The following is a 144,179-nucleotide window of genomic DNA, read 5'->3' on the forward strand; positions in this document are numbered from 1 at the left end:
ATTTCCACGTTGCGTGCTGCAGTGGCCTTGTACCGAGGGTGTTAAGTGACTTTTTGAGCCACCCTGTACTGAGCATATCTTTGTGTTAAAACCAGACTATTAGTCCAATTTATCTAATTTACAGGAGACAGGAACAGTAAATTGGAGATACATGACTACAGCCATAGGCGTGTGCAAGGGGGGGCAATTGCCCCTCCTAATCATGGACATCCATAATTTTTTTGCACGGAGGGACAAACCAGTTATATTTTTCCATGAGGCATATTACACTGATAGTGTTGCCCCCTCAAAAAACACCCACTTAAATTTGAAGTTATCCCATTAATGTAAATTACTATGACTGAAATAAAATTTTACATGTGAAATATATACTTTTAGGTTGATAATAGATTTCTAAGGGGGAGGTGTGGCCATCCTTGCCCCCCTTCCATATGTCCATGTCCCCTCATAGAAATTCAGTGTAGGGGAATCTTATCGCTGGTATTAAACGATATTATACTCTTAAAGAAAATAAGTATTTTAAAACCGATGAAAGTTCAAAGCAGCTACGGGGAAGGAGGTGCAGTGGTGCAACTACAGGGAGTACTGGACATTGCCCCTCCCCAGCTTTGGAGGGAAATCAATTCAAGGGGGGGGGGCAAACATTGAGGTAAAAGAAAGCAAGACTAGTAGAATCTAAGAGTAGCAGGACAAAAGGATACTCAAGATTGAATTAGTTTTCATGTCTTTCTTGCATTATTTCTTCCAGATGGCCAAGATCACCTGCAATTGCCCCCCCCCCCCCTCGATATCAATTTTTATACAAATAAAAATACATTTGGTAAAATTTTCTTAGTCTTGTCAATTGATTGATTTGGTGTTTTAAGTCCACTTTATGCACTGTAAGGCTAATCGGAACTGGACCTGCAGTTTAAAATGGAATCCAAACCACAGTGTGCCTCCACTAGGTATCAAACCCGGGAACCTTTGATTATAAGGCATCGACGCTACCACTACGCCATCGGGGAGGCCCTTGCAGTCTTGTCAAGTCCAGAGTCTTACGGGACGGTGGGAGTTGGCCCTGGGTGCCAAACGAAAGAAATTGTCAAAGAGAATGCCATGGCACCCTATGAAATTTATTCTGCCATATTAAATCAATATTGTCTTCAGTTTGCAAAAAATTGTATCTAAAAAAATTTTCTTCTTTTCTGTAATGCATTTTAAATTACCAGTGAGATAAGTTATAACAGACTTGCTGCAATTGTTTGGAGGAAAAGGAGTGCGACAAATTTCAGAGAAAATTTATTCATTCGTTATGGTGCTTCTACGTTGCTGCAAAATATATATATACATATATACACACACACACACAGGGGCGCCGACTTGTCAAAATTATTGGGGGGGGGGGCTCTGATCACTGAAATAAATTAATGAATGACTCCCTCCCTCCCTTTTTTAAGTTTTGTCCTCAGTATTCGGAATCTCATAAAAGCTTAAGGTGTGCGGGATACCGAAAAGTCGGGACCAGGATCGGGAAAAAAAAATTCCCGTCCCGATCCCGACTTCGGGAAATGATTTCCCGACTTTTCGGGATCCCGAGCAGTGTGGAAATACCGAATGCTCATTTTAAAATGTCGTTATTTCTCGACGTTTTATGCATTGTCAGTTTCTGGAACTTATCGTAAATTGTTAGTTTTTAATCCAGAAATCACTTAGAATTTAAAATGACGTGTAGAATTCGAGATTTTCAGAGCTTCGGGAAATTTCGAACATTTACGGTTCGAAAATTTCCCAACTTAGTCGGGAAATTGAAAATTTTTCCAGTCCCGATCCCGTCCCGCACACCCCTAATAAAAGCCCATGAATTCCTCAAAAATATCAATTTTTTATTCACAGTTCTAATGCAGAATATTAATATTGTCCACGAATGGATATTTCACAAGTTTCGTCAACCATAATAGCAAAATATTCCCAACTTTTAATATCTGCTACCACGGAGCGCAAAACAGATCTCCCTAATATATCAATGATTTCGTTCTGAATGGCATGTGAGAGCCACTTGTAGCCCGAACGTCCAATCCACTCCTCTAGTTCATGAACATCGTCTTTTGAAAAACTTTTTAGTAAAAAATTTAACAATACTCATAATTACATACTTAGTATATAGTAATAAATCATGTGTTTTGCTGTCTCTGGTCATAGCCCCTACAAAGTTGATGGTCTAGAACATTTCAAATGTGTATTTAAAGTTAAGTTCATGTGGCACAATTCAGAGTAAACTTTACAAGAGAAGCAAAATAATACATTAGATCCTCTTAAGCAAAATTATTTGGGGGGCTCGAGCCCCCCCAAGCCCCATGGAGTCGGCGCCTATGCACACACACACACGTATATGTATGATATATACATATGCCCATCAATGCAATAAAACTAAACCTTAAAATGAGGTTTATCTTTCCCGAGTGGACTTTCATCAAAGCTTTTGCCCCGGCTATCAGAGGGTCTGCGCATGCCTATGACTACCGCTAATCAGAAGAGGTGGAGGAGAAATATTACCTGATTCGAAATAGAACTGTAAAAAGGAGAAAAGCCGAAAATGACATTTCTAAAGTTGCGTTCCTCTGCTTCTCGTATTTGTATCAATTTATCAGGCATATATATATTATTATGTCATGTTCTGTCTCTAAATTAGTGGAGTAAGTTAACCTCCATTGCAGAGGGGAGTTAATGGCAGGGGTGAAAAATGAAATATTTGACATGTTAAAAATATATCATCATCTGACATGGCCTATAGAAAGACTTTGCTGTGGCATGGTAGTAACTTGAAATCGGTGACATGCCACCTTGTCTCATCGCCAGTTCATGCACTTTATTGGACCCAATAAGAGCTTGAAGGATTAAAAGATAAACAAGTTGTTGACAATTTCTGCATCAACATACATAAAAATCCTGAGCTTAAAAACACAGGATGTAAGAAAAATTAATGAAAATAGTCATGGACAATTTACATGGTAATACTCGTGAATCTCACTCTGTCATTTTTTCTATCTCTTTGTAACCAAAATAATGAATGATCTATGGAAAGTACATAAAGGCATCAGATTTGACAGCCAATTGAGAATAGGTTCTGATGATCAGGATTTTCATGAAAACATTGCAACATACCATATACCTTTTTTCTTATCTTTTTTTAATAATTAAGAAATGAAATGTTTGTGTTTGGGAAATAAAATGAAAAGGGTGTGTATATAGAACAGCAGTTACACAAAGTTTAATAAAGCAAGCAAAATTTGCAGACTCGGGAAGAGATGGCTCGACCAGTCGGAAGAAGACCTTACACAAATGGGCATAAGAGGATGGAGAACTAAAGCGGAGAACCGAGACGAGTGGGCAGCTATCACCAAGGAGGCCTAGGCCCTGCATGGGCTGTAGAACCGTGGAGTAAGTAGTAATGCAAGCAAAATACAGGGTGTTTCACAATTCCTTTCGGAAGTCGGTTGCTCAGAGATCAAACTGAGGACTAAAAGTAGTTAAGTTGTAAGTGCCAAAAGTGAAAGTGTTGGGAAATTGCATCGTTCCGCACATCAGCCTGTAAGAACGTGCACACTAGTGACCTCTTTACATGGCCTTTGAACTACTTAGAGGGCTACCAGCCACATTTCACGTTTACCACATTATAAAGCATGACACATTTCACAGTTTAACGTGGAAAACTGTTTGAATTATTGTGGCACTTACAGCGTTTACCAATTTTAGTCTTCAACTCGCCCACGGTACTGAGAACATGTCAGTGAAGAAACTAAATATAAAAGTATCACTTTGTGGTTTTTTGTTGGAACTTGCACGATGTTGATTTGGCAACACTGTGAGGAATCATTCGGCTGGTATGTACAGTGGGATCCATGAGTATTACCGTGCAAATTGTCCATCACCATGTTCGTGCACTTTATTTGACCCAATAGGAGCTTCAAGAATTTAGAGAAAACTCTAAACAAGCTGTTGACAACTTCTGCAGCAGCATACATAAAAATCCATCGCTTAAAAACACACAGAATGTAAGAGAAAAATTAAGGAAAATAGTCATGGACAATTTGCACGATAATACTCATGGATCCCACTGTACAACCTACTGCATTTGTATAGAATTACTATGGCAATAACAAAGTTTGTGATTGCCCACCTTACTAATTTTCAATATGTCCTCCCTTGGTGACTCACAGGTGTAAAACGAACAGGTAGGCAGGGGCCATTCCTTGATACTGTGGACTGTATAGGAGCAAGATTACAGAATTAATGTCTGTCTAAGTTACCAAGGGGGACATATCAAACATTTGTCCGATATTTACTCTCTTCACTGTCATGCTCTCGTCCCTGTGGGTGAGTTGTCCTCCTCCGAGCAAGACTTATGAAATCCTGAAGGGAATTATGGAACACCCTGAAAGTGTAGAGCAAGACCTACTCATTATGTGTTACCTGACACTACAGCATATTAAAGAGTGTAGTCTCATTCATGCATATATGGAGTTGTTTCTCCATCACCATCCATGGCCTGGAAAAGTTGAGGAAATACAAAATGAATTTTCCTCCCAACTGGTTTCATAAAGTAATAATAATAATAAAAAATGCAATTGAAAAACACAGTGAACAAGAAAGTGAATGTTTATTGCACACAATTTAAGTCCATGCCAGTGCAGAAACTGGCACTAAATGGCAAGAGTTTAAAGTTTCTTGTTTCCAAGATAGTTCAGCCTTCATTTGGTACAGCATATTTTTCTGTTTTCAAGATTGAAACAGTTTTGCACTTCTTCGGGTAGAGCGGTGTTTCTGAACAATACAACAGAAGATGAAAATGCAATTTGTGATGCACAAGACTGCAGCCAATGCACTTGGTAGATAATAATTAAAAGTACAGTTATTTTGATGCTCCGCCCCTTGACTTATTTCTTGTTTTCCTGGAAAGAAAGGAAGAAAAAAATCTGAAACAGTCCATGTCTTGGTCATTTGTTTTTTATATAGCAACTAGATATACATTGCATTCCTGCACATTTTTGTGAGCTTGCAACTGGTTTTATAAAATTAGGCGGTCAAGCCTGCAACATCATTTTTTTTTCACAGCAGCATTTATTTGTGCTTGTGTTGTGGAACCAATTGTCATTGTCAAATATTAGGTTTACCAGATGATCACGTACACTATATTTGTGCTATTTCTAAAGAAATTTTTGGTATAAGAGATCAGATGAAAATTTGTATGTAAATAATATTGCTTTGTACACACAGGGCTGCTTAAAATATTTAAAATCACTATAATTTTTTTGGCCCTACGCCAGTACAACGTTTAAAATTATTAAGATATAGTTGCTACAATAAGTTTTACAGTACTCTTGGTTGTTGGTTCTATGTCCATTGTGTGATTTTTTTTCTCTTGTTTATTGCGTGGATTGGGATTACAGTCAGTAAGTAACTATTTATGTTCTTTGACCAGCACTACTGAACTGGCAACAGTGTCAATTTTTAATCGAGATGGAGGCGGTAACTTTACGAGGCTATCAGCAACCAGAAACCCAGCGATGTAGTAAAATATTAATTACCGCATAACTGGTGAGGAGTTCTTAAATATTATATATTAGAATACTTGTATTGTGTGCTTTTCTTTTGTAAGATCAAATATAGCAGTCATCTTTTAATAACTGTGCGATACGTGCGGAAAAAAAACAAAACAAAACTCAATCTCAGTTCATAATAATTCATATACCAGCTCGATCATACCTAGGTACACACAATTACAGTTATCAAATGCTGCGACTTACATGATTTATAATTATTATAGTTCTTTTGCATTCTTTGGGGAAGTTACTTTTAGAAAGTGACTGAGTTACACTTACTAAGTTACTTTGCTTAAAAAGTAACTCTAGCTACTCAAGGGGCGTCTTTTTGTGGGCCTAGTATTCAATAATGTCAAGAGATGCCCATGGACGTCCGCAGGATTTTTTCCAGTGAGGGACAAGGAAGGTATTTTTCCAGGGGAGCAAACAGGCACATTTTCCCAAATAATAGTGTTGTTTCTTAAATTTGATTTATCATGTTCATGCAATAATTAATACATATTATTGTGACTGAAATGAAATTATTTGTCAAAAATATATAATTTTTTGGTTGACTTTTATTTTCCAGGGGAGGCCACGCCCCCCCCCTTCCGAACGCCCATGGAGATGCCGCTACAAGACATGTAAGCATTGCACTTGTTGCTCCGATCAGATACGATAGCAGACATTACTTTGTTAGCCACTGTACGCCACAGTATGCGAATGTAAGCAACTGAAAGAATGATTACACTAAGCTTTTGGTTCTACGTTCCATATTTCGGCAGTCTTTGTCCACTGGAATGTCATTATCAACTGAAAATGACTGCACTTTGCGTGATTGAAGACTTGATGGGAAAATCGTCTAGTGAAAGATAAATACGAGTGGTTTAACTACATTTACTGTTTTAAGTTCGTGATAAGAGTGTAATGCTATTTACGAAAGTGAATTACCAAACTGAGAAATTGTGCATATAATGTAACACTTGAAGTTAGCTAATTGTGACAGCAGTCACTTGCGTGCGCAGAAGGGGGAGCTGATGGGTCTGTAGCCCCTTCCAAATTTTGAGAAAAATCAATTTTTTTCTAATTAAAGAAGTAAAAAGCTCTTGAAAAACCAAAGTTGTGAATGCAAACTCCCCTTAAAAGACCTCCAATTACTATTTTTGTCTTTTTGAACAATTTTTAAAACTAAAACGAAGGTTTAATATGGTAATCACGAAATATTTTATACTATATCCCCTCCTCCAGAAGGCAGCTCGTACATAATACCCACCTTTACAATTCCACTCAAAGGTAGTGTTCGTCATTGACTTGAAGGTTGACATTTTATTTATATTTTTTAAACTGTTAATCGAGTTACTCGCTATACCTAGTTGAAAAAGTAACTAATTACATTTAATGTAACTCGAAAATTTAACTGTTACCTCCAACTACGTTACTCGCAACTTGTTACTTTCGGCTGTTCTTTTCTTACCTGCTTCGTCGAGTAATATTTTCAGTGAGAGTTCCGACTCCCATCCAACAGTCCGATTGTCGGCGAATGTGTAGTTGCTTTGACCCAAATCTCTCTTCCTTCGTTTTCTGTAGCTTCCGTCGTCTTGGCAAAATGTCTGGACGAAATAGGAGTAGAAGCAAATTGTAAGTGTAACACCAAATGTTCTAAGATTATGTTCATATCTATGAAATGAAGTACAATATTCGTGTAAATAAACACATACGCTGTTGCATATCTTTGCGACAATACCAAAACCACTAAATAATGTACTAAATATTACTTTGAGATAAAAGTATTTTAATATTCGAAGTCCTGGGGGGAAAAAAACAACAGGTTTTACATTGCCATTAATGTTGCCATTTGAAAATGTGTACCGATGTGTATGTTTATTAGTTCATATAAATTTGCGTAGAAATCTATCAAGAAAAAGTAGTCAGAAAGCGCACTATGTTAAAAAGTCAAAATCTGTACATTCATGGCATTGGTGTGACCATGGGCGTCGCCAGAAATTTTTGCAGGGGGGGGGGATGGTCGGGCAAATGATAAAAGTTGAATATTTGAAAAATATTAAGTATTATTACCACGGTTATAAATGTTATTATACAATAATAAATTTATAAACTAACAAAAATAAATTTTTAGGGGAGATTCGATCCACCAAACGAGTTAAAACCAGCACAACTATTATTGTATTTTTTTGTATTTTATGCAGTTAGTATCTGAAATGCAATTTGATATTAACTTTTGCACGACTCGTTCAAGATAGGGCTTTAAATTTTACGGGATTTTTTTTCATAAAGTTTGTTGTGTGATCTCTCACCTATAACTGTAATTATTAGAATTTTGAAAACTGTGGAACAATTTGTTCCTCGGATTAAATGGTAAATATAACCTTGTTCCTGTATTTTTCACTCGATGTTTCCGATCCAATGCAACTTTACTTTGATTTTTATGTTCGAATACTAATTAAATGAACTTTATTTCTGTTCTTAACAATAACAGTAACAAACTTTCAGCTTTCTTGTATCTTTAAATGAACGATGTCAATTTCCAGGGGGGTCGAACCCCTCCTCCCGATGCCCATGGGTGTGACGATATAATATTAACATTACGTGGTTCAGAAATTTGCAAGAATGTTTTCTAGGGATGAGCCGAAACCGATACAATACTAGAAAATTATAATAATTAAAATTTGTTCAAAATAATGATCAACATTGGTGTTCTTCTCCAATTATATGCATGAATTTACCAAAACTTTACTTTAGAATATTCAAGAATTATATCAGAATATTAAAATAGATGTTATGTAATAAAAAAATACAATTTTCTGTGCGAAATTTGTGCAAAATAAAAATGTTGAATTTGCATAATTTTCAGGATAATTATACTCTGTGCAAGTGTCGCGCAGTATTTTTACGGACATCATGATTGAAAGACTAATATGCCGAAGAAATATCGGCTGGTATCGGTAGATGAATTCTAACCAATACTTTCCGATACCGGTACATCGGCCCTAATGTTTTCATATTAGCAAGCAACATGCTCGATGATTCTTAAGAAGGATATATAGAAATGCATGTAAACCAAAGCTCGTAAAAGAAGTACCACATACTAAACAGCGCCATAGGAAATCCTATTATTTTTATAATATTCTATATTGACGTTACGAACCCAATAGGCAGGCGAGTTGCCCACACAAACAATATTTGTTCGTTAATTATACGACCAACAGGAAACAGCTGAAATATTGCAACTTAAAAAGTACCCACACCTGCCTAACACCCCTACATTTTAAATAAGGTCCAATTTATGATCACTTTGGCTCTAAATATGCCCCTCCTGGATAAGACTGCCTTTTCATGTTGGGTTCAATTGTGATTAACTTAAGTCGTAAATCTGAGTTCACGTCAAGTCTATTTCTATGCTTGCTTTTCACTTGAATCAGTGAGGTGGCATGAGCAACTTGAATGCCTCATCCGAAAGATCAGGATACTCACCAGTAGTTGTATTGACTGTATTATAAACTCGATAAAGTATGACCCCCCTCAAGCAGATTTGGCTATACTTAAAACAAGCTCAACATGCCCATATGAGCTTTTTGCTCAAGTGTGGAACCCTGTCTAATCCAAGATTTTTGTAAAAATGCCCTCAAAAATTTCCTGAGAAAGTATGACCCCCCTCAGATTGATTTGGCTACACTTACAAAAGGCACTTCTGTGAGATTGTTGTCCATAAATTTGTTAAAAATATGCTCTTCTTGATATTTTTTTTGGCCACACTTAAAACTAAGCCACCCACACCCATATACACACCTACACCCACCCACACACACACATATTTACTTCCGGTTTAAGTTCAATTGGATACCAGGTTCAAATTGTATATTAAAACAATGCAATATGCAGAGACCCTCTAGAATTGCTCCGTGACTCTCTCATTTCTTACATCATAAACATATGATTTTTCACCTATGAGAATAACACTACATATGGTGTCATCAGGTAATGCCTCATGGAATTCACAGATAATTTTAATATTTGTCCTGTCATTAACCACAACTTGTTTTCTTTTTGAAGTGTTGATTACAAACATGGGTCTCTGTGCTTTGAATTCATCTGGTGTGTAATACATGTCAGTATTGCCAGTAGTGACCCTCTTGAATGCTGAAAATGCCTCATATAATTTGAGGAAATCATCCTTGGACATGTCTAAATTATAATTTTCTCTAGGAAATACCTCATTTCTGCCATTTTTAAGATATATGTTCTTGATGTTGCAGTTATCAAATTTACTTGAATTTTTTTCCTGATTATTGTGTCTTCCAGTCTGAAACAGTACCACTACAAAATCCGGCATGTCATATTGTATGCTGGAGAATGAATTTGTAGCATCAAACTCATAATATGTACCAGTTGCGGGCTTCTGTACACATTGATATGTATAAAATTGTAAAGGAACCTGTGGATTTTTTATTATATCAGCTTTGTGTTTAAGAGCATAGCTGGCTTCATACTCAACAACCGGGATTCTTAACTCCATAGTCTGAATAATACACTTGCCCTCATCAGGTAGGGTATTGGGCAGAGCTTCCCCTGTAGAGTTTATTGCACTGTACCTCATCAAAGCATTATTATCATTGGCAGCTCTTCTAAATGTGATTCTTAAACCACTCTTCCACATAATATCTTTGTAATCTGAGAAGAATCCTGGCAATAGGCGCATAGGGAACAGCACAGTGTGGCTCTTAGATAATATTTTATCACCAGCCTCAAATCCACCTATTTTGTAGTAAGAAGCCTCGGTTTTGGATAATTTTAATGTGGCCAAAGCTGTGGAGGTAATACCCGGATAATCCACTCTGTTTATAACAACGCCATGCTTTCTGATCTCAATTTCAGAGAATAGATGTGGCACAAAATTGTCTACAAGTCTTATATTTGAATTTGCCGGATAATCTGTTCCATCGAGCTTTACAACATCAAATTTGATGTATAAATCTGCTCTGTGGGGGTGTATAAATCCATCCCCTACATCAAGATCAACCTCAATCTCTGTGTTGGGTTGATTTAAATTTGCAAATGTCCTCCTGTTTGGAGGGAATGATTGTAGCTCATAACTCTCAATATTTTCCATTTTCTTCTTGTATGTATTTTTATTTAAATATTAATCTCTATGATAGCAGTTGTTGTGGCTCCAGCAAAATCAACTAATTCTTCTTTTTCATTAGTGACCATCAATTCAATATAATCTATTCTATTATGGCACACAGGAAAATATAATGTTGGGGATGGATTGTAGATGATTGGCTCCATGAATTCAGAATTAGGTTTGAATGTTGCAATGATGCCAGTTTGTTTGTGAGTGCCTATGCCATTTGATTTGGTGATCATACCCTCAGCCACATTACAGTGAATATTCAGAGTCTCTATGGCTAAGAATTTAGGTATATTCATAGCAGTGTGTTTGATGCCTGGTTCAAGTTTTGTGTTGTTCTCAAAGCCTAACAGCTCTCCTATAGTACCCAGATCCACTGTTTCTGTAGCAGATACAATCTCTACTCTGTGAGTGACAGAATTTTGAGATAATACTATACCTCTGGGTAATTGAGCATTTAAAGTGGACAGATTATATTGCCCTGGAGTGATGAAAATTTTTTGATCCCCTACTGCAATTGTGTTGTTGTGGTGTGTAATATTAGGGATTAAGTACATGCCATAAAATGCTCTGAGAGCTATTGTTTTGGGATACACTATGTCATCATGTAATTTGAGTTTCAATATTGAATTTTGGCTGGTGAGATGGAATACCCCCATGATGTTTTAAATACCACAAGGCCTTTTGAAAATTTTCAAATGATGGTTTATTTATTTGAGACATATATCTAAGAACAGATAAACACAAATGTCCACAATTAACATCTTTGAAGTTTTGAACACGGGCATTATTGTAATAAAGATTAGCTGATTTTAGATATTTTATTAAATTTTCAGGTGGAACACCTCCAAATGAATCAAACACAAATGCCTCATCTTTTAAATATTTAAGATAACAGATCCAGTGAGTGCCCTGATTTTTGTACTTATCCAAATTAACAATGCCACACTCTTTGTTGAGTGGTTGTTCTGGCAAAGAATCAGACATGTACACACCTCTAAAATTTTTGATGCCCAGTGGCTTGATTAAAGCTTCAATATCTTGGTTTGTAAGCGGCTCTTGTTTTTTTTAAACTTATTCATGGCTCTCTTAACACCTTTGCCTTGTTTCTCCATGGCCAGGTTATGGCGCCTCTGCTCATCTAATTCTGCCCTATTTTTCTTGGCATCTATTACTGTTTTTGCTATGGCAGCTGATCCCCCAGCCAAGCTCCCAACAGCCCCGAGAGCAGCTAAGATGGCAGGGATGGTAAATATAAATCCCCCCATATGTGATTTTTTCCTAGATTGTTGTAATTTTTTTAATTGAGGGGTACTAAGTAACAATTTCATACCATGACCCTTGGCAATACAAGAATTTATTTTCTTGCGCTGCTTTTTGGTTAAAAGACTGTCAATAGGCCCAAGAGATTTGAGACCTGCATAAGGTATTTGATACATAACACCCTTGGCCTTCATTGTAGGTTTATTATATACATATTCACAACCCCCACCCCAGTTTTTGTTTGGTGCTCATAGCTATGGTGGTTCCTAATGCTGCTATTTTTTCACTCAAAGAAGCATCTTTGCTTACAAATCTACCAAATGCAGCCTCTTCTAATTTCTTGTCTGCAACATGTCTCTTGTCAAGATCAGAATGTGTGTTGTATGCTATGTCATGGTCTCTACAAGCAGCATCTAGGGGATTAACACCAGGATCACCTCTGTTTAATCTATGGTCCAATTTTGTGCCTGGACCACAATACTGATAGCCTGGAATGTGTAGTTCAAATGGCAGCTTGTTTATAATGTCATTAACCAAGCCCCGACCCTCAGAAATATTCCAAAATTTAGGTGGTAGAGTATTAATAATTTTTATGAGATATCCAATCCCCTTAGTGTCATTCACTATAAATTTAGACAATTTGGTGCTGATCATGTCCATAATTCCAACCTTTTCATTGTAAAAATTGTGGTTCCCAGCATTTTCCTCCCCAGCTATCACCAATAACCTATCTACAAGTTTCCTGACATCATCAACCCACACAAATTCTTTGGGCAGGGTGTTGTATTGTTTGATTCCACTGCCAGTCTTGATCTGTGACCATATGGGCTTGATTAAATTATTGTATTTTGCCCCACTGCTTGACTTGACTCTTTTTTGTGTGGGATCATTGTTCTGGTATAGAGCATCTGATTTTATTAATATTTCTTTGTAATATTCATAATCTTGATCTGTATAGCTGCCAGGTCTCTTCCTAGTCATCAGTTCCCACAATCCAGGTGTTCCGGGGTACTTAACAAAAGCACCTTTTTCTCCAAGACGAGATTCTGAATATACAATCAGATCATCTCCCATAAATGTTACTCTGAAATTGCCAATTCTATGTATGATGCTACCATCAAGCTCTGTGTCAGCATATAAGCCAAACACCTCATCTTTATTGTCTTTAGGTGTGGTTAAATATTTTTGAGCAAGAAGACCCAATTCAATAGGATCCTGAGTAGCTTCAATTCTTCTAGGAGCAATAGGACTAGGTGTATGAATACTGGAAAGTGGGGTGAATGGATAATCTAATATGTTTCTTGCAGCTACAGGTACAAGCTCTGTGATCAAATTTTGATTTTGCTCTGTAACAGTTTTGATATTCTTACCTAATTCACCAATAGCATCAATTATAGGCTGTTCTGTTTGTTTGTGTTTTTCATAGATTCCCCGGTTCTCTGATTTCCATCCCTTAAATCTTTTTACAAGATAATCTCTTAATTTAAGATCATCAATAATTGGCCTTTTCATGTTTATTTATATACGTCTCTACGTCTAGAAAATTGTTGATTTTATTTCTGTATTTACCAGTGTTAGGTGTTCTTGTCATATCAATTGTGACAAACCCATAACTGTCCTAGTTCCAGCACCAACTGCAAAACTTGGAAAAATCATTGTAGCTCAAGTCCCCACCTACGTATTCATCATGTATGTGTTTGAGGTTGGTATGATCCTGATGAAACACACATATAAAATTGCTGTTGTCTCGGATCAGTTGCTTCGGTATTTTTGAAAAAGTCTGTGCCAGGTAGAAGCAATCAATGTTTTTGTGCCGGCCCTGTGTAAAGAAATTTCTAACCTTGTTTTGATTATCCAGTATAATGTCATCAAACACAACAACAGAATTATCGAGACATTCATGAAGTGGCTTAACATCTGGTTCAAAAGTGGCTATATCCAATCCATCATATAGCTTCATCAGCTGCTGATATTTTAATTGTTCCAAGCTCTTAGAAAAAATATACAAGTGCCTGTTTTTCCAGTCTAACCAGTTGGGTGCCAATAAAAAATTATCAACCATTAGTGTAGTTTTACCACAAGCAGATGGCCCAACAATAAGACACCTAATATTATCAGGCAGCAAGTTGCCATTTCTCTTATTCTGTTGTTCAGGTTCTGGCAGCCTTTTTATAACATCCCAGGTGCTCATATTATTATTTTGTTTGCATCGATCCAGCTGTGTTCTGGGAGTCCTAGCCATTTGACAAATAACTTGTTGCCTTTTCTGCGGATGATTTTTTCTATGAGATATGTGTCAGGCTGTTTAGTTTTGCTGAGCTCTTCTTCATAGAACCTGCCTTTGAGAATTTCTCCTCGGTGGTCTTTTATTATATATGTGTTAAGAGTCCCGGGTTTAACTTGAACCACTGTAAATAATTCAGTGCTCCAGTTTCTTGTAAAGCCTCTTTTGAATAAGTGCTTATATTTGCTGATTCTTACTTGATCACCAATCTTGTATTTGGCCTTTCTTGTTGTTGGCTGATATTTAGGATAATAAACAGTGCTGATCAATTTTTGCTCATCAGATGAAGTTACTTCAGAGGGTTTCATGTTGATTGTGGAATGGACCGAGTTGTTATATTTATGTAGAAGTTCTGGAAGAATATTAATCCATTTATAATTACCTTGAAGTGTAAATTGTTTATACATAAGATTTTTTAAGGTTCTGTTGAATCTCTCTACAATTGAGGCCTTGAGATCACTGTAACTCGAATAATGTTTTATTGCCTGGCTTTTAATAAATTGTTGAAACACTGAAATATAAAATTCTTTGCCATTATCTGTTTGCAAATAGCGCGGTGATCTTCCACTCTGATTGATGATTAAGAGCAGATCAATCGGAACAGCAGAATCATCATCAAATGTACTGATTCTGAGAGGTGCTATCAAGCAATTGGCACGGCCAGTAGAACAAATAAATACATTAATAGATAATTGTTTACCATTGATATTCCTGGCCTTTTTTTCAAATTTATCAATATTCTGAACAGTCATTGGATATTCTAAACCCTCCATTGCTTCATCAAAATCGTGCTCATGTTGTTTATAATAACTTATTCTCTGAGGATTCCTTGAAACTGGATACAAAGCAGCTAAAATACACCACAAAAAGCATTTCTCATCATTATTTTTTATATTAACCACGGCTTGTTTGTTTTTAATATTGACAGGTAATGGCAAATATGTAGATCCTTGTAATGGGCTGAATTCAGAAATATTAACATAGAGCTTGTGTGGAGATCCGCATAGGCTCCATCCAGACTCTTTTGCTGTAAATTCAGAGTGTTTAATATTCAATTGATCTATCAAACTGCTTATTATTTTGTCTGAATTTGCATTTGAATATACAGGTACAGTTTCTGTTATGTGGGGCTGTGTAAATTTTGTGCCGTTTGGTTTCTTATATTGTGTAAACAATTTGAGGGACAGCTTATAAGAGCCATTTTGTGCATTTAGAATTGCCTGTACATCAGAATTTACACTGTTCAAAAAATTCTTAATACCACATCTTGGCTCTGATTCAAACCGGTAATCCCTAAGTTGGCCATTAAAACTGCTATGAATGGGTTCATAGCGTGGCTGCTTTGCTGCTCTGGCATTAAGAGGTGCTTCATGCTTTCTTTTGAGACCAGATGTAGATGGTTGTGGGGACAATGTTGATGACTGTGCAGAACAAGTATTTTTATGTTTATATGTGAAATATTCCATGCTATATTTTCTATGGCATTTGGGGCAAATTTTTGTGGGAGTTCTGTATTTGTCTGGATTACAATTCCTTTGATGCTTAGCCCAATTGGGGCTGGATATATTTTTTTTGCATTGATTACAATATTTTTGATTCGGCATTTTTGTTGTTGTTTATTATATACAATTTCTTGGGGGTCAAATCAAAATTCTATGCTTAATAAAAAATATCAGTTGCGTTCAGCACTGTGCTGTGTGTGTGTGTGTGTGTGTGTATGTGTGTATGTGTGTTAATATTTTTGGCTTTGGTATTTATATAAAATTTCTTGGGGTTCAAATCAAAATTCTATGCTTAATAAAAAATATCAGTTGGGTTCAGCACTGTGCTGTGTGTGTATATATGTGTGTGTGTGTGTGTGTGTGTGTGTGTGTATGTGTGTGTGTGTTAATATTTTTGGCTTTGGTATTTATATATGTGTATATGTGTGTGTGTGTGTGTGTATGTGTGTTAATATTTTTGGCTTTGGTATTTATATAAAATTTCTTGGGGGTCAAATCAAAATTCTATGCTTAATAAAAAATATCAGTTGGGTTCAGCACTGTGCTGTGTGTGTATATGTGTGTGTGTGTGTGTGTGTGTGTGTGTGTGTGTTAATATTTTTGGCTTTGGTATTTATATAAAATTTCTTGGGGTTCAAATCAAAACTCCATACTGGATAATAATTTGTTGCACAGCATGATGCAATATAAATAAACCAGAAATAGGCCACAACTTGGCCACAAGTGGGCCGGAAGTGGACCGGAAGTAAATATGTGTGGGTGGTTGTGGGTGTGTGTGTGGGTGGGTGTGGGTGTGTGTGTATGTATGTGTGTGTGTGGGTGGGTGTAGGTGTGTATATGGGTGTGGGTGGCTTAGTTTTAAGTGTGGCCAAAAAAAATATCAAGAAGAGCATATTTTTAACAAATTTATGGACAACAATCTCACAGAAGTGCCTTTTGTAAGTGTAGCCAAATCAATCTGAGGGGGGTCATACTTTCTCAGGAAATTTTTGAGGGCATTTTTACAAAAATCTTGAGTAGATAGAAAACGGGCATTTAAAAACAAACCGGTTATAACCGGTTATACAAGTGTCATGTGCCATCGGGCACTTAACAAGTGCAATCAGGTGACCCTGTGTCGGGATGTGTCATGTGCCCATCTTGCATCTTGGAACATGCATGTTAGAACATGTTATTTCCCCAGTAGGGAACAGTGCATCTTGGGCTAAACTGGTTATAACTGGTTATACAAGTGTAACTTGTCATCGGGCACTTAAGAAGTGCAACTTAAGGCTATGCCTACCCCTCTGCAAGAGGCCACTTACACTCACTTCCGGTCCACTTCCGGTCCACTTCCGGTCCACTTCCGGTCTCTACTTCCGGTTATACAGTGTAACTTGCCCCTATCCGGCACTTAACATCAAGTGCAATCACGCGACTCTGTGTCAAGGGTGTGTCGCATGATTTTTCTTGCATCTTGGTCCAAGTTCACCCACACCCATTTTTGCATCTTGGGCATAAAGTTCTGATACTTATTTCATGATAATAAATAACCCAATGAAAAATAATGCCAATGAACCTGTTTGGATTTAAGAAACATATTCAACCTGTAGAGAAAACAGCTGTAAACATGGATGTAATTAAAGAAATTCATCGCCAATTAAAAGGAATAATTATCATCCATCTGAATAGTATCTGGTATCAGGTTGATGAGGATACAGGGAAACAATTGCTTGTGTTCAATAATAATCTTGCATCTTACAGAATTCCTGTCACAGGTAAAATTCAAATATCTGTTTCTTCTAGCACGGGGGAAGGGGGGCCCCCTACGGGGGTAAATATACATATAGGTAGAAATCTGTATAGAATTAAACACAATAATATGAACCCCGACAGCACATACGATGTAGAGAAAGATGATTATCTCTATGCAGAAATTATTGGCGAGTATGATAAGCTAATCCCCTTCTTCATGGAAATTAAATTAATTTATTCTCTCATGAATATATAAAAATACCGTGAACAAAAAATAAAATTAAATAACACATATTCGAAAATTAATATACATAATGGATATATTTGGAAACAGAAGAAGACAAGAAATACCAGATAATTCAAGTGACATTGCCAGACTAGATGAAAGATTAAAAAAGCTTAAAGCTGACTTGTTAATCTTACAGAATTCACTAAGTTTAAATATACAAACAGAGATTACTAATCTCCAAACTCAATTGATTAACCCCATAGTGAAAATTGATAGTGAACTCAAATCCCTACTTGAAAAATATACAAATTTAGCATCCATAGACAACCTTCAAAGCTTGGGGGAGAGTGTAGGCAAATTGAAAATTGAACTTGAGAAATTTAGACAAATACAAACAACTGCTACAGAGCAATTAAAACAAGAATTAAACAATCAAGCGAATACTCTTCGCACAGAACTGCTTTCTATTATTCAAAATATCAAAACTCAGGGGGAATATGAACAGCTCAATGCCAGTATTGCAGAATTACAAGAGCAGTTTCAATCTTTTGAGACCCCTTCACTGGAAAATATTAAAACTGAACTCCAAACAGATCAGTTGCATACAGCTATAGCAGAAGTTCAAGCTAAACTACAAACATTAGAAAATTTTATCGATAATCTTCCTTCATCTTCAGAATTAAATGCTATCGCACGCAGCGTTGCCAATATCAAGCTACAGTTAGAAACTTATGAAGATTTTGGTAAGATACAGGGTACCATAGCTCACATTGAGGATACTTTGACTACTATGAGAAATGAATTAACAAATGTACAAGAAACTCTAGAATTCAAGTTGCCAAGTATAACCGAAACTTTAAACATTATTCAAGAACAAATCACGAAATTGGAAAATCTGAATACCGAAACTGAATTATCGCATTTTCACCATCTCATAGATAACATTCAGAACAAATTGCAAATATTACAGCAATCTACACCAACCCAAGATGACTTAAAGCACCTTCAGGATGCCTTGAGCAGTGTTGCAGATGCCAGCGAGTTAAATATTGTGAAAGAAGCCTTGACCACACTTCAAAACACTGTAGCTAATTTGCCCACTTCCCAAGAGTTAAGATCTGTAAAAAGAGCAGTGAATAGAATTCTCAAGTCAGAGGACATCAAAAACATACAGGAAGAGATTGGTGTAATTCAAAATACTATTAATACTTTACCTACCAACCAGATAATCAATGAACTTCATGCATTATTTGCGGAAATCAAAAATCAAGTGCACGATCTTGCAAGCCAGAGTACCAAATTGAAACTTGTAGAGAGTTTACAAGAGATTATATCAAACATCAAGCTACAGCTTGCTACTCTGGAATCTACTCAAGAATCAGCATTATCTAATTTCACCACACAACTCCACAACCTCAAGGAAGAGTTCAAACGATTGTATGTTGATGTGAGAATCAAACCTAGCTACAGTGAAGTAGTACAAACCATAGAGGAACACCTGGAACAAATATTAAGCAGGTTGGAGGAACAAGAATTAAAAAAATTTTTTACTGTTGATATTGTTAGACTACAGAGTATTCCAAATACTAGAGGTCGCTGGACATATGTCAATGCAGGCAATGTTTACAAATTGTACCCATACAATCAGTCTCATGAATTTTTCCTCGATGGTAATATTAAATTTCTCAAATTTGGTTACTTGAAGAGTGGTAAGCATTTTGAAGTACCACAGTTCACCATACAAAGAAAAGATGGTGTTCATAGAGCACTTCAGATACCTGTTGCATACTGGGATGAATCTGCAAAAAGATATAAAGTACATGAGGATGAACAATTATCTGTTTTTAATGTAGAAGCAGGTGATCAATTATTATTTGAAGTGAAACAATTATACCCAGAGGATAATCCATTTTATGTCATATTCTCTTATACCATTAGATGTCAAGACAAGATATAGTTTATGAATTACATAAGCCAGCTCGTCGCAACTACAAGCGATTGAGTGTGGTGACAAAGGGTATAGATGATCTGTTTCAAGCAGATCTGATAGAAATGTCAACTGGAACTTTGAAAAATTTACATAAGATAAATCATAATTACAAGTACATGCTTACAGTTATTGATACATTTAGTAAGTATGCATGGGCAATTCCCCTAAAATCCAAAACAGGTGCTTGTGTTGTTGAAGCTTTTAAATTGATACTTAGCAAAGGCAGGACACCAAAATATCTACAGACAGATAGAGGAAAAGAATTTTATAATTCTACATTTAGCAAGTTAATGGAACAGTATAATATTAAACATTATTCTACATATAGTGATCTCAAAGCAAGTATAGTGGAAAGGTTCAATAGAACATTAAAACATCTAATGTGGAGGCAATTTACTCTACAGGGTAATTACAAGTGGATAGATATTTTACCTAGCTTAGTTCATAATTATAATAACTCAGTACACAGTACTATTCACATGAAACCAGCTGAGGTAACTAAAGCTGATGAGGCAAGATTGATTTCTACTGTTTACTGTAATAAATATAAACATACAATTAAGAAACCAAAATTCAGAATAGGAGAACAAGTAAGAATTAGTAAATTTAAACATTTATTCGAGAAGAAATTTACTAAGAATTGGTCTACAGAGTTATTCACTATAGTTCAAGTTTTGCCAGGGAATAGAAATACCTATATGATAAAAGATAGTAACAATAAAATACTAAAAGGGAGATTTTATGAAGAGGAGCTCAGTAAAACAAAATATCCAGACACATATCTAATTGAAAAAGTATTACTTAAAAAGAATAATAAACTTTATGTTAAATGGCTTGGATTAGCAGAGAAAAGTTGGATAGATGCAGACAAAGTTATTCTTTGACACCAACATGGAATGTTGTACAGCGATTGCCAGATATAGCAAAAACTACTAAGAGAAATGGTGAGTTGCTGCCTGATCACATAAGATGCCTCATAGTAGGGCCTTCAGGTTGTGGGAAGACTACCTTGCTTGTAGATAATTTTTTGCTGGCCCCTAACTGGTTACACTGGAAAAATAGACACTTGTATGTATTTTCAAGAAGTTTAGAACAACCAAAATACCAGCAACTCATGAAGGTGTATGAGGGACTTAACATATCTACATTTGATTCAAAAGTAAAACCTCTCGATCACTGTTTGAAGAATTCTGTTGTTGTTTTTGATGATGTGATTCTAGAAAATCAGAATGAGATAAGAAATTTCTTTACACAGGGTAGACATAGGGAAATAGATTGCTTTTACTTAGCTCAAACTTACTCCAAGATTCCCAAGCAGTTATTAAGAGATAATACAAATTTAATTTGTTTATTTCGCCAAGATCATACTAATCTGAAACATGTTTACGATGACTATGTTGGGGGAGATTTAAATTATAATCAATTTTCAAAATTCTGCTCTTCATGCTGGAACACCGATGATTTTGGATTTGCTACGATCGACATGACAAGAAAACCTAGCAATGGGAAATTTAGAAATAAAATCAACGACTTTTTGAACGTCGAAACATTATAAATAACCATCAATCAAAAATATAAATATGTCAAAACATAAAATTGAAGATAATTTAAAATTACATGAGTATCTTGCTAAACGCTTCAAGGGGTGGAAGGATGAGAACAGAGGCTTTTATGAGCAGCGCAAGCATCAAGATCAGCCTATTATAGATGCTATCAGTGGTCTTGGTAAGGAAATTAAAAGCATCACAGAGCAAAATAAAGATCTCATCAATGATTTGGTGCCTCTCACTGCTAAAAACTATGCAGACTTCCCTCCTACCCCCTTATCTAGCATTCACACACCTTTAGCACTTAAAGAACCTCCTAGACCAGCTATACAACAAGAATCAGAGAAGAAAATTGAGTTGGGACCCTTGGCAAGGGATTATTTGAGTACAGGCAAGTTTGAGAAAGATGAGGTCTTTGGACTGTACCCTACTATGAAACCTAATGAAGGAGCAGTTTGGAAAATAGGGAAGTCTAGAGTGACATTCGAGGGGGACAACATAAAAGTCAATTTGGGTGATGAAAACAGTTGGTCAAGGTACCCTGGTACCCCTGGTCTATGGGAGCTCTTAACCAAGAAGCAACCAAAACATTTTACTGAAGAAGACTATCAAAGTTATTCAGATATTCTTATACTATCTGATGCCTTGTATCAAAACAACGATGCTAGTCAGAACAGAGTTAAATCAAGTAGTGGAGACAAGTACAAGAACCTTATCAAGCCCATCTGGAACCAACTCAAGACTGGAAGTGGTATCAAGCAATATAACACTTTAGCTAAAGAGTTTGTGTGGATTAATGATGTAAGAAAACTTATAGACAGGCTGTTGGTGATAGCAGGGGAAGAGAATGCTGGAAACAACAATTTTTACAATGAGAAGATGGGTATTGTAGATATGATTAGTAACAAGCTAGCTACTTTTATTGCAAATGATCCTAAAGGCATAGGATACTTGATTAAAATTATCAATACTCTACCACCTAAATTCTGGAACATGGCAGAGGGTAAAGGCTTAGTTAATGATATTATTAATAAACTGCCATTTGAGGTACATGTTCCTGGCTATCAGTACTGTGGTCCAGGTACCAAACTTGACAAGCGATTGAAGAGGGGAGACAAGGGAGTTAATCCTCTCGATGCAGCCTGCAAGGAACATGACATTGCTTACAATAGACATGCAGATCTTGATACTCGACATGTGGCTGATCAAAAATTAGAAGAAGCAGCATTTGGAAGATTAACCAGCAGAGATGCTTCGTTGGGTGAAAAAATAACTGCATTGGGTACAACAATTGCTATGAATACAAAACAAAAGTTAGGGTGGGGTTTGTAATATAAATATATATAAATACCCTTAAATAATAATAATAATAAACAACATGAAACCTAAAGGTATTGTCTACCAGATTCCATATCATAATCTTAAAAATTTAAAAATTAATCCAATTTTAACTAAAAAACAACAAGAGAAGAAGAGACAATGTATAGCTAAAGGGAATGGAATGAAATTATTACTTAGCACATCACAATTAAAAAGGTTGCAAAATAAAAGAAAAAAATCACATAGTGGTGGGTTCATATTTAGCATCCCTGCCATCTTAGCTGCTCTAGGGGCTATCGGGAGCTTGGCTGGCGGGAGCGCTGCTATTGCCAAAACTGTAATAGATTCAAAAAAGAATAAAGCAGAACTAGAAGAACAGAAAAGACATAATCTAGCTATGGAGAGCCCCATACGAGGGGGTAGTGGTGTAAAGTCTAGGGTACTCAGTGGTATGAAATACCAAGCTCTCAGAAAATTAAAAAAAAAGAAGAAGCACTCACCAACCAAGATATTGAATCTTTAGTTAAAATATTTAAAATTAAGTATTTCAGAGGTGTTTTCATGAGTGACGCTCTCCCTAAAAACAGTTCTCCCCCCTCTTGGGGGGCTCGAGAATGTGGTGTTGTTAACTTGGATATGTCCAAAAATATTGGTACACACTGGATATGCTATTATAAACAGAATAACAATGCTTACATATTTGACTCCTTTGGTGGGGTGCCCCCTACAGAATTAATTAATTATTTAAAACATGTAAACATTTATTACAATGATGAGCGTATACAAAATTTCAATCAAATTATATGTGGTCATGTTTGTGTTACCATGCTCAGAATTTTGAATAAAATACATAACATCAAATTAGAAGATTTTCAAAAAGCTGTGTGGTACATTAAGCATGGGAATTTTTCATCTTTCTAGTGAGACATCGATCTTGAAACTACATCTCCATGATGATATCATATATCCAAAATCCATAGCTCTCAGAGCTTTCTACAGCATGTATCTTATTCCAAATGTAACAAATTATAATAATTCTATAGTTGTGGGCAATGAGAAAATTGTTATTCCCCCTGGACAGTATAATTTATCTACTTTACAATCAGAACTTGGCAACAGTGTACTCCTATCTCAGAATTCTGTAACACACAGAGTGGAGATTGTGTCTGCTCAAGAAACGGTAGACCTGTCTAGCATGGGTGAGATTTTAGGATTTCCCAACAACACCAATCTAGAACCAGGTATTAGACACATAGGTAAATTCATACCAAAATTCTTGGCTATAGAGACATTGAACATTCACTGCAACATTGCTAAAGGGATGATTATCAAAGCTGAAGAAAATTCAGTTGGTAGACACAAGGAAACAGGTATCATAGCTACATTCAAACCAAATTCTGAATTCATGGAGCCAATTTTCTATTCCCCCATCCCACCAATCTATTTTCCAGTTTCACATGACAAAGTTAATTACATAGAGATAACAATCACAAATGAGAAGAATGAGATAGTTGATTTTGCTGGTGCCAATACCACTGCAGTAATTGAAATAAATATTTAATAAATAAATATATAAATAAATACCCAAAATGGAAAATATTGAAAGTTATGAATTACAGTCCTTCCCTCCAAACAGGAGGACCTTTGCAAACCTCAATGAACCCAACAAAGAGATCGAGTTTGAAATCACAGCAGGGGATGGGTTTATTCATCCACACAGATCAGATTTGTATATAAAATTTGATATTGTTAAGAAGAGCACTGGTGAAGAATTTCCTCCTACTGCTAATGTGAAACTTATAAATAACTTTGTACCCTTCTTGTTCTCACAAGTTGAAGTCAAAAAGCATGGCACAGTCATAGACAGAATTGATTACCCTGGTATTACATCCACTACAATAGGAACTTTGAAACTATCTAAAGCAGAAAGTGCTTACTACAAAGCTGCTGGATTCGAAGCAGGTACAAAAATTCTAACAAAATCTCACACAGTGTTGTTCCCTATGAGATTGCTATTTGGATTCTTTAGTGATTACAAAGAGATCATGTGGAAAGGAGGTCTTAGCATCATATTTCGTAGAGCACCCAATGATAACAATGCCATCATGAGGTACAAAACTTTAAATGCAGATGGTACAGCAAATGATGCTAGCTTGCCAGAGGCTGTAAAATGTGTTATACAGTCCATGGAACTAAGAATGCCAATTGTTGAATATGAAGCAAATTATTCTCTCAAGTATAAATCCAACATCTTGAAGAATCCAAAAATTCCTTTAGTTTTTTATACTTACCAGTGCATATCTAAAGCTGTAGAAGGCAAGTTTTTTGAATATGATATTACAACACAGTTTCAATCTTTAAGATATGACATGCCAGAGTTCGTAGCTGTACTGTTCCAAACAGCAAGAGATGACAATCAAGAAAAAGACAGCAGCCAGTTTGATGACTGTAAAATTAAAAACATATATTTAAAGAATGGTAGAAATGAAGTGTTCCCCCGTGAAAATTACAATTTGAACATAGCAAATCGAGATTATTTAAAATTGTATGAAGGATACTCTGCTTTTAAGAGAGTTACTGAAGGAAATATGAATATGTATTATGATCCAGATGAATTCATAGCTCATAGGCCAATGTTTCTAATAAATGCTTCAAAAAGAAAATTAGTAGTTATAAATGATAGAACTAATATTAAAATAGTATGTGAATTTCATGATGCACTACCAGAGAACACTACATGCAGTGCAATTTTAATTGTAGAGAAGTCATACATATATGATGTGAAGAATGAAAGAATAATAGAACAATTTTAATTTCTATATGTTTAACAAGTTATCAACCATCCTCCTAGCTCAATTAGGGATGGAGATATAACAATTTTTAAGTTACATCTATCTATGATGAACATTTGTTGCAAGATTTGCTTGTATTATAGTGTCCATACTCTCTTGTATGAACATTGCAATCTAATATTTGCAATTTATTATCATTGCCATTGAGTGCTATTTTGTTTTTTATAGTGGTATGGACACCATCCAATCTACTAGTAAGATGATGAGCTGACATTAATAAGGTTTCATTTTTCAATAGGCACTGTTTGAAATCTTCTATTGTGAGTTTAGCAGTACAGCTTAGACTCACACCCTTGGCCTTTTTTATTTCATTTTTGCCATCTATCTTTAGGCAGTACATTTTTGGCCTGAGGCCAGCAAATTCTGATATTATGGACCCTTCCACCTCATCTTTCATTTTTCCTGGGATCATCTGATTTTCAACACTGTACAGTGGATGATCTTTTGGATAGTTACTAAAATCAAAATGTTCTCTCATAGAAAACAGATCACTGTATAAATCATCTATTTTTATTACATATACAAAAGCATCAGTATCCATGTAGGCTATCTGAATATTATTTTTGGGCCTCATAACATCATAATGGAACTTATACATCTCCAATTTAGCTAATTCTAGAACTGCAACACCCACAGCTATTGGTGCATCACATATTACACTGACAGGGTTCCTCTCAATAAGAGTTAGATCATCAGTGATGCTGTTAAAGCTCTTGTATGTGGGGTCATTAATAAGCTTCTGGATTTTTTTAGGATCAGACACCAAAGAGCATCTCCCCCTATTTCTTTTATCCTCTAGACATTTCCCATAAATAGAGTTGTTTATTAATTTATACAAATTTTTCTCAACCTTGGAATTTGTCTGTATGCGACGATTTGTATTTTCTTGAATATAAGGGGCTAACCATTTTTGTTGCTCAAATTTCAATCCCTTGTGGATTTTGGTGAGTTTCAAACCATGCTTGACATAATATTGTAACAGTCGATAATGAAGCACATAATTATATTTGTTTTCAAAAGATAACACCAATTTTGTTTCCCCTGTACCCGGAATCTTCTGAGAAACTGGAGCCATAGCAAATCCATGGTGTTCATCATGAAGATCAGATGGATATTCTAAATCAACTTCTAATAGACAACCCACTGGATGATCTTCACCCCAATTTAGAAAATCCTGGTTTTCAAGTTCTGCATTGGTCATCCATTGATAGTTCCCAATTGGGAGTGATTGGGTCATGACATAACCATATAAATTGTTCATGTCAATGTATAGTATGTATGTAGAAGATTTGCCAGGATTGTAATCAGCTAGATATTTATTGTTGGCTTTTGCATACCTCAAAGGACACTGTACTATACCACCACGTTTACCAGACTCAATAAACATGAACTGCTCAATATTGTCAACAAGACCAATTTCAACTCCTGTATACTTAAACATAGCCTGCCAGGATAGACCAGGTGTTGTGTAATAATATACAGGATCTAGTTGATATATGTGGAAACACCTACTTCTAAAAGCCTCGAACACATCAGATAATAGGAGGGTATCCAGAATCAAATATTTGTCATGATAATCTCCCATTGTTCTACAATCTAGTGTATTCCAAATTTTCTGGGCATATTGATAATCTTCCTCACTACACTCCTCATCTTCAAGATGATTATAAAATTGTTCTCGTGGTGGTAACTGTGTCTCATTAAATTTATCAAAATTATCCATGTATTGATAAGGGTAGACACCCTTTCTTCTCAGCAATTTCATGTTATCATCACCAAAATATTTCTTCGTGTGAACAAATTCACTATCGGTTAATTGTTTCACCAGAGTTGCCAAGCTACTAGATAGAAATTGGTATGAATCAAGAAACCTGAGAGAAACAATTTTTCCATTTTTTAATCTAATAGTTTTCTCTATGGTGATATATTTGTCTTTACTGCGTGGTATAATATTAATATCCTCTGCATCATATCCCAATTCTGAGATAAACAAGTGTGCATCAAAATTTTGCAAATTGTGAATAAATACTGGAATAAATTTGTATCTCTGTATTTTCAAGTTACATGGACTGCAAATACTGGCAATGAAATCCCCACTATAGTGATTGTGATGTTGAATTTTTGGGCAATGTGAATCAAACTTATTGTTACAGTATGCACACTGTGTTGCATTATTATGTTGGTCTTGTTGCTCTGGTGTAAGATCATTCATCTGTTCTGTGTTATGTAAAATCGGAGCAAGTGTTTCCACCCACTCTCGAAGAGTTTGGATAAATTTTTGGGCTGCATTTTCACCTCGATAAATATAAGGGGGTGGACTGTTTGTGTGATATGTGTTTACCAATTTCAGAGCAAAACCACAAGCGACATGTTTAGCAATATGTGTTGTGTATGATGAATTTGAATCTGGGAGGCATACTGCCATTGGTTTCTGTATTGTCTCAAAATCAGCATAGATCACAAATGGATGCTGCACTAGTGATTTAAAATTTTTGAATTTTATAGTTTTGAGTGGAAACTTATAAGTCACACAGGGGTAGAGGTAACATTTTTCAATATGTTCTTTTAATTGTTCTTCTCTTGTTTTCATACTTGTGCCATGAAATATTGATAGGCAACAATCACATATGGTAATTCTATTATGATGTAATGTTATTTGGTTTCTCACTAATTTTGGGAGATCCTGTATCAAACAATAATGCTTTTGATTTCCCTCAGAAACATACAGCAATCTAATAATATGTGCATCATTAGCTGGTGGATGGTGTCTAAGTACATTAATGTGGAATTTTTCATCATAGCCATAAACAAACACAGCTAATGGTTGATTGTGGTGCTGTTCATATTGTTTTTCAAATTGCTGGATAGCTGAAATACCTACTGGATATTGGATACCAAACATTATTTGTTCAAACTCATCAAAATATTTCATATAGTGAGAGACACGATGTTTATTATTTGGTGCTGGATAAAAATGTGCTATAATACACCAAAGAAAACACATATCATCTTCATTTTGAATATTTAACACAGCATGTTTGTTTCTAATCTTTTTGGGCAGCTCAATATAACTAGACCCACCACCAAGGGGAGTATATCGAGCTAATTTAATTTCAAGTTTATGATCAGTATTACACAATCGCCATCCTGAACCTCTGCCTTCAAATTCTTGTTGTTTTAGTTTAAGTGTTTCACACATTTTATCATAAATATCATTCAAACAAGTGATATCATCACGGTGTAAAATTGACACACGGGTACAATGAGAATATTGTTCTTGTTCACCACGAGGATTTATATACAGTGAGGATAGAGTGAAGTATATTTTGAGGGAACATTTCAAAAGCATGCTTTGAATTGCATCTATAATTTTTTGCTTCAGTTTAGCCAGAAAATTTGGAATATCTGAGAGATCATCATCTATGTCTGTTGTAGTATATTCATTTCTATACAAGATTTCTTGTTTTTGGTTTGATCTAATTATTTTGTTACTCATTTTTTTTTACCTATTGTTTATTTATATACAATTAGAAAAATTTGTTGGAATAACTCACACTTAACTAAAATTGTTATAATTTTATGTTAATAAAAATTATAGAAAAAACAACAAATATCATGAAATAGAGTTTATACTGGGGTATATGTTTATTTTTATAGGTTTCTTTTTCAAATTGTATAATTTCAGGTAATAAATTATTAATATACAATATTTAAGAACAGAGCTTTATATTCACACACCTTTAGCACTTAAAAAACCTCCTAGACCAGCTATAGAACAACAAGAATCAGAGAAGAAAATTGAGTTGGGGCTCTCGACTATAATCTACAATGATAGAGCACTTGAGTACCAGGCAGACAAAAAAAACTCCATAGCTCTATGTCAATTAGTTCTTGAGATTTTGTATTTAGGAACCACTTTGGCGGGAATAGAACTGCTCGGGCGGGGACCTAGCACAAATACCTGCACAGACATGCATGTCCCAGAAGGCACTGACCTAATGCCATGTATAACAACTTGGACAGATATAGGCCTGACTCTAAATATGAATAGATTACAACAAACAAGCTGGATGTAACAAATATCAGATTTTGTATAAAAAAATGCAAAATATCCCAGTTTCAATTCAATCCATTTATCTGAATCGAAGAAACCAACAATTCACATATCCCCATATCCCCATATGCTTGCCCTATTAGGATCCTCTTTTGCTGTTGTGCTCAATTAATTTTCACTAATTGGCAATTTTCTTGAAGAGGCCTAATAGAACAAGATACGGCGGTATGAGAAATATGTGAATTAGAGATATTTTAGCAATATACGACGTCTTAAGAAAGGCTTATTCGGCTCCAAAGTACTTTGTCTAACACCTACTACCATTCCCTATTACTGACAGAAAGAGTTGAAAATGATGTAGTATTGAAAAAAGTTGGCTTGTTCCCAAGTGTTCACCGAGTTCCGACATTTGCTCATAGATGGCCCTACCATTCCCTATTACTAACAGAAAGAGTTAAAAATATTAACTTATTGACTTGTTCCCAAGTGTTCACCGAGTTCAGACATTTGCCCATAGATGGCCCTACCATTCCCTATTACTGGCAAAGAGAGTTAAAAATATTGACATATTAACTTGTTCCCAAGTGTTCACCGAGTTCAGACATTTGCTCATAGATGGCCCTCGGATTGAAGTGCCTATACCTATGGCTCTTGGATCAATACTCAACTCCACGTGGCTGGAGAAAAGGGAAGTTCTGCTCGCAACTCTAATTAGTTCCTGCGAGCCCCGGGGCATGGCGCTGCGATATTGATTGCATGTACGCTCAGCAGAGAAATAGGATGTACACACAGAAGAAAGTACTTCTCAATAAAAATACCTACAAATCTTATTTTCTCTACAAGATACTCGTAAACAATGCAGATATTTGGAGGCATTACCTGATGACACAATATGTAGTGTTATTCTCATAGGAGAAAAATCATATGTTTATGATGTAAGAAATGAGAGAGTCACAGAGCAATTCTAGAATATCTCTGCACAATGCATTGTCTTAGTACTAGATATGCAAGTTGGGCCTGGTGTCCAATTGAACTTAAACCGGAAGTAAATATGTGTGGGTGTGTGTGTGTGCGTGTGTGTGGGTGAGTGTGGGTGTGTGTGTGGGTGTGAGTGTGTGTGGGTGTGGGTGTGGGTGGGTGTGGGTGTGGGTGTGGGTGGGTGTGGATGTGTGTGTGTGTAGGTGTGGGTGTGGGGTAGGTGTAGATAGGCATAGCCTTAAGTTGCACTTCTTAAGTGCCCGATGACAAGTTACACTTGTATAACCAGTTATAACCAGTTTAGCCCAAGATGCACTGTTCCCTACTGGGGAAATAACATGTTCTAACATGCATGTTCCAAGATGCAAGATGGGCACATGACACATCCCGACACAGGGTCACCTGATTGCACTTGTTAAGTGCCCGATGGCACATGACACTTGTATAACCGGTTATAACCGGTTTGTTTTTAAATGCCCGTTTTCTATCTACTATCTTGGATTAGACAGGGTTCCACACTTGAGCAAAAAGCTCATATGGGCATGTTGAGCTTGTTTTAAGTATAGCCAAATCTGCTTGAGGGGGGTCATACTTTATCGAGTTTATAATACAGTCAATACAACTACTCTCACCTCTTAAAGATATCCAAAACTTTGTTAAGTCTGATTCTAAAAATTTAGTTTTAATGCCAGAATCACAGTTGATCACACACATTGCATATATCTTAATAATTTAGATGTAATAGGTTTTTAAGACACAGTACTAAATAAATTTTCGAGTGGGTCGCGCTCCATAGGTTGAGAAACGATGTTTTGGGCCCAGGAAATAGCACCCTTGAAACAGTGGCGTGCTGAAGGGGAACGGTTGGTGGGGGTCATACTCCCCTCTTTGGCCCAGTATTAATAAAAGAAGAACGTCAAAGTCAAGAAAATATGGCAAAATGAAGACTGGCTACTATGTATAAGTAAACCCCCTTTCAAAAATCGTGGGCACGCCACTGCCTTGAAATACGGCCATGTTACTCACCAGGGGGCAGTCTGCCGCTTCAACGCAGGCCACCAATCGAACGGACACCAGCACCTCGTCGCCGCTGCTCATCCCGTCGAAGGTGAAGGCTTGGAAGTTGAGGGCGTTCGACAGGGCATTCCCGGGTTCCTGCCGGGGGTGGTCAGGGCACACAATCTTCGGAAAAGAAAATGAAAACAAGTAAATACGTGTCGCTTACGCCTTTGGAAACAGGCCAATCTGTAGCCAGAATTTTGTGCAGGCGGGCACAATGTCGTCAGGGGGTATTTGGAGGGATCCAGGGGGTCCGGACCGCACCCGAAAGACTTACAAGTTCAACATTAAACATTGTTTACTTTTGTACAATATGAAGTTGATTTATTTCCGCAGAACTTACAGAAAAGTAATGATTATATTATGAGTATACAGTTTGGCGTAGACAGTGCCTGCGAAATTTTATACTAATAATATTGATCGGAAAATTTACTTTTCATCACCTGGACCTATCAACCCTTTTGCAATTCAATAAATAATCCATTTTAATATTATTTTGACATTAATTTATTTGATATGACAGCATTTTTATACGTATCTTTGTGATTTTAACTAGAACTGATCTTATATTTTTACCTGTTCACATAATAATAATTAATTGTCCAATTTTAATAATATTGTTAGAGACATATCAATTTTGTTAACATATCAATAAAAGGTAAAGTGTTCCCCTGTGCATAGCACCACGCCATGAAGGCGCATAGGCGGTGTGGGGGTAACGCCCCACACTTTCTTGATCTGGTCGTGAGTGGGGGTGATGTGATCAGCATCACGCCCCTGACCGCCTTTACCCCCCAGGTACCCATTTTATTCGACGCTGGGTGGGCGCCGGGGCCGCTTCCACCGTTAGAAAAGTTACCGGATTTGAACCGGCCGGGGATCGAACCCGGGACCTTGAGCATGGTAGTCAGACGCGTTACCGACTGAACCACCGCGGCCACATGTTAATAAACTTACTATTGTTACATTTGAGACATATGGTTTGACCCCTCCAGAAATATGATTCTAGATACGTTCCTGAATGTCGACAAAATTGCTACGGGTATAGGGTTCTGCATCGGTGGTACTTATGCAATTTTCGGATTTTAAAAAACATCGTCCGGACTTGTTGCATCTTTCTTGATATTGTCTTGCGAACAGAAGTTTTATAACTTTTAATCAAATACGTGCATTCACACGTACATTTTTTTTATTATTGGTTGCAGTTCTTATTTAGCAAGTTACAATATATATTGTACGTTACTCTCCAAACCCAATCAACAACTATGCTATTTCATATTTCATAACATATTTAGATTATTTTAGACTTGGGGAGATATTTTGTGAGAATTTTGATGACTGACAATGAAGGGAAAGTCAGTAGACGAAGTAGTGTCAGTGCTGATTGATGTCCACTCTTACATAATCCTGCAGTGGCGAATCCAGAAGTCACAGTTGGGAGGCGCGAATTTCAGTGGGGCATCTCACCTCACCGACAATAAATTCTAACTTACAATTGCAGTTTTATGTAAACAATATATAGTACTGTAATCAGGAAACAAGTCGATTTCCATGTTCTTCATATTAAGGTATTGTTTTGCAAAAAATAGGATCCAGGACTGGAATAAGCTGGTTATTATTGTGTGCGGTTATCATAATTCCTCTGTCACACTAAACTGAAAGATCAGATATAAGTAAAGTGGATATGTAAAGAAGACAAAAACGTATTTCCTAAATAGATCTCGGATTCGATCCGCTTTTGAGGCATATGGTTCGGACTCATATTTAAACTGTTCATGAGCATAAAATGGACTTAAACAAAAATTTAAAAATATTATCGAGTCTTTTAAACTTTCAAGAATAGTAGGCATGATGATATATTCAAAAGCATGGATCCGCATAATCCTGAGAAAATTGTCCTTTGTAGTTTTTGCATGAAGTTTGAACTTAAATATTTGATTCGTAAAGGTGAGCTGGAGTGATTGTATGATTTAACCTGAAGCGCGAGGTAGTCATTAGGGAACACCGGGAGAGTGGATATACTTCTTCAACCAGTATTCTTTTGGAATTCTTTCTTGTATGAAATAGTATGATTTACCGCATTGAGGACCAATATTCGTCCACAGATTTTGCTAGGCGCTAAGTAATATATATATTATGTATATGATTCCAAAACTACTAACGGAAACTTTATTGTAAGAGGTCGTTCTATGGTTTGATTGGCTGCGTATGTTGCCAAAATGTGCTGGTTCATTAAAATTTACAAGTTTACGTTACTTGTGTTAATGTCCTCGGAACTGAAAAGCAAAGTAATGAGTATTTTTTATTATTTCGAGAAGTTAACACTTATTTACCAAATTGCCCTGGGATAGAAAACTTTAATCCCCAAACCAGATTCTGTTCCTACAAAGTTAGGTCCCTTGGATAACGTTGAGATGGACCTAAAGGAAATCGGTAAGGATGGAAAAGATTGGATTGTCCAGGAGAGGGACAGATGGAAGGCTTATGTTGCTGCAAGAGAGTTAGTTCGGTAGTTGCTTGCGTGTTTCGGACAACACAGAATCAGTAGCCGTAATCTTCGTCCTGCGACCATAACGAAATCGGCGTTAGCATGCGTCTTGCAGTATGATATAATATTATCCTTCAAGAGTGTTGACTCGTCATGCACATTTGCTCGCTTTGTAATTATATTTGTTTATGCCGTGTGCAAGGCAACCGTTAGCATAACAGGACATAACTATGCAGGAAGCGCGTTCCGCGTCATTTGTCAAATACGGTTTCCCGACTTTTTGAACCCTTAATGGCTTTGTGTATATTTTACGCGGACACAACCGTCAACAACATATGCACAACGTTATTGTTTGTTACTTTATAGTTGTTGCGTGGTCAAGGGTTTGTGTATACAATACAGTGGCGCCGCCGTGGTGGGATCTGGTTTGATAGTCAGGGCTAAGACTCTTTTCACTTTCCTTATCTCTTTGCACTTTTTGCATGGGCGTCGGCAGAAACTTTATAGAAGTTGTCAGAGCGTTGGTAAAACTAGAATAATTATTGTTGTGCCAATGATGATTATTATACAATAATAATGACTAGGGCTAGGATTTTCATGGCTTAGCATATTTTTTGGGCAGGGGTGATGTGTTCCCTAAACATGTAGAAATTTATATTACGAAGAAACGAATTAAATTAAGGTGCTTTTTAAGGGCATATTTTGGCATATGTGGCCATTTCTACGTGATAGAGCATATTTTGATGGATTTTCGGTCATATTCAGCGTATTTTTGCATTTTCAAGAAATATACGTACAGTCATTTTCGAAGTAGATTCGATCTTACTTCCATATTTACTTGAGAGGTTTTTTTCCTTTGGACTGTAGCAAAATATTTTCCATTTTTATTTGAACATTTAGAGAAAGTATTCATTGTGTATTGCAACTCAGGGCCCGTAAAGTGAACTAAAAATAGTACGTATGTGAAAATATGTCTGCATTTATATATTGATGTTTGAAACAGTCCAGTTATAAGGACATATTTTTAAAACTATGGTGCATATTTTGTAAAATTTTAGGTCATAAGAGCATATTTTATTTTGCATATTCTGGTGATTTTTAGGTCATAAAAATCCTGACCCTAATAATGACTATTATAAATTAACAAAATATTCCAAATTTGTTATTATTTCTATGTTTTATAATAATTATTATTGCCCAGTACAAGAGTTTTTCTGTATTTTTTACATTTCATACATTTAATGAATTGAAATGCATACACACACTGGCATGCGCAGGGGAGAGCTGATGGGGCTCCAACCTCTCCCGAATTTTCGAGAAAATAAAAATTATCAAATTTGGACAGTAAAGAAGGGGGGGTCAAAGTGGTAGATGCAGATCCCGTTTAAAATGAGCCTCGGTTACCATATTGGTATTCGCACAACTTTTAAAAAGAATATTAAAAATGCTAATTACGAGCCTAAACTGCTTGGCACAACAGATCTAAAAGGGTCAAGGCCTCTCCACCAGCTTTTCGTTGGGCAGGCTCATCGAGTCCCATCGGCGCAATTTTCTGGACTTCGAGACCGGAACCCACTTCATCATCTTTTCAAGTAGCTCCCCAATTGTCCTCACAATGCTGGGTAAACACCAATATTTTGGGGCTCGAACCCAGGACCGATCGCATCAAAGGCAACAGCTCTAGCGATTTTGTTATGCGGGAGCCCTCTGCTGGAATAGTAAGTAACTGAAATTATTTACTTTGCATTTTTTATGTATTAAATGAAGAATGCCAGTTTCCAGGGTATGTTACTGTCCGATTTGACCCCCCCCACCCACCTATGCAATGCCCATAGTGGTGCTTCGAGCAAGGGAATAAAGAACAAAACTCTCTTCTCACCTTCATCTCTGGATTTCTGCAGCCCTCCGAGTCGACGAGGATCACTGAATCCTGAGGTCGGTTGCCATGGTAACCTGTTCTTCTTCTGTGCACTCCAACGTCCGTGAGTCTGGAGTAGCGCCATCCTCCATGCAAAAGAAAATGGCCGCGTTTAGCACTTGCAGATAATGTACAATTGTTTCAAACCGCAATCACAGCAGGTCAGTTTCTTTAAAACACCTTGTCCTTTTAGAGCGGAGACGGCTCCTCTTCATGTAACGCAGTAAGTTTGGAGCACCTATCAAGGATCGAACCCAAACTCCTCGCGCCAGAAGCGAGACGACTAACTATGCAAAAGATGCTGCCTTGCTTTACATGAATATAAACAGTCGGGGGACGTGCGTCTGGTGACAAAATTTCGACCTGCTAGTGTTGCCAGCTATGGAGATATGCCGAAAATGGCACTTTTTCACTCAATCCATAAAATCGCCAGTCATAAATCCACCAAATGCTGTACATGATCATTTTTGGTTGCAAATGACAGATTGGCATGGCATCACTCATTACACGTCTAATTTTGACTCTCTGGTAATTTCTTACATAGTTTTCTCACTCAAAAGTGCATTTCTGAAGAAAAAAATAATTAACGCTGTCTTCCGCCCGTTATTAATTTATTTAATTTTCTGTATGGAATAAATTGATAATGTTAAGCATTGAAAAATATCTCAATGGTTGAGGCTTTATAATGCAAAAAATTCTGTGTAAATATCTCTTACGGTTTTCATGATATAAATTTTCAAAGTTTGGGTTGCGCGACTTTTGAAACACTCTGTATAAGGTCCCACAACTTCAATACAGCAACTACGTTGAGTGTCATGGCTTTATGACGTGCACTATATTGCTGCACAGTTGTCACTCGAACAATAAATAGGACAGAGAATGGTAGGAGTGTTTGGCTGATAGGTGGCTCCACCTCTCTGTCACTAAATACTCAAAAAGTTGCCACGATCTATGATCTCGCCTTAAAATGCGGGAAAATGGATGAAGAAACAACGTTAGTGTACCAACAGCGTATAAAGACTTACCGTACCCATTGCGGACTGTGCTCCTGAGCTCCAACTGCTCCCCAATGTGCACGGCATCACCGGAGAATATCCTATTGGTGTAGTCGCTGGTTCCGGGCTGCTTCCAGTACAACCCAATGTCGCTTTCGAACCCTTGGCTTCCCCCGACGGCCACCCTAGGACGTTGGCGCTCTCTGTTGTAACTGAAACAACACGCTCTCGTGAGTAAATTAGTGCACTTAAAGTTTAACATAGATTTAATTGATATTTATCTTCGCCTGATTTGATTTAGAGTGTGTGTTTTTGTTTTAAGCCCACTTTATGCACAGACAGGCTTGACCTACAGTTCAAACTGGGACACGAACAGTGGCGTATGCTCAGTCTAAGACCTGGGCCAGCTCACTATGACACCTGGTCCTAGGCTATGGAGGAAGGAAGAAGAATGGGCTCATTCTTGACGTCTTCAAGGAAGCCACATTGCCATCCCAACGGTAGTCAAGTTGCAAACTTATAAAAATTCAGGTTGCCAACTTTTAAGAGTTCAGGTTGCCAACTCCTACGAATTCAGATTGCCAACTTCAGAATCGCCATTATCTTATTTTTGAAATCAGGTTAATTCACTGTTTCTAATGGATTTTACTTCAGCATTTTACTTCCTAGGCTCTAGGCTTCGCAGATAGCCTGGCTTGCCTGGAATATACGCTCCTGGATACAAACCACTATGTGCCTCCACCGGGTATCGAACCTTGATTAGAAGGCCACGACGTCATCATTACGCCACCAGAGAGGCCCCAAATATTGTCTTTGAAATCATCATACGTGTATAATATGATAATGAACTCGCAAGATAATGTAAACCTAAGTCGCTTGAAACGGCTATTATTATTATTTTGTTTGTACGAACTGCAAGTTCAAAGTGAAAGATAGTTACACATAACAAGAATTCAAAAAAACTGAATTTTGGGCCTCTTATATGGCGTAGCGGTAACGTCGTTGCCTTGTAATCAAGATTCGATACCTCGAGGCACATAGTGGTTCGGATCCCATTTTAAACTGTATGTCCAGCCCCATCAGGGTGCGAAATTCTGGGGCGAACAGGGGTTTTTTACCCCCACCAACAATCTTGGCCTCAAATACCCCCACCAAAAAAAATCCGGGGGGGGGAATTTTTTTGTTTAAACAACACAAGATAAGCAATTAATTTCGACTTCAAATAATCCATTACCACAGACAACTGCAAGAGGTTTGCTGCCTGAGATCAGTGTCTGCCGAATACACTTATCTGTGCTATTACTTGCACTTTACTAAGGATAATATCGAAAACACAAAGTGATGTGTTTGTGAGTGTTGTATGCTATATATATATCTCAAGTCTCAAGATACCATTGACAGATCTACACCAATAACATTTATACGCACATTAAAATCAAGACAAGAATGCAAGACAAATATATTTAGGAAATTAAATTATTTATATTAATAGAAAGCAAAACCTAAACAAAAACTTTAGATAATAAAACTATTTGAACTATTTTGTAATTTATTGACATCTTGAACCAGTTAGTAAGGGAATTACTTTGTTACTTTATAAATATCTGATATACGCACATAAAAGTAACAAATTAATTTCTTTATATTTAATAATAATGCATTTTCAAATATTAAATTTACTTTTATATTTAATAACATTATAAATATGTACATGTATCATAATAACCTTATGTGTGTGTAGATATTACGATCTTCCTTCCTACCCATGCTTAAAGTGGATTTAAAACAAACAAAACAACTGGATTTTATAAGACAATACAGCTTAACCAAGATAAAAATCTGCCCGGCAAACTCGCGAACTAAAGTGCACAGTCATTTGTTTTATCCTCTCACTTCTTCCGCCTTTGAGCCCTGTGACTACACCGCCGCAGGGACACTCTTATCTTGTTAAAGCATTCGTGAATCAAAATTCGAAGGCATATGCATTAATACTGTGCAACATGCTCCTTAATTATCCTTATCAATACGAAGTACATAGTTATTTTTGTAATAAATCTAGTGAGCGATTAGTTCGAAGAAACCTTGATTTTTTATAAAATAGTTGTTAAAGTTATCACTAGGAGAAAGAAGAAACAGAGTCCTTGCATTCAATTTGTTGGTCTACTTTCTGGGGGGAAGGGAAATCCCTTGGTTTCGGCGCTCGTGCAACCTATATTTCAGTGAAAGGTCAATCAATCTACGCGTACTTACACAACAGGTGAAAAACTTAATGTTTTGACGTGCTCTGCCTTCCTTTCTTGTGGCTTGCACTTAATCGTTACAAGGTCGTCTTCTAACAGCTTCAGATGCGGCAGCAAAGGAACTCTCATGGTCAAACACAGCCATTTCTGAAATGAACAAGAAGGGAAGTATAAGCAAGCAGATTTACCTTATTTCAGTAGGTACCTTCTCCGTTGAGTCTACTGCCGGGCGCACCTCTATTCATCCTAACCATGTTGATTTTGAACCTCTAGAGTTAAACAAACACATACAGTACTAACCTCTTCTTGGTTGTTGCATTCCGTTACTCCACACTGAGCCATGTTGAAGAGCTCTAGTTGATATGCGGGCAACCCATTCCTGTTCACACGTGAGATTTTGCAAGATCCTGACAGCCAGGCATCGTGTGTAGTTACTCCCTCGAATGTAGGTTCGCTTGCAGATGACTTTGGTAGCTGAATATCCGCTCGAAACAGCTCAAACGAACCAGTTCTGATGCAGTATATTCCTAAAAACCGAGACAGGAAAGGTAATTTAATTGTTCATCATATACTAGAATAGAGTTAACACTGCAGGATGTCGGAAAAGTGACAGAACCAAAAGAATTTACATAAATATGCGTTAGTGTTTATTCTATTCCAACTCTCGTTTATAATATGTGTTGAACATGTTCACTTTGGGAGTTCATGCACTTCCTGAGTCACTGAACCACTGGGATCAGCGGCACGAGAGTTCGTAATTTGCTTTTGAAGATGACAAAAACTTTCACATTAAAGGTCCGTTCAAGAGTTTCTGAAGTAGATATTTCAGTGACTTAAAATCATCTTTCCAATTCTACTCTTCCCCTTCATTCTTTCTCATGATAATATGCTCATCACTCTTCCAACACTCTGTAGTTTGATCTTTATAATGATATAGATTATGAGACTCAAATTATGACTTTGTGTTAGCTGCCTATCGCAGTGCTGCTATAATGACATATCTACAGTTAGTGACCACCATAATTGATGTAACGCAACCCCTGAGTGAGTGTATATTTGACGATAGCCAGTGGTGTAATAAGATACCAGGGATGATGCAGAATAACGCAAATACCGCATTATAATAAATGAGCGTTTTGTTTTACCAAGTCTTGGAATTAGTAAAACCAAACTTTGTGTAAATTTATTTTTACAGCTTCCTTTGTCTCAGTATATCTAAGTGGAAATACACAATTCAAAGAATCTTTCTTCATACTACGATTTTATCTCATCAGTACATTGATTAGTATTATTAAGAGAAGAGTGCTCAGTCCTTTCTTACATTAAATACTATTACCTGACACCTGGACAGATGATCCAGTTATTGGTGGAGGAGCTGGTGGAAGAGGTCTACTTCCGTAGATAGAATTCGGCGTTTCAGTCCCTGCTACGGGAGGCGCTGGTGGCAACGGCTCCCGTATCCACTGATTGGATGATCCTGTTGGTGGACGAAGATCAGGAGGTGCTGGAGGTTGCGGTCTCGCGCCGGTAGGTGGTGCTGGCGGTCTGGGCGATGGATGATAGTGCTTTCCCTTTCTCGACGAACCTTGGAACGTTGCTTCCTCAAGGGATTGAAATTCGTAACCTGGACCGGGCGGAATGTAAGTTTTCGGAGGAGGGATTGGCAACTGTGGAGGAATTTCAGCTTGTAAGGAGTTTGTCTGGGTGTTCTGTGGTGGACGGTTCTTACCGGATGTTGTCTGGTGGTTGGATAAGAATTGCTTGGGCCCTTCAACAGATACGTTTGCTGGTTGTTGATAAGACCAAGAAGATTGGCCTGATGGCGAATTTCCTTCGGTAGCTGGAAATGATGTCTGTACGGGTGAAAACGGATCTGATAGATACACCGGAACGGATGAAAGAATTACGGGGAAAACTCCACTGCGAGCCGTTCTTTCCTGTAAAATGAAAAATAATAGTAAAGTCACGAGCAAATGTGTATAGGACACAAGAAATTAATTTTGCCTGATGTCGTATTGTGAACTTAAAAACTCTTAAGTAAACAAAATTGACCACAAGAGCACATACTTTGCCACCTCGGTGACCGAAAATTTCACTCCACCTTTGCCCGCCATATTGGTGGCAGATAAAACAATCATTTTTTAAAAACAAAATGGAAAAAGATATGAAACTTGGTAGAAATGTCCAGAAATGCGGGAGGAACAGGCCTGTACACAAGGGGCAAGGAGCCATTCCCCCTCGAACTATAAAATATTTTAATGCGAACCTATAAAAATCTACAAAAAAGACTTTGACGATTTTTTAAGAGTTTGCAAGAGTTTCCCTTTTGTCCTTGCGTAAATTAATATGTTGTTTGTGAAGATAGGCAATCTCCAGAAGTGTGCAAGCTGCAATATTTATGTTGCAACTCTACAATTATACGTCTAGACTACCATGGTGTTGGTGGTCATCTCTAATACTCCAACAGCATTTCGGATCTTCTATTTTCTTCACATTTGCGGATCCGCCCCCCCCCCCTCCCACGACAAAATATTCTGGGTACGGACCTGGTGAGGAATAACACAATTGATTGGTTCATTTTACTTCGCTTTTCTGCACTTTCGGCTAATCGTGTAGATGAGATTGAGTGATGATTTGACGAAACTGATAGGGATACTCACAAAGACCACACATGCCGAGGCCGAGATTCGAATCGGGAACCCCTGACGTCGTCGCAGGCTGTGATAACCACTCTGCCACGGAGGTCGGCTAATAATAACACATTAAAAGTGATCGTGAAAATCCCATATCGAAAATCGACGAGAGAACTCTATGCACACTCACCTTTTCCCCGATTCTCCCTTGTTCCAGCACCGAGCCTGGCTGTTCCACATTTTGAAATACGAAGCTGTTGTTCTGCAGCATTTGATTCAACGTTCTGTTCCTTCCAAATGTGCGATCAGTAGTTTTCTGGAAAGGTCTTGGATGTCTGTCCACGCTCAAAGCAGACACGATCCAGGAAAATAGCAAAGTCCCATACGTCAGGTATCCAATTTCATTAATCCTCATTGCAGTGTGGAGGTCCTGAAAAATATGATTTTGAACCAATATTCAAAATGAAAATTATTAAGTGGGAGGATGTTTGGTTGAATCTTGGGACAGAAATTCATACAGTCGAGCCAACGTTTGAAAAATATTGGGTGAACTCGAAGATTTGTTTCATAATTTTATGAAATAATATATGTGTATGTGATAAGTAGGCTGAGGATTTGCCTAAAATGCCTTTTACATTGAAAAACACTTTCAGGCCATTCTGACAAGGATTACTTATTACAGGATGGGACACTGAGCATATTCTCTATTGACTTGTGCGAACACATTTCTAAGGCCTTATAAACTATAGACTATGCATGCCCAGTAGAACCATCTGGCGGGAGAAGACAACGTACTCGAACAGTGTAAATAATAATAGGACAATGAAAAGTATCATATTGAAGATGTAACAAACTATTATAAAATATTTTGATAACATGTTACGTGTATAATAATTGTTTGTTTATTAAGCGCGGGAACTATATTTCTAAAATAAAATATAATTACAAGCAAATTATTGGTGGGCTCGAGCTTCACAAGGCCTTATAAGTTGGAGCCACTGAATTCATATGTAAGTTTGGTCCACTTGGAACGGAACACTGATTTTAGTGCTCAACTCTAGAATGGTTATCAACTCAATCACGTGGACTACACATTGACAGCGAGATAAATGGTACGATTTCATACATCGACGTATAATAAAATCAAAACAACATACGCTAATAAATAGATATTCATCTCATTTTAACATCAAATTTTACATCCAGCTTACATATATCTATTTGAGTTTTGAAAATCTGCCGGGAGAAACTCTCCCAGACCTCCAGTTCGCCCGCGACGTCATCTAAATGGCTTCTATGAAACACTACCTTGATTTCTAGATCGTTGAGTGACTCCGGAACTATTGGTTGAATTTAAATTTTCCAAGTGCCATTTGAAAACTAATAAATCCTGTTTCAGTAAGGCTATGTTCATTTTTATTTTATCCTTGACCGTTTTCATTCTATGTGCACGGAAACCCAAAGCAGGAAGAGTTTTAAAAATCCGTTTTATGCCACAGTTCAGTTAAATTTAGATTTTTAGATTAGAAAGCGGTACCGATTGGGATTTGTTTAGATAGGTTTCATGTTCATCGCCTGAAAATTCCCAAAAAGTACAGTTGCTGCTTTGCCGACATTTTGTAATAATAATAATAATAATAATAATAATAATAATAATAATAATAATAATAATAATAAAGAATTTAAAAAAACGCCATATTAAATTTCTGCACTTGTTCATAGTGTGAACTACTTGCCCCAGGAGGATGTAGTTTCTTCTAAGTTATCCGAATTGAAACTAGCTTTCATTATAATATAATAATCTTTATATTGTATTTATTTATTATGGTCCAGCGTCATTTCGAAAAACAAGCTTGTCGATTTTTTGGGGATAGTCGTTAATTGCCCCGTCTGGTTTGCTGCACTTTGTGACACTCGTTACAGTGCAGAATGGGCGTCCGGAAGGGCTGGGGGGGGGGGGGGCAAGGAGAAAAATGGAAAATGAAAGTCAACCAAAAATTATATATTTTTCACATATAATTTCATTACAGCCACAATAATATGTGTTAATTATTGCATGAATATGATAAATTCAAATTTAAGCAATGTTTTTTGAGGGAACAACACTATTATTGAGGAAAATGTGCCTTGTTTGCCCCCCTGGAAAAAAACACCTTCCTTGCTTCTCCCTGGAAAAAATCCTGCGGACGTCCATGAGTTCAGGTGTATCCAGTGTCAGAGTGGTGCAAGGAAATCACATTCAACCAACTAGACGGGAAGCGGTGTTCAAGTTCAGAAGATTCAACATTCAACAAATGCCTGTCTGCTGCTTTAAACGGTCATTTGATTAGTTAGCACGCACCACATGACCATACACCAAACATACACCGGTCCGAAAGGTAGCGCAGACACCAAATACACTACTTGACTCGAAATCAACGAACTAGACGTTTCGGTGCAAAGCGAGTCAAATCGAGTCGAAAAGTGCAGCCAACTAGATGGGGCTAATATTTCGGCTTTAATTTATTCAATTTATTGTGCTCTTGTAGCAAGAAAGGTTAAAATAATAGTTGTAGAGCGTAAAACGATAGCGGCCGACTCACTCATTGTTATGCTCCTATTTATAACAGCATCTTCATGAAATTCGAACTTCCACGTGACGTCATTTCTCGTCAGCCTCCACTGACTCGGTACCTCACAGTGACCCACCTGTATGCATCCGCCTTGGATCCCATTCAACATCTGCTTTTAAGCGTTCTTTCCGGAATGTTTGATTTACTTCTTGGGTGGTAGGTAATTCAATTATGCAGGTTTATTCTTGCGGTTACCAATTTTGCAATCGGCAGATCTAGTTTATATTTCTTTTATGCAAATGAGCATCCAGTACAAGAAAACAAAAGAAGAAGAACTGGATTTTATCAGCGAGAAAGAGTTTTCCTCGCTTGCAAAATGCGGTGTAACGTGCGTACAGCATATTCAGGACTTCTACCGCTGCGCCATCTGATAGAATCTTGCCGTAACTTACGGGTCAGCGGCCATCTTGCTTCCGGACATTTGAGTTCACATTTTATGCCTGTTATATCGGAAGTGCACGGCAGAAATCAAGAGCACACAAGTTAATGTGTAACGGAGAAATGTCCCAGATAACAAGTTCGAATATAATACCGCGTATATTTCTTGAAGAATACAAAAAATGCAATTATAGAATACCGAAACGTTTCGACGCTGGATAAAAGTTTATCAAGATCGATGGAAGAAGGAACCAGTTATATGCTCACACGCCGAAACCAACCTGTAAATCTTGAAAATGTGATAACTTGCCATAAAACGTAAGGAACGTAGATGTGGTAGATACGGGGCGGCAAGGGGTTTGTCCCTTTTTTCTCTCCAGTCATGTTATCTATTACGAGGGCGTAGCCACAGGAGGGTTGTGAGTCCAGCCTTTGATAAAACTTTTATACAAGTATTTTTATTTATGTTCGAAAACTGTCATGGAACAATTGATTCAAAATAAATGCTTGTGGCTGATCCATGAATGACACTTGGGAGCTATTCTAACCACTGGCGTATGCAGGGGGCAGCTGATGAGGCTGCAGCCCCTCCCGAAATTTCGAGAAAAATCAAAATTTTCAAATGAAAACATTAAAGGACTGCAATTTCGCCTTAAAATAACCCCTGACTACCATTTTTGTCTTTGATCAACTTTTAAAACAAGGTTCAAAATTAAAATTAAGAAATATTTTATAGTGTATTCCGCCCCTACCTATGTGATATCTACTTTTACAATTCCAAAGTCCCCGAAAAAAATCCTGCGGACAGTAGTAATTCTATCCAACATTTGTATATTTTTCTTTATATACGTAAAACATATTTTCTTCCATCAATATGTTATCTTTCCATTGTGGCTGTAAATTTAACGATTTAAACTTACGCTGGAAAGTGGGAAAACAAAGAAACCAGAAACCTGGCTATCGTGATGATGTTCTTTCTTTTTGATTATATTTGTGAACCTTTAAAGAATTGTATTCGTGGGTCACGAGAACCTTCCATGACTGTTGTCCAGAGCTACATTGTTCTGATAGAACAATAATGGAAGATATTAATAGCCCCGTCTAGTTGACTGCACTTTGTGACACTCGGTGCAGTGCATGTGTATCCAGTGTCAGAGTGATGCAAGCAAATGACGTTCAACCAAGTAGACTGAAAGAGGTGTTCAAGTTCAGAAGATTCAACAAATGCCTGTCTGCTGCTTTAAACGGTCATTTGATTAGTTGGCACGCACCACGTGACCATACACCAAACATACACCGGTTCGAAAGGTAGTGCAGACACCAAATACACTACTTGACTTCAAATCAACGAACTAGACGCTTCGGTGCAAAGAAAGTCAAATCGAGTCAAAAAGTGCAGCCAACTAGATAGGGCTAATGATTTAAGTTTCGGGGCCACATTCTGATGATGTCACTGTTCAGTGCCTCAGTGGAATTTCTTGTTTCTGTGTTTATACATCAACAAACAAGGTGTTTCCCATGCTTATTCAATATTTTGATTGTAAAGCAAGGGGTATAGAGAACAAAGTTATTGAACTAGAAACTACGCTAGATGAACCTTCTGAAACCTATTTAAAATTACCGTAATTGCTGAATATTTCTTTACCATTCCAGGTCCTAATGATAAACTAGGCTACTTTCATTACCATCAGCACAACGGAGTCATCAGATTTTTTTTTCAAATAGTCTAAACAGTTTGTTATTGGGGTTCAGTATAATTTAAAAGAGTTTGATTGTTCAGTCTCTCACAAATTTATTTTGACTAAACCTGTAATTCCTCTGAGAATTATCAGTTATAACAAGTAGTAAAGTGTATCGTGTAGTATTGATTACCAGTTTGGAAATTTTGCATTTAAGAATTCATTAAGAAATATAATTTTCTTTTAGAAGCTGAAAAGTGTCAATTTTATATTACTTTCTAACATGTTCTGGAAATGTTTAATATTTATTGTGAATGTCTTGTATCCTACAGTTTGACTAAAAGTCCTATATTTTGGGACATAATGTCCTACTTTTCCCGTGTAGCGATCTGGTAACTCTACTTGGTGATGATAATTACTACATGAACTAATGCCGATCCTTCTAAACATCAGAAAATTATATATTGCTCGTAAGAAGATTATTGCCTTAATAAGGTCTATCACGTGAGCATGAACATCTGCTGAAATTTTTCAAGGGCAGGTCAAGCATGGTATTTTTTTCCGAAGGGGTCAAACGAGGAAGTTTTTCCTCCCACAATAGTGTTGCTCCCTCTTTCAGTGTTCAATAGCCATCATTTCCTGCACTTGAGTTATTATTGCTATTATTTTAGAAGTTCTCGTTCAAGAGGTGTGTAAGGGATGACGCTCTATAGACATCCAATGTGAATGTCAACTTTTCTTCCACGTAGTTCATCCTGGATTACATTTTGCAGACTAATGATTGAATTGATTGATTGAATTGTTGTTTTTAAGTCCACTTCAGCCGGCCCCCGTGGCGGTCTGGTTAGCACATCAGGCTACGACGCCAGGGGTCTCGGGTTCGAATCCTGGCCTGGGCATGGATGTTTGTTAGTGTCCATTCATCAATTTCATCATATTATCACGCCTCCCCATCTTCGCAAATTAGCCAAAAGTGGCACAAAAAGCGAAGTAAAATAAAGCAAATTTAAAATATCAATTTAAGTCCACTTTATGCGCATATAGGTTAATTGAGGCTAGATCTACAGTTAAAACTGGGATCCGACCCTCTATGTGTCTCCACGAGCAGGCACGTATCTAGAAATATGTTTCGGGGGGGAGGGGGGTTCCGAACCAAGTGTCTAAAGAATAATAATAATAATGTTTAAATTTTAAAAAATCAAATCAAATTCATACTAATTACAATACATAAGTTAATATTATATTATTATTACACGAATAGATGAAAAGCCGGCATTAAAATAGTTATAACAGCGCATATTCATTGCGTAGCTTACCTGTAGTTAAGATCGGAATAATTTACATAAAAACAAGTGCCCTGGTATTGAAATTAATGTCAAATAGATGAATAATTTTAAGAAAAATTATGTTACATGTAGTTGGAGAAAAGTAAAGTTTCTGATTAATATTTTATGTATATTATTTTGAGTAATAGTGTACATAAATCTTCTTTGTAATGTCATTCAAAGCCGTATGATCCCAATATAATCCTTGTCTTCCAATAAGTTCAGACGAAATTATACAACAAATGCTGAACGAGTTTATTTACATTATTTAAATTTCGTACTTAATAAGTCTTTAGGGTGGGGAGGTGGGGTCCGGACCCCCAAAATACGTCCTTCTTATTCTTCAAAGCCGTATGATCGCAATACAATCCTTGTCTTCCAATAAGTTCCGAGGAAATTATGCAACAAAAGCTAAACAAATATATTTTTCATTATTTAATTGTAGTACTTGATAAGTCTTTCGGAGTAGGAGGGGTCATGACCCCCGCTAAATACGGGGTATCGAACCCGGGCTCCCTATATTACAAGGCGGCGACGTTACTACCACGCTGTCAGGGAGGCCCCAGTATCCTTTGTGGGGCTCGTCCTGTGTCCTGTCCATGTGTGTTTGTGATTGACAAAAAAGCGACAAAAACTAAATTAAATCTATCAATCAGCTTTCCATGAGCACGCCACTCCCTAGATTCACCGACACGCCAAACGCATATGCATGAATTCAAAGCGCACTCACCTTACAATCTTCAACTCACAGACAAGGGAAACAATAAGTGCACGAAGAGCTGGTCCTCAGCACGAAAACAGCACATACTTCACGGGTAAACACCACCGTGTGTAGCACTGAGAGGTCAAATCGAGGACTTTCCAAACGCTCCCCTTACTAGCCTTTTATATACGGCCACACGCACACTTATGCAAATGTCTTAGTTGCGTCTTTCTTCTCGGTTTCCTCGTCTCTTGCATTCCCCCTGCCACTCCAGTGACCTATTGCCACTGATGGAGCGATCGAAAGTTGTTTTCCCGCCTTGAAGCACTTTACAACCTCCCAGCTTGTCATCTTGATCAAGACCTGGACTTGTAGATGGATTTTTCTGGCAACTGGGGGGAGGGAGTGTAACGTTGTTGACAGCGAATCTGTTACACAGTGGCGTGCGGTGATAAATCAGGCAGGAGAACAGGTCACTTGCACTTGCCCCCCTCTCCCCCCCCGCATGGGTGTCTTAATATAATACAGTAGATCAAGTAAAATTCAACCCTTATTGAAATGAACCAAATAAATATACGATACATATACTGTATTACAAATTGCCAGAAGTGACAAACATGAGGCACGTTAAAATTATATGACAATAATAATAATTTTAAAGCAAATGTGATATAATATAAAGAAAACATTAAAAATAAAATTGTTGATCCGTAAAAAAAAATTGATAATATAAATTTATGAGTTATCTGAGAAAAAAATGTCTGTTTCATCTCTTTATTCGTAAATTAAGTTGACGTTTTTTCATAGAGTTGAGTATTCTTGTAATTCAAACGTCCTCAATGCAATAATGGCACACAGATAGCTGAGTTTTTTTTTCATGACGTTCGCTAGATTAGTAGAAGTTGTTAATGTGACAAAACCCGACCTGTTCCAGACTCCCTTCTGAGGATTAAACAATATTATTTGCCACTGGAAGAATATCCAGTTAATCATTTTACAGAGCTGTAGTAACTCGTTTGAAAATGCCTTGTGTATGATTTAGTTTTAGTTTTAGATTCAGTTAGGATGTGTGTTGGTTTGTTGTATTATCTGCAAAGTTCAATGAACTAAAGGCTTTCGTCCTCAGCCGGTCGATCATACAACACTCCCAACATTCGTTTTCTGAAACCAAAATCTGTAACAAATTTTCAATTTTTTTTCGAAGCATCACAAAAATAGATGGAGACAATGTTGAAACGATCGAGCTAGAATTTTCATACATTTGGAATTCTGAAACTTGAGTGAAACAGGATTTATTCTCAGAATCGTAGCCCACCCGCGACCCCTCCATTATCACTTCTGTTGTCATCTTTCCAGTGTTGCTCCTGCGTCACAAGGAATATAGACTGAAGATTCCCTTATGATTGTCCCAAAGTTCCCTTTCCAGCTTTTAAATTCCCTGTCCGATAAAGTCAAAAATCCCCCTTGATAGGAGTTCAAACCTAGGATCTCCAGTTTTCTAGCGCATTACGTTCGCGATTGAGGTTACAATCCATGCACCAGGCTAAGTTTTTAAAAAGAATAACTGGTTCCACACTTTTCAAAATTCCAAAAATTTAATTTTAAAGTCAAACAACAAAAGCTTTATGACTAAAATTTCCATCTAACTTTTAAAGCCTTTCTCTTAAAGGTATCTAAAGTTTAATGATGAAGTATAATAATTGTGCATTTCAGTACATACTGTATGAAACGTAAAAAAACAACAAAAAGAAACTTGTGCTGGATATTCACTCATCTGCTGGATTGAGTAAGCCCCCTCAAGGATATAACAATAATATAATAATAATAATAATTATTATTATTATTATGGAATTAAATTGTTTTATTATTATGAAATTTTAATTATTATTGTACAATTATTGTTATTATTTCTATTATTCAAATTTCTGGCGACGCCCATGGGAACAATTATGAATGAACCCCCCCGAAATTTTTTCCTGCCTACGGCCATGCTCTGAGGGAACAGCTAGTGTGTTCAGCTTCCGTGGTGCCGTGGGGATCGTTTACCTTCGCGCGTGGTCGGAAATACTCGGCGTCAGACAGTAGAGGGTGAGAACCATGATGCGTTGGGGGTAGGTGACGTAAACAAACGTTCAGCAACGGTGAAAGATTTTCTTTAGCGTTACTTTTGGAAACATTGATTTCGGGAGAAAGAAGTGTTCTTATTATGTTAATATAAATAATTTAAATAGCTCAAAAGCGCGATAAGTAGGAGGGAACAGCCTGTTCCCTCTGTTCCATGGAGGAACCGCCACTGCTGTTACAAGGTGTTGGCGCTAGCCAGATTCTACAACGCTCGAACACTTGCAACAAGTATGGCTGCTTCCTGCATCCCTCTATTGATGTCGAAATATCTACAATAAGTCTAGTACAAACTCGGTGGCGGAGTGGTTAGCACAGTGCACTACGACACCTGTGGTTCCGAGTTCGAATTCGGGCCTGGGCATTTTCTCTCATCCTCATCGTCACGATTAGCCAACAGCGGCAGAAAAACAAGCAAACAAATAAAGATCAAGTAAAGTCTAGCGCAAACAACATATCGACATTGCAACCCCTTCCCTAAATATTCAATCTCAGTTAAGAATTTTCAATTTACATGGATGTAGAAAAATATATCAAAACATTGTTCTCTAAATTATCTATTAGTTTCGTTTAAGGCAGATTTCAGACTACAAATTGTGCACATGTGTTAAGAAATATCTAGAATGTTCAGGAATAGGCACATAAGTTACTTTCACCTTAGTGAAACTGAATCAATTCAAGAAATTATTATCAAGTATAATTTTATATTAGCCATGTGTAAAGATTCTAAACAGTCACGATACAACATGTATTCCATGCTCGCTATTAAAGGATTTAAAATAAAACTGTATATGCTGTAAAATTACATTTTGACTTAAGTGGTTTTCCCCGTACAGCCTAAATATAATGACTGTATTATTTTTATTAATTTGCATAGCATTATATTTTATATGCATTAGATCCAAACGTTCAGGTCAATCAATTTAATCCAATCTTTCACCACTAAGTGACTATATTTTATAATCTCCAACAAGAAAAATGTGATGTAGAGCTGAAATCTATAATATGTTAAGGTGTTTTTACGTTCACGAAGTTTTATTGTAAAAAACATTATAACAATGGGCCTCGCCAGGGATTTTTGGAAATAAATGATAATTATGGCTGAGCCGATGCCGAAGTATCCTGGAAATTATGCAAAATTTGAAGTTTATTTTTACTTTGCACAAGTTTTGTGTGAATACTAAATTTTGTGATAACATAAAATTGAATATTCTGATGTAATTACTGAATATTTCAAAGCAAAAATCTTCGCAATTGATGCTTGTAATTAGAGTGGAATATTTATACACTAATAGTATTCAATGTTTTGAACAGTGTTTAATTATTACAGTTTTTAAGCATTGGAATCGGTGTGAATTGGCAAGAGTATCAGTATGAGGTGTTATTGGCTCAGCCATAATGATAATAATATAATCAATAATGATTATTACTAACTAATAATAAGTATTATTATTTCTATTATTATTATTATTATTATTATTATTACACCCGTAGAGGAACAGAGATTACAAACATTTTACTCTTTTTTCTTCTTCTTCAAATTTCAGGCCATTTCTACAATACAGATTCGTTCTCATATATTGTTATAACTTGTATCCACCTCAATCAAATAGGATCTTTTAAATTTTCGTCACTAAGTTCATGTTGTAGAACACGATAACTTAATAACACAATATTTGCAATTTACGAAATTCCATCATGAAACCATTTGCAAATGCAACTTTTTCACCAGTATAACCATTTGAAAGTTTAGAGAATGCTGCGAGCGTATGAACGAATGACTGATCCTCATGACAAAGCATATTGAAACTTCCAACTGTCCATTTTAACTTTTTTTGTGTTTTTCAATACAAATTATCCATTTTTGAAACGTTGTGTACACCTACCTAGTTTATGTCAAACGGAACTAAAAAGAACGTGCGAACACAATACTGGCTAATGTGCTTGAAATACAGTAGTTTCCAAACATTTAAATTTATTTATACCAATTTGATAGTGATAACAGCAGATAAGAAAAAACAAGCGATAGTTCGCTGTTGTTGATTTGGCGACGAAATAGCATTTTAATGTGTTCCCTCCTGCTCTCTTGCAAGAAGTTAGATTGGCATATTCTGAGGGGCGCCAATGTTGATCTGCTCCTCCAGATTTTGATATATCTTGGATCTTGCCGACGGGAAGAAGTAGAGAAGATGCAACCAGCTAGACCTGTGAAGAGACAGGATCACGCAGTGTGTCCTCGCCCTGTACGTGAAGCAGAAACGCTTCCGGAGCCGTAACCCTTGCTCCAACCCGAACATGTCGTTCTCTCGCAGGGTGTCTTTTATGATCTCGACCAGCTTGTTCTCTTGTATAACCACGTTCACCTCTCCGCTGTGGATGAAGTAAATCATTTCCGTGATGTCGCCTTCGAAGACTATGTAGTTCCCCGGGTAGTAGTTGGTTGCCACGAACTGCCTTGCTATCTGGCGCAGGCAGTCGCCATGCGCCACGGAAAACACCAGCGTGTCCAGGAGATGACAACCGTACGTCTCGTGTTTCAACTCGTTGAGGAGCGTCTGCGGACCCTCCAGGAACAGCTCCGGTATCTGGCTGCCCCTGCTCGCGTTCCACATGTAGTAGATATAGTCGGACACTTTCCTCACGAGGGACTTGGACAGGTTACGTCCCTTGTAGTGGTCCATGAGCTCGTTCGCTTTGTGGTAGAACTCCGCTTTGATTCGGTCTCTTCTTTGGATTAGCGCGGAGAATTCTCCCATGACGATCGGTTGGCCGATCAGGCCCCAGAAGATGATGGCGTCCGTAAGCAGGATCTCGTAGTTGTTCTCGGGTACCATCGCGCCAAATCCGGTGTGGGTGATCAAGCTGCACACCAAGTAAATGGCTCTCATGTAGAATGCCATCGGAGTGAAGAGCCCCTCCTGGACAGACTTGCACGTTCCTCCTAAGCACGTGATGCCGATCCAAATGGATGCCGCTACTTGAAACGTGAGCGTCACCATGAAAGAGGCGTACAGTAGGCGCACCAGGACTATTTTCCCGTGCAGTCTCTTCGAGACGGATTTTAAGTAATGAAAGATCACCACGATCCTCAAGCAACGATTAAGCTGCAGCCAACTTACAATGGGAGGTCTTTTGGACGGCTTGTACGCCAACGCGAAATGCTCTATGGGAAACGTGGAGGCAAAATCAAGGACGAAGCCGTAAGGTGACTTGAAATACCTTCCAGCTATCCTTTTAAGGTCGGTAACTAGTATGCCCTCGTCCGACTCGAACGCCGTGATGAAGTCAAAGATCATTTTGATGATGTACAGGGCGTCCAGCCCGTAGCACGTCAACAAGAGTGGAATCGACGTCGGCTCTAGGGCCCACTTGTACATGACGATCGACACGCTGACCAAGGGTGTGACGACAAGCAAGAACACGTTTCTCGTCGTCTGCAAACCTTCATAAGGGTCGAAGGTGACGCTTGGTCTCGTGGTTCCCTCGGTGTCTACGGAGGAGCCTATGCTGCTGCTTCTTCCCTTGGAACTCTCCATCGTCGATATGCTCACCCAGTCTCCTTCCTCAGCAGTCTCTATGTAGCCGACATTGTTCGTGACGGCGACGTTGAACCGGTGGTGCAGTTGTGGATATCTTTTCAGGATACGGTAGAAATTTTCCGAGGATACGATGATGAGAACGCCGTTCTTCTGCGCGATCGCTCCGATCGTCGATCTTACCAATGGAGCGTCGGTTATGTTCCCGAAGATATCCCCCCTGGCCAAGAAGGCGACTTCTATGTCGTCGGCATTGTGTATCGTCACCTCTCCCTTCCTCACTATGTAAATGTCGTCCACCACGTCGTTCACTTGCAAGAGGTAGGTGTGTCTGACGAAGGACATCTCCTTAGCTATGTGGCCTATCTCCTCGTAGAACGACGTTGGCTGCTTGGCGAACAGAGGCACCTTACTCAGGAACTCCCCGTACATGTGAGAAGTCAGCGACCTTTTCAAGCTAGGGTGGTAATTTCTGAAGATCTTCGCTGGATACTTGGATGCAAGATGGCTGCCAGATTGCTTCCATAGCAGTTCCAGCGTATGGACGACCCTACGCTGTTTGCGCTCCTCGACATTTTCCACGTTCATGAAACTCAACACGTGCTTCATCTTCGCCTGATACTTGTTCAGTTCGGTGTCGCTAATCTTCTTAATGTTCGTGATCTTGGCAAAGATGTACGCCTTTATGAAGAACCCAAGAAGGCTGATGAGAATAGAGAACCACAACTCGTCATAATTCTGTGCCGAAATATCGCCGATACCGACACCGATCATCAAGGAGACCAACCAGTGGAACGCTAAGATCTGTAATTCCGTCGGAGAAACACGGCCAGCATAAGGAGACCTGCCGAGCCACGTGTTATTGTCAGTGTCTATATACAGGTTACCCTTGTAAAGAGGACGAGTAGGTTTTGGGATTGGAAACGTCGGATAGACGACGCTCCTCGCTTCCAAGGCAGAGTATTTCGTATCGGTAGGGGGAAGTTTGCAAATCTGGCACGTGTGTATGACCATGACACTCGCGAGGAAGGAGATGAGCAACAGAAGATAGGCCAAGTACTTGGTGATTATCAGTGCCGCGTTGTCCGAGTGCGAAGACACGCACAGATCCATGAACCTAACAAGCCTGTGCCCTTGGACGATTCGCAGCAACCTCACCCGGCTCTTGGCTGGGTTGAGGCATTTGTACAGCCCAACCCATTGAGGGAGAAAGTAATCCAGAGGTACGCAAGCCACAAAATCCGTAATGAAGCTGTGCTTCAGATAGTACGCTGCCGTGTTCAAGGGGTGCGTTATAAGAAGACCTCGTTCGTCGTAATGGCTAACGTGCAGTCTAACGTACAGGTCGATGAAAGCAGTGACGTCAAGGAATGTTCCAAAGTACATGATTTCAGGGAACTCCAATTGTACAGCGTGCATTACTGGAAATACCAGCATGGAGAGGAAGGCGAACAGCGCCCTGCTGGCTTCCCAACATATCGTGAACATTCCTTTAGGAGTAAAGACCACGGGAAGGAGGAGCCATTGCAAGAAGCGGAATAATCCTAAGCGAGCGAATGCATCTTTGTAGCGAGGATCTTTAAGATGGATTACGAAAGTTTCCTCTTCGACGAGAACCGAACCTTCGAAAATAGTGCCAATATGAAAGTCAAGTCGCCCACGCATCGCCTTCAGCTCTTCCCAGCTCCGCATGTCTTTCAGCGTTGCAGCGAATTCCAAACCTCTCGTTTCGCTGATTTCCCTCAGCTGCTTCGCGCTCACCACTATGAAGTCGCAGTCGGTCTGCGTCTTTGCGGAGTGGAATTGCGGGAGCCCCAGCAATGCCTCGACCGCCCCTATGGAAGTGCCCCTGCCGCAACTCCTGTACCTGTCCTTACCTAAGATCTCATCGTATACAACCTTGCAGTATCCTCTCCTCACGATGTATATATCGTCCGTAACCTTTCCTTCCTCTGCGATCGTGCCTTGTGGCGGGAGCACGAAACGCCTGGCTCCGTTGGCGACGCTTTGCAGGAAGTCCGAGGTGCAGTTCCTGAACAGGGGGGTCTGTGCCAGGAAGGTGGCCACGCTCTGGTAAGTGACCTCGTCCTTGATGTTGAGCGGGAGGTCCCACAGGAGATGTTTCTCGCCCAGTATAAGAGCGGCTTTGTCGTACGCCCATTGGGTGGTCAGGTACAGGTTCACCCTGTCTTGCATTCGCTTCGAGAAGTTCTTCTCCTTCATGAAAATCCTCATGTTGCTAACATACTGTTTGTACAAGGTTTCCTGCTCGTTCTGAAGAATCTCTGTCGCCACGACGTTAGCCGTGTAGAAGCTGAACATAAGGTATCCTGTGGTGACTAGGAGGATCACACCGATCATATCAGACAGCGTCATCGGGTGAATATCGCCGATCCCTGACAGAACAACTTGCTGGATTGTAAAGTACATGGACACGAGAAATGTGTGCTTGTGACACTCCCCAACCAACGTCTTCACCTCAAGAGCTCTTAGCACTCCGTACCAACCATTAGGATCGCACTCGTTATTAAAACATGTTTGCATATACATAACGCAACCCATCCAGTATATGGCAATCGTGTAGTACAGAAGATATTTGAAGTACTCCAGGTATGCAATGTCTATTATCATATGCTTGTCCAGATACGAGAAGAACATATGCACCTTCCACACTTTCACAAGTCTGTTCAGCTTAAGGAGTGCTGTCACTGATTCACCCACATCGGTAAATACATCGAGTGTCACTTCGAGCGGTATGGTTGCAAAAATGTCAGCCAAGAATCCAGCATCGGATAATCTCTCCTGAAAAATTTCCCAGTAATTTGTAATCAAGTCATCTTTAATTTTGACAGCTGTTACAATATTGATTAAAAGGTCGAGCATGTAGAAAATGTCTATCACTTTGAACCCGACGTCTACTATTAGAGGAAAGTTATTGTCGAATGCTATGTAATAAGGGTATACCGTGGATACAAGCAGGGCGAGAACGGTCATAAGCACGTTCCATAGCATGAGCAAGCTAGAGTCAGGTTTCAGAACGAATGGGAAAGAGGTCGTCAGACACACCGAATCCGACGTCAGATGAACTTCCTTCGCTATGACGTACATGTCCAGATTCATGAAGGTGTAATGCGGTGTAGGTTTCTTTGACCGCACCGACTGCTTACCGACGGTGGAGCCCTTCTTCTTCCCTTTACGCATGTACTGTTTCAAGTTGTTCTTCAGCCATTTTATCACTTTGACTTCACCCTCGTGTTCACTGGAAGCTTCTTTTTTTTTCAACAAGCCGTGCAGGTATCTTGCATTGGCATACTGCTCCATCACGTAGCTGTGAATCGTATCCCTCTCTTCCGGGAACAGTGACATGGTGCTGTAGTACGACTGCTTGTCTAGGACGAAGGTTTCGCACAACGTCACACATTTCACATTTGATCTGCTAGAATAGCTCACAACGAGGCACGATTCGCCGAGAACAGTCCCACCTGAGAATGACACGATCGGAGTTTCGTCGTCCTCATCCGAGAGGATTTGGACGATCCCTGACACAATATACACCATCCTGTTCTTCTGCACGCCTTTTGCGAACAGTATGTCCCCCGGGAGCAACAACTCCGCCTTCATGCACAGAGCGAGAGCTCTCAAGACGCTCTTGTCTATGTTCTTGAAGAAGTGGGAATGGTAGAACGCGTCCCAGAATATGTCAGTACATACTTCCATCCTCATCGCTAGAGGTAGTAAACTCTCCAGTTTCGCTTCCTTTATGCCATTCTTCATAATCCAGAAAATATCGTAGAAGTACAGAACCCTACGTATAGTCTTCTCTCTGATCTGAGCTGCTTCCAGATAGTGTCTTTGTGCTGATAAACGATACACATACTGAAAGTATCGTTTCCTTGCTAATAACATTGAAGAACACACACTACCCATAAATAAACAGAGGAATATTAAGAGGCCTGCCATAGAGAATGTAACTGTAAACAGAATGTCTCTGATGTAATAAACACCTACAAGATCTCCAAGTCCATCGTGCGAAATAACCTGCATGACATAATACAAGCAGACAAAATACCAAGTCGTGGTACCATTTAGGTCCAAGTGTTTTGAGTGTATATGATATGCCCAGTTCTTTGGGTCTGTGTCATCTTTAGTAAGAAAGGTAAGGCCTGCCAGGGTATGGCCGAGTAACGAAAAGAGCACAAAGAACTCTGTTATTATCATTAAACCACTATGTTTTCCTAAAGTATGTTTCTTAAAGTAGTAATATGATCTATACACTCTTAGGAGCCGATTTATCATGCTATTGCGATAAGTTTTGTATTTGATGTTTCCCTGAGTTATGATATAGTACATCAAAGACAGCGGCAATAGAGAAACCGCATCTACTATAATTGCAAACATGTGTTTCCTTTCGTACATTTTTCTTTTCCGTACGTCGTGCCATTTACGATGTGCAACCGCCATCATGAGGTCAATGAAGTAGATGATGTCTATCAGTACAAAGTACAAGAGTTCCACACCTGGATCCATATGACGTACGAACGTGATCTCGTAGACACATGTCACGTATGTAACGTACACTGTTATGAGTACCAGCGCCTGCCACACTTCATTAAACTGCAGGAACACAAATTTCTTCCATCCTATTTCATCTATTTCTAACTCGTCTAGTCTGTCCAAATCAATATCCGGTCTAACACCAGAACGAGCTGCAGCAGCTATGACTGACTGTTTCTCCCTAACCATTCCTTCAATATTTTTAACTTCTACTTGCTTACTTTGATCAGATTAATCAACCTTACCAGATTAGCTTGTTTTAATAACTTTTGTTCTTTCTTCGTGCTTAAGAATATCTGTTAAATACACTATCATCGGATTTTGGCACTCATGTACTTGATTTTGTATGGTATCAGCAAGTCAACAAAGATTAATATCAATAACAAATGAAAGTCTTTTCAGTTCCACAGACAACTAAAACCAGATTGGAAAAACTGAGTTCATGCAAGAGAAATATAAATATATGTCCATTCAGCTTAGATGTGTTTTTGTTTGTTGTAAATTTTTCTATACTTAATTGGTGATGTTAAATACTATTAGATCGAGCTGATTTTCACTTCGTCAGTTCACACTGACAATCTCTCATTTGATTTAGGCCATTATAAACTTTGTTTTTCTTAATTATCCTTCTAGTTTCCACTTTAGAATAGCTGTTTTATAGACTTCTCGTTGTTTTAACTAAAAATTAACTTCATACATAAATGTACGTTATATTTTTATTCTTAACAAATAATAAGTTATTCACAACTATCTGTCATTACCGGTCTTATTTTTAGATTGATTCATTATAAAATCAGCAAGACACGAAAATAGTCGGTGAACATGAACACGATATTGTTTACCTTATTCAGTAGCACCCTTGATTGACTTGAATTTCTTGTATTCTTTTGAAATTGTCATATTTTTGCGCTGCTTTTCTATTACCTTGATCTAATCGCAACGATGACGATAATTGGTGGTTGGTTAGATTAAATTAACGAAAGGACCTCACAAGACAAGAGATTGTCTTCTATTCAGTGGCGTGCCCAAGGGGGGGTTGGTCGGGGTTATAACCCCCCACTTTTGGTCTAGTGTCAAAAAAAGAACGTCAAAGACAGGAACATATGGCAAAATGAGGACTGACTACTTAAACAATGTACACATAACCCCCCCCCCCCTTTCGAAAATCCTGGGCACGCCACTGGACCTTCTACTATGGAGAGAGCCAAAGGAGCGAAAATAAAGCGGGAATAAGTCCAAATACTAAAAAAGACACGATTATCCAAAATAGACACTAAATCCCCAAAGTATGCATTTATAGGCACTATGAAAATGCGTTATCAAGCCCGAAACAACATGAAATTAATTCTAAACATGAAAACCTGTGTTTTCATGCAAAGGAATACAAGACTGACACTGGCAAAAATTCGGAACCTAATTATTATTACAAGTAATACATTGTTTTACCCTCAGAATTCATTGTTAGCCTACGAGGATCTCTCCCGAAATACACTACTGATTTCAAAACTTGTTTTTTTCGTATTTCAATTTTTTAAAAGCACTTGTGATCTACCTATTCTACGGGGCTAATTATGATATATTTATATTGCAAATATATACTAGGCCATTACTGGTATTACACGATAATAATGCTTTCAACAACAATTTGTAGTTATTATCATTTTTTCATTTTTAAAAATACCAATTACACATGTTTCTTAACATAATATATTTGTTACATAGAGATATGTAATTTAATGGACACATTTCGAACCAATTATAGTACAAATTTTTGCTTGTGTTTACATATTTGCTTGTGTCATATCTTTAGTTCATGTCTTCTGAATTGTGCTAGCAACATTGCAAAAAATTATGATGTTTACATACACGTGATACAGAAAACGACACAAACATAAAAAAAACACATAGTGTACTCGTTATTTTTTTTTTTAAAGAAGGTAATGGAAATTTCCATAAGCGAACTCGGAATATTAAAAATATATATTTTTTATAACTCAATTTGAAAATTCAAGAGCCAGATGAAAATTTTCAGGTTCCATGGAGACCTTGTGCTCTGTATTTTTCAACCCCTGCTTAAAATATTGTTAAGTGTTTCTTGATAATAAGCAGGGGACACACTGTGAGTTGCACAATGGTCATTCATTGCCGGCGTAACTGCACTGATGTCATTTCAAAGTACAAATCAATGTTTGCTTGAAGTTTACGTTTTAAAATCAAGTGCAAATGTTTAAGTTTACTAATTTGACTATGGTTTATGGGGGGAGGAACAAACTCATCCCAGTGAAGATGTTCCCTGGCCATCCTGGTTTTAAGGAATAAATTATCTACAGAAACGAGTGGCATTTTAATGTATTACGTAATCATCTTATCATTGCTACTCTTTTATTATTCAGAAGAACAATTATGTAATAATATATGTTGCGCTTGACAAGTTAAAGAATAGATAACGGAAACCCACTTTTCTTTTCCCAACTGTCTGCCATGTCTCGACAGGTCATCAGGTCAGTGATGCTATTGGAAGAAGCAATTTGAGAATCTTACAAAGCAATTTTCTTCGCCGTGTGCTCAATTTCGAAAATAAATTGCGATCCAGTTCATATATGCCGTGTACAAAGTCGCGACAGTCCAAAGAGTAACATTGACCTTATGACATAATATTCTCTCATATTCTCAAGGTTATGTGTATCGAATTGTAAATAGTAGGCCATACAATAATGATGAACGAGATTCTTGCATCATAATAGTGTTGTAGTACAGCTCATGATACCAAGAAATTATATGTTGTCGTCTCAATGTGTATATATAATCCCAGAGTCTTTATTAAAGTTCACGTTTGAAAGATAGACAAGCCCCTTTGACCTGCTGTATGAAAAATATTACGAAATAGTTCAAAAGCATTCTATGTCAAAGTGAATCTCAATTTTTAAAATTAAATGCAATGCTGTAACTTTATCGTGCCGTAGTGTACCTCACAATCTAAAATTGCCATTTCCATAAAGAGTCAAGTGTAGAAGGTATTTTACACATTGTTCGCTTATTTTAACTTTATGATTTACTTTTGTCTTGCATTGTGTCCCACCCGTGATACCAAAAAACAATTAAAGTATACCGGGGTATTAAGGACCACGGTGCATTAAGGACCGTGTGCTAGAATTTCGTAAAAAGCTCAAAGAAATGCGAAGCAGCAGGCGCACCAGCCGTGTGCACGGTCTGTGATCCTCTTTTGTTTGTGTAAATAGTACTCTGCACACAAATGGCGTGCAAGCTGCGTAGTTAAGACCGGGACACGGAACCAGCGAAAAGGCAAACGCGCGAAAACGCCATAAAGAACTGCTGAGCTGCTGTATGAAGTTAAAAGCGCATCCTGGAACGTCTACTACATTAACAGCTGCAGAAGAATCAGAATTAGAGGAGTGCTTAATTCTATTTTCTCAGTGGGATTTTGGAATGAACAAACAAGACTTGTGTGACGTAGTTCAAGATTATTGTGTTTCGAAAAAGAAGGGCGTACCATTCAAAAGTGGACCGGTTCTTGATACCCTATTGGCTGGTCCTAATTGCCCCAGCAAAGGGGCAATTGGGACCATACAACCTACCTTTCAATTCATTGTTGTTTTTGTCTTTGCATTATATTCCTACTCATTTGTGTTGTTATTAATGTAAACTAGAAAATATGCATTCCAGAATGTATCCTGTTTGTGTTTTCTTGAACAGCTCCTGATGAATTTATTCAATGAAGTAGCAATTTGGTGGTCCTTAATACCCTGGTTAACCTTAATTTTCCTTTAACTGTTACATTATCCACTCAACTCCCCAATAATATTCAAATGTCAATTACCTCTCTTTGTCTTAAATTATTTTTCATCATTTGACAATTCACAGATTATTAAAATAAACTTCTTATTAAGTACAGAGGCTGTGTTTTGTCTGTTCCACCCGTGACACAAAATTGTTCACTTATAGCTACAAATCTGGGCAAGTATTTTAAGGGTAGTTCGGTTTAATCAACAGTGTTAAGTTTCATATTTCATTTCACAGAAACTGTAAGAAAAATGTTGTCCGCGTGTCCCACCTGTGACAATAAATCCCCCTTCTGCATGCTGTTTTTTCATCTCGCACAATATTTTTATTACCCTTTATTGCTTCTACATAAGATTCAATTTTCTGTAATCATTACGGAAAAGCGACTCTAATTAACAAGAACACAAATACAAATACGAGACCGAAAACGAGACAGGCATTTACAACTCGAGACGAGACCAAGAATCTGTGGTCTCGTCTCGTCTCCATGTCATCTGTACAAAAAGGTAACTTAATATATAAGGTAGCGCCATCCGAAGATTACTGATCATGCACGAGCGTGTGACGTCATATGGGAGGCTGGGGGCCCCTTCGGTTATGTTCGGGGCTTGGGACCCCCTGATCTGTACGAATTAGAACAGGATTAGAATTTGAATTGAAAGACATATTCCTAGAAGTGATCCAAAATTTCATCAATAGGAAATATTTAATGGAGCTGGTAAGTCTACTAATGCATTTTTGCCACTTTAAGTAGGGGATGATAAATTCGTATTGGTTTTGTCATTTATAATTATTTAATAACGAGTAACTGACGCTATAATATCTAGGCAGATAAACCAAGAACCCCCTCACATACAGAAAATGAAAGAAATAATAACAAAAATAGGACTCTTCTTGATTACTAATAAAATGGTTATATATAAATATAAAGATAGCACAATAAATTCAAGTCTTAATAAAGTTACTAATAGATGCCTACGCTGAGAAATGAAACACAAAAATCTAATAAATAAAATAATCAATATAATAAGAAAAACAGTGGTCTTGTAAATCACCAACGAATTAATAATTCTAAAAACATCAAGGAGAATATAACAACATCACCAATAATATATTGTTACCATTACAGTGTGCAATACTTATGAATTTCTTATAAACCTCTTGCCTAAATGTATGCAGTTAAGTGTATATATGTTCTCATGTGTTATATGTGTTGTGCATGAATAAAGATGTGTGTGTATATTTCCATGTAATTTGTATTATAGTATTAACTAAACGCAGTCTACGCCTTCTGCAACTGGAGGCTCAATCCTCTGTAGAAGTGCAAAGCATACATAAATAAATAAATTCCCAAAGCTAATATTGTAATTAAACTACCCATTCAATTAACGTTGTGTGTTTGTGCGTGTATAAGGAAAGTGTAAAATATAAAGTCTAAGAGTTAAATCTTTGAATTGAACAAAATGAAATGATTCCAGTGAACCATGAAGCAGCCTAATGCGAAGCTGTAAGTCCCTCAAATGAATATGATGCTTATAATGTTGGCTCCACCTTTGAATTTCATCTCCGGAGAGTTTAGGGCCTCATCGATAGCTTAGTGGCTAACGCTGGAGCCTTGTAAGCAAAGGCTCAGCGATTCAATACCTGGTGAAGGTACAGTCACCAGCAATAAAAGTGGGACGCCTAGGTCCTAAATCATTCACTTCACTTATGGCGGTGGTAGGACTTGCCATTGAAAATTTGCTATTAAAATCCACTTATCGCCGTAAAGTTAGACAACACACATAACGCCTTGCAAGGAAGCGAGTATTTCAGGATCTAGTTGTCTCATTTTTATTGCAAGTGACTGTACATTGCACAATGGTTCGGATCCCACTATAAAATCTAGGTCCAGACGTGATTGCCTTATAAGAACATATACTGGACTTCTCTCCCTTCTTTCGTCAGGTTCGTTGGCGGCGATTGGGTTCCAAAACCCAGGAGGGGGCAAGCTGCCAAAACTGGGGGGGGGGGGCAAGGATAGTTTATTTCCCTTTCTAGACAAGGTTTAGCATAGTGAAGGGGCAAAAGTGACAAAATGGTTTATTCAAATACGTACTTGGGGCCTCTCTGATGGCGCAGTGGTAGCGTCATTGCCTTGTAATCAATGGGTCCCAGGTTCGATACCCGGTGGAGGCACAAGTGGTTCGGATCCCACTTAAAACTGTAGGTCCAGTCCCGATTAGCCTTACTGTGCATAAAGTGGACTTAAAACACCAACTCAAACCTACAGAGGATTATCCTGGCTGTGATTCGAGGCGCCAGAGTCTCGTTAGCATGCATAATGCAGCCCAGGGTGTACTACGTTCAAGAGACGTTGACAATTGAGAGCCTTCAGCGAACATCACCTCTTACACCCTCTTCGTCTTAGTGGTTAAGTTAAGAAAGATGGTGCTGACACTAACTGCAATATATTTTAAAATTTAAGTCACTGTTGGCTAGTGGCGCAACCACAGGGGGCAGGGGGCATTGCCCTCTCAACCTTCGACGGAAGTCAATTCTAGGGGGGCAAACATTGACGGCCAAGGCTACCTGCAAGAGGGGTACAGAGGAGCAATTGCTTCCTTCGATCTCAGATTATATGCAAATAAAAATACATTTCGTAAAATTTTCTTGCTCGCTTCGCTCCCAATGCATGTTTTCTCAGTCTCGTCAAGTTCGTAGTCGTAGCTAGGGGTGACGGTGGGAGTCGGCCCTGGACTCCGAACGATCAAAATGAAAAAAGTTGTAAAAGAGAGAATGCCATGGCGTCCAGTGAAATTATTTGCGCCCTATTAAGGTATCGACTCAGCCCTAATAAACTTTGAATATGTACACAATTTTGGGATAGCATGTTGCATATGTATTTTCTTATTTTGTGTCGCTCACTGTTGCTCTATGTGTAAAGCATATATTATACATGAAAGATACATGTTATATGTGCAAAAAGAATTATCTTCGGAATGCATGTATCATTCATTTTCTGCCAATCAAAAATACAGTTTGCTTGTTTTCCATTATTAGCTAATGTGAAATTGACGGTGTTGAAAATTTATTTCAAATCTTTTGTTCCAAATAAATGCTTTAGCACCGACTTCTACCCCCTTTTTGCGTAATTTATGAGGATAACGTATTTGATACTACCACTAGTAATAATAATAATGCCATTATTATTATTATTATTGGTACGTTTATCCTGGTACTTGCACCCCCCAGACAAAAATTGGTGGTCCCGCCTCTGCTGTTGGCAAGCCTTGAGCTTAAAAGGGCTGTTGCGCACACCATGAGCGTCATGATGGGGGTCGAACGGATCAGTTAAACTCCCTGGAAATTGGCATTGCTAATCTCAAATCATGATAAAACAAAAAGCGTATTATTTTTGTTGCCGATAACAGAACTAAAGTTCAGTTAATATGTATTCTAAAGAAAAATCAAAGTTTATAAAATGCTTTAGATCGAATGCACGATCCATGTTAGAATTTCGTACTTGCATATTGTACCTCTTTATCCAAAAAATGACGGTTCTGTGAGTTTTCAAAATTCCAAAATTGAGATTTTTGTGTGAGAGATCACACAACGTAAACTTTATCACTACGAGGCCAGGGATCCGGGGTTCAAACCCCGACCTGAGTGTCCCTTCATCAAATACATCATATCATCACTCATTCTCATCTTCACGATTATCCAAAAGTGGCAGAAAATCGAAGTAAAATATACCAAATCAATCAATCAATCCAAGATTTTCCATGAACGAAGCGCGTAAGTGAATTAAAATTAAGAACAAAATAACTGTGCATTTCAGTATATTAAGTGCATGAAATGTAATAGAAAAACAAGTAACAAAAAGTTGTGTGGGATACAGTGTAATCGCTCACCTAGTGAATCGAATATGCCTTACCTCAAGGCTATAATAATAATAATTAATTGGCCATAAAACCAGTTTTATTATTATAGGCATGTTATAATTACACTGGGGAACAAAAAAAAGATTTTATTTTGCGGCATAAAGTTTAATAACAGTTTCAGCACACAAAACAGCTGTGATTGCCAATTGTATGATTGGTTCAGTTGAATTGACTCCAGTTATAAAAATAAACACCATGGAAAATATAGGAGGTAAAATTACTCTACGCTTTTCTCGGTAATATCAAAATTTGATAATGGGCTGAAATTCCCATAATAAACATATTTATTTATTTGTAAATTGTTGCTAGGCAACTTATGAAGCATTGCTAGGCAATATATCGGACACTCAACAAACCTTAAGGAAGAATACTAAAACATAAAAATGGTTTTAGAAAAAAATTGAATATGCTGAACATAAGTGGCTCGTGTGTGTGCATTTGAAGATGGTGATTTTTTTACTAGGACAACAAAGTGGGTACACAAAGTATCCCTGTTTCCTATGTTTGTGGGATAGTCGTGCTAGAGAAAAGCATTGGACGATAAAAGTTTGCCCCCAAGGGAAAATATTAGTGGGAAAAGCTAATATCATTCATGAACCGCTGATAGATAGGGACAAAATCATCCTTCCGCCACTGCATATTAAACTTGGGTTGATAAAACAGTTTGTCAAGGCCTTAGATACAAGTGGTGATTGTTTCAAATATATATGCCACACTTTTCCAGGACTAAGTATTGAAAAATTGAAGGCAGGAATCTTTGACGGACCACCACAAATTCGTACACTCATGAATGATGCCAATTTTACAACTTACATGTCTTACATCGAATCTGAGGCCTGACTGAGCTTTGTGTCCGTCGTCAAAAACTTTTTGGGGAATCGCAGAGCAGAAGTGTACCCCGATATAGTTGGAAATATGTTGAAAAATTTTTAGAAATTGGGAGCTAATATGAGTGTGAAGATACATTTTCTACATAGCCACATTGACAGATTCCCTGAGAACCTTGGTGATTTTAGTGAAGAACAGGGGGAAAGGTTCCATCAGGATATAAGGATAATGGAAGAAAGGTACCAGGGACGGTGGGATCGCCACGTGATGGCCGACTACTGTTGGAGCTTACAGAGGGATTGTCCTCAAAAGCAATACAGCAGGAAATCGTATAGAAAACGTTTCACATAGTTTGTTACTTCATTGTGTACATATTTTCTTAATTATTTTGATCATAGGTCTATGTAAATGTATTTTTATAATAATGATTGTAATCACAAAAATAAATATTAAATGGTTGTTGGAAGTTCATTTATATATATGTCTTATGTTTCCGCCATTTTGGTTTAGTTGCATTTATTTCATAAATTAGAGCCAATTCAGGAAATATATTATTATATCATTATTCAGCAGCATGAAATTGCCCTAAATTAGCTCTCAAACACTGTGCCGCAATTTCACTGTTCCCCAGTGTTATTATTTAATTATAATTTTATTATTTCTGCTATTGAGTTCAATGGCTAAGGTCTGCTGAAAATTTCTGACGAAGACCATCTTATATTTTGTGCGATGAAATGAAAAGATAATCCACTAGTCCATATTTTTATGTATGAAGGAATTGGATTGGTCGCGACTCTATGTTCAACTTATTCACACCGAGTTGTATTATTTTGGCGTCAGTCCTCGGCAGCCAGCGTTTCGCGTCCATGCGTCCGCTGACCTTCCGAGTACTAGGAAGTAGTTCAGGAAGCAACCGCAAGGGAGCTAGCTACGGTCTCGCAACGTTTGTCTCTCTTGAGTCGATATCTCAAGTCTCGGTCTGTTTCGTCTTCATCATTATTATTAGCATCGGCTGAATAATCACCCCCTGGGACGATACGATCTTTCTTTTCGACTGCAAATTAAATCCTGTACTTGTCCTGGACCTGTTTGCTATATTAATCTTCAATCAAGTCTATTATATCTAGCGTGATCCTCCTGTGTTGTGTCTAGCTACGTCTGCATGCGTTGTTTGCATATAAATGTAAAGCTGTTTACATGGGCATCGACGAATGTAAACAGTGTGGCCTACTTCAGTATGAGGTTTATTTCCATTAAATAATTTCCATCTTTCTATTTCTCATTTTCTTATCTTCTTATTCAACTGTCTAGCACGATAAAATGGGGCTGGTCAGGCAAGGCTAATTATAGGTGGCAGCACGATCAGTGTCAGATCTACAGATTTAAGGCACTTCTGCAAAATATTACAAAAGGTCCTCCTCTATTTATGTACATATATATATGAAAACAATCGAATAATGTCGTCGGGCTGCATCTTGTACAACAATCCTGTAGAAAGAGACGCATTGCGGCGCTACCGAGATGAGTGTAAGTACAATCTCACAATGAAGTCCCGCACTACAGAGCTAGTGAAGAAAAACTTGTAGTTAGAGAATTAATATTTACTTTGTGGTATGAAACATTAAACTGAAGTTATTAACCGAGAAACTACTGCCTGTTAGCCAACCTAAAACGAATAACAAATCCTTTCACCATTCAATATTCAATATATAATATGCAAGGCAACGGACCCTCAAAGTCTTCTTCCAGACCGCCCCGCACTGCAGGGTTTTGCGGTTTGTAAGCACTGAGCACGATAGTAGTGTCCTTTCGCTTCAAACCGGCAACTGTTCTTCTATTTAAATACACTAATGTAGACAGACAGGATACAAGGGAAAATATTCAAAGATTAATTACTGTTTGTTGGTTTGGGGAAGGATCTCCCTACAGTCTTTATTTTGTCAACTTATCTTTAAAAAGTAATGCAGCTGAAGTTTCAAACTTATGTTTTTGCACTTATGGACACATTTTTCTTTATCACATAACAATTGCAATTTAAGGGGATTAATGCAACACAATATAGACCTACGCCACAAAAGATGAATGATTTTGAATTAGGAACTCTCTTGTAATCGAACAAAATGTATTTTCTAAGTCAGTTTATCTGATTCTGCGGCATTACTTTTGCGCTTTAAATTATTATACTTTAGAATATTGCATTAGAGTCTTTGGATAGATTGGAAATTGATAAAACCTTTGCATTGTTGATATCTACATGTTTATATACCAAATAGTATCAAAATAGGAAAAACGTCTGTACGCATTCCATTCTTAACCTTGAAATTTTAGAAATTTCGCCTTGAAAACTTGGCATTATACTTGAATTTTATCTTGGGCTTAGAGTAGCTAGCTTGATTATTTGCCTGTGGGCATATATTGCAGCACATGAACAAGTATGTAAACACAATGTATTCCGTGTATATTTTATTGCAATTATTACAGAAGAAAACACATGGGCCAAATAGAGTAGAGAGCAGTGGTCGATGACCTTGATCAACAACAGTTAGAGGAACGTTGTGTTATGTAAAGAATGACCAGAACTAACTTCAAGCATTCATTTTCCTTTCTGAAACCATGACTAAGCGGGGAGCAAGGAACGAAGCAAACCTGGTTTACAGATGCTACGTAGGAGAAAGCAATCTTGAATACAATCTTGAACATCTGTTGAGTTTTACATCATGATAAATTTTAAGTTAAAAAGTGTTCACTTGCTTGCTTCGGAACTGGCTTTTCCTTGGTGAAATGATTAAATATTAACGTAAAACGGATGTTAAACGTAGTAGGTGCTAAAACATAGACCTCTATTGTTTTAAAAGTGTTTTCAATTAACTTTATGTTCATATAGACTAATCTGGAGTTGACCTGCAGCTTAAAATGAGATACGGTGCCTCCACCCCTTGATTACAAAGCGACATCAGTTTGGAACCAACCCACGAGGAGACTTATCTGTAACGTAAAGCAACTTGAATAGAAGATGACGATCCTATCGAACGCACAAACAGCCAATAAAAAGATTACTGGAAGAATATGAGAAGAAAAGTGTGATGAAAGCAGATAAAGGCAAAGAAGAATGTTACATAGAATTGAATATGACATATTGAAGTCTGCATAAAGATTAAAGGAGAACAAATATAGAGGGAAGATTGGATGGCCAAGTAGGATTTGAAGGGCGTAGGGGAAGGCAAAAAAATATTATTATTATTATTATTAATAATAATAATAATAATAAGAGGCAAAATATGAAATAATTGTTGCAACAATGATAACAGATGAGTACAAAATAGTGGATGATAAGAAAAATATAACGTTACTGTACATGCTGTTCACATGATGCTTTTGAGAGAACTATGTAGCAAGTCCTTGGATTATTAGAGTTTCAATTGCAGATTACGCAATCATCCCTATTTGAAGTATTTATAAACTACATCAGAGTCCCAGTACTTTCACTACATAAGTTAATTTGGTTAAAAATGTGCAAATGTCGTCAAATTTAATATTTAATCATAAATGTATTATAGGTTATTATTACAGGTCTTTAGCAGTATTGCCTGTACTTCCACTATAGAATTTTGTCGATAATATGGCGTTAGAATCCAAAATCTGTTATTCCATTTGCGTCAGGAAATATCGAAACGTGTTACTATTACACACACGGTTTTTTGGTATTTCCTTGCTTTGCTCCTAATATTAAGAAACCTTAATGCAAAATGAGCATCAGTTACATTGCATCATATGCCTTATATTGTAAACTCTGTAATGAAGTGGAAAGTATATATAATTTCTCTCCTCAGCCCTGAAAAGGGAAGCCATTTGTAGCGCAGAACCATTCTCCTTGTGCAAATGATTCATTAATTCGTATTATCCCCGGTCTTTCAACAGAAAATAACATTCTACAAATAAGTCTTGCATTGCCACTAAACACCAGAAATGTTGTATAAGAAGATAAAGAAAAAAGTTGTTAACGGAGGGTAAAACGTGTTCTGTGTCAAAGCAATATTGTTTAGTATTATACGTTCGGAAGAAAAAGAAGCAAGAAGATAAAGAACAAAGCTCGACTTTCTACTCGGATTCACATATTAAAACCTCAGCCACTTCGAACCGTTAACCAGGCGTCGCTAGCGTCGCCGAGTTCTCCGGACTGGAACGTTCGAAGCTTGAAGTTAGCGGAAACCATGCACCGGGAGGATCGTCCATTTAAGAAGTCACACGGTTAACGGAACTTCTTTTCTCCTTTTTTTTTTACGCCGACCTTCTTTCGTTCTCGCTTTTGTGTTTATTGCTGTGAAATGCCGAGAACATTTTGTACATCACTTTTTCTCGCCTGATAATCGTCACTTTCAGAATCAGCGAGTATATTAATCTTTCAGAGAAAGGTTGTCGCCATGTTCTCACTGTTGCACATTGGTGTTGATTCTCTTTCGAAGCTAGCGAGCGAGTTATGTACATATCTGGAACTGCTTTCTTGTAGTAAGATGAAATACAAGTCAGAAATTGACGTTCCGTGGTCTTGTTTTTTTTGAATCGACAACCGGTATTTTCGTATCCTGTTTGCCAGAATTTTACTATAAATAATATTTATTTTTATTTCATTATTTATTTCAATTTAGGTGTCACAAGCTATGGTTTCCATTTAAAATTTTGAAGTTGAATTCAAGATGGCGGCCGTCATCGTCATGTGCCATATAACATTTCCCCCCACCCCTGTTACAAACCTAGTGTTTATAGTTTTGCGGAACATGTCATTCAACTTTTATTCGGGTGTCTCCATACTTTTGGAACAGCCTGCATTTCCTCTCCTGTGAATTTGATAAATTAGAGCTACGTCCCTCTGGTTCTCACACGAAGTATTGACGTAGCTAGATGATCAAGTGCTCATACCCGCTGGAGTACGCAGAAGGGGGCTGAAGGAGCTACAGCTCGCTCCGAAATTTTGAGAAAATTCTAATTTTCAAACAAAAGCAGTGAAGAATTCGTTAAAAACCAGAGTGGTAAATGCAAACTCGCCTTAAAACGATCACCGATTGTCATTTTTGAGAGTGGAAAGTTGTTAATATACGAAATATCTTATTGTGTATACCGCCCCCCCCCAAAGAAGCAGATATGTAGGTACAGTGGGATCCATGAGTATTACCCTGCAAATTGTCCATGACTATTTTCATTAATTTTTCTCTTACATCCTGTGTGTTTTTAAGCGATTGATTTTTATGTATGCTGGTGCGGAAGTTGTCAACAGCTTGTTTTGAGTTTCCTTTTAATTCTTGAAGCTCTTACTGGGCCAAATAAAGTGCTCGAACATGGTGATGGACAATTTGCACGGCAATACTCATGGATCCCACTGTACTATCCAACTTTACAATTTCAGCCCCTACCGAAAATACGCCATGCACCTGTTGGGACTAGCAACTAGGAGTTCCAAGGTTTGCATTATTGGTAGGGTGATCATACGTCCCGTTTTGACTGGGACAATCCCGTTTCAGAGGCGTTTCCCGGTCGTCCCGTCCATATTATTAAAAAGTCACTATTTGTCCCGTTTTAGTCTAGGAGTTACCTTGAAAAACCAAGTCTAAAGTTGAGAGACATTTAACATGCTAAAAGAGATGTATTGTTTTTTATGTCTTCCGTTATTTGTAGAGCTGTGAATAAGCATACAGTTTCTTTACTGAATTGCAACAAGAATTTAAATTCCATGCGTCTTCACAAACTCAAAAGAAAAATCTCGCGTTGTGTCTGATATGTGGTATAAGATTTTCGGGGAGATTTACAAACGATTGATGAAAATAAAGCTGCTCTCAAAAAGATTGGTTCCTCTGATAAATACTTCTGACACTCTTCAACTTCAGCGTAGGACTAACATCAAAGGTTGATCAGAAGATACCAAGTCATACCGAGCTTATAATAATTGATTCCTTTTGACAATGGGAGATAATTTTTCATTTATTGTTTATGATGATTATTATTATTTATTATTATTAAAGTAGGGTTACAATTAAGCTTACAATTTTCTTTACATTGATTCTATAACTACAAAAACAGCTTTTTGCCCTACATGAATTAATATACAGTTATGATATTTGTTTATAATTATACATAAAATGGAATATTAAAAAAATTATATAATTGAAAATATAAGAAATAGAATAAAATAAACATTTTTGCAGCTACGTTACATGAAGGAGGCAATGAGGTAGATGAGGCATTCATAGATTAATGTCCTAATCTGTCATTTAAATTTGGCCAAATTTCTCTTTATGCAATTTACAGGCAGTTCGTTCCACGCTTTACTTGCCTGAGATGACAGGGATTTGATGATCTTGCTTTGTTACATTTTGGTACTATGATACTGTTTGTGTTATTGATCGCATTTATGTGATCCATCCTTTAATTAATAATAATATGTTAATAATAACAATAATTTTATGATTTTTATGATTAGGACTAACCCATTTTTCAGGAAGGAAGGGGGTGAACTGATCTCCTTGGGATGTTCCGTTTTTGGATCAAAATATTATGGTCACCCTATATTGTACGTATGCTTTACGTTTCATTTGCATTTAGCGTCGCATTCCTGCCTGTATTGGCTAATCGTGACGATGAGGATGAACAATGATGAGATGATATTGATTAAGGGAGACTTACAATGAAACAAACTATTTCCTTACCGGGATCGAACTCAGAACCTGGACTCGATCACTCAACTCGCTTGTTTAAGGAACGATATCAAGTGTCGTTTTCAAATTTAGTTTTGAAATTCGAGATGAGATAGACAGAGACATTGTAAAAAAATCGAAAGTTTTGGAACCAAGAACGAGACAGACCTCTGTAAAATCGTAACGTGACCGAAATTAGTGTCCGAGACATTCGGTCTCGTTCGTATGGTATGATCTTGAAACGCTTATGACAACCGTGGACCTGGATAAGATTCCGTTTTTCGAGGATTCGTAACGTCGGAACGAGGTGTCAAACAACATAAAAGAAGTCATTAAGAAAAGTTGTTTGCCTTAATGACCTCTATACGCTGTGAAAGTCTGCGCGGTGTTGTTTACCCTGTATTTTTGAGACGAGACTCAGACTCGCCTTCCGAGACCGAGGCGAGAATGACACAGGCATTTGCAACTCTCGTCTCGAAAAAAAAACCCACCATTTCAGGATTGTTAACCTGAAATCGTACATGGAAACTCTAACGGATAGTGACTAACATTAGCCTGGTCTAAAATCTGCAAGAATTACTGTATTTTATAGGAAAGAAATACCCCCCCCCCCCCAACCAAGTCAGATACCAATCGACCGTAAAACGCCCCACACAAAGTTTGGGATTCGAGCGACACTTTTAGGCCTCCCCGATGGCGCAGTTGTAGCGTCGTCGCCTTGTAATCAAGGGGTCCCGGGTTTGATACCCGGTGGAGGCACAAGTGGTTCGGATCCCACTTTAAACTGTAGGTCCAGTCCCGATTAGCCTTACTGTGCATAAAGTGGACTTAAAACAACAAATCAATCAATCAATCAATCGAGCGACATTTTCCGGCCGTGCGCCTAGCGTTTTATTTTTCACATGACGGTAACATGACCAGAATACAGGCGACAAACCTGTTCCATGACCTTCAAAGGGTCTGATCACTTTATTACTTTTTTTAACGACCTCAAAGGTATGAACTTGACACACAAAACATGGTTTCTACAGGGCCTAACCTGTTTCTATCATGACCAATTATATCCAGCAACTTCTTTACATTTTATAGGGGGAGTTAAGGGACTTTTGACTCACCCTGTACATGTTTGAAGTTTTTTTCTTTAATTTAAAATTTTGGGGGGCTATTTTGAACCCGTCACTTTATACGGGTTCCAGCCCCTTACCTGAACTAAAAAGTAACTAGAACATAACTGTAACGTTGGAAGACTAGAATATTTTGACTTAGGTTACCAGAACTAAAGTAAACATCACTAATGTCGTGTCATAACTAAAATATTAAAATATTCTGACTTCGGTTAAAAGCTGAGGCTGTAAAGAGGCACTCAGTACACACAAGGATAAATAACAGGACAACGCACAGAATTATACTGGCCAGGGCCAGTCGCCAGAGCCTCGTTCGTCTGCAAAATTTAGTCCAGGGTGTACTACGTGGAAGTGAGGTAGACAATTGTGTGTACTACATGGAAGGTCACCCCTCACCCTCCTACATAGAATACTATTTTTTATGAATATCATGGTAAGTACTTGTCTAACAATAGTTAGGCACGTACTTAAGTTGTGACTTGAGTAAATTTTTCGTATCCGGAAAACGAATTTCTTAAAATTTACAGGAGAAGTTACTTACCGAATGCATTTTCTCTCGACTTGTGGAAGTTCGGGGAAGTGTTTCCTCGCATTTTGCCGGTAAATCATGTATTTTTCGATATAAATGTGTGACCGATGCACGAAAGCTGTTGCATCCATTTCCGTCCAGCCCGATGTTGCCTGTGTGTGATGACTCAATCCCGGTCAGTGTTTCCAAACACGTGTTTTTGTAACTGAAGAAGGTACGTTTCGCAAATGGTTTGTGGGGCTATGTGTCAATGGTTCGTGGGGCTATGCGAGAATGGTGTGTGGGGCTACGCATTTTTTTTCTAAACCAATTTTTAACTATTCTAACCTAAACGTGACCCAACCTAACCTTACCGGAAATGGTTCTGGGGCTATGCATGAATGGTTCGTGGGGCTATGTGTCAATGGTTTATGGGGCTACGTAGGTATTTTTGGGTGGAGTGTGGGTGGAAACACTGCATGCCGACTACAGTAGTGAAACTGTGACCGCCATTTAGCGTGTTACTGAAGGGAAAAACAAACGAACAAAACTTACTTCATACGTCGAAAATATAGATTATTTCCGTTCAAAAAGCGAAATGCCACCTTCAGCAATGTTTCTCAATGCAGAACACGTAAGTAGGAATATGGAAAGTGACATAAATAGCAAGTTTCAGGCATTTTCCGGATACGGAAAATTTACTGTGACTTGTAGTACTCATTTTTTAATGTTAAGCAAGTACGTAAGTTGTGACTTGTACCACTGTTTTTATTAAAAAAACTAAACTTGTTTTAATGTTATAAATTTCCAATGTAATGTTTCTGCAATGAATATGTATTCTGTGACTCTCTGACTCTTCCATGATCCCTCTAGGGTCATAGAGCGGGGATAGCTTGGATCCCAAACTTTCATGTGGGGGTGTTTTGAGATCCATTGGCGCCCAACTAGGGGGTGACTTATACTAAAATCTCACATTTTAGGAATTTTGGGCCAGGCTACTGTAACATTTGTTGATTTTCCTACAGTGTCCTTCAATTATAGATTTATCCATATCTTCGGGCCCCCTAACACTTTCCTTAAAAGTCCTTGTTTTAAATCTGTACTCTGCTACTCCAACAATTTCCATTAGGCTCATAATCTTTTTTTCCCCTCCTACACTCCTCTCCCTTTACTTTTCCCTCACTCTTTCGCCTTTTCACTCCATTCACAATTTCTTCTTTCCATTTGTCGGAGGTATACCTCTATATCTCTTCCATTCTATCGTAATTTTCACTGAAGTTACTCACATCTCAACTCTTACCTTATACTTCAAATCATTCATTTCCCCAATAATAGAATACTGCTCTCCTGTCTGGTCCATGGTGTGTTTCACTCAACTTTCTAGAATCGATTCAGTTTTTCACTTCTTCCTAGCTATAGTCCGTCACAGGTTCCCTCATTATGCAAATTTTCATCTCCGCATCTCTTGTCTTTTCTAATCCTGCAAACTGCTTATCAGCAACGTTTGCAGAATGGTTTCAGTTATTTGTGAATGGGAAAATCCGCTGCGACACACTCCTTGAGGAATTCCACTTTCGAGTACCTATGCGCACTACTCGCAACACAAGATTATTTTATACAAAGAAACCTAGACTACAAATTAAAAAAAGATCCCTCTTTTACAGACTTGCCACACATTACAATGACCTTCCATCAAGAATCGATATGTTTTCCTCCGAGTTTGCCCTTCCGTCTTCTATTAGAAGAAATGTTTGTAAATAATATCAAATAGTGCCATCTTTTGCTTATTTTTTTGTCAATTTGCTATTCTCTTTGTGTTATTTTATTACTTTCAATTATTATTTTTTAATATATTTTTGCTTATTATTATTATTATTATTATTGCGTTTTCATTGTTGACAATTTCAGTGTAAAATGGCCACCTTTGCTGTATCTGGAATTTTCTCAATAAATAAATTAATAAAATAAATAATTCTATATGTCTTCCTTTGTATTGTCTTCTCCACCCCTAAGATCTTCATACTACAGGGAGGTTATTTCAGTCGTTCACCGCCATCGTGTCGGCCGGTCGGCGCCGCCTTCATGCAACAGGTCCCGGCAAATTGCGTTAGAGGAAGTCCGTAACAGAAACAGCTTGTTTTGTAATGTTTCCACTTTTCACAATTACAGTTACAATTACAATTGAATAAGCACGTACCTTGTCGCAAGGATGCTGGAAAAGGTGTCCTCCCAAATACAAATATTTCTGGCACCTTATTTCTGACATCTAATCTTAGATTAGACATCGCTACTTTATCCTCAGTTGTCGCGAGAGCACCGGCAGCTTATCGGGGGAGTTGTCAGCCGCGAGACGGCGCTTCATACTGCACGAATGAGACAGTGTCGGCAGTGATACCAACCTTAGGGACTTTTCACTATATTTCGCCCGCGTAGATTTTGCCAAATGAAGGAAAACGTAGGGACTTTTTTCAATCTTGGAAAATAACTTTTTATTGCGCAAAGGTGCAAAGCTTACTCGCCAGTCAGCTGCACTTTCTTCGTGCTCGGTTTGGAATGAATGGATTATTTTATCTGGATACTTTAGTGAGGAAGAGAAAAAACAACTAACCAACAAGTCTCCATCAGAATTTTGGAACATGTTATCGGTTACCGAGAACTTTCAAGGCAAGTTATTTTTTGAAAACATTTCCACTCTCGCGAAAATAGTGCTAACATTGCCACATTCTAACGCGGAAACTGAAAGAATATTTTCAATGTTACCTAAGTGATACAAAAACAAAAAAGAGAAATAAAATGGGACCAGAATTGTTAAAGACTTCAGGAAATACAGCATCACCAACCAACATCTATCTCTTCACAGCAGCAGCATGTATGACTTCAAATAACAGTAAATGACTCAACGTTATTCAATAGGGGTGTGCGGGATCCCGAAAAGTCGGGACCGGGATCGGGAAAATGACTTCGGGAAATGACTTCCCGACTTTTCGGGATCCCAAGCAGTCGGGAAATACCGAATGGTCACTTTAAAAAGTCGTTAATTCTCGACGTTTTCTTCATTGTAAGTTTCTGGAACTTATCATAAATTGTAAGTTTTTATTCTAGAAATGCAAAAACAATCACTTAAAGTGAAAATGACGTGTAGAATTTGAGATTTCCTGAGCTTCGGGAAATTTCGAAAATTTCCCGACTTGGTCGGGAAATTGCAATTTTTTTCCCGTTGCGAATGTCGGGATTTAAAAAAAATTCCCGTCCCGACCCAAAACATTTTGTCCCGCACACCCCTATTATTCATTAAGGCAAAAATTTACAATAGCGGACCCTTCTGTAATTTCTATGCTACGTCTTATACTCACGAAATAATTAGTCGTGATGATTTATCTCAAGTTAACATGTTGGGGTGAGGTGAAAAAATTGTTCATTAACGTGTAGAAGTTGTAAAATAAGCATTTCAATTCTCGCAATGATTCTCCGTATACAAGTATGGTAGCCATATTTGTTGATATGAACAATTGACGTTCGCAATTAGTTACGCTGTCTACAGCGTTGCCACACTGTTGATTTCATACTTGGAGAGCATGGATCGTGTAAGAATGGCGGAAGAGAACAGTAAAAAAGTTGTTAATGTTGTACAGATTTTTAGGTGGAGTGTGCAGGAGGATTTCGTGGGGTAATTAATAAACTTATGGATTTCGGTATATTGCCTAAAGAAGGGGATTACATGTGACAGTGACAATCACGATGTAGAAGAACATGTGGAATGTGGACTGATTTGATTACAGGTAAGCTTGGCAACAGTGCATCGATCGTAAAATTGCAGGATACGAAAATGGTGTCTTCGATGATGAATACGATTTTTTTATCGGTTCGTAATCACAATTAGCGCAAAACCATTCACGGATAGCCCCACTGACCATTCTCGGTAAGGTTAGGTTAAGTTAGGTTAGGCAAGGCAAACATAATTAAAATTTGGGGTCGAAAAACCAAGCACGGGTAGCCCCACAAGCCATTGACGGATAACCCCACGAACCATTCACGGTAAGGTTAGGTTAGGTTAGGATAGGATAGGATAGGCAAACATAGTTCAAATTTGGGGTCGTAGCAATATCAGGAATGTATATTTCATTTTTTAAGTATTGGAAACACAAAATCTTCCGGTAAGTAATGAGCAATCGTGCCGATCACGGACCACTCAAATTCACTTATTTTGCTATTTCTACAGGTGACCCACAAATTTTAACTTCAAATTCGTGATTAGGAGGCCTCAATTAGTGAGTATGCGAAATATTACAAAAATCGGGGAGGGGTCCTGTATTGTAAATTCGCTCCTTCATTAATTGTGGAGCACCGAGCAGAAAGATTTGGTAAGTAAATGTGTATATTTTCTCTTCTGTTTTGCATGCTAATGAGGTGTTGTTTTTTTAGACGCTTTACTTGGCGTAGGGACATTTGGTCAGTTGTAGGGAGATTTTTACTATGTCTGTAGGGACATTGCCGGAAAATGGTTAGCAACACTGTCGGCTACCAGACGTCGTGAGTGTAACGTACCCTCATGCTCACTTCTGTTTGCGTTTATCAGTACGCGTCTTTTTTATACTGTGTTATTGAGTTGGTGTGCTAGTGCTTTATTGTGTGTTAATTGTTATTCATTCATTAGTTATTCCGCTAAACAAATATAGTCTTGAACATCGAGTTTTTATGTACGATAATTACGTGAAAACGAACTCTTGCAGAAAAGTGGTCAGGCAATTACGAGAGACAGGATCTCTTGAACCTAAGAAACGTGTTGTATTGCTGTTGAAGGAGGTCATTTTCAATATATCTTATAACACACCAGGTTAGTGATCACTATTATTAATTTTAAATATCATTTTACGGTTTCGGTTCGCTTTATGCGCCGGGATGCTGTCTTCCCTTTCTGTCAACTGACGATAAAGTAGCAATGTCTAATCTAAGATTAGATGTCAGAAATAAGGTGCCAGAAATATTTGTATTTGGGAGGACACCTTTTCCAGCATCCTTGCGACAAGGTACGTGCTTATTCAATTGTAATTGTAACTGTAATTGTGAAAAGTGGAAACATTACAAAACAAGCTGTTTCTGTTACGGACTTCCTCTAACGCAATTTGCCGGGACCTGTTGCATGAAGGCGGCGCCGACCGGCCGACACGATGGCGGTGAACGACTGAAATAACCTCCCTGTATACCTCATACCTATTCTCTCTGTGTTCTCTCTTCTGGTTTTTCTAGTCACCCCATTTTCCGTATACCCTCGTCTTCTCTATAATACTCCCAAGAAACCTCAGTCTCTTGCTAGCCCTATATTCGCCTACGTTTTGTAAAGTTTCCAACATCCTTGTTTTACCCTCTGTTCAACCATTTTCTTGTTACTTTTGAAGAGTGCGTGTTATTTTACTACACTGCTGCATCGCAGGCCAAACGCGTTTTGTGGTCGACTCGTGGTCTCTGGTTCGATACCCGATGGAGGCACATATACCGCGTTTTTTACAACTTGACTCGCTTTCCGCGCTTGCTGATCGCTGGCTTTTCTAGCAGAAACCACGCTGCATTGCCGCTGCAGACCGCGTGAACTCCGTGCTGGGGAAAGCCGAAGACAGGTTGTGAATAAAATACGCGGAAATGCATAAATATACACAATTCCCCTTCCTGAATGTTCCAGCTAAGATGACACTAAACACAAAAAGGACACAAGCAAATATCACCACAATAAATTCCATCCTGGATATTTTAAAACGCCCACTAATCAGCACCTAGCTTACAATACAAGCTTCTTCAACAAGACACAAACAAAACACGTGAGTTAGACCGCAACGTGGCAACAGCGTCTACGTAAGCGCCTTTCTTCTGCCTTCCATTCGCTTCTCGCTGCCCAGCACACAACCTTTTCCTCGTTTCTCATTGGCTCGGAAACTGTCGCGCCATCGCTAGCGCGGGAAATGGGACAGGTTCTAACAAACGGGGTATAGTGGTTCGGATCCCACTTTGAACTCTAGGTCCAGTCCCGATTAGCCTATCCGTGCATAACTTGGACTTAAAAGCAAACTCATTGCGGTCTCGTCACCTTAGGTTGTAAATTTAACGTTTATCAATTTTATCAATCATTCTTATCGTTGCAATTAGCCCTAGTGACAGAAAAGCAAAATAAAATTAGAAAAAATTGACTACTTAAATCTTTTTCCAGCCGAGCTCCGTGGCGAAGTGCTTAGCGCAGCGCGCTCCGACGCCGGGGATCCCTGGTTCGAATCCCGGTCTGAACATGGTTCTTTGCGAGTTTTCCTTCAGGATTTTCATCATATGATCACTCATTCTCATCGTCGCGATTAGCAAAAGTCACAGAAAGCGAAGTAAAATTAACCAAATCAATGAATCAAAATAAATCTTTATTTATTTTTTTGATAGTTCTTCTATTATTTCCTCCTGGCTTTGTGGTACTTTGACCTGAGCTCATGAGTAATTTGATAATTTCTTTTGTCTGTGACATTTTCACTCTGTTTTCCTCTCATTGGTTTGAATTGTATTTCCTTCTTTTGGATGCAATACATCTTCTTTTGGCCTTACTTCTTCGTTACGCTTTTTCTTCTGTTGTTTTAGTATTGTCTGTGGCTTCATGGGCATCCGGAAGGGAGGGGGCGTGGTCCCCCCTGGAAAATGAAAGTCCATAAAAAAATATGTATTTCACACATATAATTTCATTTTAGCCACAATAATATGTGTTAATTATTGCATGAACACGATAAATTCAAATTTAAGCAATGTTTTTTTAAGGGAACAACACTATTTTGGGGGAAAATATGAAGTTTGCAACCCCCTGAAAAAAATGCCTTTCTTGCCCCTCCATGGAAAAAATCCTGCAAACGTCCATGTGTGGCTTTGAATTATTTTGTCCACTTCCTGAAATTTTACGCAAAAAATTACTTTATTAATATTGTACATTTGCCCTGAAAAGTAAAAAAAATCTGATATCTCAATCCAAAGCTCGCTTCCGACTTATTAAGTTATCTGACAAAAGAGCGGTCCGTTGACCACGCGCTGTAAGACGAATTCCGTGCCCTACATGCTGCACATAAGGAAAAAAGACTCGTGTGTAGAGATGCGTATGCAGATAACAAGTCTCCACACCGGAGCCACCTAACTTGGTCTTTTGGCAGTGACCGGAACAGCTATCTCTTGTCACATCTGCGCGCTTCTTACTTCTTTTGTCTTTTGTGGGTAACGTCGGTCCGGGTGCCATATTTCATTAATGTCCATTTGCGAGGAAAGAGTTTTCTTTTAAATTTCCTTGCTCGCTTCACTCGAAGTACAAATATTTTTACAAGGATCATATTTATTAATAGGCCTGGGTTTTCATGATGTAGCACATTTGTTTTCGTAAAAAAATCATTTTATGGAAAACTTATCAAATTAAGGGAGGTTCATTAGGGCCTCTTTAAGAGGTTGAGCATATTTTTACTATTTTACGGTCATATTCAACATGCTTCCGCTTTTTCAAGGCATAAAGAACTTTCATTACTCACTTATTTCCGAAGTGAATTTTGTTCCTTCTTCCAAGTTGACTCAACTTGCTGATGTTTTAAAGATATAATTAAGTGCTGTCACACTTTTATCCCAGCATATGGTATTCATTTGTGAATACACATGCACACACAAATCTACATACATACATACATACATACATACATACATATGGGTTGTACAAATAATCACGTTAAGTGATTTAGCTGAGTTATTAATTAGAAAGACATTTGTTAGTGGCTGGAAGTTGCGAGAAAATAATCTGTCGTTTATTGCAAGATTGCAAGGTAAAGGCAAATCCATAACCAAATTGGAGCAGTTTACGTCATTATTACAACCCATAATGGTAGTACAGCGCCACATTTCAACCTGGTGGCGGAAAATTGAACTATTTTTATCGCCATCCTCTTCCCCATGGTCTGCATAGTGGATTCACCACATTTCAGAGTTCTATGATGCCTCAAACAGGCTACAGAGGGCTCTGAGTTGGGTAACTTTAATTCTGGCCACCCAGTACATAATTAAGTTAGAAGGTATAAGGTATTTTACATATTGTTGTTTATTTTAACGTTTTTGATTAATTTTAGTTCTGTATTGTGTCCTACCCGTGATATTTAAAACCAATTAATTTCTGCATTAACTTTTACATTTCCCCCTCAGCTCCACTAGAATATTCAAAGGTCAATCACCTTCTCTCTATGTCTTAAATAATTTATTTTTCATCATTTGAAAATTCACAGAAATTAAAATAAAGTTCTTATTAAGTAAATAGAAATGCCTCCCTTGCCCCTCGCAGGCTACGCCTATGAAGAGTTATCGAGGACTCGTCGAGATAAGCTTACGGATGCCGTATTGTTGCAAAGGTTTAAACGATTAAAGTCCTCAGATTAACCACATTACGAGAGTCTAGCACCTTGCGGGTTATGTGCTATGTTGAAGGATGTTTCATTACAAACACAAGGCAACACCGGTGCATTGCCCTTCGATTTTTCTACGTGAACAAATATTGAGAAACCAGGAAGAGAACCAAGGCCTTTTACTTGAACAGAGAGAAGAAACCACACTCCCCTTTCCACCACAACGGTCCAACTTACCATAACTTCCTAACTGTAGTCGATAATGCACACACGCGATAGGGTGACTTCACAGTTGAAATGTTATCTGCACAAAGATTACCAACTGTACTGTTTGATGAATTCGATAATCATGTCGAAAAGGCTTGAAAGCGGAACAGAAGGGTCTTCCGTAATTTAATCAAATGTGTTAACCTCACAAAATATATGTAATGTTATTTTCAATTTACAGTTAAGTGAAACACGTGGCCCTTAAAATGGCGATATACTTTCTTTCAAACTTGTTTTGTGACTGAAGGGACATGGTGGATATATACGCAGGTTGGCCAATTATTTGTAGTGAACGGACATTGGTTGACGAGGAATGTCGTCCACTTCCATGGCCGTATTTAGAGTTGTTTTTTTTGTGGGGGGGAGGGGGTTGAACTTCTGGCATGTTGGTTAATAGGAGTTCAGAAATTAAGATTTGTAACACATTTTCAAAACATTATTCGCAGTTTCACAAAAATACAACAGACAATTCTTAAAGGATCGAGCTAGAATTTTCAAACATTTTGAATTCTGAAATTTGAGCGAAACGGGTTTAATTCTCAGAATCGCAGCTCAACCGCGACTCCTTCATTTTCTCTTCTGCTGTCCCTCGATCAGACTGAAAATTCCCTTGTGATTGTCCCATAATCCAACTTTTAAATTCCCTGTTCGATAAGAATTGAAATCCAGCTTTATAAGAGTTCAAAACTAGGATATCCAGCTTCATAGCGCATTCCAGCATTCCATTCACTACCCTTCACCCATCGGTCGATATAGCACATATGATACATTTAACCTATATGCGGTACTATAAAGCACATACTTGTATAGTGCATAGTGGTTGTATATAATGCTGTTTTGTAAGCATAGGAACAATATGAGCCTCGGAAAGTGGGATCGAACTGGTCTATAGAGACCCCCCCCCGAATTGACATCGTTTATTGAAAGTTACAAAATAGCAGAACGTTTGTTGTTTTATTGTTAATAACGGAAATAAAGTCCAGTTAGTTAGGATTCGAACAGAATAACCAAGAAAAACGGCGTTATATTGAAAAATTGAGGGTACAATACAAGCACCAGATTATGCTTTACCATTTAGTCCACAGAATAACTGGTTTCCACAGTTTTCAAAATTCCAGAAATTAAGTTTTATGTGAATGGTCAAACAACATAAAAAACTTTATGACTAAATTTTTTGTCTCTTACTTTTAAAGTTTTTTCTTGAGGTATCTAAAATTTAATAACAAAATATAATAGCTCTGCATTTTAGTACACACTGCATGTAACGTACAAAAAAACAACAACAACAAAAAAAAAACAATTGTCCTGCATATTCACACTTCTGATGGATAGAGTAGAAGAATTCAAGGATATAAGGACAGCAATAATAATAATAATAGTAATAATAATAACAACAATAAGTTTCGAATCAATTAGTTATTTATTATCATATTTATTATTATTAATTAGTAATCATAATTGATATTATTTCTATTATTCAAACTTCTTGCGACGCCCATGGGAACAATTATGAGTGAATCCCCCCCCCCCACGCCGAATTGGTAACGAAAGTCCAGCACATTGTGCCTTTGCATTATGAAGAGTAGTTCACTAAGAAAGAGAAACGTTTTGACAGGTTCATAAATAATATTTTTTTAAAGGAAACAACACATATTATATAAATTGACAAATTGCTTGCAAGTATGTTATTCAGTGCTTAAATTAACATCTGAATACTTGTTTATAGCATCCTCCTTGTAAAACTAAAGTACACTAATCTAAATTAGGTGAATACAGAGCATATTTGAATATTAATTTCAGTGATATAAATGTATGCTCATTGTTACCCCCACACGAAAAATCATATTTGTATTATTATCAAAAAATATATTTTCATTAAATTGAAGTCTGCAACACTGGCACAGTGACAGCAATTTCTCATCGTATTTTGCTTAAGGCGATTTATGATTCACTCGTATGTAGTTAAATGTTTGAGTTTTGAACTTTTTGCTTGAAGTCCACGTTATGCACAGATATAGGCTAACCAGGACTGCATCTACAGCTTAAAGTGGGATCCTAACCACTATGTGCTTCCACCGGGTGTCGAACCCGGGACCCCTTGATTACAAGACGACGTAAGCAGTTAAGAGAGGAAAAACCTTTGCGAATGTGCTATTTTGAAGGAATAGGACAGAATTCTGTCTGATACGATGCATTAAAGAATATGTTCATAAACTTTTAAATAAAATCTAATGGGGTCTGAACCCCAGCCATCTTCTGGCCATGAAATACGAACCAAAATAATGATTTCAGCATGGAAGACACATGAAACCCAAGTCCAGTAAATAGAATGATAAAAAAGGGAACCGCAATGCAATAAACACGGTAGAAATAAAATAAACGTAATTTGTTAATAATATACCGGGTGGGCAGAATTAAAGTTACCCAACTCAGAGCACTCTGTAGCCTGTTTGAGGCATCGTAAAACTCTGAAATTTGGTGAATCCACTATGCAGACATGAGAAAGAGGATGGCGATAAAAATAGTTAAATTTTCCGCCACCAGGTTGAAATGTGGCGCTGTACTTCCATGATGGGTTGTACAAATAATCACGTTAAGTGATTTAGCTGAGTTATTAATTAGAAAGACATTTGTTAGTGGCTGGAAGTTGCGAGAAAATAATCTCTCGTTTATTGCAAGATTGCAAGGTAAAGGCAAATCCATAACCAATTGGAGCAGTTTATGTCATTATTACAACACATCATGGAAGTACAGCGCCACATTTCAAACTGGTGGCGGAAAATAGAACTATTTTTATCGCCATCCTCTTGCCCATGGTCTGCATAGTAGATTCATCAAATTTCAGAGTTCTACGATGCCTCAAACAGGCTACAGAAGGCTCTGAGTTGGGTAACTTTAATTCTGGCCATCCGGTACATACATGCTATAGATAGCGATTGACTCGTATTCCCGTAATTGTAGAACAGCATTAAATTAAGTTGTTCATGAAACTCATGGAATCTTCAGCACTGAAAACTTCCCGAAGCTTGTCGTTAGTTAGTGGAAACGGATAGTTGATTTCGTGATATGAAATACGCAAGAACGATATTCCGAAAGAGTGATTCAAGTATACCATCTTTCCTCCGTAGTTCAGCAGTTGTAAAGTACTCCCAGCGTAAACAAGCGAAGGTATGCAGCGTAACAGAAACATATCGCAAGACAAACGATTTCCTTGGAGCGAAGAAAAATTAGAGGGAGTTGAATGTATGTAGATATTTACGTGATGCGCTCCGCCCGTCAAATGTAGGGCCCTAGGTTTGTGCGGGGCCTGTGACACATTCAATTTGGATATTGTAATGAATTCGCATTGTTTCACATACAATTATATTTCCACTTTATGATTTCAGTCTATAAAATTAGACGAATAGTGCACATTAAATAATTTTGATTGAAATAATTTAACACAATTTTTATGTAGTGTTTTGTTTAGAATACGATATCAGCAATTTTGGATATTTTTTAAGGATGTGAAAACAATCCGTGAAGTCAGGAAAATCAGATTGCTTCATTTGAAGCACCAGCGCCTTATAAACCACACGCAAGCAATAATTATTTTTATTTCCCGCGGGCGAGTACCCCAGCTGCCCCTCCAAGGGGGCCGCCTCTGGTCAAATTTACTACAAATCGAACAAAATAACCCTGAAATGCTGAAATGGAAGCATGACCCGAGTCGAAGTAACTTTATCAAGAAAAATGAACAGTTGAATAGCGCTGCGTGAGAAGTTTAGTGCTAGACACGTTCAGTATTTGTTCGCAGATATGTCTTCACGTCCAAGCTGAAGACAATTAGAAAGAAAGAAGAAAGACCCAGAAACAGGCGTGGGAAAAGAAGAGAGAATAAAGTATCCGAAAAGTAACGGAGCGATATGAACAGGATCGTTCACCCTTTATAAACGAGTCTTTTGTTACTGTTCAAGAACGATGCCCAAATTGAAAGGAGTTCACAGCAATTTGCATTCTCGTCAAAAATAACATTCAAAATGTGTAAGCTCGCCATTGTAGCTTGCATGAGAGTGCATTGTGTTGTAATTACGTGCAAAAATCCTGCCTTGTTTTGTTGATCCAGTTAAGTAACTTGTTTTCTGTGCAAAGATTCACAAGGAACGAAAGACCCAGTCCCCCGGTTCTCCAATTCGCCACTGCACAAGTCCCGGGATCTGACAAACTACAGTCGCTGCGAAACTATACTCCATGAGGCCTTAAAAAGATCGCTTCGCGGGCTTGCAGCAGACGACAATATGGGGGTGTGTCTGCGAGAACCAATCAGGTCCGCGTATGAGCGACTCCGGTTGCCGCAGCTAGCTCGCTGCACCCTTCTGGAAAGGTGGGTGACCTCTGCCTCTTGCTACCTCGGCCTGTTTGTTCAGCTGAGGAGCAGACGGCACGAGAGTATCGGCAACAGTGTGCTCTTAGCCCGCGAAGCGCTCTTTCTAAGGCCTCCTGCAGTATAGCAGACCTTGGTTTGTATTCCAAGTAGGGAGTGGTATATTTATTTTACATTATAACGGCCAATGAGGGCTAAGATTAAGGGATGTATAGGAACCGCCCAGGTCGCCAAATTTCGAACGATAGCATATATTTAGTAGTAGACACTGGCGTATACAGTGGGGGCTGATGGGGCTAGAGCCTAATCCGAAATTTTGAGAAAATCAACTTTTTGAAATGAGAACAGTGGAAACACAGTAGTGAATACAACCCCCCTGAAATGACCACCGATTATAATTTTTGAGAGTAGAAAGTTAAAAATATACGAAATATCTTATTGTGTATCTCACCCACCTAGAACGCAGCTATTTTCTATCCACTTTTACAATTCCAGTCCCCCTCCGCAATAAAGTCCTACGTACGCCAGTGGTGGTAGACACGGTAATGACGAATCAAATACTACAATAAGAAGAAAGTAAATGGAATGATTACTTTCAGCATTATTAATATTGTCAAGACCCGGGTTCGATACCCGGTGGAGCCACATAGTGGTTCGGATCCCACTTTAAACTGTAGGTCCAGTCCCGATTAGCCTTACTGTGGGAATTGGACTTAAAACACCATATCAATATCAATAATATTGTCAAGACCATTTTCAAATCAATGCCGATGGTCTATACTTCTTGTTTTACTGAGCGCATAATTTTAAGATGTGAAATCTCTTTAAAAAAGATAACTAAGTTTTCTTGTAATTTTGGTTTTTGCCTTATCTGTCGAATTAACCTGCTTCATCCTCATCTTCTCGATTAGCCAAAAATAGGAGAGAAGTGAAATAAAATAAACCCAATCTTTCAAGGAAACTTGGATTTATATTTCTTGGGTTCTAGTAGATTTCACGCTCTCACACACAGATTTAGTTGTGAAAACCAAAAAATTGAAACACTTCAATTTTACCATCACATCTTAAGGCAAGAGAGGGGTGAAAGAGGTAACCTCACTTCCACGTAGCGCATCCTGGGGACTGCTGTGCTGCAGGCCAACGAGGGTCTGGCGCCTGGGTTCAAGCCAGTATAATCTTCTGTGAGCTTGTGTTGTGTCGTCCATGTGTGTTCGTGACTGTCTCTTCGTCTTATCACCACTCATCCCCATTGTCGAGATTAACCAAAGTGCCAGAAATGAGACGGTAAATACACTAAATCGAAGTCAACAAGACTGGGCACTTCACTCTCAATAGATAAGAATTTAGTATAGCAGATTCGTTGTTGATATTTACAATCTCTGGACTGCATTTTGCTCTGGCGTGTGGACTTACACCCACCATAATCCTCTGTTGGGTTCGTGTTGTGTCGCCCCTATATATTTGTGATGTTCCTTCATCTTATCATCATTAACCATCAACCTCGCGATTAGCCAAAAGTGGCAGAAAAGTGAAGTAAAAAAAAAAACTAAGTCAATCGTTGTTGATATTTTTAAAAAAAATTGCGCTATTTTTATGAAAATTAATCGTCATTTGTTACATCTGTTAGGTTAGGTTAAATGTTTCTCATTCCAGACATTGGAACATTTCTGTAGTATTTAATTGCATATATAGTGTACACAAATGCAGTAAGTATCATAAATTTGCTTCTTTATAAAATTTCAAACATGAAATCGCACGGAATCTTCTTCCCGTGATCTTAATGTCCCAAGAGTCAACATTTCTATAGGTGCATCCGGTTTCAAGTCACAGACGTATTCTCGCTTGCATTCACAAAAGCAGAGCACAGACGGTTAAAACGAGAAATGCGGTTTTCTTCTTCTTCTTCTGCTCCTTTGTCTACGATCGCATCAAGCGATAATCAATCACGTTCCGGAAGGACACAGACAAAATATTTTCGCGGGTCATTTCTTACCCGCTTGGTCATTCCGCGTACACTCCGCTGGAAAGGACCATCTTGCCTGACCCAACGTGGTCTTCCGACCGTGAGGTCCCTGGTTCACACACGGTTGAAGATCACCCAGCCGTAACACTCCCCTTCCCTCACCTCTCCCCTCCGCCCGGGCACCACAACCTAAGCCAGAAATCCGACAAAGCGACGTAACCGTTGCACGCCACAGCAAACCAACGTTGGAATCCGTGCGGTACGGGAGTCGCTATATTGTGCACAGTTGCATGGACTGACTGCTCCCTACATGTTTGTGTTTTTATGTGCAAGAGTTGGCTGGCAGTGATTTGGTGCTTTTTTTTCGACCAACAGTCTGTTGGTTATCAGGACAAGCTGAATAGAAGTGTGTTGACTTTTGTTTGATTTTAAAAGATATTACAATGTGCACCGTAGTTGTTAGAAAACTTTTCATCAGGAGCGATGCCATAGGATATATTTTAGTGATCGGACTTCTACAGGTATGAGAGTTTTAATATTTTTCTTTATCGATCTATATGGTAGTTCGTAGATAAGATCGTGTCTTCTGTTCACTCACATTGTCCGTTTTATCGCGCTAGCGTTGCAGTTTTACTAGTCTAATTTGTGTACATAATCAAGGCCGGTTGCAGATTTTTTTCTCAGGGGGCAACAGTGCTAATAGTGGAGGGAACATGGGGGGATGCTATCCCCCAGTTAAGAAAATTCTCTTAAAGCATCGCCTCACTAGGATTATTTGTACAGACACCTCTCCCCCACCCACTGCATTTCCCCCTTGTTGATCCACACAAGCATCTTCCACCTTTCCCCAAAGTGGGCAAAGTACCCCCCTCCAAACTAGGAATTTTCACTTCCAGCACGGGGGCCAGACATTGGCGTCGCCAGAAATTTTTGGAGGGGGTCAGGCAAATGATAAAAGTTGAATAGTAGAAAAATAAGTATTATTACCACGGTTATAAATGTTATTATACAATAATAAATATTATAAGCTAAGAAATATAAATTTTATTCGAAATAATAATAATAATAATTATTATTATTATATAAATGGGGAAACTCGATCCACCAAACGAGTGAATACCAGCACAACTATTTTCCATTATTTCTTGTGCATTTTATGCAGTTAGTATCTGAATGCATTTTGATATTAACCTTTACACGTCTCGTTCAAGAAAAGGCTTTAAATGTTAGGGAGATTTTTAATACATAAAGTGTGTTGTGTGACTTCTAATCTACAACTGTAATTATCAGAATTTTGAAAACTGTAAAACCATTCGTTCTTTTTATGAAATGGTAGAATACAACCTTGTCTCTGTATTTTTCACTCAATGTTTTCGCTCCAATGCATTTTTAATTCGATTATTCTGTTCGAATACTAACTAAATGAACCTTGACATTGTTCTCAAGTTCAGACTTGATGAGTCCACTATTTAAATTCAAACTGTATTTGACTCGTTTCCTTTCCATAAACATCTATCGCTTTGTTGATGAACAATTGTTCGTCTCTTTGTACTTTTCGAGTTGCATATTACCACTTATTCTGCTGTCTTTCATGACACTCTCATTCATGTTTTCATGCTATTCCAATCATTCTAATTTTTTCCTGATATCTCAGAGGGGAAAATGTCCCCTCTGGTCCCCTTTGCGGGTGCCCTTGTACATAATGTACACTTGTTCCGTTTTGCAAGTCTAATTTGTGTATATCAGATATGCTTCTTCCGTTTTGCTAATATAATTAGTACATACAAGACAAACTTGTTCCGTTTCATAAAGTTGAACTGATTGTACAAAATCTGCTAAGTTCAGTGTTGCTAGATCTAAACGAATTTAATGTTAGTAATTTGAAAGAAACATTGGAATGATTCGTATTTTCCGTGCTCTTGAACATAGAGTACGTACAACCACGTTGGATGCAAATTGTTCATTATTTTCATTCACTTATTAAAAAAAATGCCCTTGCACGCGATGTTTTGTACTCGAAGTGTTAGTAAGAATGAACCTGCTTATAACTAACGGCTTTGTTTAAATATTGAATCTCACATTACGTAAACAAAACTAAATGAACATGCTGACGGAAAATTTCCGCTTATCTTTGAACGTGATACAATAGCGTGTATTTTAGTTTAAATTTTGTAAATGCAACAAGTAAGGCTCATTTTTTTATAATTAAACACAGACGCAAAGCTGTGACTTTCTTAAAAGAAGCATTTTGATAAGAGCTTTCAATTGGGGGTGTGGTAGAAATCGTCTCTCTAGTTTTCTTACGTTGCTTTTCAGCCACTTTTGGCTAAACACGACAACGGGGATGAATTGTGATTAGAAGACGTGAATGAATGGACATGGCAAACACATGTACAAGACAGAACCCCACAAAAATTATACTGGCTGTGGGTCCAGTGTAAGATCTCAGACACTTGAATGTCTTCTTGAATGTTAATTCGAATTTTAATGAATGGTAATGAACTCCCTACCCTTATTTTTTTCATCAAAGTATGCATGATAAAGCATTTATCCTATGATATTAATGAATATATCTATGCATTGATTATTTCTTTTGATTTAATCGCGACGATGAGGATAAATGACGAATATATGAAATTGATGATGGAACACACAGCTGTTGATGTACACTCAGCACCTATGACAAGACTAGAAAACAGACAACCCTACAGACGATTATACTGGCTGTTGGACCAGACGTGAAGGGGAAACGGTGAAAGATGATGAATAAAAATTTGAGTTATGAAGGTGGATGAGTAACATTTTTACTAAGTGCAACCGTGTACTCGAAAGTTTCATATAGTAGGAAGATTATCTCCTTTGCCTGTTTTATCTCGTTCTGTCTGACTGCAACGCTGCCTGTCGGATTATATGTACAATTGTTCTGCCAGAATTGTTCCATATCGAATAAGGGTGTCCCGCGTAAAATGGTTAGCGCTCTTACCTTTGGTGCGAGCGGTCCCGAGTTCGATTCCAGGTGGGAGCCACAAAATATCGGTGTTGACCCAGTATCGTGAGAACAACTGAGGAGCTACTTGAAAAGAGCGGGTTTCGGTCTCGAAATCAAGAAAACAGAGGTGATGGATTTCTATGCATTGACCACGCGTCACCCAATAAAAAAGCTGCTGGACAGGTCACGGGCCTTCGAAGGTTGTTAGCCATAGAGTTTTATGTTAGTTAATGAACAAATAAAATTTAAAAATACATGAATGTTAATTCCGCTTGCTAGTAAGTCTTTGTCGATCTTTTATTTTCGTGTAACTTACGAAAAGTATTGTTCTTGAAATTGCTTTCAAATATTGGATAAACCTGCATTTGGAATTGGAATAAACGAGCTTAGGCAAATGTACTTACTGCAGTATATGAATGTTGAAATAGAATATGGGGCAATAATAGCAATTGTGTTTAAAATGCCTTCCTAGCTAACCGTTCGGTCATTTTATCAAATTTACAGGGTAACAGGAAAATCTGTCCCATCTCTTTCTAAAGGATGACATTGACTGTCGGGCTTTCATATTAACGACATATTCCTACTCTAAAAGTTAATCAAGTTAATGGACTTGAAACAATTTGAATGGTAGCACTGATAAAAAAAATGACAATTGTAATATCATAATCACGCCCGTCATGCTTGTTATCCGGTAGATCCTAACGGTTGTCAGTTTCAATTGGATGACGAGATCCTTGAGAGGTGTGTACCAGAATGACTGCCTCACTGTAGGCTGTATGTTCATGAAGACAGTCCTGGCTACTGCATCAATATTATATCATCATATTAGTAGAATAACGCTTTCATGATTCATAATATCATGAGAACATAGTAATCCATTACCAGTCGCTCCCACCTCCGTGGCGGAGTGGTTAGCACAGGGCTCTACGACTCCAGGGATCGTGGGTTCGAATCCAGACTTGGGCATGGTGTTCTCTGTGAGTGTCCCTTCATCAATTTCATCATATCATCATCTTCGCGATTTGCCATAAGTGGCAGAAAAGTGAAGTAAAATAAACCAAATCAATCATTTCAAGTAGCTTTTTTTACTGAGGTTAATCAGGACAGTGATGATGAGTCATTGATTAAATTGGGCTTTGTTTTAAGTGTGCACAGAAAGGCTAATCGGGACTCGACCTACAGTTTAAAGTGGGGTCCGAATCACTTGAAACTGTAGGACCAGTCCCGACCAGCCTGTCTGTGAATAAAGAGGCCTTATGGACAAAATCAAACTCGAATCCGACACCCTTTGATTACAAGACGACGTTACCAAAACGACATCGGAGAGACCCCCCGATGATGATTGATGAAATGATGATGAGGCAAGGACAATGATACACCCACGCCTTGCCCACTCGGCTGCCACAGAAGCTGGCGATAATATAGATAACATGGTAACATTTGTCCAGATATTATTAAAATAATTAAATCAAGAAGACTTAGATGAGCAGGCCATATCGCACGAATGGGAGGGAAAATAAGAGTTTACAGGATTCTTGTTGGGAAACCTGATGGTAAGAGACCTGTAGGAAGGACAAGACGAAGAAGCGTTAAGATAGACCTAAAGGAAATCGGTAGGGATGGAAAAGATTGAATTGATCTTGCCCAGGATAGGGACAGATGGAAGGCTGGTGTTGCTGCAGCCATGAACCTTCGGGTTTAAGAAGGCTAGAGAGTAAGTAAGTGAGTAGTAACATCAATTTTCATTGCTGGTCAGAAGAACGGTTCTGTATATATTTCCAAAGCTGCAATTTGCAGCTTGAATGTAACATCTTCCGTTAGTCACAGCTACTAATCCTTCCCCTCTTGTTCGAAAAGTCAATGCAGTGTCATCATCCCTTGCTGCATCATCAACAGATGAGCTTCCGTTTGAAAAATCTCCCGCTATTCATCTACAAGTCCACACAACAAAAGTTCCTTAATGTTGACAGTTACTGTATCGTAACAGTTCCCTTGTATGTTCATTCTCTCACTTTCATTCTGTCTTGTTTTCTCTTATCACGAAAAACGAGTAAACAATGTGCGACAGACTGCTTTCGAGATATTATTGGAGAAGTGTGCGTGAATTTGCGGAATCATTTTTGAGACTAAAAGCTAGTCAAAACCCGGAAACACTACGTTCAATCTTTCGCTTCAAAACTGAAACCAAATGTTTTGAATACAGCTTACAAGCAGGTGGGTCAATAACAGGTAGCGAACTGTGATTGGCTGACAAGAGAATGACGTGTAAGTATGTGGGTTTTTGAGAGACATACGTAGAAGCACATCCGCACACCTAGTGTTCAGAATAATTGGAATTGAGACTCTTAGTAACATAAATAAACCTTTTGAAAAGTAGAAATATGCGAATGGATAGGACTGCTACCGGATAGTAGGATTTGTTCGCAAAAGTAGAGCATTTGTATTTGCATATTATTATGCACGAACGCAACCTACTTCTATCGCTTTAACTTAACGATTATATTACTTTAATGTTTCACCACTACAGACTATCCTACTCTTCTCTGTGGCGCTGCCTGTCCTACAAAAATTTCGTCACTGTAAACAAGACTATAATTACCATATTATTTGTGTTAATTTGCACTGCTTTATAATTTAAACACATTATTGTAAACGACCATGATTAACCGTTCATGTTCAATCTTCCTGATGGGTCAATTTTTGATGTTATCAGGGGAGGATGTACTAGTGGGTTTACTTGCTTAATCTTATAGATGTTTCGAATAGCTCCCCAGAAAAAAAAATATCAGTAATAGGTTCCATGAATTTCAACCAGAATCATTTTACGTATGTGATAAGCATGCTTATAATTCGACGTTAATTGCTTTAAATTTAATTTTGATATCAAATTAAAACAATTCAACACCATTCTAAGTTATTATCAAACCATACTACAAGAATAGTCAGATTTGGAGTTACATACCGGGTGGCCAGAATTAAAGTTACCCAACTCAGTGTGCTCTGTAGCCTGTTTGAGGCATCGTAGAACTCTGAAATTTGGTGAATCCCCTATGCAGACCATGGGGAAGAGGATGGCGATAAAAAAGTTCAATTTACCGCCACCAGGTTGAAATGTGGCGCTGTACTTCCATGATGGGTTGTACAAATAATCACGTTAAGTGATTTAGATGAGTTATTAATTAGAAAGACATTTGTTAGTGGCTGGAAGTTGCGAGAAAATAATCTCTCGTTTATTGCAAGATTGCAAGGTAAAGGCAAATCCATAACCAATTGGAGCAGTTTACGTCATTTTTACAGCCCATAATGGAAGTACAGCTCAACTTTTCAACCTGGTGGAGGAAAATTGAACTATTTTCTTTTTTATCGCCATCCTCTTCCCCATGGTCTGCATAGTGGATTCACCAAATTTCAGAGTTCTACGATGCCTCAAACAGGCTACAGAAGGCTCTGAGTTGGGTAACTTTAATTCTGGCCACCCGGTATGTTGTTTTCTGCGTAGAAGCAATAATACACTGGAGGTCCATTTATTGACAAAATAAGAATGAATAGCAATGCATCAGTGTTGCCAACGTTTCCTGATCATCATTCCATCTAAAACAAATCTTAACGATATAATTTGTATTTTTTTACATATAGTTATGGGACTCTAACTGACTTGGAACTCTAAATGTATGATATATTAGATAATATAGGCTAATTTGCATACCCAGTGGGTGGGAAATAATTTTGTATCGTTGGGATGTGTCATTCATAACCAAGGGGTGGATATTTCAAGACAGAGGAAGGAACATCAATAATTTATCAATACTCTTCAACAAACACTTGTAAAATTTACTTTCACATCCCTCTAAAATGCTTTGCACCTCACCAGGTCGAAAATACTGGATAAATTACTCCCCGAACGGACGAAAACGATAGTTTTACCTAGGTTTGAAACCCAAAACACGTTTTCTGTTCTCGAATATAATCTTTGGTGGAAGTGATTGGAGTCCCACTTCAGTTCTAAGTCGGAATCACGAATCTTCCGACCCTCTGTATACAAACCGTCTCACTTCGAGTAACGTATCACTCCGCGTCAGCTGTTCGTGAATGCCATGGCCATCATATGCTGTTCACTGCCACTTCACCCGATCTTTAATTTTTACATACCATGGAAAAACATATTACTATTTTAACTTATACACATTGAAGTATAAGAAATTTTCGAGAAGTGATTAAATACGTGTTCTTGTTCAAGAATGAACATATTTTTCTACGCCAAAAGTGTTTTTTTTTTAGATCCAATCCTGATAGGGCATGTGAATGTGAGCATACAATGGACTTACATAATAAACATTATTCTTCGCATAACTCAGCTGCTTTCCAATTTATCATGTTTCGCGTTGCAAGAAAAATAACGAAGCATGAGGCTTGTATGAGGAAGTGAGCCACGTGCTATGAATTGAGGGGATATAAAGACGCAAGACCCGCTGACCGGAAAGATGGCGTAAGCTGATATAGCCATGAGGGCGGTGAAGAACCACGAAAGCAGCATTCGGGTTGTCAACACGGAGTCGGAACGGGCTTCACCTGACGTTTCTGGTGCATAAGAAGCGAAGGTGCCATCTAAAATTTATTATTAACGCCCGGTTTTTTATGTAGGCCAAACATGCGAAATATGTACATAATATGGTGAAAAAATCGCTGAAATATGTAAAACGTGTAAGCACATTAAAATATGTAATATGCGTATTCTTTCTCATTTCTGTGCTTTTTTTAGGTTGCTGGCAGTAATAAATGGAATTATACTAAATTAATTTTCTAATATTGTTATATTTTAAGAAGTTTCTTGTAATATTAAAATTGTTATGTGCTAAACTACATTGGAAAATTTGTAATCTGATAAACTGATATTGGTATTATTTTGTTGTTGTTGTTGTTATTATTATTACATTACTACTACTACTACTAGTTACGTTTTTTAATTACATACATTTGTAATTTCCATATTCTGTATGTCTATATACAATTTGCATAACTGTATACTTAACATTAATTCATGTAGGACAAAAAGCTATTTTTTATAGTTAAATCAGTGTAAAATAGATTGTAAGCTTAAATGTAACCCTATTTCAAATAATAGTAATAATGATAATAATAATAATAGTTGCTGTAACGTATGGCCTGTAGCCCGACCCTGTGGCCGAGCGGTTAGCACATCGCGCTGCGACGCCAAGGGTCCCGGGTTCGAATCCTGGTCGGGCTTGGTTGTTTGTGAATGTCCATTCATCAATTTCATCCTTTCATCACTCATCCTCATCTTCGCAAATTAGCCAAGAGGCACAAAACGCGAAGTAAAATAAACTAAATCAATCAATCAATCAATGTATGGCCTGTAAATCACAGAACACAATACTTTTCGTTATAAAATATCTCTACAATTCCAACATTCGAATTCCATTAAATGCTTCCAGAAATCTCAGGGGAGGGGGGCAAATGCCCCCCTGGCGCCCATTTAAAGATGCCGTGTTTTGGTAATTTTGAACGAGACTGCTTTTGTTTGAAATATCAATATTTAATTTCAAGAGCACATGTTAATTTATGTAAAATGATTTAAATACTGGAAAGGTATTTACGTGGAAAATTATTGGGGTCCGAGCACTGACTTAAAAAAAAAAAAAGAAAAAAAAGGAATTTACCGGGCCACGGTGTCGAAGGTTGAGAACCACTGCTGTAGCGTTTAGGTCTTTGCTTTACCCAGGCTGAAAAGGATCGCGAGAAGTCAAGAGTTTACAGTTTGAGATCAGTGCATATGATTTCTTACTTTTCTCATGGGCAATATGCCCCTCTCGAGTTTAAATAACTTGCACAAATTTAACATGATTTACAAATAGCAATGCCTCTTCTTACGTTTTCTTCTGGTGACTAATAAACTGATTAGTGCAATCATATCGGTATCATCATCACCCGATGACGGTATCATGCGAACTGAGCAGAGAAACAAGTGTCGCTTGCAGCTTGTCGCTTCGGTGTAAAACTCTCGTGTCTCCTGTAGTTTTGGTGTGAAATTTTCCTCAATACTGATTATTTTTTTTTAGAAAGGCCCAATTTACTGTCATTTTTGGCTCTAAATTTACAGTTTTACACATCCTAATTACGGACTTACACCCCTGGGAAATTCTGGATAAAGCGCTGCGACTGGACATTAAAGATGACACAGCTCATGCAACATGAATTGCACCTACAAAGAAAGGGACCTTCAATACAATGTCATTTCTATTGCACCCATTTTTGACGTGCACTTAGTCTGGCTAGCTGCTCTGTATGCATTCTATTGCCCTATATAGGGACAACAGTTCACGATCTCTCGTGTGATAGCGGCACGGGACTAAGGGTGAAAGTTCCCGCGTGTTCGTTCGTTTTATTCTCCACTCCTCCCCCACTGGACGGCAAAGAAGATCCTGGGAACAACGCAGTCGATTCGTTACGTCACGGAACGAATCCGGATCAACCGGAAGTGGACATTTTGAAGCGCAGCGACGCCCATGTCGTGATTTGTCTAATCGGGTGGAAGCGAGCATAAAGTTAAGCTTTTCACGCGGCGCGAAGATGCTATTTATCCGTCAACGTAGCCCGCTCTTGCACAAACGGCATTGGCATAATTGATGCAGGAAATTGAGTTTTCTCGATACAGTTTTATTGACTGTGCGAGCCTGTTATGGCCAGAGTTCGTTGCACAGAATGACATCATCGGGTGTCACAACGGTGAAAAAACGGATGGATATTGAGAACCTTGGCCCAATTAGTAGGTACGGCGCAAAACAAAGGCTTATTTCTCCAGGACAACGTCACGATTTGAACTACACTAGCGTCATCTATTATCGAAATGATCGCTTCTTCCACAATTGAACTATTTTTTTCGGCAGTGCATGGTATGTTGGAAGAGACAAGTAAAGATATTAATTTTGATGCCGACCTTCGTGGTCTACTGGTTAAGGTAACATATGGAGAGACCAAAAATTGCTAGATCCTCATTTCAACATATGTAACCACTGGCGTAGGCGGGGAGGGGGAACTGATGGGCTACAGCCCCCCCTGAATTTGTGAAGAAATCAAAATTTTCAAATGAAATCAGTTAACTCGAAAAACACGGAAGATAAATGCAAACCTCCTTAAACTGATCTCCGATTCCCATTTTTGTCTTCGAGTACAATTTTAAGAGAGGAAAAGCTCCAAATATACGTAATATAGTATTGCGTATCTCCCCTTGTAGATCGAAGATATGTAAAGTGGGATGCACAAGTATTGCTCGGCAATTATATAAACACACACTACACACAGTGCACACATATATATTTGTGTGTGTGTGCGTGTGTGTTGGAGGAGTCCCGGGTTCGAATCCTTGCCTGGGCATAGATATGAGTGTCTCTATTCATCAATTTCATCACTCATCCCCATCTTCGCAAATTAGGCAAAAGTGGCACAAGAAGCGAAGTAAAATAAAGCTAATCCATCATCAATCGTACCAACCGTGAACATGTCTCACGTAATTGCAACAATACTTACAAAAAAGAATGAACAAAGTTAAGGTCTGGCTGGACATTTTGCCGACACCAGGGCAGCCGTTTCCTCTCCTTTGCAATATCTGAGAAAATATATCTTGGAATTTCTTGTAGAGTATCTTAGCGTGGTGTGTTTTCGCTCTTGTCTAGATATTATCAATAGTTCAATATACACGTAACCACGAATCTATTGAGAATATATAGGCAACAGCGAAAGCAAACCACACCAAGATTCACGTAAATGCTCTAGATCTACAAGGAAGTCTAAGTATATGCAAATTCTCAGTTTTTAATATCATAGCGGTTTTTGGAAAGGGGAGGAAAATTCGAAGAGGGCTGCCCTGGCGTCGACCAAAAGGTTCTGCCGAACCTTAAGGCAAAGAGGGACAATTACGCACCAGTTGTGCATTTATTTCAATATAGTCTGATTGGGCACTGCTATTTAAAAAAGGGTATTAGTATGCAAGAGAGTATGAATTTCTCTCCATGTTGCAAGTAGAAACTGTTTCTCAAGTTGATTAGTAAGCTAGACACGATGTTTGAGAAATATGATTAATAAGTATTTACAGAATCCCATGTATTCCTTATGGGAAATCAACTTCAACTTCAACTTCAACAAGTTACGGCTAATCAAATGGGAGTTTCGACTCTTCCTTCTACTATGACATAGTTCAACGTGTCCCTTTTCCGTCCATGTACATTTCTACGTCATTGGATGTTTGGTATTCCCGAGAGAACTAATAAAATAATGATCCCATAAGCCTAATGCATTTCTTCTTGCCTCCTATGGCCATCCTAGCAGTGTTGCCAAACCTGATGTGCATAAAATAGCTAAATTTCACCATTCATAGAGCTAAAGATGACTTTCAAGGAGCTAGATTAACGAAAGCTGCATAAAGTGCCTACTAGGGTAATTTTAGGTGTAAGAGGGGTGGGGGCGCTGCTATTGCTGTTAACTTTAAAGTGATGGCAATTTATTCTTAGTTTTCACAGCCTGGATTTGGCGGCATCACCCATCTCAATAGTCCAATGATGTTCATATGAAATCGAAAATAAAGGATTCCCGGATAAAAATATTGTCATCTTCACCTTAGCCACAGCGCTATATATAAAAATACCTGAGGAAGAAAGAGGGGGTGGGCGACGCAGCCTATATATGAATATCACTTCACGTGCAAAATGTACACTCATGGCAAGGGTTGGTCTTTATGGGCCGAAGCCAGTGGTGGCATCATGGTGGGGCAGAGGGCGGGTCCCACAGTTCATAGTCAAACGAGTGCACGAAAGAGCGAGATCTGGCTCCAAAAGAGCGAAGTTGGCAACAGTGATCGGCAGCTGCCACAGCGAGAAAGAGCTAGGGGAAATTGTCCCTCCTCGCCTTAAGAAAAGTTGTTGGCATTGATATCTTAAACAAGCTGCGAATGTTTTTCGGCATTGTATGGCGATAATCTGAATCTATGAGGCTATAGACCACGCTATTGCTTGGCGTTCCAAGCAAATGGCCTTTAAATACATTTTCATTACCAAATGATTACCATAGAACAAACTGGGTTAACTATTTAGGGTGTCTACCAGTCATGAACGTCAAGAAAAAGTAAAGAAATTATGTGGTCAAGAATTTTTGCAATCAGAGTGATTGCATTTTACTTCACTTTTCTGCCACTTTGGTTAATTGCAAAGATGAGGACGAATGGTGGTAAGCAGTGGCGGCGATTGCCTTCCAGAACTGGTGGGGGTAAGGTGCCAAAACTGGCGGGGGGGGGGCAAGGACAGTTTACTTTCCCTTGGTAGATAAGATTTAGCATAATGCGGGGGCAAAAGTTGCAAAAATGAGGGGCAAGTGTCCCCCTCGCCCCCATAATCGCCGCTACTGGTGGTAAGATAAGATGGATGAAGGGACATTCACAATTATATATAGAATATATAGGGAGAACCACACGAGCCCCATATAAGATTATACTGGCTGTGAGTCCAAACACCAGAGCCTCTCTAGTCTGCCAAGTCGTAGGGTTTTTCATTAAATACTTTACCTAAGTAGGGGTCGTATAAATGAAGGTTTAGAAAAACTAAACAACAGGTCAAGAAAAAGTCAAGAATTTTGCATTTGTTACTTTGGTAGACATCAGAGGCGTCTCGTGAACGCATGCTGCACATGCGTCAGTTCTGGGGAAAAGGACAGCTTTCTCTGCGACGACATTAATGAGCATTTCTACATTCTAATTTCTTCATATAGGAGAAGCATTTATTTTACACGAGAGCGCTCAACTAAGCTTATATTACATTTCTTGGATCTGAAGTGAAAGAAAGTAATAATTCTTTCACCACAATTGACGCATGCGTCAATTCAGATCCTATATGAAGAAATTAGAATGTAGAAATGCTCATGAATGTCGTCGCGGAGCAAGCTGTCCTTTTTCCCACAATTGACGCATGCGCAGCATGCACCGCATGCGTTCACGAGACGCCTCTGGTAGACACCCTGCTATTACCACCTAAAATGTGTGTGTTATTTATTCATTCTATTTTGCCTGCGCAACACAAGCTCGTCCAAACTGAAAATAGAACAGAAACTCCTGCATCAACATCAGTTTTATTGCTTCCTGTCCAAACATGCTGTAAAAAAGAGAAAAGAAGCAATCCGCAAACATATTTGTGGCTAGGTGTACAATAGCAACTCGTATTATACAATGCAACCTGTAGCTGATAGCACAGTTAGAGGACATTAAAGTTCAGGAAAGTGTTATAACTTCAGTTTTTTCACAAGCCTACTCCCATTACAATGGATTCCCCTTGTACCTCTTGCATGCTAACATCGACATTTTCCCCACCTCTTTCTTGTCAGTCTCGTTTCGTTTTTCTCTGCTTCTGGAACTGGTGCGTTAGGATCCTGCGCAAGACATCCAGTTCGAGTTGTGATTGCTCAAATCATATGTGAAGTACAAACAAGGTAACGGTATCCCTAGGATTCGCGTGTGAGAATTTCTGAATAAGGGTAATTGCGAATTTATTCACCATCTCCTCCAGTTTTATTAGAAAATATAAATGAATGAATGAATGGTTTCAAATTTTTGGGTGCGTCCCTTCAATATATTCGGAAAAATATCCAAAATTATTAGAAAATAGTTTGTCTACTAAAATGTAATGGCAACATTACTACTATATTACGTACAATATTCTGTATAGAGTTAACTTTTTAATGTTTAGGAAAATTTGTAAGCAGAACTTCGAATTTTAAGAAATTGATGTGATATTGTAAACGTTGTGTGTAAAGAATGTCGAGTTAGTACAGTGGGACGCATAAGTACTACCAAGCAAATTGTCCATCACCATATTCATGTACCTAGTTTTACCACAGTGAGAGCTTCAGGAATTGAAAGAAAACAAACAAACTGCTGATAGCCTGTACGTCAGCATATGTAAAAACTGATTCCTTAAAAGCACGTAGGAAGAGCAGAATGAATGAAAATAGTTATGCACAATTTGCCGAGCAATACTTGTGCATTCTACACTACCTCATCCTAACACCTACAGCACAGCAAGGCTTATAGTATCAGAGTCTGTTTTGCCACAGATTAGCAGCTCAGAGCCTGATATTATTTGGTATAAATTACAGAAGAATTCAGTTTCGTAAATATTCACATCACTTTCTTTATCTTCACTCTGCCTGGCATGCTTTCATTCTTGCGAGTGAATCTGATTCACCGCCATATTTTGTAGAGTGGGATGCATAAGTATTACCAAGCAAATTGTCCATCACCATGTCATGTCCGTAGCCAGAATTTTATTTCGGAGGGAGGGTCTCTTGTCAGCAGTCGCGATCTAAAGGCGAAAATGTAAAGGGGGGAGAAGTCCTGAATATGATTTTCTCAGTAGATTACAACTTATTAACAAGATGTTTAATCCTGCTAAGAAAGTAAAATTAATTACCATTATACACTATTTAAAATTAGATATTTGTAGAATTTCTGGGGGGCGGGGGAGGCTTCGCCAAGGAATGGATGTTCTTTCGTGTGATATTATATTCATCTAATCGTCAGACATTCTCTTCGTTGCGATTAGACTAAAGAGAGATAAGAAGTTACATTAGATAACAAAAGTACAACTCAATCCGTGTGTGGATCTGTACTGTGTAGCTGTATGAAATCATTGTGGATGATTTTATTTCACATACAACAATATAACGCTGCAAAATTGTAACTTTATATCTTCTGTTCAGTTATACAGACATTTGCAAACAAATGACAAACATTTTTACCCTCTAACGCCTACAAACGCTCAGATTATGTGCTGGTATAGCTGACACAGAAACTTATTTTAACAGAGAGCTGTTGAAAATGTGGGTATTCACATCGTACACGAGCGTAGTGTGTGACATTCTCCCAGACTTTGTAAAATAAACAGGTGAAATATGTTCCCACATCTGCATCTTTACCTCACTGACACGGAAAATCGAAGTCTAAAGCCAAGTTGTAAATGTCTTAAGTCAAGATACTAATCCTCATCTTTGTGATTAGCCAAAAATGGCAGAGATGTGAAATAAAATAAACCAAATCAATTAATCAAGTTTAGTTTATGAAATATTCTTCAAGAATTACTACAATTCATGTCATATCATCGAAAACTGCTGCCCAATCAATCAGCACTTCTTCTCCATCACTACCACACCATCACAAATCCGTCAGATTGTCTGATTGGTCACAAATATTGTGAACTCTTCTGTCTGCTACGGTTTCAAACAAAACTGATCTTTCGCAACAAGAAGCATATTCTTTCATTTTTGTTCAAGGGCACAAACAAAGAACAGCTGTTGCTTCGTGTCGCATGATTGCTAAAAAAAAGGAAATCGTGACTCGTGAGCATATCTTTCTTGCACCTGGCTGAACGTTGTGAGCAGATCTGACCAGGAAGCGTGCAAGGGGAAGTTGTCGCTTTGTTAGTGGCTTCTCCAGGAATTTCGCAACCGGAAGTAGGAGAGGGAGGGTGTTATGACCCCCTTTTTTTAATTTACCTAACCTACCTGCATTTCATGTAAATTACCTATATGTTTTTAGGAAAGGCATTTGTTTCCTATTTTTTTCCTTATTTAGTGTCCTTTTCTGTTACGGTTGGTCAATCGTGGTGGTGTAGATGTATGATTAGATTAAATTGATGAACTGACATTGAAAAGGAATGTCCAGGACGAGACTCTAACCCTGAACCAGGCGAAATCGTGAGTCGCGACCACCGAATAATCCAAGCGAAATGGAAGTCATAACCCCCACTAGATCCAGTATGCCTTTAAAAAACAACCAAAAACCTTTTCTCTTACGATGATACACCGGACCCTCTGGCTTAGGGGTTAGCACATCGCGCTTCGACGCCAAGGGTCCCGGGTTCGAATCCCGCTCGGGCTTGGTTGTTTGTGAATGTCCATTCATCAATTTCATCATTTCATCACTCCTCCCCATCTTCGCAAATTAACCAAGAGGCACAAAACGCGAAGTAAAATAAACTAAATCAATCAATCAATCAATCAATCTTACGATCATACCAGCCCCTTTCGAAAATCTTGAAGGGGTTGACTTATATAGACTCACAGAATCTCCATGTAAGGATTGTAGTACGCTCGTAGATCGCGAAACTGTAACTATAAAAGAACAAGAAACGATATTATTATCTGTCCAGGTCGGAGATTCTCGTCTCGTTCAAGACTGTAACAAAACAGAACGTAAATGAAACTCTCTTCAAATTTCTTACTATGCACCTTATTCCAACACACTTGCGCGATTATTTGTACACAGGTTATGTTAAGTTGTTTAAGGGAGAGAGGGACAGTTTCCCCTAGGTCCTTCTCTCTGAGGCAGCTGGGGAGCACTGTTGCCAACTTAGCTCTTTTGTAGCCAGATCTGGCTCTTTCGTGCACTCGTTTGGCTGTGAACTGTGGCATCCGCCCCCTGCCCCACTATGATGCAATCACTAGCCCCGGCTCACATCCACTAACTTTTACCATGAGTATACATTTTGCACGTGACTTGATATTATTATATTGGCTGCGTCGTCCCACCCCTTCTTACCTCCCCAGGTACTTTCATATAGCGCCTTGGCTGAGATGAAGATGACAATATTGTTATCCGGTAATCCCTTATTTTCGATTTCATACAACCATCGGTGAATTATTGAGATGGGTGATACCGTCAGATATAGACGATGAAAACTAAGAATAGATTGTCATCACTTTAAAGTTACCAGTAATAGCAGCGCCCCCACCCCCCTTGACAACTAAAATTACCATGGGAGGCACTTTATCCAGACTTTGTAAATCTAGCTCCTTGAAAGTTAACTTTAGCTCAATTTAAGGTGAAATTTAGCTCTTTTATGCTCATCGGGTTTGGCAACACTGTCAAGATGGCCGTAGGAGGCAAGGAGAAATGCACTACGCTTATAGGAGAATTATTTTATTCCCTTTCTTGGGGATATCAAACTTCCGATGCGGAAAGAAACATATGATCGGGTAGAGGGTCCATTGAACATGATATTTGAGCTAGAAAGAGTCGAAACTCCCATTTGTTTAGCCGTAACTTGAATTTGAAGTTGTCTCTCCATAAGGAATACATGCGATTCTGTAAATACTTATTCATCATATTTTTCAAACACGGTATCTAGCTTAATAATCAACATTAAAATCCGATTCCACTTGCAACATGGGGAGAAATTCATACTCTCAAATTATGCGTGGATTTTCTTTAGTGGCAGAGCCCATTCCGATGATATTTAAATAAATGCATGCCTGGTGCGAAATTACTTTTATATATTTTTAAAACTCTTTGCATGTAATGACAGAGATAAAGGCAAACCGGAATATGAACAAGAGAAAAATTTAGAAATACAAAAGAAGAAAATAAAGAGAGAAAGTGGGGTAAAGAATAATGAATAAAGAGAAGTAGAAGAAAAAGAAATACAGATAAAGAAACAGGGTATTAAAAAACAGAAACAGATAGAGAGGAAAAGAGAAAGATGAAAAAGAAATATAGAATGTAGAAGAACGGAGAAGAGAATAAAGAAAGAAATGGAAATGCGGAAGAAAAGACAGAGTAAGAAAGAAAGAAGGGGAAACAGAAGAAGAAACACAAAAGAGGATAAAGAAAAGATGGTAGAAGGGAGATTATTTCCGTAACATCTTTGGCTGTTATGCATTTGAAGCTTCGGAACGAGTCACAACTCTCGAAGCAGCCAATCAACGAAGCGAGTCGCTGACGTCATCTCAACCCAGAACCTATCGCTAAGGCCCCTGCTCAGGGTCTACACGCCCACTAGGCTCGCTAGACAGACTCGCGTAGTCCGCTGGAGATGTTCCGAAAGGAATTCGATTCTAACAGTTCGTTTTATCGGATACACATTTCTTCATTTTTACAGAAGAAACAACTTACGGAAATGAGTTTAACTAAGGTTTCCAACGTCCGTCGAGGTATTTTCTTTCATCGAGGATTCTATTTGACCGGGAAATCATGTATTATTCAAGAGAAATATCTCACCGACGCACAAGTGTCATTGCTTTCACTACGTGAACCGGATGCTTCATACTTTTGATGACGTAACCCCCTTTCAGTGTTTCCATCCCCTTTTTTTTAAACTATGCTTGCCTAACCTAACCAAACCTAACCTAACCTAACCTTATCGGAAATGGTTCGTGGGGCTATCCGTGAATGGTTCGTGGGGCTATCCGTCAGCTACCCGTGCATAATGTACAATTTGCACACGTGACGAACACGATAGTAGGTATTTTTCGGTGAAGAAGTTGGAAATACTGCATACCTACAACGCTAGTTAACCTCTGCCCGCCATATTGTGTGTTACGTAAGCGAAAAAAGGAATAACAAAAACTACTCTCTATGTGGAAAATTGTGTTTGTTTTTCGTGTAAAGAGCATAATGACACCTTGAACTATGTTCCGCAATACACAATTCGTAAGTACGAACCATGAGAAACACAAAATATCCGTTTTTAATATGTCTCCGATATAACGAACTGTTACCGAAAAGACAGAAACAGAAAAATAAAGCGAAACAAGGGAAGGAGAAAGAAAGAAACAGGAAATGTACAAGGAAAGGAAATTAAAGTATAGAAAGAAAAGACAGAGAGGGAAAAGAGGAAGCGTAACAAAGCAAACAAGGAGGAGAGGATAATGAAAATATGAAGAAAGGAGAAGACAGAGAGGGAAAAGAGGAAGCGTAACAAAGCAAACAAGGAGGAGAGGATAATGAAAATATGAAGAAAGGAGAAGACAGAGAGGGAAAAGAGGAAGCGTAAGAAAGCAAACAAGGAGGAAAGGATAAATAAAATATGAAGAAAGGAGAGGAGAAGCAGAGGAAGGAAGAGAGAGAATGAAACACTAAACCATGGAAAGGATGAAACAGAAAACGAGGTAGAGGGAGCCAGGATCGCCGAAGCAGACCTCACTTGAAAACACATCTTTCACCCTTGAGCCAGGCACGTAGCCAAAGGGGGGGCTAAGGGGCCTGAAACCGCCCCCGAAATCCTACAAATATCTAATTTAAATGTTATTTTTGTTGTTAATCGAAATAAAGTTATAACCACAGCAAAAACTCGATTACATCGAAAAACGTTTAGTGTATAATAGAGGAACCAACCAGGTTATATTTTATATTCTACCATTTAATCCAAAGAAGAAATGGATCCACAGCTTCCAAAACTTAGTTTTCTTTGTGAGAGGTCACATAATATAAACTTTATGAGTAAAATTTACCACTAACTGTTATAGCCTTTTTTAACAATTGTGTAATAGTTAGAAGAAAAGGTCTAAATAAGGGTCCCCCTTCTTATTTTGTCATTTTCGGAAGAAAAAATTTAATATATCAAGCACCTGCCTTTAAAATGCATATCTATGAAATATATACTTAAATGTAATAGCATGCTAAAGTATAGAAGGACTCCATTAAAAAAAAGAAGCAATTTCCAAAAAAATGGTAAAATGATGTATTTCAAAATTGTGGTCTAAATATGGGCTACTAGTGGCAATATCACAAAAAGCAATTATTTTTTTAAAAAACAGTCATTTGTCGCTAAAACATTATACAATTCATATTTACGAATAATCTGTTGTTTTGAAAATCACGCGGAATGGGAAAAATCGAAATTAAGAAAAACATCCAAATATTTGTTGAAAATGTGATCTCAACATTAGACCTCATGTTATAGCCCATATTTAGACCATCACGCTATTTTTCTTCTTCAGTTTATTTTCGCTCTCTGTGGTACATATTTCACAAACAAATCATGACATTATAAAAGCACACATTTGTTTTATGTACCGCTAATATCATAACCTATACAAAGCAGATGAGAATTCAGAAAACGCTGAGTTAAAACATACCTGCAAAAAGTTTTCGGAGGTCGCAATTCTATAACAGCGTCCAAGGCCGAAACTAACCACCACTTTCTCTTGCGAATTGGCGCCGCAACCTTTGTCCTTGACAGATAACCAGTTCCAATAGCCTCTGCCAGGCTGCAGCACCAGGGAGCGCTGATAACTCCAAAACCCATATTTAAACCTTCGCCCATATTTAGACCTTCTCCTCTAATAACAAAATACAATAACTATGATTTTCAATACAAATTATAAGAAAAATAATGGACAACAATTGTGTTAGATATTCACTGATGCAGTGGATCGAGTAGCCAAATCTCTTAATTTATGTAATAACAATAATTGTTCATTGTTGTTCATTGATTTGGTCTTTTAAGTCCACTTTATGCACAGTAAGGCTAATCGGGACTGGACTTACAGTTTAAAGTGGGATCCGAACCACTATGTACCTCCACCGGGTATCGAACCCGGGACCCCTTGATTACAAGGCGAGGACGCTACCACTGCGCCATCGGGGAGGCAGAAATAACAATAAATTTGGATTGAAATTGGAATATTTTTAATGAATTATAATAGTTATTATTGTGAAATAATAATAATTATTAGTCATTATTATTTGTACTAATCAAGTCTTATCTATTGCCTGGCCCCCTCTACAAATATTTCTGGCGACGCCCGTGCTGATAAGAGATGAGCCCTCCGAAATAAAATTGTGGCTACGGACCTGTCTTGAGCCCACCACAATTAAACAGTTTCCTCGAATAATACACTCAGCAGTAAAAATCCGTTAAGCGATACCAGGGCTCCGTGCTACCTACGAGTAACTGTAGACTCTCGATCCACACAGAAGCCTGCGTATTGCACGTTCGTTACGATGGAAATTTGTTTTTCCCCAGTGCGACGTGGTGGTAAATGCATGCGTAACACCGTGAAATGCCTGCGACAGCTATGTTCCAAGACACGCCTCAACCTTCCACACGAAGAATGAAGAAAAACTTTCCTCAGTCACGAAATAGACTTAGGTTGCCAGGTAACAAAACACTGTGCGGATAAAAAAAATATTTTTTCCCCAATCTTTTTCGCGTTTCCTGAAACATTCACTTTACTTCCGTAGTTTTTTGTGTGTGTATATGTTATTACAGCTTTGTTGTTGCCGACTTCGTGGATGACAGTAAAATGCTCACACTGAGGGGGAATGGAGGGGGTTATTTGCCTTAATATGTACGTAGTACTACAATATTCATCTCGAGTCTCCTGGGTGAAGCGTAACCAATGGCGTGCCCAAGTTGGGTCTGTGGGGGTAACCCCCCCCCCCTTGACCCAGTATTCCTAAAAAAAACAACGTCAACGGTAGGAAAAGATGGCAAAATCAGAGCTGACTACCAGAAAAAGTGTACTTAACCGCTCCCTTTCGAAAATCCTAGGCACGCCACTGAGCGTAACAACTTTTTCCCTTGAGATTTCGGCCAGTCTATGGGACCAGTGGCCACCCACCATCGTGAAGAAATTGATGAGCCACGAATGAGTAGGAAAGAATGCTCCGGTAGGGCGTAAAAATATCTTTTGTACACATACTTGTAACTGTCTTGTTTTTTCTTTTTCACGTTCATAGTTTTGACGTTTGTATTGTGTGGCTTTAGTCAGTCGATCCGCTAGATGGGTCACCCGCTGGCGTGGTGGTAACGTCGTCACCTTGTAATCAAGTGGTCCAGGATTCGATACACGGCGGAGGCACATGGTCATTCGAATCCCACTGTAGGTCCAGTCCCGATTAACGTATCTGCCCAAAAAGTGCACTTAAAGCAGAAACTCAAACTCCATATGCTACATTAATGTTTCAAAAATCTCAAATGGATAGTATTGTGGTCATTAAAGGGTGGAGCAGATTTCCATCTCGCCACGGAAGTTCCCGAGTTCGAATCTCGGCCTGGATGTGGATGTTCTTTGTGAGTGTTCCTTCATCAACTCCATCTAACCATCACTTATCCCCATCGTCGCGGTTAGTCAAAATTGTAAGAAAAACGTCGCTAAATAACAAGACTACAAATAATATGCTTTTCGAAGAGTACATATACGTTCCGACTAACTAACATTCCAGATTTCAATGCCTACAAACACTGACATGAGTATGAAAAAAATAAGAGGCCAAATTTTTGACTCACAGAATTTACGAGACACTTTCAGACAGCAAGCTGAAAAAATGTCGACCTTGTTTTGTATTCAGTGTCAAGTGACAGTCGACGCGTCTGTCTGATAATATTGCCCCATACCGAGCATAAGATAATGTTCCAAAAACCACAAGGAGAGTCTAAATTGCTGTATAAATGCTGAGGAAGGAGAACAACGTGGTCGTGAATGGGGTGGGATATTCCCAAGCACAGCTGATATTTCTCACGCTCTTGGGCGAAGGAATGCTTCTTTCATTGTGTGCAAGGAAGAAAGCGACGCCATTTCCTTTATTGTTCGTCACACAGTTACTTGAATTGATGAATCCGTTAAAGGAACTTGTAACAAGCGTTATTGCTTCAAAAGGAGAGAATATGTCAATCATGTTCTATTCCACAAGAAAAGAACAAGGTGTCTACATAGAGGCAGGTCAATTAGGTGCGGCGAACGGGCATTTGTTAACGAGGAAATGACGTCAAGTGTTAGTATATAGGTTTCGAGAAGCTCTAGCCAAAAGAAACTGTCTTATAAGATAAATATACAGTTCCGAAAAAAATCAGGATTGGTTTTGACAATATCAAGCATTCTAATTCATAAATGTCGAACTTCTTGTGTAAAAGTTTGAACCTATAAATTATTATATGTCCGTTTTATTTAAAGAAATTTGTAATTAAAGTATCTTCCCTACAACTATTTTTCGTAGGTGTCTGATAAGGGCCACGAGTACTAGAAAGTGGATGTCAAGTGAAAATTAGATAATACTTCGTATTTGTAAGTTATTTCAAATTAGTGTAGATTCCTCTCAGAAACTCTAGTGTTTGAAATTCAAGCAATTTTTTTAGGCGAAAGTAGCACCATTTTTCTTTAATTCTCTGAATAATACCACATAATACTAACTGCATTTCTGGGGATTTCTGACTATCACTCCCTCTGCAGGCAGACTGGATGTTGAACAAATTTCTCCTTGAAAAGTGTTCAACTCAATTGCAACTTATTTAATTTCAACTGCAAGTTTAAATGAATTTAAAGAAGGGTTTTTAATTATTTTTTTTAAAAAAAACTCCCTATCGGTACACCTTTGCACATTTTTTCCCCTTGAATACTTTTTATCTCTTGCATATTTTTTATCCTTTGCACCCTCGGACACTTTCTATACCATTCAGTTTTAAGACGATACTCCAAAGGATATGTACCACACCTCATAATAACTGTAGCCTAATGACTGTGATTTATCTAATTTATATTATAGTCCGGATTAGCCTATCTGTGCATAAAGTGGACTTAAAAAAATTCAATTCAAATTCAACTTTAGTTTTTAGGCTGGTGCTTAGGTGAATCAGCTAGGCTCAGTCTCCTTCTCAAAGTATTTATGTCAATCCACTTACGAATTCTGTGCAGCATGGAACCATTTGTAAGATCCATAAAAAATCCTTGAATGTGCGTCATAAACGATTCATAACGTTTCTGACCATCAATCACTTGATGGGTCCTATCTTATGGACTCACTTTCAACCATTAAGAAACTTACACCAAGTTTTGAATGTTAGGAATACAGAAGTTTCTGAACCTAATTAACTACCCCTGTCACTAGACCCCATCCTTTTGTAGTCTTCGGTCTCAAGTTCCTTAATGGGTAAAAATTGAACACATACTTCTTGACTCGGAAACTTGCCAATATTTATGCAACACACTGCACCTATATCAATAAACTAAGTTCGTGGATTCGGGTTTAACTAGAGGAAAGGATTCATTGTCAACAATAGGAAGCAACAGTTAACGAATAGAAACAAAGCATTAATGGAGCGTTAAAATGATCGGTTGCAATTGTTTCGATTGTCAATGCTTCCGAAACTGTGCCATGAAGATCACTGGGCGATTGTCTGTTCCACAGTCCATGATTTTCAATGGTTAGTAGGCGAACGAATACCCACGTGTTCAACTCTTCCTGCTGCAGTTAAATAAAAATATCAAAAAGAGGCAGTTGACAATATTCACGAAGATCCGCTACAATAAACATTGAAAGTTACATCTCTGTTATCGTAATTGCAGCCATTTACTTTTGCTTTCAGTCGCGTGGATACTTTCATTTCCTGCCATCTGGCGGTGAGTCGGAAGTGTATACAGAATTTTAGTTCCGGGACTGGCAGTTATAGAGATCAACTGAAGAATGGTTTGAGCGGGACTGAACGAGGTAGATTCCTAGTTGAACCCATACGTCTTGTTCGTGCCAAAGCTGGATTTAAAATTAGGTTGTTGTTAGGCCAGTGAAATATATCATCTCCAACTATTTTATTTGATTTTGTGGAGCGTGGATATGTTATATTCAGAGCACAAGTGCTGCAACTCCATTCAAGACAGTTTTGAGAAACAGGCACATTCAATAACTTTTACTATCTCTAACTGCTGGAGCGGAAACATAGTGGCGCCTCTATGAGCAAGAATTTGAAACTTTCGAGATACTTGTAGCATTGAAATGTTGATACTTCACAGTTCTAAAGTATACATGGAACTCCATTTCCACGAAGAGTGGAGTTACGTCACTTGTGCTCTGAACTCATATTATCAGCCTCACTGGTAACAACAAGCGCCAAATCTAAATTCACTTTACATGAAAAATAACGAACAATTTTCATAACTATTAGAATTTACCAATATACAGGTAAATACAACATAACATTAGATAAAAACAATTGTGTCAACAAATTTGAATAGTTTGTGCGTGCTTGTGTTGCAATGTTTTACTTGTATAGTTACATAGATTCAAAGACATATATAGCAAATGTACTGACATTAAACTGGAGACTCGAGTGGGGTTTCGAAGTGTACCGCTTCTCCAGAGTTGGATAAATTACTTTCAAAAGTAACGCTTTACAGTTACTTTCCTTGGAAAAGTTATTCGCTACCGTTACTGTACCATACGAAACAATGAGGACATTTAACTATTTATATAATTGATTTGCTTTATTTTACTTCGCTCTTGTGCCACATTTGGCTAATTTGCGAAGATGAGGATGAGTGATGATATGCTGAAATTGATGAATGGACACTCACAAACATCCATGCCCAGGCCAGGATTCGAACCCGGGACCCCTGGCGTCGTAGATAAGCACTCCGCCACGTTGGCAATTATTTATACAAATATCACATCACATCTGTGTAGTGCATGTTTTCCTGAGCAACTGTACATGCGCAACAACACAACAAAGTATGTTGTTAATAAAAGATAAAACGTACAAATGTTAAATTGGTGCTACTTCTGTGTACATCAAGTCTGGTAACGACTCTCACACCACTGTAGTTGCTCATGAGTAGCCAGTCCATATGCTCTGAGTGGAAATACAGCGTGTCCACAATGAGACTCCAACATTTTGAAAGTCTATAACTTTTTCATTTCAGATTGTACAACTGTGATTCCGGAAGAAGAAGAAGCAGAAACTCAAAAAGTTTATGTGGTAACGTTTTAGTGCACGGAATAGCCGTAGTGGCGCTGCAACAATCGATTTTTTGAAAATGGAAATTCCAAACGAGCGTGCACAGGTTGTGTAGTGTATGCAGAAACGAAATCAGTAAGACAAGCAGTGAAGAACTTTGTGAACTGTCGACCGTTTCATACCAAGTTCTCTCACTGCTTGTCTTACTGACTTCTGTGGACTCCTTTCGAATGATCTCCGCACATTTTCTACTAACTGTTCCTGGATTCTGGGTTTACCACCACCGTAAACAAACAATCAAACAATCGATTGTTGCAGCGCCACTACGACTATTCCGCGCACTAAAACGTTACCACATAAACTTTTTGAGTTTCTGCTTCTGCTTCTTCCAGAATCACAGCTGTACAATCTGAAATGAAAAAGTTATAGATTTTCAAAATGTTGGAGTCTCATTGTGGACACGCTGTAGTTTCGCGACTCGACACATATGGAATGTGGCACTAGGGTACAGGGTGCGAAATCCCACCGGGGGGGGGGGTCAGGGTTGAATTTCCCCCCACCAACGATCTTGTCCTGAAATTTTCCCCCACCAAACGTTTCCGGGGGTGAGTTTCTCTTCTAACAGCTAACATAAACAATTAGTTTAGGAGTCGAATATACTTTACTGGAATAATATCGAAAACATACACAAAGAACCTCATATCCAAGGACACTGAACTCAGCAATCCCCAGAATACAGAAATGAGTCGAACTTGTTATTTCTTCTTTATTTATCATCGCCTTTCGTCAGCTACCAGAATCAGCAGCTAAAGAAAGTATAGGATACCATAAACCGAGAAAAAGTAAGCCATGGTTTGATAATGAATGTCATAATCTAATAGAAATAAGAAATCAGGCTAGACTTAGGTGGTTAAATAACTCTGATGATACAAATCTAAACAATTATAATAGAATAAAGCGAGAAGTTAACCGCACGTTTAGAAGTAAAAAAAGAGATTACTTGAAAAGCAAAATTAACGAAATTGAAACAAACAGCAAAAATAAAAATATCAGAGATTTATATAAAGGTGTAAATGAGTTTAGAAAGGGGTGGCAACCTAAAGTAAACTTGATAAAAGATAAAGACGGTGATTTTCTAGCTGACCCAAGAAATATTCTAAATAGATGGAAGAACTACTTTAATGACCTTTTAAATGTCCATGTAGGAGATAAATCAGAAGTAAATGAAGTCCACACAGCAGAACCTTTAGTTCCAGAACCTAACTTGACTGAAGTTAAAGATGCTATTAAAAGGCTAAGGAGTAACAAAGCACCTGGCATTGATTTAATACCAGCTGAGTTAATTAAATATGGTGGAAATTCATTAATATGTCAAATTCATAAATTAATTTGTTTAATATGGAATAAAGAAGAAATCCCTCAACAGTGGAAAGAATCCATAATTGTTCCTGTGTTTAAAAAAGGTGATAAAATGAACTGCAGTAATTACCGTGGAATTTCTCTACTCTCAACAACATACAAAATATTGTCTAACATTCTTTTAACAAGACTAACCCCATATGCTAATGAAATTATAGGTGATTATCAATGTGGATTTAAACGTAACAGATCAACTACGGATCAAATTTTTCACATCAGACAGACACTTGAGAAAAAGTGGGAATATAATCAAAATGTCCATCAGCTATTCATTGATTTCAAAAAAGCATATGATTCGGTCAAAAGAGATAAATTATATAATATATTAGTAGAGTTTGGAATACCTAAGAAGCTTGTTAGTATGATAAAAATATGCACCAGTGAAACAGAAAGTAAAATTCGTGTGGGTATTAATATGTCTGACAAATTTACAATTCATGATGGGTTAAAACAAGGAGATGCATTATCTCCATTGCTCTTTAATTTTGCCTTAGAATATGCTGTTAGGAAGGTAAAAGAAACTAAAGAAGGACTAAAATTAAATGGTGTGACTCAGTTGTTAGCATATGCAGATGATGTAGACTTACTGGGGGATGATGTGAATACAATTAAGAATAATGCTAAAATATTTTTCAAAACTGCTAAAGAGATGGGTTTGGAAGTTAACAAAGAGAAAACTAAATATATGCTTACAGGCCGAAACCAAGTGTTAGGTAATAATCAAAATCTAATTATTGATAACAACTCGTTTGAACCACTTTCCAAATTCAAATACTTAGGAGTAATATTAACAAATGAAAATTATATTAAAGAGGAAATAAAAAGTAGGCTTAATTCAGGAAATGCATGTTACTTCTCTCTTCATAAACTTTTGTCTTCTCGTTTAATATCTAAGAAACTAAAAGTTAAAATATACAAAACCGTAATTTTGCCTGTAGTATTATATGGGTGTGAAACTTGGTCCCTTACATTGAAAGAGGAACATAAATTGAGAGTATTTGAAAATAAGATCCTTAGGAAAATCTTTGGACCTAAAAGGGATGAGGAGACAGGTGAGTGGAGAAGGTTACATAATTTAGAACTACATAATTTGTATTCATGTCCAGATATTATTAGAATAATTAAATCAAGAAGACTTAGGTGGGCAGGCCATGTGGCACGAATGGGAGAGGAAAGAGGAGTTTACAGGATTCTTGTTGGGAAACCTGATGGTAAGGGACCTGTAGGAAGGCCAAGACGAAGATGGAGGGACAACGTTGAGATGGACCTAAAGGAAATCGGTAGGGATGGAAAAGAGTATATAGAACTTGTTCAAGATAGGGACAGATGGAAGGCCTGTGTTGCTGCAGCCATGAACCTTCGGGTTTAAGAAGGCTAGGGAGTTAGTTGGTTAGTTTTTCCCATTTGAAAATCTGGATGTAATTCCAAAATGACGGCTTTCAAGATGGCCGCTATGATACACACTAGCCCCATCTGGTGTGCCCCACCCTAATTACCTATATCCGAAATTTCATCGCCCTCCTTCAAGTCGTTTTCAAATTAAAAGGGTGGTGCCGGACTTTTGCCTCACCCTGTAGATTAAATGTAGAGTTTCCCAAAAATGCGTTACTAACGCAAATATCGAAAAGTTAACGGGTTACTTGACTTACATGACTCCTCCGCTTCTCTGTGCTTTATACAGAGTGTCCGAAAAGTCACGCAACCCGGTGTTTACGACCGTATAACGGAATAGCGAAACGGAATGAGAAGAAACGCTTTCTGCCAAGAAAATGCCCTGTATATTGGGAAAATTTAGAGAGACAAACATATGTAAGAACATGCATGTTTTAATAACAAATAAGCAAAGTCTTGCCAAAGGCGGAAAAAAATATTTGCAAATCGTGTGTATTGATGCACAGAACTCATTGAGGTAAATTATTGCAACATTTCTCAATACCAACGAACAAGTTGGATGGCCATCTATTGAATTTGACAGAAAAAGAACTTTGACGAAGTTTCAAAAACATTGCAGAAGGGAATAAATGGGCTGTTCCAAAAATCGATGTTTTCACAATATTACGCAGGACGCTGGCAACACTGTTGGTGTCACGTGTCACTAACAGACGTGTTTCACCTCAGGCTATCACACTAAGGCACTTTTAACGACAAAGGAGAAAGTTGGTTATTCTCGAACATATGCAATAAATTACATACACCTTGCAACCCTGAAATGTGGGTACAGAAGAATGTGTATGAATTGTTATGTTTTCTGTGCCTTAGGTGGTTGCTGTTTGCCGCGAACGGCATTCCAGATTGTGTCTACTTATGCTAGAGGTCTGCACGGGCCTAAATTGTAAGGCCCGAGTCCGGCCCGGCCCGAGGAAATGAAACCCGAACCCGACCCGAGTCCGATAATAAGTAAACATGAGCCCGGCCCGAGCCCGAAAACATAATTAAAATTACTTTCCAATTCAGCATTTGAAAAAAAAATGGGCACTGTTGTACTTCGTGCTCCTATTCTCATTCTCGAAGTAAACCATAATTTCAATAATTAAAAATTATTTTTCGATGACAATATTCGCTAACAAAATAGCCACGAGGCCCGGGCCCGACCCGAGCCCGAGAAGTTCTGGTTATTTATGGCCCGAGGGCCTGGCCCGAGCCCGTGCAGACCTCTAACTTATGCTCACGTCGTGTGTGTGTTTTTAAAATGCCATATTCTACACAGGAAAGAGTGTTTATTGTTGAAGAATATATCCGAACATCGTCATATTCTTGCGTAGAGAAGTATTTAGGGATACCCACATTTCAGGGTTGCAAGGTGTATGTAATTTATTGCATATGTTCGAGAATAACCAACTTTCTCCTTTGTCGTTAAAATTGCCTTAGTGTGATAGCCTGAGGTGAAACACGTCTGTTAGTGACACGTGACACCAACAGTGTTGCCAGCGTCCTGCGTAATATTGTGAAAACGTCGATTTTTGGAACAGCCCATTTATTCCCTTCTGCAATGTTTTTGAAACTTCGTCAAAGTTCTTTTTCTGTCAAATTCAATAGATGGCCATCCAACTTGTTCGTTGGTATTGAGAAATGTTGCAATAATTTACCTCAATGAGTTCTGTGCATCAATACACACGATTTGCAAATATTTTTTTTCCGCCTTTGGCAAGACTTTGCTTATTTGTTATTAAAACATGCATGTTCTTACATATGTTTGTCTCTCTAAATTTTCCCAATATACAGGGCATTTTCTTGGCAGAAAGCGTTTCTTCTAATTCCGCTTCGCTATTCCGTTATACGGTCGTAAACACCGGGTTGCGTGACTTTTCGGACACTCTGTATTACAGCCAGCCACGTAGTTAGATATTTTGGTGTCCTAGGCAGGACTGTGGTCTCCTCCCCCACCTCCATCCGTGCTAAGGACAGGACTCGAACACGGAACCGTCGGTGGCAAAAACCAATTGACTAAGTGGCTCCTCCGTGTATCAGACCTTGATTTACGGAGGACTTGCGTGGTCTACAAAGTGAAGTGACGGTGGTTTCTGAAAGTCTGTCTTGAAACAGACGCTTGACGAGTTACTGAAACTGTACATAAACTATTTCCCATCCGAATTCGAACGTACGTGAACACGGTATACGGTGCTTTTCAGATATTGCATCGCTTTCACACACCCCTTTCCACAATTTCCCAACGTTTATGATCCAAAATTGCCCGACGTTCTTTTTCCTAAAAAGACTTTCTTCAAGCCTTAATTAGTTCAGCTTAATTACTGGTACGTGTTGCTCTCTTAGCTTCAACGAGAGTTAATTGAAATGAAATTTTCTTTCTTTTTTTTCATTTCGCAGAATCTTCTTCCAGTGGCTTACAGCTACACAGTTCAAGTTAAATCTTCCTGTCCACACTTTCGTTCCTTCAAGTGTCCTGTTCCCATTTCTTCACTCATCAGTTTCGCACTGAATTCTGGGCCTTCCTATAAACAAATGCATGCACAACTATTTTTGAGTCTTTCATTTCCCCACTGCACAGTGGCGTGCCAAAATTTTCGTGGGGATCATATCGTCCCCCATTTTGACCCAGCTTTCCTGAAAATATAGAAAAGAACGTTGAATTCAGGAAAAGATTGAATATATGGCTGACTCCTAAAAAAGGACAAGTGCATTGCAGTCACTTTAGCTCTACAATTTCTAGGAAGTTGAAGTTCTTTGTTAAAGAATGTTGTTTGCCTTAATAGTCTCTATACGCTGTGAAATTTTGTGCGTTGACATGCTGTATATATCACAGGACACTCATTTTTCTCTGAAACGGACGCGGTAATGCAGGGTGCGAAATCATTTGACACTGGGGGGGGAGATCTTGAACTATAAACCCCCTCCCCCCACAAACATACATATAAATTATACAATATACTTATTTCTAATGTTATTAAAAGTAAAAATAAATTACTAAATTAAAAAATATATTATTATTATTATTATTATTAATTACACAAAAATAAATAAATTTGTTACCTTTAAATATATCAGATATTATAAAGTAGCAAAATACTTCCTTTACTGGTTAAAGATGTTAATAAATTATGAAATAGTTGAAGTGGTTTTATTATGTGTAAGTCCTTATTTAGCTTTTGCTTTATGTTAATATAAATCAATTAGATTTCATAGTTATTGTTTTGCATTCATGTTTTACTTTTATTGTGCGTATTGATGTAGATTTGTTAATGATCTCTTGAGAGAGAAACAGCATTGAACTCTCACAACTACACTAATTTGTATAGGTTTTCGATATTATTCTTAGTACAGTATATTTGAAATTAACAGTAATTGTTTATCTTTCGTTTGTTGTAACAAAAACTCCCCCTCCCGAAAATGTTTTGTGGGGGGATTTTTGAGGCCAAGATTGTTGGTGGGGGAAATCCCCCGTCCCCCCAGGATTTCGCACCCTGCTGTAATGGCAGATCCAACTGCACCTGAGTACGTCGGGCCCATGTGTGAGAGTGCTTCCGGGACATGGCCGCCATGTTGAAGTCCGTCATATTGAACCGAGCTCAAATTTTTCAAATGGCAGGGGAGCCATGTGCTGTATCAAAACATATTAGAATTTTCCAAGGTATGCAATGCTGTAATTCGTTTTGTGATAGCTGTAACGGTACAAAAGTTATTGACACTGATAGATGGCTGCGGTACCCACCGGTACGTCCTAGAAGATGTGCTCAATGTGGTTCCCATCGTGCCGAGCACACACTCCTGGATTTTTTCTATGGGGTTACTTGAAACAGCTTGTGTACTCCGAGAAAATCGCTACTGCATCATGCGGGCCTGTGATCAACCCCCTCCCCCCCATGCTCATGCGGGTCCATACAGAGTGGATCTTACGCCTCGAAGAGTGTGATCGGCACGATGGGAACCATATTGAGCACATCCTCTACGATATACCGGTCGATATCGCAGTCATCTTTCGGTGTCAATAACTTTTGTACCGTTACAGCTATCACAAAACTAATTACAGAATTTCATTCCTTGGAAAATTCTAATGTGTTTTGATACTCCACATGACCCCCTTGCCATTTGAAAAATTTGACCTCGATCCAATATGGCGAACTTCAAGATGGCGGCCAGGCCGCGGAAGCACACTAACACATGGGTCCCTTACCCCGTTGTACCCAGGTGAAGTTGGATCTGCCATTACCGCATCCGTTTCAGAGGAAAAAGGGTGTACAGGGACTTTTGAATCACCCTGTATATCGAGACGAGACTGAGACATTCCCTTCGAGACCAAGGTTTATAAATCAAGACGAGTCCAATTTAACCAAGTCTTGTCTCGTCTCCTCTCTATGGAGCTGAATACCATCTTTCAATAATGTTATAAAAATAAATGATTATTGCCAAATATTTAATAAATATGCTGATGAATCAGATTAGGCACAAGATACACATATATTAACAAACCTTTTTGAATAAGAAAAGGTCTTTAAAAAAGTGGGTTGGAAATCAACATTGCAAATTACGTAGAGGTCAAACTTGTTGATAAGAGATTAACCATTGCACTGTAATAAATCATCGTATAAAACGGAAATTTTAACACGGTTCAACACGGTGTGACTCACATTCATTAAGTTAGCGGCTGAACAACAGCGTTTCGTTAAGTTTCTTACTGATTATGTTTTTAATTAGCAACTATCTACTGAAGCAAACAAACTATGAGCACGCGATTTTCACACTTACACGAATCAGGTGAGCGTATCAGCTGTTAGCCAAGTAAAATTAAAAGTCTTATTTTAGTATATCATGTAATTCCCACTTGATCATGTTTTTATTATGATTGCTGTTCAATATATGTTAGTTTTTTTACCTCAATAAGTCAAACCAGGCACAGGAAGGTATATAGGAATCCGTTGGATTTCGTAGTATATGCTCAATTGCAACAAATCTGTAAGCAGCATGAGGATCTGCTTAAAATAATTAAACACGTACGCTTAGCAGCTACAGGTGGTATCTTTGTTGGCAGACGACCTGTTTAATGGGAACTTTGTTCGAGCTCATCCCCAATTTTTTTTTTATTTCGGGTGTGTTGCTTAGGTGTATATATATATATTTGAATTTTTAAAAATATTGTTTGATTTGATTTATTTCACTTCGCTTTTCTGCCACTTTTGGCTAATCGCGATGATGGGGATCAGGTCGGGATTCTACCCCCTCCCCCCGGCGTTACAGCGCGCTGTGCAAAATACTTCGTTTTTTAAAGAAAAAATATGTTACGGCTCTTTTCAAGATAGTTCTTTTGAACAATTTTTAAATAAACATGTACAATTCCGGAACAGAAAAAGCTCTAGGCCCCACTCCATCGTTTTGTATTAATTTTAAACAGTTTATACTTCCCTATAAAGTTTTCCCAATTAGATCGAGGCAATTAATACCACATTAGGTGCAGGGTAGTTTTGATTGTGTTGGATGAGATTGGGAGATAATGTGGACGAGATAACTTTTCTTCGTTTAGCTATTAAAAACGATTCTTTGAACATCAGCTTCTTATGTCTGTCAAATTATTTGAGTGGGTACAAGGGGTACAATTCGGATCAAAGGATTTAGGGAATTGGGGAGTACCTACGTAACACATGATTAAGTTCAGTTACTACATTTTTGTTATGAAGCCATACCGCAAATCTTGACGTTTGGCATGTTGGCATGTGCAGTAATTGCGCCGCAATAGCGGGGCTTAGACGATTTGATTGATGTGTACAGTTTGAAGAAAGAAAAAACGTAAAATTACTTTGTGTTGAGTCAACAGTTACTGCTGAGGCATCAAAAGAACTTTTCAATTTAATTTTTCTAAAATTTGTGAACCTTACTATTGTACCGTAATTTATTTTTAAAGTAATACGAGTATTGTATCAATAATAAATTAATGAAATGCAAAATGCAATAATCGTACTGTTTTGCTTCTTTTAAAACTGACAACCAATATACTAATTAATATTTGTTTACTTAAGCGAGAAAATTTAACATTTTCAAATCTAAAAGGCCTAAAACTAACTGTTTTTAAGTTGTTGCTTTTTAATTTCCGGGGAAGGCCTCCGAACCCCTCAAAAACTAGAGGATATTCAATATCTCTCAGCTACATCATATGCTTCTCCTAGAGTCTGCCCCCCCCAAAGCAAAAGCTCAAACTCCGTCCATGGGTGAGCGGAGGGGTGCATTATCTCTCGGTACATCTAAAATTAACAACAAATTACCAATTAATATGAGAATAAATTTCGATCAGCTCCTTTGACGTGTAAAGTTATTCCATCATCGGAAGGGAAGTCCGAACCTAATAGGTGACAGCTAGAAATAAAGGTTATTCACCCCCCTCCCCCTTCGTCACTGAGTAGAATCGTGCTAGGTCCGTTCTGTATGACATTAAGATAAGACCAACAATGATTGATTACGTACACCACAACTGTTAAAAGTACAATGTTCTTTGCAGTGAAACTAAAAATATCATGCTGAAAAGTACTAATTGGAATGGGCAACAGATATACGTGAAAGTGAGTGCACAGAGAAGCTTTACGTTCCGGCCTGTCACTCGACAAGCGGTATCACGTTTGCTGTTCAAGTTGACCTGCTTCTCGCATTCAGGAAGCACCTCTGTGGCCGAGTGCGGGTGTCTTTGGGACAGGAAGACTGCCAGCGAAACCAGCGGGGCGTAATTCTTTAACCGGCTGAAGTACTGTAATTTAACGTCTGCCAGCAAACAGTTTTAATTTTCATACGAGCCATCACAACAGATATATATTCATCCCCGTGAAGGTGCGAAGCATAACAGTACTGTGGTTAACAACGATCTGTGTGTCAAAAAGATTCCGTTCTCGTAATAGCTACATTCACAGCGTAGTTGACAAGATTGTCGCTGACAAAGCAAAGATGATAAGCGAAAAGAAGATGGTTTGTTTTGAGTTCGGAACGAGCGTTGCACGTTCGCCATCTGGCGGTGCTCAGTTGAACTATTCACTTTCTTTCGCCAGAATTGACTTCGCTGAAATAAGTTATGTGCTCTTCTTGTTACTATAACCGTTAGAATCTGTTGCACACAACTACTTCCTCTTCGTATAAAAACTAAATTCAAATTTTCTGTGTTCGAGATTTTTTCATTTACTGGTAGAAATAAATAGGAGTTTTGCAAAGTTGGTTTTATCCAGTTTTTATGTGAATTAGCTAATCGGTACTGGATTTGAAGTTTGAATTTAGATCCGACGAATTTGAAAAAGTCACTACAAAGTTAATTTTTGCTGGAAGACAAAAATATTTACAGAAATATATAGTGAAGATCATAGCATTTTATGATATTCATTTGCGGAAATTTACATCGGACAAATGGCGTCCATTTTCGCGGATGCAACTTTGAAGGTGATGATGGAAATTGGCCTCCATCTTCTCCAGCATGTCTCAGTCGATTTGGCCGATGGTCTCAACAATAGCCTCCATCACCTGATCTAGTGTGCGTGCCCCACTCTCGTAGACGTGCGACTTCAGGTACCCCCATAAGAAAATCACACATGGACAAGTCTGGGGATCGAGAGTGCCATGGAACATCACTAAATCTGGAAATGACGCGGTTCGGGAACAGAGCTCGAAGAGCACTCATTGAGGCTCTGGCTGTGTGAGCCGTGGCGCCATCTTGCTGAAACCACACAGCTCGACGGGTAATCCTCCTTCTCCGTAATTAAAGTACCAAGAAGTTGTTTAACATCTGCATGTAATAATCAGCGTTGAGAGTTACAGTAACACCTTTGTCCTCAAAGAAATAAGAACCGATGATGCCAACCTTACCTACAGCGCACCACACGGTCATTTTTGGGCTGTGGAGGGGTTTCTGATGGAGTTGTCGGGGATTTTCCACAGCCCAGTAGCGACAGTTCTGTTTATTTACAGAACCATTTAGGTGGAAATGAGCTAATCACTCATCAACAACACCATGTCTTCATTCTCCTCACACCGTGTAAGCATTCCCTGTGCAAAGTTCGCTCGCTGGTGGTAATCCAACAGAAACAAAACTGATAGTAACTGCTAGTAAGTACTAGTACCAGAACATTTGTATGTATATCATAAAATACTATGATCTTCACTATATATTTCTGTAAATATCTTTTCTCCAGCAAAAATTAACTTTGTAGTGACTTTTTCAAATTCGTCCGGTTCCCGTGCCCCACCCTGTATTTGTTGTTGATGTATATTTATTTTTGTTTATTAGTGGAAAGTAAATAAAAGCAAAGGTAAAAATAGATACGGCGAATTTTAAGTCCACTTTTATGAACAGATAGGCTAATAGAGACTGGACCTTCAGTTTAAAGTAGAATCCGAACCACTATGTATATTCACCTGGTATCGAACAATAGACACAGCGACAACTAATAAATGAAAAAAAAACATTTCCTGGTTTAAGTCCCTGCCTGTTCCTTCATCAATTTCATCTAATCATCATTTATTGTAATGGTCACTATTAATTTAAAGAGACAGAAAAACAGCGCAAGCTAAGAGAAATAAAAAAAAAATACGAAGACAGACCGGAACAAATAGCAATTGATTCAATGACAGAAACGGAAGTAGAAACTTTGAGGACAAGGAAAGAGATGTTTTTAAAAAATTAAGAAAAAATGGGGGGAGTGAGCTCTCCTCCACCCGCATACATTCGAGGGTATGCGCTTATTGTTCTGGTACCTTTAAATAAACCAGGACATCAGTTTCGCTGAATTTAAACGGTTCCCCCGCCATTTTATTTTTCCTTACTATTTATTATTTACAATACAGGGAGTCCATAAAGTCCTGCAAAAAACTAAAACTCTATAACTTTTTAGCTGTTGCGTTTAACAATACACATTTTTTGGGTGAGAAGGGTGGACGTTTAAAGTTTGGTTCTGGTCACACTGCTCAGTGACGCTTGCACTGGTAATCACGTGATCATGTGACTTAAGATGGCGTCCATCCAGGAAAAGGCACAGTGTGTTCTGTGGTTTGCAGAGTTAAAATCTTGTGTTTCAGTCCAGAGAAAGTTTCAGACAACATATGGGAAACCACCCCCAGCAAATTCAAGTATCAAGAGATAAACTACAAGAGAAAAATGAGAAAATGAATGATAATACAATATATACTACTGTGTAAATAATAAGAGTAAACATTTGTTATATAATTAATTGGTTACATTAGTTAGTGAATTCAATATACACATTTTTCAAATCAACTTTTTTTAAGGAGAGACTGTCACGAATTCAGATAGAAAAGGAGAGGGAAAAAGAAATACGTATAGACAGAATACATGAGAAGCCGGAGTAAAACAGAGACACACAATGACAGAGGTGAATAAAGAAAGTGAATATAGCTAGGGAGATTGACAGAGAGAGAGAGAGAGAGAGAGAGAGAGAGAGAGAGAGAGAGAGAGAGAGAGAGAGAGAGAGAGAAAGGAGAAAGTGAATGACAAAACGAGGCTGAAAATATTGAAAAATATCAATCCAGTTGCCTTAGACAGTCAAACGATATATTCACTGAAATGCATTCGAACTTTTTCTCAATTTCCTTTGATACCAGCATAATATGTATCCTTTGAGAATATTAAATTGTGAACTTCGGGACAGAAATTCACACTAACAGACCCCTCTTGAACGTTCAATAAACTTTTAAAGAAGGCGGGGCAATCGGAAGTCACAGAGCGTGCAAGAATGATCAGCAAGAAAATAAAAGAAAGGCGATTCCAAAGACGAAACGGTAAATTTGCTAGAAGGCACAGCAGCGCATCAATAAATCGAGAAAGTCATGCGTATCAATAGGATCATTGTTTTCTGAAGAGGAAACATAAGCCCATAATGCACTGCGTGTCGAGCGGAACTGATTATAACACTTTTACAGAGAGACACTCAACCTCACCTCAGATCACGGCCGATAGGCTGACTTCATTTCGTTGGACCGTGGATAGGAAAAGGGTCAGAAGGTTATTACTTCGGGACTTAACAAAGGAACAATTTTATGGGGATTTTCAGGAACGGAAAGTATTCTCACGAACTGTTGTTTCACGTAGAACGGAAACCAGTTGCATTCTGGGAATGAATGCTGTACGCACTCGGGCGGTTGAGTTACAATTTTAACATCTTTTCTCGTCGCTTGCTGCTTCCTTAGTGTTATAGTCTGTGTGTGCCATTCAAAAAAACATGTGCAATTTACCAAATTAATTTACTTCCTGTCCACAAATTAGAACACGGTACATAAAAACTCACTGTGCGAAATAAGCTTTTTGCTTTGGGGTTGCCCACTGAGTGGTGTATTCGTGATTGGAGGCAGGTTTTTTTTATATGCAAATTTGTGTATGAGTCAGTAAACTAAACTGTTGCCTTGCCTAGGTCATAAAATCTTATGATAACATTTACACGTAATTTAGAACCGCTTAGTATATTTAATTCTAAGAAAACCCGAACACATACACAAAAAGAACTTTTGAACTAGCAACATTGAAAACTTGATCGAATTTCTATTGACAAGTTCAAAATTAACGTCCATCTAAACTATGTTTCTTGCAAACACTAATATATGTAAAATATCAGCACTATGCCCAGAGACGTAACGAGAATCGTGGTGGCCCCGGGGCAGACATTAGTGACCCCCCCCCCGTTACTACTATTAGTGGCTAGGTCTATGAATACAAGAATTGCTTACGTTTTAGCAGATATGGTGGTAAATATAATTATTCTGGTTATGACTAGTCACGTGTTTATTTGTCTTTACAAGTTAGCTGCTCGTGTACAGTGGGATCCATGAGAATTACCGTGCAAATTGTCCATGACTATTTTCATGAATTTTTCTCTTACATCCTATGAAAAACTCAATATGCTGACCAAGGCAGAGATTTATTTTATTATAAAGCATGTACAGTCGGATCCATGAGTATTACCGTGCAAATTGTCCATCGTCATGTTCGTGCACTTTATTTGACCCAATAAGAGCGTCAAGAATTAAAAGAAAACTCAAAACAAGCTGTTGACAACTTCTGCTCCAGCATACATAAAAATCCATCACTTAAAAACACATAGTATGTAAGAGAAAAATTAATGTAAATAGTCATGGACAAATTGCACGGTAATACTCATGGATCCCACTGTACATTTGTAGTTGGTGCAGAGTCTGAAGAAGACCTTGCTAGAAGGTTGAAACGTTACATTTAGTTTATGTTTTAAAATAAATTTCTGCCTTGGTCAGGATATTGAGTTTTTCATACCATGGAAACAAAGCTTAATGGTGTTATAATTTTACATCCTATGTGTTTTTAAGCGATGGATTTTTATGTATGCTGGAGCAGAAGTTGTCAACAGCTTGTTTTGAGTTTTTCCTTTTAATTCTTGAAGCTCTTATTCGGTCAAATATAGTGCACGAACATAGTGGTGGACAATTTGGACGGTAAAACTCATGAATCCCACTGAACATACACCTAATCCCCGTGTTGCAGTCCTAGAACAATGGTGTTGTACCAGCATAATTTTACCCCGCTAGTTGATTGATCTGATTTATTTTACATCGCTTTTGTGTTACTTTTGGTTAATTTGCGAAGATGGAGATGAGTGATGATATGATTAAATTTATGAATGGACACTCACAAACACCCATGCCCAAGCCAGGATTCGAACCCTGGACCCCTGGCGTCGTAGCGCGATGTGCGAATCACTCCGCCACGGGGGCCGTTACCCCACTAGTACTTTTTGCTTAGCGTGTAATGGGAAACTGTGCATTTATACGAAATAATCAGCTTTAGGTAGGCTTACCATATTTTTTTGGGTCCAACCCAGGACATATTGCCGATCAACTCGTTACTGCTGAATTTCATTTTTTTTTACAAAAATAAATTGAAATGACTTAAAAGCCTTAATATTTTATTGGAACATTAAACTATAAATTGTAGAAGAAAAATATTAACATTATTTTCTAAAATCAATCAATTAATTTTTAAATGTTTAATTGAATAATATATTTTCTGATGTTTAGGAAACCTCTCTGTTCTAGGTAGCATTATCTGTTAGTTGACTCAGTTGTACTTTTCACTAGACATGACTTTTTTCAGAAATTGCTTGTTTGTTTTAAATTCTGGTCGTGAATATCCAGTACCGGTAGCTACTTTCATGTTCAGATTCTCAAAACCCTGGACATTTTCCAATCCCGGACATCACTAAAAAAACAGGACTGTCCGGGCTAATCCCGGACGTATGGCAAGTCTAGCTTTAGGCTCACACGTCACTACAATATTTCTGCAGTGGGCCAGACTAACAAGAATATACACACAGAGAACTAAATGCATCATATCGATTGATGCACCAGAATCCATCGATTGATGCACTAAATTGTGTTTTGTAGCTTCTTCAAAGAATTATATTCACATTTGATGCATTTTGGTGCATTTTTGTATTTCGTGAAAGAAACGCCAAAGTGCATCAGTTGATTCAAGTGAGGATTTATTTCAGTCGAGATGCACTTTAATGCATCAGCTGATACGTTTCGTCTGAGCTACATACAGTCTGTAGCTCAGACCAAACGTTTAAGTGCATCATCCAAAAAGATGCAGGAAGGTGCATCAAGGTGCATCAACTGATGCATTGAAGTGCATCAAGACTGAAATAAATCCTCACTTGAATCAACTGATGCACTTTGGTGTTTCTTTCACGACATACAAAAAATGCACCCAAATGCATCAAATGTGAATCTGATTCTTTGAAGAAACTACAAAAAAACACTTTAGTGCATCAATCGATGCATTATGGTGCATCAATCTATATGATGCATTTAGTTCTCTGTGTGTTATTTAGTCCACAAGGCTGCACACTTTTTGACAGGAAAAATCTTCGATGACTGGATCATTAATAGACACGAACAGTGGCGGCGATTGGGTTCGAAATCCGGGGGGGGGGGGCAAGGTGCCATAACGAGGGGGGCAAAGACAGTTTACTTTCCCTTCATACATTCATACATAAGTTTTAGCATAGTTCGGGGGCAAAGCAGCAAAAAGTTGGGGGGGCAACTGGTTTCCCTCGCCCCCCTTAATCGACGCCACTTGACACCAATGATTTTCCAGTTGTGTTCTTTACATATTTATCAAATGGTATACTATATCCTTTCAATTCCATTTTCCCCATGACAGGGATATAAATAATTTTATTTTGCCGGGGATAATTTTGGAGGGGAATTCCTGGCATACCCCCACCCCGTTAATTCGAACACTGCATTAAAATATGGAATAAAGCTTTGTAAAAATGGCGATAGATGTCAGTACCATAACCTTTACAGAATTCTATTATGACCGTTGAGAAATTAGATTTTGGCGTCCCCCCTCCATCGAGTTCTGTCTCTTCTTCTTCCCCCGCTTAGTCGAGTACAAATGTTGTTCTCCTAATTCACACGTATTCTTTTAATATCAATATGCCATAAACATCTCCCGTACGGCTTCCATCGCAAATTTGCTATACATTTAGCCTCAAGTGAGCTGCTTTACAACAAAAGATTTGTTGTTTAAGTGTGGGAAAGTTTGTAAGACAAAGGATCAGCTTCATTTATTTCTCTGCTCTCTTGAGTAATTTACAATATATAATGAATAACATATACCTTCATCAACACGTCCCTGCACATACTTTTTAGTAATCCTAGGGTACCATACCTATCACATCATCAAATGCAAGAAAATTTTTAGGTTTATTTCTTTGCAAATGACAATAAATTAATTGTTCGCCAATACTTTCACAGGGTGCTGCGACATTTAGTTTCCAATTTCTTATTTTTGCTCGTTCGGCCCCCGGATCTAGCGTCCCCCTGGTTCCCCCGTAGCTACGGCTATGATATTTGTTTTTACATCAGAGAATTACAACTACCATGTTGTCATGTGCGATATACAGGGTGATTCGTTTGAAATGTCAGAAAATTAAACCGTTACATACGTGCATGGCAGATAAATATGTTGGTCACGCCGCAACAGTGCATACCCGCACAGTATGTCGTATGGTGTGCGGAATTTTCGAGTGTTACGTACATGCACGCTAGCGCCTCCACGCGGCTGAAATCCGTAAACCTCCACACACACGCATCTTACATCCTTTCTTCTTACAACAAACTGCTCCGTGATACGTACAATAACCTCTTATATGTAACGGTTTACTTTTCTGACATCTCAAAGGGATCGCCCTTTATATTTTAAGTACATGAAAAACAATTTACAACACAATATTATCTTCATAAAATGGAAACAAAAAACAAAGTAGTACGTACATCTGCCATTCATGTACTGATGTTACGAATTGGAGCAAAATATGCTCAAGTTTTTAGTTTAACATGATGTGTGACTTTCAAAATGGCACCTGTTACCGTGCATACTCATATACAAGGTGTTCCCAATCAACTATTGTTCTAACTATTCTAAATGAGATTAGACGTTTTACCCTACTGAATTTGAGACACAGATTGCAGTGTTTGTTTTAACGATGTCACCAGATAGGATCTGGCAACATATCCTTTATAAGTCTTCATCTTAAGAAAACAGTTTTGTATTGCAGATTTTGTGACGTCAAAATAGGTAGTTTTAAAATTTGAAGTATTGATATTTATGTAATTACTAAATGTTGCTATATCTTGTATTTTCAGATACAGACGATCTTTGCGCAAGACTACGAAGGTAAGCTATTTGAAGCACCAAGATAACAAGGATTAAAAGAAAATGTACTACATACTTTAAGTAAAGCTAGGAAAGGTTACTGACAATTCGGGGAATTATGAATAAAACACAAACTTATGTATCTGTTATGTAAATAAGTTTTCAAATATGTCCCTTATTATATGAAGTATTACGCACGTACATTGTTTTCTTTAATCGAGAGCTTCCGAAAATAAAACACCGCCCTCGAAAACAGGGCTAAATTTCCGCTTTCCTGTGATGACCCTGCTCCTTATAATAATTAACACAAATTACGTGTGTGAAATATATTTTTAGGTTTATCTTCATTCCCCATGGGGACGTGATTCTTTCGCCCGCCTTTCCAGGCTCCCATGTTTCAAATGTTTCTATTTACTTGAAGAATCAATTCCCTATTAATGAGGTAATTCACTAGGCAGATCTTTAATATTCTTAGAAGACACTGGTGAAGGCAATAGAGTCTCATAGTGTTTAAATATAGCTTCCACTTTGATGCAAGGCAGATTTATATAGTGTATTCGTATGTAGTTCTTATTTTTTCGCTTATCGTTTTTATTATTCGCTAAAATTTTCATCCCGCATCAGTGACGTAGGCAGAAGTTTCGTTGTTTATATTAACTTTACTGTTACTGTTTATTGTGGTAAGAACAACTACATTTAAAGTATCACTTCCTTCTTAAACACGAAGGTTTATGGTTGCAGCAACACAAACCTTCCATCCGTCCCTGTTCTGGGCAAGATCAATCCAATCTTTTCCACCCTTACCGATTTCCTTTAGGTCCATCTCAACGTTATTCCTCCATCTTCGTCTTGGCCTTCCTACAGGTCGCTTACCATCAGGTTTCCCAACAAGAATCCTGTAAACTCTTCTTTCCTCTCCCATTCGTGCCACATGGCCTGCCCACCTAAGTCTTCTTGATTTAATTAGTCTAATAATATCTGGACAGGAATATAAATTGTGCAGTTCGATCACTTTTAATGCGCATTTTAAAATTTCGTTTTTTGTATGGCATTTTTTTTTTAATATTCTTCCTTCTCCCTTCTCTTTCTCTTATGTCATTTTTCTTATAATTTATTCATTAATTTGCAATTAAGAGCCTCAAAGAAAAGTTGACTATAATAATGTATGATCATACTATTATAATATTATTAATTTACCACATTTGGCATAAATAGTTGTATCATCTTCTTAAAGGATTAAGATTACTTTTAATAGCTAATCTTTATATTCCGCAAGGAAATATACATACTTTTTATTAAGGGCAACATGAGTTCACCATTTTTGATTGATTATTTCTGAGATTTCTTTCTGGTTTCTATAGGATATCACAACATTCGCAATCACTTATTAAAAATACTATACATACCGTACGTAACATTCTCTCTATGATTATAGTTTCTATATAAACACATATTAGTGCTTGATTTGATTTTTGTTATTTGTGTTTGCTTTTCTGCCACTCTTGGCTAATCGGAGAAATGAGACTAAAGGATGATATCAAATTCATGAAGTTAGACTCCCAAAGAACGCCCATGCGTGGATTCGAACCCGTGACATCTCACTCCGCCACGAGGTCGACACGCGTATTCATGCTTATTTATTTACATTTTACTTGGGATTACCGCTAAGCAGTTTTTCCCATATCTATATATGTACTGTACATAAACTTACATTTTTTAGTACATTATTATTAAAAGATACTATGAACAATTTTTTTTCTACTAAATAGTTAAGCCACATTTTCTAAAAAAAGATAACAATATATATCCAACTGTAAGGTTAGGTTCACAAATCAAAGATTCCAAACACTGAGGAAAAGGAATTTCACAGTTTATAAGAGTTTTATAGAATGTCTCTCTTTCTTGTGTGTATCTATTACACTCAAATAGGATATGGTGTATATCTTCCTTGTTGCCACATCTACAGTTTGGGTTTTGTAGAATCCGGATCTTTTGTAAATGACTTTTAGTAGTTGTATGTCCTGACCTAATACGATTTAGTAATACTATCACATTCCGTGAACCTTGAACTTTTGTAAACCAAGGCCTCATTCTATTGAATTTAGCTATCCTCTGATAAAAGCTGCCTGCATTTTGAAATTCACCTTTGCACCATTCCGTCCAGTTTTCCTTCAACTTTTTCTTCACCCTCGGTAGAAGGTCTGTGTACCAGGTTTTCAGCTCCAGAACAGGTTGAATTACCCTAGCTTGTTTTGCATACAGATCTGCCACATCATTTCCTAAATTTTGACAATGTGCTTTAACCCAGGTTAAATGAATTATCTTCCCCCTGCTCCTTAAATTTTGTAAAGTTTTTACACAGTTTATAATGTATGGGGAGCATTTAAATAATAAATCATAATTGGACTGAATTGAATATAATACAGTTTTGGAATCCGTTAATATTAATATATTTTTTACTTGCAATTTATATGTAAAAATTAGTGCTTGGTAAATTGCATAAGCTTCAGCTGTAAAAATGGAAAAATCTTCCGGTAAATGTATCATAATTGATTCCTTCTTCTGTACATCATAAACAGCACATCCTACATTTTGAACCGTCTGTATATATAAAGTAATAATCTTTCCATCTTTCCATGTAATCATATTTTGTATATTGTTCAGGAAAAAAAATATCTCTATATTCACAAACGGGAAAATCTAGAGTATATATGGGCTTACTCCTTACTTTCAATAATTTTTGATGATCCTCATAGTACTCATTATATAATTGCACCCATCCTATATCTTCGCAGTTATTAATTTTGCCTGTATCATGTAATTCAACCAAGTCGAATAGAATGTCGTTAAACGGATGATTAACTTCTGACATTGTTTTTAACAGATATTTAATAGACATTTCTCTCTTCCTATAACTTAAGTTCCATTCGCATGCTTCCATGTATACAGCAACATTGGAAGTACTCTTCATCAGTCCTAGACACTTTCGTAGAACTTTCCTCTGCATTACTTCCAAAGGTCGAAATACACGTTCCGAAACTGTATTAAAGACTATAATCCCGTATTCTATTGTTGGTTTGTAATAGTTTTTGTAAAAATTTATCATGGTACTAGGATGACTTCCCCATTTTGTTGTAGCCATAGAACGAAATACATTGTAAATTACTTCTGCCTTTTTCACTAACATTTTTACATGAGGTTTCCATGTTAATTTAGTATCAAATATAACGCCTAAATATTTTACTGAATTTTCTATGGGAATGTGTAACTTTTTTGTGTATTGATTCACATTTTTCGGAGCTCCTTTTTTACTAAATATAATCAACTTTGATTTTTCTGACGATATATTCATAGACCTATTCTCAAGAAATTTCTTTATCTCTATTATTTTCGCTTCCATGTTGGTGACTCCTTTATCTACTTGCTTGACACTCTCATATATACATAAATCATCTGCATATTGTATAAATCCAAATGGCTCAGGACTTATTCTTTGAACATCCATTAAATATATATTAAAAAGTAAAGGACATAAAGGGCTTCCCTGTGGAAGTCCCCTTGTTATCCATCTAGGACCCTCAACTTTATTGTGAAAGTAAAAATATAAACAACGATTTTTTAATAGATTCCAAATTATTTTTAGATGCATATAAGGTATTTTCAGATTTTGTAGAATGTTTAATAATTTATTTATATTTACATTATCATATGCCCCTTTAATATCTAAGAAAGCAGCAATAAGACTACTTTTCCTTTTCATTGTATCATAAATATTTGATGATAACATTGCCAAGGCATCTGTACACCCCATACCCTTCCTAAATCCAACTTGAAGCCTTGAAAATATTTGTTGTGCCTCTGTATGCCAACTTATTCTCTTTAGAATTAATTTTTCAAAAATTTTCCCCAGTACTGAAGACAAAGCTATCGGTCTATAAGATTCTCCTTTATGTGAACTTTTGCCAGGTTTCGATATTCGTAAAATCATTTGAGTGTACCACGATTGCGGTACATTTCCTGAATTCATTATATAATTGTAGATGTTACAAAGATATATTATACCACATTCCGGTAAATTTTGAATCATCGAATATGTTATTCCATCTTTTCCTGGAGTTGTGTCCTTGGCTCTAATTATTATGTCTCTTATTTCCTCGATCATGATATTGGTGTATAATCCTTGTGAATGTCTATCTTTAGAACTGAAAGAGAAAATCATCTGGGGCATCTGCAGGTTCGTGTTTATTATTACATGTTACCTTCATAATAAATTCATCTTTCCATGTTTCTTTGAGTGGTATTAATCGAGGGGTATGTGGTTTGCGGATTGTTTTAAATTTAACCCACACGGTACTGATACTCTCTTTGTTATTTATGTCTTCACAATACTTTGCCCACGATTGTCTTTTTGCACTGATATAACTTTTCTTGGCTTGTGCTATTGCTTTCTTATAATTAATCCAAGTTTCCTGATTTGGTATTGTTTTATAAACTTTAGTAGCTTCAATTCTCTGTATTTTAAAATTTTGGCAATCTTTATTCCACCAGTGTACTATTGGATACTTTTTTACAACTTCCTCTTTTGCCCTTGTACATGATCTGTCCATAACAATACTAAGAGAATCTACAAAATAATCATATGTACTCTTATCAATATTATTTAAATCTGAATTTTTAAATAAGATTGTAAGTAATTTAGTATATTTACTCCAATCAGCTTCGTTAACTTTCCATTTTCTGAGCGGAATAGTGAAAGATCTCACTGAATTAGTATCAGTATAAAAGAAACATGGATAATGGTCACTAGTTCTTTGATCACTGTCTGTTTCCCACTGAAATTGACCACATATATCATCTGACATTAACGTTAAATCTATAGCTGTTGGCCGAGTACCTAATCTTCCTATATACGTAGCAGACCCGTCATTAATTACAGTAAAGTTGTACAAATCCATACATTCTACTAACACTTTCCCCAACTTATCTTCATCCTGATCTCCCCATATTGTGTGATGGCAATTGAAATCCCCTGCTATAATAAAAGGCTTTTCTATGCATTGAAACATTTGCGATAATGTATTTGTCGTTAATTTCTGTGACTCTGCACCTGTAGGAATATATATAGATATAATACTAACTTTTTGATTCATAAAAGCAATTTTAATTCCTACGACTTCAATTTTTTATGTGTCGTATAAAGACAATGTATAATCAAAAGATATAGGTTCAAATGGAATGCTTTCATGAATCATAATTGCAACTCCTTTACTATCATCTTTAATCTTTTCATAAATTATGTGATAATAATTTACTTTAAAATAATTTATGTTTGATGGGTTCACAGAGATTTTCGATAAACATAAAAGTTCAGGTCTATATTCATCTATTAATTTCACCAGATTTTGCTTTCTTGCTTTCAGTGATCTTACATTCCAGTGTACCCCCACGAATGTTTTCCATTATTTTTTCTTCCACACCCTAAGGTGTCTCTCCAAAAATTTCCAAATCCTCAATAATTTTCTGCACCTGGCCATTTATTTGTGAGCATTCTGTTAGTATTTCTTTTATGCTTAATAACTCAGAATTTTTAGTTAATGTCGCCATAAGTTTCGCCATTAATTGTAACAAATTATACATAAGATCCTTCTGAGATGTTATGTGAGGAAAGTACACGATTTTTTTCTGTTCTTCATTGTTGTAGATTCCGATGTTCACCTCCTGCAGGCTTCTGTTTGTACTATCCACATCTTCCTCATTATTCCTTGTCTTAATTACAGTTCCTGTAGACTTGCCATTTAATTGTTTTTGATTACTTTGTAATTTCTTTAGAGAACCTTTACTTGATTCTCCTTCAGAATTTCCATTATAACTCTTTGTTTGTGAATAGGAATTTAGTCTGAAATTTTTTCCATATTTATTTTCAAATTTGGAATAGTCTCAATGATGTTCTGGAGGAACTCTTTTCCATGAAACATTTTCCAAGTATGTATCTGATTTTCTTTCACCCCAATCACTTAAGGCTTAAATCTGTTTTGTATTGTTATGCTATTTCCTACAACACCAATCTTTCTTGTGTTAATTTCACTTACTTGACTTTTGTTTATATGGTTTTTTATTTGATCAGCATATGAGTTGCCTTGAACAACATAATTGCTTGGAACATTACCTGTTATTACTTTCTCTCTTGCATCTTGCCGGGATAAATTACCATATGCCATAACTCTCATGATTTCTCTTTCCATTTCCCATTTTACACATGACTTATCAGTAGCAACATGTTCTCCTCCGCAATTTAAACATTTCGGAGTTTCATTACAATTTTCATGTTCCTCTCTTCCACATCTAGCACACTTAGCTTTATCCTTGCATATGGCTGCTGAATGTGCGAATCTGTAACATTTCTTACATTGCATCACATTTCTAACTTTAGGAGTAACATCGAAAATGTGACTAACCACTATAATCTGTTTAGGCATATCTTGAGATCTGAACGTGATTGATATTAGCTTAGTAGGAACAAAATAATATGAACCATCATCTTTTCGAATTCTCTTTTTCATTCTTTCCACTGATATTACTGTCGGGTCTTCAATACTTTCCTTAATTTCCTCCTCTTCAAATTCAGTGGGCACACCTTTTGTACTAGTTATTATTACTAAATATGGCCCATTATGTGTATCATAATACGTTTTACACTTGTCTACATTATTTTCTCTTCGACCTTCTCCAAACTTGTTAACTTTATCTCTATTATCTAACCTGTCCATCCTTACCGCTTTTGCTGGAACTTGATCATCTTCAGGAGATCTGACTCTCTTAGCTTGTTTTCTAGATGTTTCTTCTATAATGTTATCTTCTATAACAATATCATTGTCTTCTACCAAGTTCGTTATAATTTCTACTTGATTATTAAGTTCCATATAACCTATGGCATCCGCCATGACGTTAACAAGAACTGCCTTACGCAAATCACATTAATGAGTATATTTCCTTTTACCGTAGTTTTAAACTTCAACTTAAATAAGTATATGGGTTTAACTCAATCCCAGTCACAAAATTCTCTCTTTATAAACAGAACTCACTTAATTAACAACTATTAATATTACCACAATATTACACAAACAGCTCAGTTTCCATCAACCACAGGCTATCTCTTTACCCGTATTCATGCTCCCACTCACGCTGGACTCGTTTTTTTCTATTTCGACTATTTTAAGCCGCTTTCACACCTCTTTGCTTAACATCAACGTTGAGAATGGGCACTCGTGTTGACACATTGTGTTTGATGTAATTTCATTTTGAATGAGATTGCTTAGGATGGAGACGAGTATAGATCTTATTGGCATTCGACTCTGGAAGTCTGGAAATTCCGTGATCGAGTGCCCTCATTGTCACAGGCTCAGAGGTTTGAAGGAAAGGTACTGATGTGCCCAGAATTTTCATAAGAGTAGTTCATCTCTTCTTTTTAGAAGCCAGTCCTACATTTTGCCATCTTATGCTGTATTTGACGGTCTTTATTGTAACTAATTCTTGGTCAAATTGGGAGTTATGACCCCCGTCAAGTCATCTCCCCCTTCCCCAACAACTCACAGGTAAGATTCGACACGATCTTTTGTCAAAGCCATTCTTCACGTGTATCTGGAAACAGAAATAAGTGTATTAGTTATGGGTTTCGCTTATCGCACACCGTATTGAGTACCTTCGTCTACTGACGTCACGATAAATGTTCTCGTTGTTAGGTTTAGGGCTTTTAGCATATACACGATGAATACACTGTAACAAGTGAGATCCATTAGTTATACATTTTGGCTCGGGGCCGAGATAGCACGTGCCTGCAATATACAGGGTGTTTCCGGGCTGATGATACAAACTTTCAGGGATGATGGAGAAGGGCACATGTATCAATTTCAGATAAGGAACCCTGGTCCGGAAACGACTTAGTCGAAAGTTATAAGCGAAAATTGGTGTATAAAGATGCAATACTTTTATTACCTGCACAAGTTTCACAACCTGCTACATTCACAACAGTTGTTCAAAGTAGCGTCCTCCAGCTTCGCTGCAGGCATGACATCGTCGCACAAAGTTCTGACGTATCCGTTGGAACAACCCTGGGGTCGTTCGAACAATGTCACAGGCAGCGAGAATTCTTGCCAGGAGATCCTCTTCAGTCTCGACAGGTGTCTCGTACAAAAGACTTTTCATATGGCCCCACAAAAAGAAATCAAGTGGGTCAGATTAGGTGACCGAGCTGGCCACGGAACAGCTTGTGAAACTTGTGCAGGTAATAAAAGTATTACATCTTCATATACCGATTCTCACTTATAACTTTCGACTAAGTCGTTTCCGGATCAGGGTTCCTTATCTCAAATTGACACATGTGCCCTTCCCCATCATCCCTGATAGTTTGTATCATCAGCCCGGAAACACCCTGTACATTGCAGGCACGCTCTATCTTGGCCCCGAGCCAAACTGAACGCACTGTATTAACCGGTCGGGAACTCCCTACAGATAAGCCAGGTTTCTTTCGAATATTCTTTTACACTGCACTTTGCTTTTTTAGTTAATATAGAATACTATGTGATTACCAAGTTCCTGTAGCAACCTGTAACTTGTGCTTTATAAGACGCATTTTCATTTCAGTGACCGACGTGCAGTGTACATACGCAGGACCAGAGGGCTACAGAGACACGCTATCTGCTAGGCTCAGGAAGCCTGAAGGTTTCAGAGGGACGCCGATCTTTGCAGACGCTCGGCCAGTAGACCCACTGGTCGACGGAACATGCCAGATTAGGCCAGACCCCAAAGACTCCACGGGGTTGGTCTACAACCTACTCATCACGGACTTCAGCGCGTGTGGAGTTTTGAAAAGAGGGGTACAGTATACATATTCAATTCTGATTAATCATTGGCACATGTGGTTATCTGTTGTCTAATTAAAAATGTACAAGGAGAAAGAGTTTTTCACATTTCCAGATGTTTTACGTGGAATTACGTACCTGTTATTTCACAAGTCGATTGGAAACTCGTACAAACGTGCAGATATTATTTGAATAATTAAATCAAGAAGACTTAGATGGTCAGGCCATGTGACACGAATGGGAGAGGAAAGAAGAGTTGGGAAACCTGATGGTATGAGACTTGCAGGAAGGCCAAGACTAATATTAGGGGATCGTTGAAATGTACCTAAAGGAAATCCGTTGGGATGGAAAAGATTGGGTTTGTGTTGCTGCAGCCATAAACCTTCGGGTTTAAGAATGCTATATAGTTCGTTTGTTAGTTAGTTACAAACGTGCAGTATTCAAGCACGCTGTCAATTTTAGAATGTAGTTATAGTTTCAGACCTATCGTGTTTGAGATATGAACGCTGTTTGTATATAAAACCCAGGTGCAAGTGCGTATTGGTTCAACCAGAGAGGGCTCGGCACATGATTTATGGGTCGAGAATCAAATGTGTGATTATTTTAAGTATTAAATCCTTTAAAAATTCCAAACATACATTTTCCATCAAATTTCTAATGATAAAAATTTAACTGTACAGTTAGTAATGAATTGTAACACGCAAATTTCACTCGATATCAAATTACATAAAAGAAAAATAGAATATTTTTCTACATTAGTTGTTATTGCAAAATATTTTTCTTCGAAATTTGAAAGGCTAATTGGGACTGGCCTACAGTCGAAGTGGGATCCGAACCACTATGTGAATATAACGGTAATCCCAAATCAATGAAAGTGAGTGTACACTATCTCGTTCCTCCAAAGAAAACCTGGAATTTATACAGAATAAGTTCTGAAAGATTTAAATGGATTTCTTAAAAGACTGAATACGAAACCACAATCGTGCTATAAGAATCGGGAAATTAATGTAGTGTAACCGGTCTCACACAAATCTTAAATCCGTTTCCTCAGTATACTTCTCGCTGGCCCACAGAAAGCTAAATCGTACAAAGTGCTCTTAATGCAGGATTCGTGTCCCTCTACTTTCTACACTACGCGATTCAAAATGAATTTCATTTAATATCCTTTCACTTGCATTAGCTCTTAAGTCAAAGACTGATCCACAAAGTGAAACCGGAATTGTTTTTAAAGAACTGTGTTACATGATATGACGACGTATGACCGAGTTACAGAAAATATGTAAGCTTATGTGTAAGTTGGAATAATACAAACAAACGTTCGTGGAGGTCCTTAATATTCTGAATTATAATTATATTATTATGATAACAGTTTTAAGCAATTATGTCTCGAATATGCGTTAATTCATGTTGAATATGCACAAGTATTGTTCGGCAAATTGTCCACGAACATTTTAATTAAATTTTCTGTGGCAACCTAACGTGTTTTTAAGGATTACATTTTGATGTGTGCTGGATTAGAGGTTGTCAACACCTTTGGATTTTTGTTTCAATTTTTGCAGCACTGATTGCGCAAAACAAACAGTATGAACATGCTGATGGACAATTTGATTGGTATTACTTATGCATCCCAATGTACACCTCGGAAGCAGTAGTTTTGAGCAAGTGTTCTCCAGACTACAAACTGTGAAAGTTTGTCGGTATAGGGCAACACTGTCTACTACGTGTATCTGTATT

General features: G+C 37.9%; 3 protein-coding genes across 3 annotated transcripts in view; 1 reads left to right on the top strand and 2 right to left on the bottom strand.

Moving 5' to 3' along the window:
- Window positions 1-4,758: 4,758 nt before the first annotated feature.
- Window positions 4,759-42,067, bottom strand: LOC145999738 (uncharacterized). Its single transcript, XM_083137019.1, has 9 exons — window positions 41,987-42,067; window positions 40,500-41,100; window positions 39,464-39,690; window positions 39,174-39,310; window positions 36,954-37,135; window positions 35,890-36,014; window positions 31,490-31,645; window positions 7,036-7,171; window positions 4,759-4,931 (listed from the first exon to the last, which is right to left on the bottom strand). Exons 1-9 carry the CDS (start codon window positions 42,065-42,067, stop codon window positions 4,759-4,761), a joined length of 1,818 nt encoding a protein of 605 aa, XP_082993145.1.
- A 10,179-nt stretch (window positions 42,068-52,246) lies between these two features.
- Window positions 52,247-58,893, bottom strand: LOC145999739 (uncharacterized). The gene has a single exon (XM_083137020.1). It carries the CDS (start codon window positions 58,891-58,893, stop codon window positions 52,711-52,713), a length of 6,183 nt encoding a protein of 2,060 aa, XP_082993146.1. The 3' UTR covers window positions 52,247-52,710.
- Window positions 58,894-90,767: 31,874 nt separating this feature from the next.
- LOC145999545 (uncharacterized) overlaps window positions 90,768-144,179 on the top strand; it is an 88,172-nt gene continuing 34,760 nt past the window's right edge. Inside the window, exons 1-3 of the mRNA XM_083136542.1 lie at window positions 90,768-91,075; window positions 133,578-133,608; window positions 142,228-142,460. Of these exons, the coding sequence (XP_082992668.1) occupies window positions 90,998-91,075; window positions 133,578-133,608; window positions 142,228-142,460 (342 nt within the window). The 5' untranslated portion in view covers window positions 90,768-90,997. The remainder of the gene's footprint in view (window positions 91,076-133,577; window positions 133,609-142,227; window positions 142,461-144,179) is intronic.

This window comes from Lepisma saccharinum, chromosome 15, assembly GCF_977018435.1.
Source record: "Lepisma saccharinum chromosome 15, izLepSacc3.1, whole genome shotgun sequence".
Taxonomy (NCBI): Eukaryota; Metazoa; Arthropoda; class Insecta; order Zygentoma; family Lepismatidae; genus Lepisma; species Lepisma saccharinum.

Bases quoted from the DNA above. Each gene is read 5' to 3' on its own strand.
- LOC145999739 (XM_083137020.1), bottom strand. From the start codon at position 58,893: ATGGTTAGGGAGAAACAGTCAGTCATAGCTGCTGCAGCTCGTTCTGGT.
- LOC145999738 (XM_083137019.1), bottom strand. From the start codon at position 42,067: ATGCTGCAGAACAACAGCTTCGTATTTCAAAATGTGGAACAGCCAGGC. The intron at 39,691-40,499 runs GTAATAGTATTT...CTCGGTTTTTAG, and splicing joins ATCATCTGTCCAGGTGTCAG to GAATATACTGCATCAGAACT. The intron at 31,646-35,889 runs GTGAGAAGAGAG...TCTTTTCCGAAG, and splicing joins GCAGAAATCCAGAGATGAAG to ATTGTGTGCCCTGACCACCC.